Source organism: Hyaena hyaena, unplaced genomic scaffold, assembly GCF_003009895.1.
Source record: "Hyaena hyaena isolate Hyena2069 unplaced genomic scaffold, ASM300989v1 scaffold_146, whole genome shotgun sequence".
NCBI lineage: Eukaryota > Metazoa > Chordata > Mammalia > Carnivora > Hyaenidae > Hyaena > Hyaena hyaena.
In genome coordinates, this window is record NW_024080778.1 from 2877696 (window position 1) to 3021874 (window position 144179).

General features: G+C 37.9%; 1 protein-coding gene and 1 long non-coding RNA gene across 2 annotated transcripts; both read left to right on the plus strand.

Annotated features, from left to right (window-relative positions):
* Positions 1–3362: 3362 nt before the first annotated feature.
* On the plus strand, positions 3363–106501 carry DKK2 (dickkopf WNT signaling pathway inhibitor 2). Its single transcript, XM_039238761.1, has 4 exons — positions 3363–4180; positions 99851–100001; positions 101274–101429; positions 104263–106501. Exons 1-4 carry the CDS (start codon positions 3959–3961, stop codon positions 104511–104513), a joined length of 780 nt encoding a protein of 259 aa, XP_039094692.1. The 5' UTR covers positions 3363–3958; the 3' UTR covers positions 104514–106501.
* On the plus strand, positions 78369–82808 carry LOC120236141. The gene is made up of 3 exons (XR_005529585.1): positions 78369–78441; positions 78724–78801; positions 82712–82808. It is a non-coding gene; the product is annotated as an uncharacterized LOC120236141 (long non-coding RNA).
* Positions 106502–144179: the final 37678 nt, after the last annotated feature.

The following is a 144179-nucleotide window of genomic DNA, read 5'->3' on the forward strand; positions in this document are numbered from 1 at the left end:
TGGTGTCACTGTAGGACTATTTTCTCCATGTACTCTATAAAAGTGTACACGTAACTTGTGAAGAAAGAAAAGACTCTGGAAGACATCTCTTTTTTTTTTTTTTTCTTTCCACAGGCACATTAATTCACTCCAGTTCAGAAGTTCCATATACCCTATGAGGGACTGAGATTGGCAGAATTCAGTAGCAGATGGGAACAGAGGAAGGCTGTTCTTGAGAGGGGCGAGAGGCAGATTTCAGTGGGGCAAGGCCTTGACAGCGGACTGTGGACTTGGCCTTTCCATAGCCAAGGCCCTGACTTATGCACCTTTGTATTCTCAAGAACTTAAGCTTAATATATGCAGTGAATGCACAAACAACCACTAAACAGACTTCTGTAGGAAGTGATTCCCAATGCAGGGAGAGAGATAGTGGGATAGAAAACATGAATAAGGCAATGATGTATATGCACTTAGCTCACCTTGGGGCTAAGTAGTCAGAAGGAAACCAGGATCCGGAAACAACTACTGAGATAGTCCTTTTTCAATGGAACCAAAATGACTGGAGGAACAGAGAGGGGAGGGACAATATAGCCAAAGGAGAAAGTGCTCAGAGAGGCACTTTCTTCCACATAAGAAAACTCTATCCTTACTTCTGTACAGTGTTGCTTTTATATATTTACTCCCTAACGATGTTATTGCAAAATGCATTAAAAAATCTGTTTTTTCAAGTAGAATATGAAACTTGTATCTTCATACTTATGAAAACACACACAAGAAAACACATGTGTGATTATGACAGTAATCCAAAGGATTATGTTTATTTGCAGTTAGTTGATTTTGGGTATGTATATGTACTTGTCTACATGTGGGTTATGTGTGTCTGTCTCTTCTGTCTGTTATACAATTTAAAGAGAGCACTTGGATCATGAATACAATTAGTTTTCACCCCCTGTTTAGCCTAAGGTGTAATTGTGTCTGTTGTAGCATTTGATCCATTGTGTGATTTAGTTTGGTGTATAGGGGGAAATGTTTGTGCACCAAATGTGAACTTGATTTTTAACTTTGATTTGTAAAAATTTCCTTTTGGAGCTTGTAGATAATCATGTAAATCCCTGAGATAATCTCTATCATGATACCCAGAGTTGAGGGGTTTCTTGAGAGTAAATAAGTTGAGCTTCACATTATTTTCTTTTTGGCAGGTCCATTGACAAGAGTTAGGATGACCATGTGGGATCTTACTTTGGTTGGAGGTAAGGAAAGAGGGAACTGACAGAAACAGGCTAAGTATCTCCAAATTTTTTCTTGATACATGTGTTCCCTCTTTAGCAGATGATGGATATTTGCAACCTTCAAATGGATGTAGAGTGATTTCTTGCTCACATTATTTAGCTCTCTTTTGTCTTTTCCTTTGCTCTAACAGGCTCTTGAAAAATTCCCAACCAACAGACTCCTAACTTAAATTTCTCCACTTCTCTTATGTTTCCTGATTGGCATATCACAAAGCAGGCAAAAGATACACCTTTGTTAAGGTGTAAACACCGAATTCCAATTATGCATTAATACCGTATGAATCCGTTTCTTCGGCCTCCACCAATGCCTGTAATGCATCCTTTGTCCTTACAAATAAATTCCTAGGCATATTTTTAAAAAGTGGGAAAAAAATGAATGCGAAAATCTCTAAGGAAACGCAAAGCCAGTTCAAAGATAAGAAAAGATTCCAGAGGGTTCCTCCAGTTTAAATGACTCTTTGCTTGTGTTTAAAAAAGAAATCTGAAAACCAAGAATTCCACGCCAGACAGACTCACAGATCAGAGCAGAGAAACAGCAAGGCTGGTGCTGTCTGGGAGACCCCAGCCATAAATTCACACTTTGGAACTCGGTCCTTTTGTGGGGAAAAGAGTCACTAAGGTTCTCACGTAGCGACGTGTCGAATGCAAACTCCTGCAGGCGCTGGTGTGCGTTAGGATCAGGAATCCTGTTAGGATCGGGAACGCAGATCAGACCTAGAGTGCAGTTCGGAGATCAGCCTCCTTTCCTAGCTTTTAGCTGCCAAGCTGTGCTCGCTGCCTCAATTTCTCTGCGCGCAGGCGTTAGAGCCTGAGATGGACAAATACAACAACTCCCCAAACAAGCCTTCTCATCGCAATAGGAACATGGGCGTTTAACCGCCAAACCGCTCCAAACCAGAGCCCCGAGCTTGCGGGGACGGCTTGTCTCCTGCAAACTTCCGCGCCTCGCAGGCAGCTACCGCTGGCGCCCCCAAGCGCCGCGTGCTGCGCGCCCCTGCCCCTCTCAAAGCTTCCTTAGACCTTCTCAGAAGCAAACCGGACCTAGGGAGCCTTGGGGACTGGACGGAAAGGCTTCCCATGGAATTCCCAGAAGCTGGGAAGCTGGAAACCGAGGAAGGCAGGACCTCCGTTCATTTCAGTTTGGGATTTCCTTTTTGCAAAGGGGGCAGCTGCCTAGCACGGTAAAGATGCCGGGTAGAGCTGTGAGATTGAAACCCTTGGAGCGGGCTCAGGGCACCCCATTCCTCCCAGTCCCGCAGAGACGTAAACGAACGCTGCGTGTGTGGTGGGGTCCTGGGGTTCGGGGGGTGCAAAAGGCAGACGCTGGGAAGTCCCAAATGTCTCTCGGGTGAAAGAATAGGAACATCTTTCCCGTTTCTCCGCTCCTCTTCTCCCCAGTTCCAAAGCCCCCATCCATGTCAGTTGGGTACCCCCGGCACAGCATAGCTCAGCCTCACACACCTCCTAGGAGGCAAAAACTAAAACCCAACTTGAGCGTTTGAGCGTCCACAGAGCACAGCATTAACGCCCAGGTGCTCACTTCTCTACGTCTTCTGTGGGGCATTTCTAGTGCCCTGTAGGAGGCAAGCGCTGGAGACGAGTTGGGAAACTTAAAGAAGGGTGCTGGCGGTCCCCAAGGGCGGTGGAAACCTGCCCCTCTCCGCGTCCACCGCTGCCCCCCGTCTGTCTCCAACGGCCTTTCCACCCTCTGGAGCTGTGGTCAGGAATGAGGAGACCTCACGTTCCTCTGGGAATGAATCCCATTTTCTCGACTGTTGCAGCGTGGAGAGGGGTGTGGGAGGGGGGCGAGGGGGCGAGGCAGGAGGGGGAGCCGCAGAGACAGCAGCCGCAGGGGGAAGGAGAAGAGTGGGGCGGGAACGTGGGGGGTGAGAGAAACGATTTCACTCTTTGTCACTCTTGAATTGGGGGCGGAGGGAAAAAAAAAAACCCCACTGTGGGAAGCTATAAAGAGCAAAGGGGGCGACGGTGAGAGAGCAAACGGAGAGAGGGAGACCGCTGGGCGCGAGGCCGCTCCCAGGGCGCTGCTGCGTCCCTGCCCGCGGTAGGCAGCCAGTGAGCGAGCGGCGCTGCGCCGCGACCGTGCCCGCGCGTGGGAGCCCTCCGCTCGCCGGAGACCCCCGGGGTCACGTCCGGAGCTTCCTTGACCCCCCATTAGAGCGCCCGCTAACACTGTGTCCTGCAAAGGTGGAGACTTAAAGGGTAGTAAGGAAGGCAACGAGGAGACAAAAGCAACTGAGGCCGCAGGAGAAGAGGTGTGGTGTGGACCTCCGGAGGAGTTAACGGGACGATCGGACCGCAGAGACCCGGCGGGGCCACGGAGGTGCGGGGCACGGAGCCTCTGGAGCGGTGCGGTCTGTGGGGCTGGGGCTTCTTGCACCTCGGGTCACGCCTCCTTGGCGAGAGGACTCCTCGCCTTTGACTGCTTCCAGTTACGGCAGAACTTCCTGCCCTGCCGGAGAAGCGGGTCTGGCTTTGGTCGCTCTCGCTCCTGGTCTGAAGCGTGAGACTGAATTCACACGGTGCTGGGCCCCCGGAGCCAAGTGGGGTTGGGGGCACAGAGCCTGCGACCCCCCTCACCCTGAGCGAGGGGCCAGGTGTTGGGGTCCTCCCTCCCCTCGCATCCGCGCCCCTCCGGGCTTTGCGCCTCCCCGGGGACCCCTCGCCAGGAAATGGCCGCGCTGATGCGGGGCAAGGACTCGTCCCGATGTCTGCTCCTACTGGCCGCGGTGCTGATGGTGGAGAGCTCACAGCTCGGCAGCTCGCGGGCCAAACTCAACTCCATCAAGTCCTCTCTGGGCGGGGAGACGCCTGCCCAGGCCGCCAATCGATCAGCGGGCACATACCCAGGACTGGCTTTCGGCGGCAGTAAGAAGGGCAAAAACCTGGGGCAGGTAGGAAAACACTCCAAATACACTCTACAGCCGAGAGCGATGGGGACCAGCGCTCTTGAGCGCGTCGTTGGCCTTTGCACGCCTCAACCTTTCAAGTGCGTCCGCAGGTGTGCGCGCACCGCTGCTCGGGAGGGGTTCCCGGAAGCAGATCATCGCGGGCGGGGGTGGCTGGTGGCGGCTGGTGCGAGACGCTGCGGACCGGGTGGGTTAAGGTTCTCTCATTTTTGCTTTGGGACATGAGCATGGTCAAGATCCAGTGCGTAAGGGTGGGGGATGGTCCTCCAAATTTAACATGGCAATGCTGATGATCATGTTAATAGCAGCTAATACACAGCAACTATTATGTGTCAGGCACTGTTCTAAGCGTTTACATGTATTTAGTCTTCACGACCCTATGAGCTAGGCGCTGTTACTTCCCCCATTATGAAAACGAAGAAATTGAGTTAAGGGGTGATTAGGCAATTTGCAAGGCACACAAGCTAGTGTTAAGTGACAGAGTGGGATTCCAATCCAAATAGTCTGGGTCCAGGTCCTGGTCCCTTAACCATTACATTTTACAATCTGGAGGGGGAATTCACCCCCTTTCAGGTTCTGCTTCCCTCCCAACCACTTTCTTCCTTCAAAGAAGTGAGGTCACAGACAGAAAGCCTCAATAGACAACCCATTTCTCAATTCTCTAGCGTTGTAAATAAATCATCCAGGAGGCAGCAAAATGATGAAGCGACATTGACAGTATCGCGTAACGCGGGCGCAACCAAGGTGCCAGCGACATAGCAAAGTGGACGCCGGCGGCATTTTTGCAAGCGGGACCTTTTCGCGGGCGTCTGTCTCGGTGTCACACAGACACATTGACAGTCGCTTGCAAAGAGTTACGCAAATATTCACAAACAAAACTAGCGTGCACACGCGACGCCCGCTGTGGCCAGCGCGCAACGGCCAGGAGAGGGGGCCTTGTGGGCACTGGGAACCACGACAGCTCCCCCTTTCTGCTCCTTTTGTAGGAAGCCAAAACCGAAAGCCAGTATGCCAAACAGCACACGCACCTCTCAGCACAACTGTCAACCCGTGAAAGCGGCTCATTGCCCCCACAGATCCTGGGTTTCCTTGTTTCATTGGAGGACCTGGCGGCACCAGCTGTCCACGCTCTTGGTGGCCTCCACTGTCCCTGCCCCAGCCGCTAGGCAGGCGACAGGCTGAAGTTGAGAGCAAGGGCCAGTCCTGGATGGACAGCAAGGAAAAAGTGGGCCCACGTTTGGTCCCCTACTGCCCTCTCACGGGGACGGTTTTTGTAGGTTTGCAGTTCCAGAATGCTTCCTAGGCTTTGAAATGACAAACATTTTCAGCTAGCTTCTCAAAGCAATACAAAGTCTACAATCACAGGATTTTTTTTAAAATCTCACGGGAAATAAACTCTACATATGCATGCATACTACATGCATACACATTACATGCATACATATTCTTTGCACATTGTCGCATGTGTTGCACATACCTCCACACTTATGTGACCGTTCTCATTTCCTTTTACTTTTCCCTCTGAAACACTCTGACACTTTCGATAGTAATGGACTTAACATTTCCTTAGATATCCATCATGATATGAAGCAAAATTTAGAAGGAGAAGATGCTATCAATCCAAATCATAAGACTTTTCTCTAATGCTACTGACCTCAAATTCCATGTTATCAGTTGCTGAAGACAACTAGATGTCTAGTTCAGCCAAGGACAGACGGATGGACCCAATGATCTTTTAAGGTTCCTTTTGATTCTAATCCATGTACATTCTGTGAGTTTCTGTAAGAGACTTTCTGTTTCCGTCGCCACTGGGCCCCAACACTTGATGTTCCTGAATCAAATTATCAGTTATGTCAGAACTGTCATTAGCCATGGACTAAAATGAGGGGTGCAGCCCAGAATCTAGCTTATGCCTGATGTTTTGATATGCTTATTTTGCTCTGTCCAAATATCTGCTCTTTTAAAGAGGTTGCAACTCCATGTGGATGTCTTTAAATGGAAAATTAATTTGTTTCTATAAATAAGTTTAATTTTCTTTCTTTCTTCTCTTCCTTCCTTCCATTCTTCCTTTCTTTCTTGAATTTCTTAAATACTCTCCATAACTTAGTGGTTCTGGGGAATAAATTTCATTATATTTACTTAACTATAATACCATACCCTCATACTTTGATGTTAGGTTTGTTAGAAAATTGTAATTTATAAGAGATAGTGGTAACATAAGATACAACACACTTGAATTGAATTAAAGTAGGTGGAAAATGAGAAGATTATTTCTTGTTATTTTCTGGCTTCTCATTTGTTTAGTGGGCGATCTAAAAACGTATGCTATTACGAAGAAACAAACAGAAAAATCTAACTTCTTTGAAGTAGAAGGAGGAATTCTTTGAATATTTATGGGTCTCTTTACCTTCTTTAATCTACTAGTTATGTGGTTTCTAAAATTCTTCATACTCTCACTTTCAATAATAGAATGCAAGAAGAAGACTTGTTCAAACAGAAAGATGCCATAGAGAAAAATAATGTAGAATTGAAGTGTAGCCGAGCTAAATTTTTACCCAGCAAAATAGAAAAATAGGATTGATTGAGAAGATTGGGAGTTAAGTGCCAGCTGATCAAACTCGCTAATGATGTAGTGTCATCCTGAGGCCCAATAATTTGGTCTTCTCTCCCTCCTCCAATCTTGATTAATGATGTTGAAATGTATGTGTTTCAGAGATACAGGAAGAGGAAACTGTAGGATGCAAATTCAGGCAGGTTTATTAGAACTTAGTTTTTGGTCTTCTTTTCTTTAGGTAAAATGTGAATAATTTTTTATTTACTTTCAGAATAGAGGATTAAAATAAAAATTTTCTTGCCATTGCAGAATAAATTAATGAAGGAATTTTATAATTCCTTAACCTACAAAAGTGAAAATGAGACACAAAAGGGCCCCAAGGTTTTCTTGATTAGACGTAGTCTGTTTTCATATGAAGAAAAAATCTTACTTATAGGAATTCTATTTATTCTATAGGCACGAAGGATTATTTGCAGATCATTACTGGAAAAGATGCCGTTGAATTTCCGGAAAGATTTAGAGAGGTCAGAAAGAGAATATACTGTTCTCCAGAGATGTTACGATTCTCATTTTTAGATTTGCTTTCAAAGACAGTTATGAGTTATGATGGGAAATGACCTAGAAAATTGAATATGGCAGTATTCAAGTGATTGACACAGAAGTAGCAAAAATGATTTTGTTGAATTATTCACATTTATGTTTTAACTTCAGTTTTCGTTTTCTATTGCTTATGAGTTTTAAAAGATAGAGTATATGTTTATGGGATAAATAAACTTGTGCACTGTTACTAACGTATATATATGTCAAGATATTTCACTTTCTAAAGAGGTGATTGCAAATGTTTTAAATTAAAAATAATTTTAAACAAAATCTTTTATATCATGTGGATACATATATTCTGAATAAGTACACTGCTGCTCGACATCACCTCTGGAGTTTGAAGTAATCAATTTTTATAGGCCATGTTAAGAACAAATAAAAAAAGCAACTTAAAATATCAATTTACCTTTGCAATTCATTTTTTTTTTCAAGTGGAAAACCTTTGGATTTGTGCTTGTAATTCCTTTTTTTAGTCTTCTTTACCCCCTACTTTGTCTTTTGGAGACGGATTAATTTGAATGCAGTGCTATTGGATTTTGAAATATTTTTAAAAGTTATGAGTAGAACATGAAACATAATTACATTTTAAATGTAAATAAGCTTCCTGGCACGTGTCTCTAAAAAGGAGCTGAAAACTGGTTTAACATAAATTCTGATCCCATAATTTTCTCGTATAACTTGGACATTTGGATAAGTTTAGATGAAGTCATGCTGTGAAAAAAGAATGCTTGAAACACATTGAAACAGAAGCTTGAGGGAGTTGGTTAGAGAGCGCTAATATTTGTGTATTGCATTTTCTTTAATAAAAGTGCCACATGTATTTATCTGTATAAATATTCATGAAAGTGCTCATCTAAATAAACTATACATAAGTTGGATGGTCTACTTGCTGTGGGTGATCACTTCACTTTTTGAAATTACCCATGACTTTTTTTTTTTTTAAATCCCAGCCCAACTTTCTCCTGCTAGAGAATAAATATCTGCAGTTATTTTCTAGACATCACCTGATGCTAAGTACAATCAGGAAAGCAAATCATTTTTAAAATTTAAACTTTCCAAAATAAAAGATTTTGAAGCAATCTACAATAAGGTTCCTTTTCTTTCACTGTGAATAATAGAGAATTGATAAGTCCGTACCAGTGAAAGGTGACCTCGTGAATAACAACAAAAGTATTTTAATGATAATCTATGTAGGAGCATCCATCATTTTATTTTGTGCTAGAGGAGAGAGCAAGGGACGAGGGTACTTAAACTCACTCCAGCTGTGACTTTGACCCTACCAGAGTCTCCTTTAGTAAATCCCTCCAATGCAAACTCCTCCCAGGATGTTTCAAATCTTATAGTTTTTAAAGCAGAGAAAGCAATGTAATAGAAGGGTAACTGGTGTATTCTATTCAGGAGGAATGTTGCCACTTCCTCTTCTTTTTCCTGCCCAATCACTTTAAATGGATATTAAGATAATTGTTAAACTGTAGAAGTCTTTTATAATACTCAACATGTTTACCATTTGTGAGCCACTATTTTCTAGCTGTTCATTCTTTGATATTGATACAACATCAAAATGAAATACAATCTTTTTTCTGTCTGTGATTTCTTCATTGCCCTTTAAATTCATTTTCCTTCATTAGACCCCTTGTTACTTGCACTCATCTATAAAAAGAATATAAAGCTGCCCCTAGTCATTTATCTAATAATTGAAAAGATTTATGCACTATCTGTGTCTGCCTGTGACTCTTACTGAGTCGTTTTTTAAAAATAATTTTGAAACAGCACCCAAAAGGAGGCAAAATTAATAGCAGTTAAGGATAGATTTTTGCATTGTGTAGGATTGGTTTAAGATAATAGAAAGATTAAATATGCAATGCATAATGAAAATTTAGTATTATCATGGAAGGTAAGCAAAGGTTAATTTCCCTTTTCTCCTCTGTCCTCTCTTGCCAGGAACTAGAGGACAGCAACATATTTTTTCTCTAATTGTTTTTTCTTTTTTTTTTAAGGACAAATATAAACCATTCTCCCAAATGAAGAGGTCAACTGATACAAAATATGGGAGATTTTTTTGATAGGAACATCTGTCCACAGGAAGAAAAGTCACCACCCAAATATGTTAAGTAGTGGTTTCCGAACAAGGCTCTCATGCTAGTAACTTTGGGTTACTGCCCATATTTCTGGGTTCAAACCAATGAAGGAAGGCTATGAATGACACCAACATCGAATCAGATGTCCTTAGGGAGAGCTCATCCCGTAAATCCCTGTCCTTGTAATGGCAAATTGAATCCGATGAAACTTTCAGGCAGAGGGATTCCAATATCAGACCTAAAATGCTGTATTTTAACTCAAGTAATTAGTTTAGATAGCACTAAAAAACAGAATTATTATTTCAACACTGATTCCACAACCACTGAACCTGTATAACAGACTATATTTGTGGAATCTTCATACTAGTTTAGACTTAGCTATGTGCTCCAAATAAGAAATGTAGAAATAAAATCAGAAAAAAAGCACAAAAGTAGTACATTTTTGAAAACCCCGTTTCTTCTCTCTCCTTCACAGATGAAAGGGACAAATGTACATCAGTTATCCTTTTAAATATATTACAGTGCCTAATTTAATTGGTTGATTCTACTTAATTGGTAGATAGGAAAGTTACATATTTCATAATTGTACATATTTTAATTGCTGCACCCTGTCTAAAACAAACAAATAAAATGAATGAGGAAATAAGTACATTAAGTGACAAAACATCAGAACATCACAATTAGGAGTATCGATTTCTTAAAATAGTGGACGTATGCAAACATTTCCTAAAAGATGTTAGTTCTCCGTACTATACTTTATCATTCCAAATACGAGTGTTCTTTTTTTCTGGGGACTGGAAGAAGTGAGTGATCTTCAGACATATTATTTCCTTAATTGGCTTATAAGTACTTATAGCACACATTAAATTATAGTACAAAGTTCCATTTATTATTTACTGAGTGCCACCCATTGCTCCACATCCTTCATTACCATGAACCCTTTTGAATGTCTCAGCAGCCCTTCAAAGGGCAACTCCTAAGGTCATCCTTATTTTTATAATAAATGAAATATTATATAAATGATAAAACAATAATTTTCCTGAGACACAGAGAGGTATGCAGTTTGTACAAGTCACACAGCATTAAGTGGAGAAAGGCAAAAACACACTGCCCCGTGTCTATCTTCCTGCGTCTGAATGCCATAAGGTGCTCACTGACACCTGCGAGGCAGAGGCCTTTTCGGCAACCTCCCTGCGAGGATTGTGAGTTGGTTTGACTGGCATCACTCACGCTTGGATCAGATAAGGGAAAAATCAACTAGGGTTAGAGCCTATGATGGCTTTTGCTTTTTCCTTTCCTTTGGATTTCTCTAGCTTCCTTTCAGAGAATCGGATGATCTGCAGCAGCACTACAGCACTAAAGAGGTTCTAACTTCTGACTTGCCACTGACCAGCTTCATGTCTTTGGAAAAGACACTTAATCTCTGGTTCTTTTTTTTTTTTTTTAATATGTAAAATAAGATAACTAACAATAGCAACCAAGAGTAATAATCCTTATGTTACGGAGCCAGAGGGAAAAGAAAGTGCACTAATTTACTGTGCTAATTGTTATTAATACTGCTAGCCTTACAGAAATAAATGAGACCAAGTCAAGTGCTCATGCACAAAATAGAAAGTGGCTGCTTAATCTTGCCCACCAATGGGCAGGGCAGCTAAATAAATGCATGTGATGTACAGGGTACATGAAAGAAACAAATGAACTCAGTTATGCCAAGGCCAAGATTGCAAAACAAAACAAGACAAAATAAAAACACACACAAATATGCTATCACATTTCTTGCATCGAATATTAATATTAAGAGGGATGATGAGTCAGTGCTGTGTTGTATAAAGTAAGCAAAATAGCATATGATTGAGTAATTGGTGAAATTACACAGAAGCAAGGGTACACCAGACATTAAAATCCAATCACGGTAAGTGAGGGTCCTAACAGCCATGGCAATATTAGTTATTTATCCACAGGAACCAAAATAATTGAAAAACATGTTAGAGTCTGCTGCCAACAGCATTAATTTGATATTCTCCAAAGTAAGCTAGCCTCTACAAAGGCAAGTTTCTTGACACTTTCTGTACAGCCTGCGGCCCAGAGAGCTTCCTGAGAATTTGGAAGGTTTACAACCCTTTTTGAGTGTCATCTGTCCTGTGAGGAGGACTTAGAAATTTGGGACTCATAATTCCCATTCTATTCCCTTCACTTTCCTTGTTTTATTTGGACTATTTCATGATTCAGGTAATTTGGAAATATTTTAACAATGTTAAATTAAGAGTGAAAGTCTTTTAACATATTGGAAACAAGCTGTTTGCCGATAAGTGTTTCTATCTGGTAATGAGCTAAAAGACTGTGTTCAAATGGGAGGATGGGGGTGGGGATTGTCATTTAAAACCAACTGAAATGACAGTTGACATTCAATTAATGGTCTTCACTTGCTCACTCTAGCTTCACTTCATCTTAACCCTTTGAAACTTGTCTCAAGAAACATTGGGTTAATTTGTCTCGAAATCTAAGGTCTTCCTTCCAACAATCATCCTCTCTGCTCCGTAGCTTATCCTTTTTACTTAGTTTATCCCCTTGCTTCTGGTGTTACATGTTTCCATGTTCTTTTCTGGATCATTCTTTCCTCTTTCTTTCATTGGTCCCTCTACAACCTCCTGCCCATAAACGTGGGCATTTCCTCAAGTTCCTTCCTTATACTTCTTTTTCTGTCCCACTCCCTCCCCTTTGCTAAGAGGATTTCCTTCTTTGCAATCATTTGCCACACAGGCAGAAATCTACTCTTATTTTGATTAAACTCCTGAGCCCCCTTACCTGCCCAACTGTTTGGGACATCTTTCCAGAGACAAACAAATCCCCGTATCAAAAATTACACAAAATTTATGTCTAACTTTGAACTGTCAGGAGTTAGGCAACCAAGTCTTTATGATTTCTCATAGCTATTTAAAAAAAAAAAAAACAGGTGAAAAGTGTCCTAGGTTAGTCTATTGCAGGCCACAAGAATCAAGTCTGATTGCCCAAATTCTTCTCATGCTCAGCTCTGCTCATCACTCACCGGTGATGAAAGAAAGCTGTGTAGATTTCCACGAAAGCTACATATTTAAATGCTTGGGATTTAACGGGCTCCAATTTTTTTTTCCTCTCTATGGTAGACCTGTTGTTAAAACAACTCATGTCTGATTAGAATGTGCAAATAAGTGTATAATGTATGCTTACAAAACATTACATATTATGATATGTGCATACACATTTTAAACAATATGTAATGTTTATTTTTATAGCTTGAACAACTTACCACAGAGTATTTTTTTGCTATTTTGGAAATAATTGTTAATTTTTAGTGTGAAAACCTTCCTTAACATTTCCTCACAGCCTGACAGACTCTTAAATGTGCTTTCGTAACTGTGCAAGAGGATTCTTCAAATGTGCTTATTCAATATTTTTCAAGATGGAGAGGTTTGCAGAAAGAACCAAGAGAACCTTTTATCACCTACAGGTTTCAAGACTTTGTACAAAACAAAAGTGGGCATAGTTGGCGCTGTCAGTTACACTAGAAATCACCTAGTTTAACTCACACATTTTATGTATGAGGGAACCGCACTAGGAGATATTTCCTGATCTGCCCCCAAAGTACTACAGTCAGTGCCTGTGACAAAAGAATTTCTGCCAGAACTTGGATTATCTGACTTCTAACTCAAGTCTTCCAAATAATCAAAAGCAACGCTTTCTGTTAAACCCATAGTAACAAAGCTCTAGAGAAGAATTAAATTCAGTTGATTTAAAAGCTGGTGAGAGATAAATTACACGGAGAGCTCTCTTTCAGCTCTGAGTCTTGTCTATCAAAATGCATTATTAAAGAAAACAATGCCATGATGACAACTATGTCAGTAGGCTTTACACAAAATTAATGAAGGGGAGTGGCTTTACTGTATTGTCCTTGCTCACGTTTGCAGTCATGATACTTAATGACATGATTAGCAAGAAGTCTGGCTGGAGAGAATCTGCACAGGAATGGCAGGAACACACAAAAGAAGGGAAGGAAATAATGGTGGGCTGCCGGGATCACCGATTGCTTGACCTTTGTCCTAGCATCATCTAGGATATAGGCCAATGGTTTTAAAGCTTTTCTGACAGCGATGCACGGAAAGAAATGTATTTTATGTTGCGATCCAGTACACACTTGCACACCCATGAAAGCAAAGCAGAGTTTCAAAAATAAATACTCTTACAATGGGCAATGCAGTGAGACATTTTAAAAATATTTGTCCTTTCCTTCTGTCCTATTCTCTCTCTCTCTCTCTCTCTCTCTCCCCCCCCCCCTTTTCTCTCCCTCTCCGTCTCCTTCTTTCTCTCTCTCTTCAAAATGCTGGTCATGACAGGGCACCTGGGTGGCTCAAGTCAGTTAAGAGTCCAGCTCTTGATTTGGGCTCAGGTCATGATCTCACAATTCAAGTCCTACATTAGGCTCTGTGCAGACAGTACAGAGCCTACTAGGGATCCTGTCTCTCCTTCTCTCTCTGTTTCTTCCCTGTTTGTGCTCTCTCTCTCTCTCAAAATTAAATAAACTTAAAAAATAAAAATTAAAAAAATGCTGGTAATGACTCATTGAATTCATTGATCAAAACCTGAGGTTTGGAATCCTCTATCCCACTTGCTGCTCCCCTCCCCTTGCACAGAGCTCAGGGTTACTATACTGGGAGATCAACCGTCCTTTAGGGTCAACCCCAGTGGGGGAAAGAAAACAGAGGCAGGAAGGTCTTCATGGACAGAAGCATGCATTGTCTCAGATCTCTCCCACCTTCCCTTCTGCAATGGCGTGTTGGCCTGTGGCCTAATGTGGTGGACCCTTGCACCTAAGATGTGCTTGATCTTTGCCTCTCTACTCCACTTCCAGGAGTAGGTGACCAATAACTATGCTGCACATGGTACTTGGATGTTTCAGACATGTTTCCTCGGAATCTGTTATCCTACCTTAGTATTGTTCTCCCTGGGTGTATGCTGTGTGTACCGTCATATTTTATTTCTAAGAAAATGCAGCTGAAAATGGTTACGGTTTCTACATGGGACAGCAGGTGAGCCTCAGAGAGCATGGGACATAGATTCAGAAGACCTGGGTAGCTTACCCTTTTATATGGTAGCCCTTGAGGAAATCATCTGACACCTTTGCACCTTAGTTCTCTCATTAGTAAAATGTTAGTTACAATAATATTGTATTTTCTTATCTGTTTGGAAAATATAAATATTGCTTACTTAACCTCATTAGAAGTTATTTTATGAAAAACAAAATTAAGACCTTTCTTCCCTGAATTTATGAAGGATGAAAGTGAATTAGTTAGAGTCAACCCAAGAATGAGTTAATCTAGTTGGGTTTTATGATTCTGGAATCATCAGTTCAGTTTCTGTTTTGATAGACTGCCTTTTTTATATAAGTAGGAAGACTGAAAGTTGAAAGTGTTTTTCAGTTTTGTGGGGCTTTTTTTTCTTCTGATTCATTTTGATTTCTTGGATTTATTCAAAAATTTCAGTGCTAGTGGTTATACTTTCACCTTCCTCATTAAAATGTAGTTTTTGTTTTTGTTTTATTGCTGCAGGCTACAAATTGCTCTCTTGCCTGTTTAGAATATCCTGTCTATGATATTCAAGGAGAGCTCTATGTCTTTTTTTTCTACCATGTTGGAGAGGTGCTACTATTAATGTATTTTCAATATATCTTGGAAAGGAATGATAAGCGTCTTGATAATAGAAGTAAGTGTATTTTTAAAGCTTTGAAACTAACTGTGAGGGTCGTATTTTGGACACATAGGCTATGTGGTTCAGAATGGATAAGTTTAGGGAAAAAGCCAATTGTAGTCAAGTGGATACGGAATCACATGTACAGTGACAGAGGAAATATATTTTGTTAGAATTCTTCAAACAGGAAAGTGGGTATTTTCAGAGCTGTTGAAAGCATATTGTATTGCTAAGGAGGCATTTCCTAGTGAACAATGTAATAAGTCTGATCCTTCATGTTACAAGTGTTGGAATCTCACCTAACCATTCATCCATGCTAAAAATAGTTTAGGCTTCCTGCTTTCTATCCCTGCTCCCAAGCATTTATTCTCTAATTTATAGTATTCTACGTCTTCCTTAATATTGATGTCTTCTGCTGCCTTATCGTCAATACAATTGTCATTGCTTTGGCTCAGACCATAATCATTCCCTGATGGACTATTATAGTATTGTACTAGTTTTGTACTTCTCTAAACCATCCTCTGTACTACTTCTAAAATGAGCTCTTCGAAAGTAAAATCTTATCAGGCTATTCTCCATCTCATGTCTTTTTCCAGAGCATGATGTTTGAGCTTCTTGAGATGGCACACCATGTCCTCAATTCTTTTCTTTCTCTCTACTTTGTCCCTGGGGCCACACAATTGTTGGATGGAAGATGTGGGATTTATAACTAAGCAGTCTTAACTGGAGTCAGCCTGCTCAGTGTGCTGTCCTGCCCCTCGTACGAACTGGAGGTCAGAGAAATCAGATAGAGAACTTTTACTGGTCCCCTTGAGAATGCAGATGTGATTCCATTCTTCAGGTTAGTCAACTCGCTAATTACTTACTTCTTAGGTGTATTAGATGCTATAATCATCGTAAACAAGCATTTGTTTGACACATATGCCACGCTGGGTATTTGGAATAGGTAGCCATAAAAGCAAATGTTGTGGAATCCAGTTGGCATTTTAAAGCTGAAAGAGATAGCCAGAGATGGTACGGTTCATGCCTCTATTTCTAATATGATATGAAAGCTGGACAACCTGATGTGTTTTCTTTTTCTAAGGAGTTCCAAGAATGAACGCTTGTACTGCATTGCTTAGTTATCTCATTATTTTAACTTTAATTATGTTAAAAGCAAGGACATTCTGCTTTCTGTTTAAGTGAAGCATGAATAAGACAAACCCAGATACCAATCTCTATGTAAACTCCCTTCCTCATTAACAGAAAAAATAATCAAATTATTTTAGTCATTATTCACAGATTTTATTCCCTTGATGAACCGTCAGGCTGACCTGGGAGGATAAGACCATCTCTATAAACAGTCAGGAAGAAGGTCTGTTCATGTTGGACATTACGGTAACGATGTAAAGAAGTGGTGTCTGCCTTTTCTTTTTTAAATATTTTAGAAGGAATTAAATTTTGATTTATTTTTCCTTTGTAAATGCCTCACTATTCCCTATGGAGGTCTGATCCTAATTTTATCATTTATAAAGGACTAAAGGAACATTAGCGGTAAGAGACAGGCTTATGAGGAATTAGAATGATAAGGAATCACAAAGTTGTACTAGTAGGAAGGTAGGAGTCTGGTGACCGAAAAATGGAATGGTGGAGGGGGTATGTTCAGTAAAGTAGACAAGGTTTTACCTCAGGTGGGGAAGAGGGATGGACTGTGTGCTAAAATACATCAAAGAATGAAATTTGATAAAGATACAAGTTTAAAATAATGTCATAGATTTTTTTTAATAAACCACACTCATTATTTTTCCAAATTAGTCACTGCAGAAAACTCATTCTTTTGATATTGTCACTTAGGTTTCATTTTGGGACTAATTTCATAAACAGTTTACATGTTTATTTTAGTCTATAACTTCATGACCACAAACAATGTTATACATATTGATTAATATACCACGTTTAAAAAGCTTGCCCTTGGGGCACCTGAGTGGCTCAGTCGGTTAAGCATCCAACTTTGACTCATGTCATGATCTCATGGTTCATGATCTCGAGCCCCGCATCAGCTCTGTGCTGACAGCTCAGAGTCTGGAGCCTGTTTTGGATTCTGGGTCTCCCTCTCTCTGCCGCTCCCCTCTTTACTCTCTCTCTCTCTCTCTCTCTTTCTCTCTCTCTCTTTCTCTCTCTCTCTCCCTCTCCCTCTCTCAGACTCAAAAATAAACATTAAAAAAATTGGCGGGGGGGCACCTGGGTGGCTCAGTCCACTAAAAGTCTGACTTGGACTCAGGTCATGATCTCATGGTTTGTGGGCTCGAGTTCCACATCAGGCTCTGTGCTGACAGCTCAGAGCCTGGATCTTGCTTTGGATTCTGGATCTCCCTCTCTCTCTGCTCTTTCCCCACTCACACTCTGTCTCTCTGTCTCTCAAAAATAAATAAACATTAAAAATTTTTTTTAAAAATGTTATTTTAAAATGCTTGGCACTGAGTGGTTTTATGTTGTTTCCATTAACCAAATAACCAACAGAAAGTAAGGATGTCAAAGAAATGTGGTGTCATTTCTGAAAACAATTCCAAAAAGTTTCAAAAGATATTCTGAGTCATGGAATCAGTATTGTGGCTTCAATTGTAAACCCTTAAATGTTGATTGCTTTAAGGTGGAAAACCATCAATTGGGTTTATAGTCCTAAAATTAAAAAAAATAATTAAATTATATGTATGTATGTCTGTGTGTGTGTGTGTATACATATTACATGTAATCTCTTGTAATTAGGTCTTCTCCATTAGAAGAACCTGGTCAGAATTTATATAATATGGTTACTATTTCTCAGAGGATCATGGTGTTCAGGAAGCATTTAATGAGTACAAGCCAGCAGTAATTTCCCCACCCAAAACCCACTCTTTTCCTGAAAGAAGAGGCAGGAACAAATCAAACCCAGTGCAATTCCCTAGAGTCCATCTGGTGACACACATAACTTTATGTGCCACTTGGTTTAAATGTATAGACTGAAGCCAGAAAACCAAACAGGTCTGTAAAAAGTTATTTTTTAAGGCAAGCATATTCTATTAAAATTTTAGAGCGAAAGCTAAACTGCTTTAACTCAGTAAAAATGTTTTTGCAATTGCTCAAATTATTACAATACTTCCAAAATAGTCTTTGGAAATCCTTGTAAATTTCCTTGCTTGCCTATTTGCCCCATTGCTATCTTCCCAACACTTTTCAGAGGGAAAATTTTCTTTTTAACAAGAAAAATCCTCTTGAAATTACATTTCCAGTGGGGTCCTGGCCACACCAGCTGCAGCACATTGTAACTGAATTTTAGACTCTGTTGTTCTTATTGTTAAAAGGACAAGTGACCAGCACTCAGGTCTTATGCCACTGACATCCCACTGATTGATTACAAATTGGATTGGAGTGTGTGCTATGAATTTTCCTGTTAGAAAAACACAAGCTTTCAACACAAAAGAGCAGCTATATTTGATGGTCTGGCACATAAAAAATTAAGTTAGACCCAAAAATATAATTCTGGTTCTTAGTAAACGTCAATAAAGAAGAATGCAGCCCAACCTCACCAGTAATTGTTTTTTTTTAATATTCATTTTTATTTTTATTTTTAATTCCACTTCTGGGGAGAGTCAGAGACTGAAGAGAATGTTCTGATAGTTGAGACAAAGATGTTCTTAATTTTCAAGGACTATTTAAAATATCTTAGGGAATTAGGGCACCCAAGTGGCTCAGTCTGTTGAGCATCTGACTTTAGCTCAAGTCATGATCTCACAGTTGGTGAGTGTGAGCCCTGCATCAGGCTGCTATCAGTGCAGAGCCCGCTTCCAATCCTCTGTCCTTCTCTCTCTGTGCCTACCTTCTCAGGCTCTCTCAAATATAAATTTAAAAATATTTAAAAAAATATATCTGATGGGAATCAAGGCAGGGTGACAAGAGCAATGTACAAATTATTTATTTTGAATGCATGCTATCAGATTTAAGAATCATGTGCCCAATGACAAACCCATTGCAACCATCATAATGAGATTTAAATGAAGGATTTGAAAGAGTGATGATCTGTAGCTAAAATGCATAACTGAGGGTTACTTATGACTCAGTCACAAAATCAAGCAGGAAAAATAGGCTGAATCTCCAATCATAGTCATTGCTTATCCATGGATATGCACTACACAATTGAGTAGTCCACAACACCTTGCTTCTAGAAGATAGGGCAACTAATATTTGTTGAGAACCTACTTCATGCCAAGAACTTTATATTATCTTACTTAATCTTTCCAATGCCCTATGAACTTCTGTCATGTGCAGAGCACTCAGAAAATGTGTGTGAGAGGCTGTCAGGCAAAGGAGAAGATGCTAGAAAAGTGAGCATTTACATTATGAGCAAGCTCAACATATGGTATCTGTGGTCCTGTGATGGCCTGCCTTCAAATTCAGAGTTATTTGATTGTAGTTTTAATGTAGAATAGTTTTGCTTTGCTGAGTTAGTAGGGAAACCACTTAGTTTTTAAAAAGTGAGTGAGATTTAGATGGCTATCAGGTTATAAAGCCATTGTATACATGGCCAAAAGGTACATGAAAGATGCTCAATGTCATTAATCATCAGGGAAATTCAAATCAAAACCACAATGAGATACCATCTTATACTTCATTTTAGAATGTTTATTATAAAAAAGGCAAGAAATAACAAGTGTACATGAGGATGTGGACAAAAGGGAACACTTGTGTACCGTTAGCGGGAACATAAATTGGTGCAGCCACTGTGGAAAACAATGTGGAGATTCCTCAAAAAATTAAAAATTGAACCATCATATGATCCAGCAATTCAACTTCTGGGTATTTATCCAAAGAAAACAAAAACACTAAATTGAAAAGATATATGCACTCTGTATTATTTGTAAGATATGGAAACAACCTAAGTGTCCGTTAATGGATGAATGGATAAAGAAATTGTGACATTTATATGCATAATGGAATATTATTCAGCCACAAAAAGAATGAAAACTTGCCATTTGTGACAACGTGGATAGACCTTGATGGCATTATGCTGAGTAAAGTTAGTCAGATGGAGAAAGGCAAACACTGTATGATATCTCTTATATATGGAATCTAAAAAAGAAAGAAACCAGCAAACATACAATCAAAAACCAAGCTTGTAGATATAGAGAACAGATTGATGGTTATTGGGTGTGGGGTGGGGTAGGAGAATGACAAAAGAAAGTGGAGACATAACCTAATCACTGAGGCTGGAAACTGGCACAACGCCATATGCAATTAATTTAGCAAGTGTGTCTGATTATTCTTTTATGTGCTTCATTTCTTGTACAAGATATTTTTTAATTATACAGAAACAGATTAGCATGTTTTACCAAAACATGAACTGAGAACAAAAAATGACAGTGGCATCAAATCTGAATTGCAAATAATTTCTCAAGTCAGTCTACATTATTGGCTTAATTAAGATTATGAGTTCTTGGTTCCTGTGCCTGAAAATTAAGGTGAATATTCTGATTTTGGTCAAATTGGAATCTACGGAATGGGTTTTATGAGATATTTGTTATAGTTACTGCATTTTCAGGATGATACTGCAACTATATTTGTAACTATATTATATATTTATAATTATATTGTAAAATCTGTTTTCTTACCATTTTCCTACCAATTTTTTAAACAGTGAATGAATTTGCTTTCCCCATATTGAGATCTTGTTTTGTTTTGTTTTAGGAGTTTAACAGCTTTAAAGAAGTGAGCCTGTAAATTCTAGAAACAGTCAAAGTCCTTATCTTCTTTTCTATGAAGAATAAACCGAAATTTCCATAATCTTTCAAAAGAGTAGACTATAAATATCTATTAAAGGAAAAAATAAACATTTAAAATATCTGATCATTACTAATGGTGAAAAGTAATAGATTGCTAAACAAGGACTTAATAAAGACAGTTTGTGGGAAATTCAATCCCCAAAATTACAAAGAAGTGAGTGTTAACTTATACTCTTAAATGGCAGTTTTATGGGGTGGAGGAAATTATTACTAGTTGTTCAATAGATTCTGAATTGTCCACCATGTTTTCTCTGTCCAGATTTTCATTAATGATCAGGAAGTCAAGGTGTGGGCCAAATGTCTCCTTATGTTTCAGAAAGACTAGGAAAGAGAGATATTCCCTAGTTGGTCTGATTGTTGCAAACCCAGGGACAAGAACACAGAGCATTTTTGGAATGTGCACATGCTTAACACCTGGAATTTTCTGAGAGTTATAGTCATACTTCATCAGTCACCAGAATAAAAAGCCAAGTGCCGATCTGAAGGAGAACTTCTGAGGCAATTCTTCTGGAGCTAGCAATATACCCTACTTGTCATCTCTCAGACATAAGCCTTTAATCCTCTCTTCCTAAAATTGTTTATTTTAAAATGTGAGAAAGGCTAAGGATGTCACAGCCTAGCTGTGAGCTTTCCCTTTAAAGAATCCCATCCTTCAAACCCATCTTCGGCAAAGGAACTGGCATTCCATGTGCTGAGCAGATGGCGTCCTACAGCACTGGCCAGCCCACATGTGCAGCTGGGCCTATCTGGCACACAGGTGTCCTGATTTGGACCTTCCTGAAATTCTGACACCACACTTTCCTCCATGGGGAAGGATGACTTGGCTATGCTGTTTTCCAGTGACAACAGATATACTGGCCTAACAACAATGGCTCTGACTAAGGTGATAACATAACCCTCTAACTCATATTTAGCTGGGACCCAGGGCGTAGGGTTTGTTCTAAGAGTTTGGGCCAACTTTTTGGTTTTGATTTCCTCTTTTGCATTTCGTCTTTCATGTCTCCTCCCTTCACCTCTCGAATTTTGGGTAATTCTCAGAAGGGTGGGAAAGTCCCTTGGAAGGGAAAATGTTGTCGTAATAAACAAAGTTAAACATTCTACATCAAATGGTGGCATTTCTATTCATGGGCAAATATCAGGCAACCACATTCCAGTATTAAGCAATCTTTAGGGTTTAAAAATGAGAAAAACTAGACAAATTCATTAAACTTTTCATAGCATTTGACAAAAACTACTGTGAAAGTAAAAGACTATTTCAAAACGCCTTTGTAGGCAACAAAGAAGAAATTTAGTTGATGTTCCTTCCGCATAATCCCTTACATAATCATTTGGTCTCACCAAAAATATTTGTCAGTGCAGAGCTCAGATGTTTTGAAGTTTGTTTGTTTGTTTGTTTTTAAAAAAGCAGTATTTAAGAACTTTCCCATTTCTTTCCATATTAATAACAGCTGCCTCTAACAACTGATTATAATGAAAATAGCTAGGTAGGAAAAAGATTCATAGAGGTAATGAGGGAAGTAGATGGTATCACAGTTTTGCCTCTGATTTTCTCTCTTTCACAAAACATAATTTTGACAATTATGTCTCACTTATGAAAAGCTACTCATCTTCACTCAAATATGCCCTGCAAAATGGCTTGGCCCTGACTCTGGATAAGCAGACATAATTACTCAGCTCAAGAGGGAACTAAAAGTGTATTACCCAGAGTGGATTTTATACCACTATGTTAAGATAATTCAACCATTCCCATTTATCTAAAAGGGACAATATAATATGGAAATGATATTCTGATTACCAAGAAGTAAAGGTTTATTCCAGAGAATGATTATTTTGATACTGATTCTGGACTGCATTACACAGCAGATTATGAAATTCCGTACTTAGGGAAATAGATATACCCAAGAAATAACATGTTACTTAGAATAAATCATGACAAACTAATTTTATTATTTCTGGGACAAGGAATTGGTCTGGTCTCAGTATAATATTTGCCATCTATAGTCATTCCCTTTGTGATTTAATGATTTTAGGGCTTTAAATACCACCTTATGACAAGGACTTCCATATATGTATTCTCTAGGCAAAACCTCTCTTAAGCTTCAGAGTGAGATACCCAAATGCCAAGCTAACAATTCCACTAACAGGTATTTCAAACTGACCATGTCAAAATCCCATCTTTTTCCTTTTCCTAACCTGTTGGATTCCTCACCTCATTCGATATTGAATCCATTTTTCTAATCGCTCAAAGGACTACTATTCATCTGTAACTTTTTTCTTTCCCTCACACTCACATTCAGCCCATTAGGAAAGCATTTTAGTTCTATAGATCAAAACAGGCATCTCTATAACGGTATGAATTAATAGTGGCTCACAGAAAAATGACTTAGGAATTTAAATTTGGCTGAATAAGATACACATGGGGCAGAGCAGACTTTCCTAAGAAACTAACATCATACATATGTGAGAAACATACTTAGTTTATACTCTTGGTGGTGTTTTACCTGTATAAATTCAGAACTTAAAAAAAAAAAAAAGTTGGAAACCAATTCAATCATCAATTCTGCTCAGAGACATTGCCAGGGCAGGAAAAATTACTCAAGTGGCATTCATTAGCCATATTCTATAAAAACAAAACACTTTGTAAGTCCTGTTCTTTGTTATTAAGACTGGATTCTTCAATCACTGTTTTAGTGACTAGACAGCATCAAACCCATATATCAGCTATGTTTTCTTAATTCCTTACCAATATTTTTGTTTGTTTGTTTAGTTTTTCTATATGTTAGGATACACATAACTAGCAGTGGGTGCTAAACAGACAAGGAGAATGATTTCTTAGATTGGCCATGATGTTCTCTAATAGTCTTATACGGAGATGTGACTTAGCTTTCCAAATTCAAGCTTTTGAATCACTGTGTTTTAATTGGACTCTTTGGGAGGAGAAGGCTTCTTTATATTTAGGGAAAGGGAAATGATAGCACACAGGACGTGTTATGATATTGTTATCACACATTTATCATAGTCCCAATTTTTATCATAATATTACATTTCTTTCCTTTAATGTTCAGCCATATTACCAATGTGATTAATCTGTCATACTGGTAGATAGACATTTGAGGAAAATTATATTTCATTTCAGCAACTAAAAGTATCTCCTCTTGCCTAAATTTTAGTTATCTTGTATTCCCATTTATAGGACTTAGTATCTGTGTCTCAAGAAAGACGAAAAATACAAAATTAACATTGTGGTATTGACAAATAAGCAATGAAACAGATACTAGAGCCTAGATATAGATTGGAACATCAATCATTAAGAGAAGAAGGAACAATTTATTTTTTAAAAAAAATTTTTTAACGTTTACTTATTTTTGAGACATAGAGAGACAGAGTATGAGCAGGGGAGGGTCAGAGAGAGAGGGAGACACAGAATCTGAAACAGGCTCCAGGCTCTGAGCTGTCAGCACAGAGCCTGACGAGGGGCTCGAACCCACAGACCGCGAGATCAGGACCTGAGCCGAAGTCGGCCGCTTAACCAACTGAGCCACCCAGGCTCCCCGAAGAAGGAACAATTTAAAAACTAATGTTGGAAAAGTTGAGTATTAATATGGAAAAAATTAATATTGTGATACTACCTTACTACATATAAAAATTAATTCCTATGGCTTAGTGTTTATAACAATAAAGAAAAAATATAGAAATTTCAGAATGCAATATAGTAAATATCTTTCAAACCTTGGTAAGAAGAGAGGGGTTTTTTTTGTTTTGTTTTTGTTTTTTTAGCAAGGAACTAACAAAAAGGGGAAAAAAAATAAATTTGACTATATTAAATTGGAACACTACCCTACCCAGTGACACCATAAAGAAAGTAGGAAACAGAACACTAGCTGAAAGATCTATGAGTATATACAGCCAGCACAAGTCATGTATGACTAAGGATTGGTGTCTAGAATCTTCAACAAATTCTATAAGTCAACAAAGAATTAAAAGGGGGATAAACTATCTTGGAATAAAATTAAATTAAATTAAAACATAAAATAAAAAGCAAGTAAACAATCCAATAAAAATTGGAAAAACACATGAATAGGCAATTGACAGAAGAGTAATAAAGTGGTCTAGAAGTATTTCAATAGGTCCTCAATCTTATTAGTAGTAAAAAAAAAAAGCAAATTAAGATTTTGATCTTCCATTTTATACACATCGGATAATCAAAAGACCTTGATAATGTCAAATGTGTAGAAAAACTTGAATGTATTGTTCGTGGGAGTGTAATTACTACAACTACTTGGCAATATCCTGTGGTTCTGAGCATTCATATATACTATGACTCAGCAATTTCACTCTTAAGACTATAACCCAGAGAAATGTTTCTTTCATGTGCACCAAAAGATATGTATAAAAAGGGAGATGGCAGTACTGTTTATATCAAAAAATAGGAAACAACCTATTTTGTCAACAAGACAATGGACATATAAATGACATTAATATGAGACTAATATTACGAATTGTTATGTAGCAGTGACAATATATAAATGAAGTAGCTAGAAATAAACATGAGTGAAGCTTTGATATATAATAGTGACAGAAAAAATATAAATAATATTAAGAACAGAGTTCATTTTGGAGGGAGTAAGAGAATTGGTATATGGAAGGTAAGTTATAGGTAAGGTATAGAGAGGCAAGTTATTGATATTGTTCGAGTTCTTGGATTGGGTAATGGGTTCACAGTTGTGTTTGATAATTTATAAATACTTAATTTGCATGTGTCAAATATATTTTGAGATATTTAAAAATAAAACAATTAAAAGGTAATACAAAAGAAAAATGAGAATCTTAGTATAACTTAACGATTTTCCATTAAGGTGAGATATCTGCAGATAACATTCAAGAGGGGGTAAACATTTGGGAGCATGTCCTCTGAAACGTATTACCAGTTTAAAAGAAATTTTTAGAGGTCATTATGTTGGCAACACTATGATAAACAAAACTAGGGAAAGTTGTGTAAGAGTAGGACTCAGACCTTAGAGAATGTAGTTAAAACTTTTATGAACTTTTTTCTCAACCAATGATGAACCATGTTCCTCCTCTTGCACACCCCTACCATCTGGAATATTCCCTTGTTATATAAACTTGTATATGTCTCTGCTTACTCATCTTTGAAAACATCATCATTTTGGATATTTTCTACCTATCCGAGAAAGTAGAGACTTTTTTTTTTTTCAAAGAAAAGCATTTACGGCTTCAATAAACACCCTCTTCGGCAAAGCGTATCTCTCTCTTAATGCCGTCATTTACTGTGATAGTGAATAGAGATGAAATTACTTATAATGAATGAAGAGAATAATTAATGTTAAGATCTCAGCATTGAAACTAACATAAATACTGGCTGATGTTTATTTTAATCACATGTACTAAAAAATGTTGCCAAATAGTTCTACTGGGAATGTTATTAAACTTACTCGCTCCTTGGGTACTTTGTTTGTGAAGTAGGTTATCATTCTTTAAAATCTGTGTGTAAACTTTCCTTTCAGCAATATCACATGCATGGGATATGAGATCTTCCAGCAGTTTAGCTTTCCATGCATTTTGCATCTTGGAGAGAGTGGTTTAAATGATTTTTGCTATTTAAATGGTGAGTTATATATAGTTAGCAACTCCCTGTGCTAAAGATGATGAGGGGGTGCTGTAACTCTTCTCATAAGAGCAAAATAGAAAATTAATTTTTCTAATTATTGACATAAAAAATTGCCTTATGCCTGTGGTTCTCCAAGATGGGTCCATGGACTCTAGGCTATATCCAGGAACCTTTCAAGAAGTCTAAAAGATCAAACACTTTTTTGTTATAACAGTAAGATGGTATTTGACTTTTTTCACTATGTCGGCATTTGTTATTGATGGTGCAAAAACAATGGTGAATAAAATTTCAGTACTTTAGCATGAATCATGACAGTAACACCAAACTGTACTGGTAGCCATAATATTCTTCATCAAAACACTCATAATAAAATTATAAATACATACATGCATACATACATACGTATGTCAGTTTCCCTTAAGAATGCCCTTGATGAAATAGTAAAAGTTAATACATTTGATTACATCTAGACCCTTGAGAAGTCATCTTCTAAACATTCTGTGTGAAGAAATAAAAGTATGCATAAAGCACTTTTGCTGCACCCATGATATGACTGCAATATTTGAGTTGCAAGTTGAACTAGCTGCTTTTTTTTTTTTGTCCTAAGGAACACAATTTTCTTTTTTTACCTGAATGAATGACTGGAAAATAAGCTTGGTTATTCAGATTCAGGAAGTATTTGGCAAATATCTTCTCAGAAATGAGCAAAGAAAACCTGTTCCTTCAAGAAAAGCAATTCATGATATTTGTTGCCATGATAACATTAGAGCTTTCAAGGTCTGCATGGATGTACAAACCAACATTTTCTAAATGATTATTGCCTAATGTTGCAAAAATCATAACGCAATGTAGACCAAAGGGCTTTAATGTGATAGTGTATGAAAGGTTCATTGACATGGTTTCAGGTTCCATACTGCAAGTGACCTTTAAGAAACTATCACCTGCCAAGTTCTGGTGTAGTAATCAAAGGAGAATCATCACAATTATATGAAAAAGCTATTAAAGTACTCCTCTTCTTTCAAACTATGTATCTATGAGAAACCAGATTTTTAAAAATCTATTTCAACCAAAACAACATATCACAAGAAATTAAATGCAGAAGCAGATAAGAGAATCCAGCTGTCTTCACTCAGACATTAGATTCTCAAAAATGTAAAATATTGCCATGCTTCTCACTACATTTTTCTTCTGTTTTTAAAAATATAGTTATTTTTCATAAACTATATAAAGTTATTATTATCTGTAAGGGAATTAATAAATATTAAAAATTTTTAAAGTTCTAATATGGTCATTATGGATAGATACAACAAATGTAAACAAAAAGCTTTTTGAAGCCCTCAGTACTTTTTACGACTCCATTAGGGTTCTTAAAATCAAAACTTCAACAACTTTCTTATGCAAATTATCAATCTTTCTCAACCAGTGGTTAAGCAGCAAAGGAAACAGAAAACTTTCAGGGGTAAGAGAACTTAGTAGGAGAACCAGGAAGGTGACTTGATTCATTGTCTTTAGTTTAATGTTTTAGTTTCTGAGACTTAATGCCTCTTACTAAGGTTGAACCCCACATTTATTGTCTTACTCAAAATGTACTGAGAATCTTCTATGGAATATTGTCCTAGAACCGGAAATATAGAAAAAGACAAAAACCCCTGTGCTCCCTTAGAAAGGATGTTTAAATTCAATATTGGATTTGGCTTGAGTTGATAAAAGTGAAAGATTAAATTAAATATTCGATTTAGCTTAAACTGATAAGAGTGAAAGACTGTGAAAACATTGATGTGTGTTTAGTAGATTATTTAAATTTAGAAACTAAGAATAAAAGTATTATCTTTTTTATTGCCTACCCACTCTTACATTTTGCTGTGTTAATAAAGAATTAACCTATAATTTTAAAGGGATTCATTAGACATTTTATAGTTTTAGGTTGATGGGTCTTTAACAAAGAATCTAACTCAGAGCACCTACACTGTGCGTATAGACGTCTTCTAGTTACCCCGTTTCCTATCCTTGTAGGAAGAAGGCCTACTTGTAGGTAAATCATTGAAATGGAAGGAAAAAACCTACAGGTTTGTTTTGTTTTGTTTCAGTGTAAAAATCAGTTCATTTAAGTCTATAAAACGATGGTAAGCTTCACAGATGGCAAAATGCTTTGGGATCCTTAGGGGAAAATAAATCCTTTTGAAGTACAAATTTGAGGAATTGAGGAACCGTCACCTGGGGCCAAATTCTTATTCCCTGTAATTTGAGAAGAATTCCCACAGAATTACAGAGATTTAGAAACTGGTTAGCAAGTACTCATTTAAAGAAAAATATCTGTTAGCCAAGGAGCCTAAAATTGCTTTTTTGCGTAAGAAAATGCCTTATTCCACTTTGATACTGATTCAAGAATGTCCCTTCCAATACTATGTCAAAGTGAGGGCTTGAATATTTCATTAAAGTGACTTACTTGAAAAATATTGCTGTCCCTTTGCCCTCCCCCAGCTGCAAGTTCCCTTGATGAAGCATGATTTCATAAATTTATTCTGAAACAAAATTTTATTTTTCCTTTGCTCTATCCCTTCCAGCTGCAAAACCCCCTACCTGGCTTTGTGAAATAATTAATACATATGTTTAAAATAAGAACTCATCTTCTCCTCTCTATGCTCCCAGCTGCACATTTCTAGCCCTTTTTCAACTTTTTATTTGTAGTAATATTTCATAAATACAGAACAAGTTCAGATTCTCCAGTACCTCTTTCCAAGCCCACATGTTGTCCTCTCAGTGGTTCTGATTCTTGCCAGTGGAGAATAGCTGGGGCTCTTCCTCACTTACAACATTACTTTTGAATTCCGTTATTTTTTATTTTACTTTTGCAATTTTCAATCCTCAAAACATTACCAAATGAGCATTAGCCAAGAACGGGCATGTTATAATATCCTAGTGTTGAAATTAAGGGGAATTTTTTTGTCTGTACTTGAAGACAATGGACATCCTTTTGAACTACCTTCTGAGCTAATCAGTAGGCAATCTATAATTTCTTCATATTAAAAATGTAAGTATATGAAAGCATTTCAGTTGTTGAGAAGACTCTCTTGGTTCTATTTTGAGAATGCTTGATGTTTATGTTTGTTTTCACTTACTTGTCAGATTTGCAAACAAACTATTATCTGGTGGTTTGTGAAAAGGCATTACAAATAATCAAATGCTCTTGATCATACAATAATGGATTGATATTTCTGTTATACAATCTAGTTTTGATTATATTCATTTGTCATCTTTTTAAATATCTTGAACATTTCTGCTAAGTAATATATCAAGTCTAAAATATCCTTCGATATTATTATTATAGTTGAACAACACAGAATTGAACTACATGGCTCCATTAGTTTTGCTGATTTTTAAAATAAGTACAGTACGGTGCTGTAAATGTATTTTCTCTTCCTTATGATTTTCTTAATAATGTTATCTTTATTATAAGAGTGCAGTACATAATTCATATAGCATATAAAATATGTGTTAACTGACTGTTTATATTCTCAGTAAGGCTTCCGGTCAACAGTAGGCTATTAGTAGTTAAATTCTGGAGGGGTCAAAAGTTGTATGTGGATTTCTGACTATGTGAACCCCAAGCCTTTTGATGTTAAAGGGCCAACTGTACTATTATTTTATTTGACTTATAATTTTATTAGACTGTTAAACCTTAAACATTCAGTAATAAGTATAAGCCTAATTAGATATCAGATAAATCATTCAAAGTCTAGAGAAGGTTCAAACTCTGTGTGTGTGGGGTGGTGGGTATTTTGTGTGTGTGGATATGTTTAAGGTATTGTGTGTACGAAGATTCAAGGGGCTTTGACTTTCTCCTTTTCCTCTTCCACTTTGTGGCTTGGAGTGAGCTTTCCAAATCGCAAATTCGATTGTGCCTCTCCCCTTTAAGATAGAGTTCTAACAGGACCCACAAGTCTATGATTTACAAGACTGCTTATCTTTACCTAGTACATGGTGCTTTTTATTTTCCCCTTTACATGTTTTACTTGGATAACTTACCTTGCAGGCTTTACTGAACTTCTCAAGACAAAACAACATTACTAGGTTCCAATAACACCCTGTATTTATTCTCATTATAACTGTTGTTATTCTGAATATTTTGGGCCATTATCATCCTTCACTGCCCATTCTTACCCAAACTGAAAGATCCTATCTTTTTCACGATTGTATATCCACTGTCTAGCACAATAACAGACCACAAGGTGGATGTGTAGTAAATTTTACTTGAATGAATGAATGGACGTTGAATTATAAATCCTTTGAAGTCCTCAACCTTAGGCAGTCTGATTCTATATTGCTTTTTATGGAGTTCATTGAGCTTTAAAGGGTGGTGATTAGAGAACACTTATTTTCTTTTGACCCTGCTTAATCAGAGGCTGAAACATAAGTAGGGGCATAACTAGTAGAGCGCTTTGGAATTGAATCAAAATGGTGTATCTAGAAAAGGAGTAAGGAGCAGAAGATGATATGGGGGACTAGTTTGGGAAGTCTCTCATTCTGAGAGTTGTTGTTTCCCAAGGAATTAACAAACCTGTATAATGACATGCAATTGCCTCCTGCTGTTTACCTCAAGTTTTAACAATACCAAGTTTGCCATTACCTATCTGCACTTGCCATATGGTGTGACTCTATCCACTGAGCCACCAGTTCTGAAACTTAACTACACACAAGAATCAGCATAAACCCAGGATCCTCTTCAGATCAATTAAATCAAATCTCTTGGTATAAAATCCAGACATTATTAGTTTTTTAAAAAAACTTTTTTTACATTTATTTCTTTTTTTTTTTTAATTTATTTATTTTTGAGAGAGAGAGGCAGCGTGAGAAGGGGAGGGTCAGAGAGAGAGGGAGACACAGAAAATGAAGCAGGCTCCAGGCTCGGAGCTGTCGGCACAGAGCCCGACACGGGGCTCGAACCCATGAATGGTGAGATCATGACCTGAGCTGAAGTCGGACGCTCAACCGACTGAGCCACCCAGGTGCCCCTACATTTATTTCTTATTGAGAGACAAAGAGAGACAAAGCATGGATGGGGGAGGAGCAGAGAGAGAAGGAGACACAGAATCGGAAGCAGGCTCCAGGCTCTGAGCTGTCAGCACAGAGCCCGAGGTTGGGCCCGAACACACCAACCGCCAGATCATGACCTGAGCCAAAGTCGGTTGCTCAACTGACTGAGCCACCCAGGTGCCCCAAGCTTTTAAACCTCTTCAATTTCAATGTGTAGCCAATTTGAGATCCACTGTACTGGAAGATGACAACTTAAGTGTTGATTTGGAATCACATTAAACTCCATGAGTGCGCTCAAGGCAGGGCATCATTGGATTAGAAAACCACCTCAGCAGCGAGCTATAGTACCACCACAGGAAGGTATTTGATTTCTTCTCAAAACATTTCTTATTTGTAATGGTGTAATTTAAAATTATGTTTATTTTAAAATAGTAATGGAGCGTCAAATGAAGGCACTCTAATTACTTTCAGGAGTGCCGAAGTAAATGGCTACAACAAGGTAAAGCAATACATACAAAAAACTAATCTGCTTCCTTACTGCCATCTTCCTTAAGCCCATGCTGAAAAAGAATTTAAAGTTTTCGTGACTGTATAAAGAAGAAACAGAACCTCTGTTACTTTTGAGTCCACTGACACAAAAGAGATTTAGAAGTTGCATGTAGGAGCTTCAATTTAAGCACAAACTTAAATAGCAAAACAAATCTCCTATTTTTTAAAATGAATTCAGGATTATTCTACTGGGGAAAAATCATTAAACTTAAAAAATCATTAACCTAAAAAAAGCAAAGCTACTATGATAGTTATTTTTATAAATAAGTTTATTTTATAAATACACCTGTTTATTTTACCCATTAGCTCTGAAAATTTGAAATGGTTTTATTTTCAAGAATTGTTTCTCTTTGCAACATTTAAAACACTGTCCTTTTGAAAAGTGTTCATAGTCTACCAATGTTTAGTGTATTTATCATATTAACGCTTCTTATTTCCCTCCACTTTATCCTTCAAAATAGTTACAAAGAAGAAGGTAAAAATTTCATTTCAGTTCACCCTCAAAATGCTGTACTTCTTTTCCCTTTTTGAAAAAATTTATTTTTTTAAATTTATATCCAAGTTAGTTAGCATATAGTGCAACAATGATTTCAGGAGTAGATTCCTTAATGCCCCTCACCCATTTTGCCCATCCCCCTTTCCACAACCCCTCCAGTAACCCTGTTTTTTTCTCCATATTTAAGAGTCTCTGATGTTTTTGTCCCCCTCCCTGTTTTAATATTATTTTTGCTTCCCTTCCCTTATGTTCATCTGTTTTGTATCTTAAAGTCCTCATTGGAGTGAAGTCATATGATATTTGTCTTTCTCTGACTAATTCTGCTTAGCGTAATATTCCTGTGTGTGTGTGTGTGTGTGTGTGTGTGTGTGTGTGTGTATCACATCTTCTTTATCCATTCATTCATCAATGAACATTTGGGCTCTTTCCATACTTTGGCTATTGTCAACAGTGCTGCTATAAACATTGGGGTGCATGTGCTCCTTTGAAACACCACAACTCTATATCCCTTGGATAAATACCTAGTAGTGCAATTGCTGAGTCATAGGGTAGTTCTATTTTTAATTTTTTGAGGAACATCCATACTGTTTTCCAGAGTGACTGCAGCAGTTTGCATTCCCACCAGCAGTGCAAAAGGGATCCTCTTTCTAAATGTTGAACTTCTTAACCAAACTTTAGAACAATATTTTTGCCAAAAGGTTCTTATTTAACAGCTGTATGTCTCCTTAATTTTCACTTGACTTTGCTTTGTATGAAAGCAAGACACAAGGCAGAGATTGTCACCTGCCCTTTCACCGTTTTCACCGAGGTCAAATTGGCAGGTACATTGTATGGGTGTGGGGGAGAGGATGAGCAGAGAGTAAAAAGAAAAGCAGATACATCTTGAACTCAATTCATTCATCAAGCGAATCATACAGAATTTAATACTTCACAAATACTGTATACTTAACGTGATCTTGGAGTCACTAAAGATTTCAACCAGATCCTCAAAATTCAACCCAGACAAACAAATCTTGGTTACCAAGAGAAGGCTGAAGGTATTCCTTTACTCACAGCCAGGTGCTGCTAAGCACAGAAAGAGGCTCTGAGACCAGCAAGGACCACCTGCCTGGTGTTTAGTTAAGTACACAGAAAAATCAACTGCTTGAAAATTATTGAAAATTTTTTCATTGAAATTATTCTTATTATTTAAATTTTATTTCAAATTGAAATAATTTAAAATTATTTCAAATTATTGAAATTTCACCTTCTGAATCATGCTGTGACACCTTACTCACAACACCAAAATTGTGTGTTCAAACATGCTTATCATTAATAATAAAAAACTGCCTGTTTTTTAAAATTGTTTTAATATGAACCCTCAAGCCATTACCTTCTAGCCCTTTAATTTTTATTTCTGACATTTACCTTCTAGATCGTTAGCTGTATTCTAGCTCTTTGATTACCTTCTTAGCTCTTTAGTTTTTATTTCTGACATTTCCTTAAAAGTTGGAATTGCTGTTGGAAGCCACAACTATATTTTATGCAGAGGGTGCTATTTATTTTAAACTCCCACAGGTGAGTTTAAATATAGTTTCTATAAACTAGAATCATAATAGTTGTATAGTTGTGCTGTTTTATTTTTTTTATTTTAAATATTTATATTTATTACCGAGAGATGGAGAAAGACAGAACATGAGCATGGGAGGGGCAGAGAGAGGGGGAGACACAGAATCTGAAGGAGGCTCCTGGCTCTGAGCTGTCAGCACAGAGCCTGACATGGGGCTCGAACTCACAAACCACAGGATCATGAACTGAGCCGAAGTCGGATGCTTAACTGACTGAGCCACCGAGGTGCCCCAGTTGTGCTGTTTTAAAACAGACCATGGTCTTCCCTGAGGAGCTTCTCTGTGAAATGATAGAGCATCATCAAAATATTTCCATATATTTTTGGAGAAATGTGTTAAAAGTGTTGAGATGGAAGAAATATCTTTTAGGTCTTTCTGCTGTTTCACATTTAAAAATTTTCTATTTACTGTTTTTTTGTTTTCTCTTACTACCATAACAAATTACTACAAACCTAGTGGTCTAAATCAACATGTTAATTATCTCACAGATGTGGAATTGTTAACACAAAATTAAGGTGACAGAGGGCTGAGTTCCTTTCTGGGGCTCTGGAGGAGAATTCATTTCCTGGACTTTTCCAGTTTCTATAGACTTCCCACATTCCTTGGCTCATGGGACCCTTTTCCTCTAATTTCAAAGCCAGTAACAGAAAGTCCTCCTTTCACATTGCATCTTTCTGGTCCTTCTTCCTTAGTAACATCTCTAAGTTTTATAGTCCTTCTGACTATAACCTGGGAACGTTTTCTAGTTTTAAAGACCTATATGGTTGGATTGAGGCTGCCCAGATATTCTAGATTAATCTTCCCATCCCAAGCTCTTTAATATCTGCAAAGTCTTTTGGTCATGTAAATTAATAATATTCACAAATTCCAGGGATTAGGAAATAGAAATAGTTAAGGGATCTTAATTCTGCCTACTACAGCATGTGTGACCTTTAGGCAGTAATTTGTATGCCAATTTTATTGAATTACAGAAATTGTATAGTGAGGTAAATTTAAAAAATGCCTTTAGAAGTATATTTTGTCAACTGAGGATGACTTGTGGCTAACGGTAGAAGAGATATTAATAGATTCTTGGGGCGCCTGGGTGGCTCAGTTGGTTAAGGATCTGACTTCGGCTCAGGTCATGATCCCACGGTTCGTGGGTTTGAGCCCCGCATCAGGCTCTGTGCTGACAGCTAGCTCAGAGCCTGGAGCCTGTTTCAGATTCTGTATCTCCCTCTCTCTCTGACCTTCCCCACTCACACACACACACTCTCTCTCTCTGAAGTAAATAAAAACATTTTTAAAAAATTTTAAAAAGATATTAATAAGTTCTTAATTGGGCTTTGGTGTAAATCACCCTTGAAAATTTCTTAGGAAGACAATATTGTGAATCCTAAACATAGGTCTATCAATAACAACCAATATAATCTTTTTTTTCTTCACTACTGGAATAGATCACTAGCATTGTGATCTAAGTACCAGATACAGTAGTTACTAGATAAAAACTGTATATATCTAAATATTTGAATCACAGTGAAATGACACACCACAATATCACTACATAAGAGCCACTTTGGAGCTGGGTGAGTAATTCAATACCATTTTCACACACCCAGTCCTTCACTCATTCTGATTATATAGTCTGGAATTGTGGGCTGACTTTAAATTGTTCTCTATTGCATTCTATTTTATAGGTTCTTGCTCTATCACTCTCCCAATCCACATAGTATTATAAATACAAGTTATATTGAACCATGTTGCTTCATCAATTTTAATTTTGGCCATCACTTATAAGAAAAGAAACAAGTTAGGGGCGCCTGGGTGGCTTAGTCGGTTAAGCGTCCGACTTTTGCTTAGGTGATGATCTAGCGGTTCGTGGGTTCGAGCCCCGCATCGGGCTCTGTGCTGACTGCCAGCTCAGAGCTTGGAGCCTGTTTCAGTCTGTGACTCCCTCTCTCTCTGACCCTCCCCTGCTCACGCTGTCTCTCTCTCTCTCTCCTAGAAATAAATAAAAAAAAAATTAAAAAAAAAAAGAGAGAAACAAGTTAAACAAATGGGGAATATGAATTCCATCCCTGTGAGTTTCCTCCCCGCCCCCTCCACCTCATCTGATAGTTCAGTTTGGAATGCAAGACTTATACAAATTCTAAAGCTGTGCTTCTCAAATTATAATGTGGATACAAATTACCTAGCAACCTTGTTAGAATACAGATTCTGATTTAGCATATCTGGGGTAGAGCCTAATATTTATCATTTAAGCAATGTCCCAGGTGATGTGATGATGATGGACCCAGTTTAGTGTTTGTGGTTGGCTGAGGAACCCAAGGGGCAAAGCTGCCATCTGTGGGATTATGACTGAATGCATCTAAATCAGAGCCCCACTAAGACAAAACTTTAGGGCATTGCCACCAAAGCCTTATATAACCCTTGGCTCAATGATAGTGAAGGCTAGTGGGATTGCTTGCTGAGATGGGATCCCAAGGCCTCTCCAGTTGGCCCAGAGCACAACTGGAGTGGGCTGGGAAAGGGCAGGGGGAGGGGCTGAAGCATGAGCCCTTTTGTTAGGACTGGGAGTGATGATAAACTATGCCTGAGCAGAGTGAAACCAGAGGAGAATCTGGTGACGGACTGTAGCAAGTCCTATACAGATCCCCCATCTGACCTGGGTAAAGGGGAGAACAACTGAGTTATCTAGTAGCTGGTTCCCTCAGCATAGCAGACACCATGGAGAATGCCGTGTGGAAAAGAAGGCAGAAATCTACAAGTCAAAGACTCGTAAAGATTGCCAACAACCATCAGAAGCTATGGGAGAAGCAATGAGCAAATTCTCCATCAGCACCGGCAGGAGGAGCCAGTTCTGTCACCACCTTTTAAGTAACAAAGTTTTAGTGGACTTGAGCTATTAAGGATCTTATTTACCTTCGATCTATCCATACTCCTATGGTAGGTGCTGAATTATAGACTATTACCCATTGATGGAATGTGATAACTTCTCTGATATACACTAAGCATTTAGTATATGTTATCTCATTTAATCCCTACAATGGTGCCAAGAGATGGTTATTATCACCACTTTAGAGAAAAGGAAGCAAAAGGTGAGAAAAGTCCATGATTTGTTCAAGATCACATAATTTGTATGTGGCACAGCTGAAGTCAAATCCATCTATGCTTTTCTAGGATATGGAATTTTAATCACTGTGCTATAGTAAACATTTCAACAGGGAGTAGACCCAGAACCCCAACTCCAGACATTTGAATATTAGAATATGGTACTGATTTTTAATGTTTTATACCATTTTCAGGGCATACCAACTTTGGTGTTGGCTCAACATTTGTTCAATGACTGGTGGTTTTCTCTTCCTTTTTCTTTCTTTTCTTCTTTTCTTCTTTTTCTTTTTGGCAGTAGAAACCATTGAGCTAGCAAAGCAGAAGCATGTGAAGCCCTCCAGCAGATAAACATTTTCCATTCACATTTCGAAGAGAATAAAAAAGCCAAATAAAAGAACCCAAATGGCAAACACTGTAAATCCATTCCTTCTTAAAAATAAAGTTTTGGTGAAGAGGTCTTTCATTTGGAAATTAGATCCAGCTTCTGCTTATGGGAAAAGCAAGTAAAAGGCAGGGAGAACCAGTAGATCTCCTAACTATATAGCCACACGGTGATACTTCCAGTTCCCAAATGCAAAAATGTAGACTTAAAAGACTTGAACAATTTGTTTGCGTATCTGTTCACTGTGAAATCAGGCATTGCAAAGAAACAGTGTCTTGTAGCCAGTTCAGAATGATATAATTCAGGACAGATTTTTTTTTTTCCTCTAACACATGGTTTTGAAATCGAAGATTTCTTTTCTTTGAAGGAAGATGGAAAAGTCATTATGGACCAAGTGCAAAAAATTAAACTCAGAGTAAGATTTTCATGGCACATAACATTTCACTTCCTGCTTATCTCTGATTGGATGGGTATATTTGTTGTAGGCAAGGATCAGTAGGTTTTTCAGAGCTGAGGTCAGTGGTACTCCAGGGATGGTAATGTGATGATAAGGCTTTTACAGTCTAATGGACAATGACTTTTGTCTGTTGTGAATTCAAAATGTTTCTTTCTTTCTTCTTTTAAGTTTATTTATTTATTTTGAGATGGATAGAGAGGCAAGGAGAGGGAGAGACAGAGAGAGAGTGAGAGAGAATCCCAAGCAGCCTCCGTGCTGACAGTGAGGAGCCCGACGCAGCTGGGTCTCACAAACCGTGAGATCATGACCTGAGCTGAAACCAAGAGTCAGAAGTTTAGCCAACTGAGCCAACCAGGCAGCCCAAAATGTTTATTTTTTCTAATTATTCTAGAAATTGTCTTTTTGCATTGTTCTATGCCTTACCTTAGGGAAGACAAGAAGCTTTTCATTCCTTTAAGTTAAAAAAATAGTTCATTCATTTGTACACATAAGCAAGACAAGGCACCAGATGGTGTGAGAGGTGGCAAGCCATGACCTCTGCCCTGTAGAACCTTAAAACCTGGTGTTTAAATAATCTGGGGTAAGAGGAATGAAAAAGAAAGAGAATGCATTATTCTTCACCGAGCACAAGACACCTCCCAAGTCTTGGGCTAAGAGCTTTAAATATATCATCTAATCTTCACAACAAGCAGTACTACTAATTGGTTTAAACCCCAGTTCAGTTATCTCAAAAGGCAATTTCCTTAATTTAGGCCTGTAGGTATATATATCATCATATAAGAGTTAAGCTGTTTATTTAGAAGGTTCTTAAAAGACAAACACCTTTGGGCTTACCAAGATCCATCTATTACTTTTCTAGGCCTGCTGTAACAAAGTACCACAAACTGGGTGGCTTGTAACAGAAGCATGCTCACTCATAGGTCTGGAGGGGTGAAGTCTGAAATCAAGATGTTGGCAGAACCATGCTCTCTGTGAAGGCTCTGACGAAGCATTTCTTCTTGCCTCTTCTTGGTTTTCTGACAGTTGTTGGCTATCCATGCCATTTCTTGGTTTTCTGTGTTCCTCTGCATGTTGTTCAGGTTTGGAATGCTGGAGTTATAAGGACTGGTCACAGTGGACTTTATGTTTTTAAGCTGAGAGTAAGTTTTTATTTTTACTTTTCTGTTTGTCTTGTTTTTAGCAAAGAAAAGAGCTGTGAAAATATGATATAAGAGAAGTAAAAAGAGGTCAATCTGCAGACCAGTTATACCTGGGTGTTCCTCCCAGGAAGCTTCAAATCTATGATCTTAGTACCAGATGTAGTTATTATATAGTTCAGATAGTTGTGGGACTAAGAATAACTATTTAAATCACAGGTGGTGAGATCTAAACTTCTTAGTCTTATGGCCATGGACAAGTGACTTGATTCAACTTCAATTTCTTCATCTGTAAAATGAAGATAATACACAGGCATAAGGCTTTTATGAAACAATACATTACATTTAAAGAGTCTGGTATCATGTCTGGCACATAACGAACCATAAAAGTTTGTTCTCTATGTCCTTTGGCTTGTGTGGGTACACTATATCTCAAAGGGGTCACAGTTTAGGAAGTCTGATACAGGGCCCCTCTATTAGCATGTATAAAAAGAAAAGTATTAAAATAAGCCATGATTAGCACATAACAAAATAGAAGATACTGAATAGTTACCAAATAACAAATTGAGGTATGTGGTTTTAAATTGTCCTTTTCTCCTTGAGTAAGAAGCCTCAATTAGAAATAATGTTTCAGGTGCTTAAAGTAGTGAAGTGTCCAGAGCTAAAAACCTGATGGTGTAGACTTTGCTTAGATGGAAAAACCCATAATCATTTTGTCCAATCTGGTAAACAGAATTCTTTCTTCTAAATGAAAAAAGTGCTATGTTGTTGATGAGTTAAACAGAAACACTGTAATTTAATCTCTAGTCATTAACGTCATTTCAAAACTATTGAACTGTGGTTTTGCAGTTTATAACGCCAAGAAAAATCCATAATGAAAGCTATTTCCCATTCAAATAGAAAGCTATTCTTCTTAAGAGAATGTATTAGATATATAACAACATATCTTCGATTATTCATAAACTTGTGCATTGTTTAAATATTTTAGTCTGTTGATCTTTAGATTTCTATTTTATCACCCCTTTACACACTTTCCCTTTCTTTGGTTACATATGCCCTTATCAATTCTTTATGTATTTCTTTTTACATTACATATTTCATCATCACGCTTGTTCATTTTCATGGCGATAAGTTTTCTAAACATTCCCCTTCTATTCACAGGCACCATTCTTTCTAACCATCATTATCTGAAGAGTTGAAATCTTACCCAGTGTAAAATACTCCAGTTTGTACTTAAATTTACATGATACACATGTCTATAGAATATTAGAGTTAAAAAGATGAAAAATACAATTTTAGCTCATACTTTTTAATTACCTATTTGTCTTTCGTGTAGCCATATCTGCCCTCACTAAGGAAGTGAAGTTGAATTCAAAAAAGAAGTTTCCTTAAAAAAAGATACATGTTGGGGCGCCTGGGTGGCTCCGTCAGTTAGGCGTCCGACTGCAGCTCAGGTAATGATCTCATGGTTTGTGAGTTTGAGCCCTGCCCTGGGCTTTGTGTTGACATCTCAGAGCTAAAGACTGCTTCAGATTCTGTGTCTACATCTCTCTCTGCCCCTCCCATGCTCATGCTCTGTCTCTCTTTGTCTCTCAATAATAAATAAAAACATTAAAAAAAGATACATACATCTATACGTATGTTCATACACAGACACCCATACCCCCCCCCCCCAACACACACACTTAAACATGTTCTTTCCAAAGTAGAGGCACATCTAATGCATTCGTTTTTCTTTTTCTTTTTAAAGTTTATTTATTTACTTTGAGAGAGACAGAGAGTGCGAGCAGGGGGAGGGGCAGGAGAGGGAGAGAATCTCAAGTAGGCTCCTCTGAGCTGTCAGCACAGAACCCAACAAAGGGCTCGAGCCCACAAAATTGTGAGATCATGACCTGAGCCGAAATCAAGAATCAACTGACTGAGCCACCCAGGTGCCCACATCTAATGCATTCTTAAAACCCTACAATCTGCAGGGCCCCAGGCCTTGGGCCAGGTGATTCACACACTTCCGTGGTTATTCCTTTTTTTTTTTTGTAATTTTTTAAAATTTATATTTGAGAGAGAGAGGCAGAGCATGAGTGGGGGAGGGGCAGAGAGAGAAGGAGACACAGAATCTGAAGCAGGTTCCAGGCTCTGAGCTGTCAGCACAGAGCCCAACCTGGGGCTCAAACTTAGACTTGGAGATCATGACCTGAGCCGAAGTCAAGTGCTTTACTGACTGATCCACCCAGGTGCTAGTGGTTATTCTTCTATCAAATCTAGAAGGTAGGCACAGGGTTATCATCAAGAATGTAATTTGCCTGGGGCACCTGGGTGGTTCAGTCGGTTAAGCGTCCGACTTTGGCTTAGGTCATGATCTCACGGTTCGTGGGTTTGGGCCTGCGTCAGGCTCTGTGCTGACGAATAGCTCAGAGCCTGGAGCCTGTTTCAGATTCTGTGTCTTCCTCTCTCTCTGACCCATCCCTGCTCATGCTGTCTCTATCTCAAAAATAAATTAAACATTAAAAAAAAAAGAATGTAATTTGCCTAAGAACACAAAAGCTAAGCACTTGAGGTCAGGATATTAATCCAAGTCTTTCTGATTCCAGAGTTTGTGTTTCCCTGAGCCCTATCTTGTCTTTTTTTTCCCCCTAAAGAAACTTGAAGTGGATCACTCTGAGGAGTCACTTTACTTGCATACTGGTTAAGTCCGCGATCCCCATTTTTAATGCTTCAGTTGTTCCTCTGAAAGTTTTTCACATAGTATTCAGGAAGCTATTTTTATCAGTTGCAAAGTCACAAGCTTATAATAGGATCAATGTATGTGACAACAAATTACTTGGGATGTTTAAGTAAGCTTTACAAGATGGCCCTAAACACAAACTACTATTTAATGCTTTCTGTAAGTTGTGCAACCAAAACAGATTTCCCTTTCTACACAGGACTTGGGAGAATTTTTCTGATCAGCTATAAGCTATTTGATATGGCTTATCTTCAGAAAAGTTGACAACAGATTTATCGAATGTGTATTTTTAGGAAGTATTATTGATATTTTATTGAACTGTTCCTTTTGTGGGAGAGTTCATTGACGATTTTCAGTTAAAATTATTACTGTTATTTTTTAAAATCACTATTCTTTTTTGACCAGAGCTACTGAATTAAATGAGATTTATTGTAAACTGCTTGCTCGCATCCATTCCAGAGATTGCTTTTGGAACGAACATCAGTCGTGCTTACTGCAGTAAAAGAAGGGATGAAGATATACCTTTATGCCCCTTGCATGACCAAAGCAATTACAACAATTTGACAGAAAAAATATGGATGCACTTTATGTACTCTTCTTCCAGAAGAAATTTAAGCAAAATAACTTGTTTGGTGGCCAGATGGAGGGCCACCACGTTGGGAGATTGAAACAAAATGGACTAGAAAAACCCAGTGCATCCAAAATAGATTAGAAAATGTGATTCATTTTATTTGGTGGAAAAACAGGATGTCTTGACAACTGAGAAGAAAAGAAAGCGTCCCTTCGCTTGCGTGTTTCAAGCTCTCTCTACGCCAGTTGTTTAAGCATTCTCCTGCCTCACCTACTTAAGTGTTCACGGAAAGGGTGTTTCATATGCCGAAGGAGCTCTGTATCATTCTTGTTCTTGAACAGTCCTGACAGCTTTAAGACTGTAATTCTAGAAACAGGAGCCTGGTATTAAGCATCTGCACATGTTCTCCATTATTTCCTCCAGAAGAAAACAATAGCTGGGTAAGATTACACTCTAATGGAATCCATTTTCACTAAATAGGTACATTTAGTCAGATGTAATTTGGTAGACCATAAAAGAGAAGAAGAAGAAACTACTTAAAATTAGAAAGGCAAGTATCATGCCTATTAAAAAGTGAGTAGCCAATTACTCATTCATGCATAATTGTAGGCCTGGATATTTCATTCAGTACACCTGAGTCTGGGAGATTTTTCAGAAGAAAAATCGGTATTTAAGCTACCAGGACTTTTATCAAGGGTGTTTCGGTTTGTGGGCTTAATACATTCCCATCCTCCAATAACTTTTTTTTAAAGAAATTATAAAGAAGCTTTTCCGTTGGCGTGGTAAAGGAAAGATTGGACACTAAGGAAATTAAGAAATATAACTCATGGAGATCTAGACAGCTGATTGGTCCCAGATAACCTTGTTGGTATTCTCGGTAATTTGCTATATTTCAGGAGGAGTTGAATTGATATGCACATTGACATGATATACATAAGTATGATTGATAAATCACCACCAAAATATGCAGCACTCAGCTGATAAAAAAAATATCTGAAAACCATTTTACGGGATGAACAAATAATTGAAACTTTTTAACCTGGAAAGAATGTCTGGCAATATTTTTAGTGTTGCCGTGGGGTGATTGTTTATTCCTTCCTCCCTTCATTCATTCATCCACTCATTCAACTACTTATTTAACAAACATTTCTTAAGAGCCAACTGTGTGTCAGGCCTGTGCTGGAGGCTAAGACACAGAAAGCCCTTGTGTAATATAGCTGGTGCGATGGTGATTGATATTCTTTGTAACTGGAAGAAATAACTGGCAGTAATGGGGAGGCGTTACAGATTCAAGCTCGCATTTTGCATAGGCTAAATAGTTCTAAAAATCAGAGATTTTATAAAAAATAATGAGCTATTTTGTGTTATAGAATTCCTTATGCATACTCTAAAGGTAAATGTGTGCTAATTTGTAGGGAATATTTAATATATGATAGTTGCTGACAAGTTCTATGCTTCCTCTCAACTCATGATTTGTTTTTAAAATCACGAATAATTTATTATTAGCTGGCAAGTTCTATGCTTCCTCTCAACTCATGATTTGTTTTTAAAATCACGAATAATTTACTATTAGTCAAATTAAAATGAGCTTTTCAGAGTTAACCTTGGCCTAAAGAGAAAGCTAAAGTAGGTGTCAGACAGACATTCTTCAGAGAAGCAGGAAACAAACCTACCCATTGTATCACTATCACACCTGCCTGAGAAAGGAGAGAGCCCATGTGGTGCAGCTGTTTTCCCTCCTTCTGCTAGTTTTTAGACTAGGAAAACAAGTCACCAAGGGAACTATGAAAACCTGTCTCCAGCCCACGACCTAGTAATTTTGTGTGTGAGGTTAATCACCAGACGTTGCCCTTTCTTTGATCTCCTGAAGGAGGAAGGTAGTTGTGGCCTCCAAGATCTGTCAACTTCAACACCCACGTGATATCATAGTTTACCTTAGAACTCTGGCCTCAAAAGAGCTATATTCAAAAACCTTTCATTACAACATACTGAACTTACAGTCTGCTGTCTATGAGAGCCATTCAGTTACTTTTCCTAGAAATAGAATGGAATCCTTATCAGGACCCTTGAAACAAGAAATCTCTACTTTTCCCCCCATATATCTGCATATCTTGTCTTCCATAACTCAAATCATAGGCTATTTTTAAATCTGATCTACAAATTATTGTAGATGGGGCCAGCTTTGTATATGAACACTTATCACTTAAGAGATCATGTGACTTTGAAGACCCAAAACGACAAATATACTTTGTCTCTGTACATTCTATTTAACTTTCAAGTGAAAGATTTCCAAAGTAGACCTTTTGGGTTTTTAATTCTCCAGGACTACTCATCACACCCCTTTTAAGATCTCTCAATATCACGGACTTAAGAGTTTGGGACAGATACTCACATGGCTAAGTAAAAGTGTAGAAGTAATTATTTTTTTAATCTCTTATGGCAAAAGGGTACTTAAAGGTACAGAGAGTCCTGTTTATTGGTGACCTCCTTCTACATGTGAGGATGATATGTATTCTCTCCAGTATTATGTAGGATTATGAAAGTTCATATTGGTGAATTTACTTTTTTAAAAAAATATTTTTATTTATTTCTAGGAGAGAGAGAGAGAGCGTGTGAGCAGGGGAGGGACAGAGAGAGAGGGAGATACAGACTCTGAATTAGGCTCCAGGCTCTGAGCTGGCAGTCAGCACAGAGCCCGACATGGGGCTCGAACCCACGAACCGCGAGATCATGACGTAAGCGAAAGTCAGACGCTTAACCGACTAAGCCACCCAGGCGCCCCAGTGAATTTACTTTTTAAAGACTTGTCCAGCAAAAAGTGAGTAAGGGCCAAATAAATTCTTTCTCTGTATTTTATTTCATGAAAAACAGTAGAACAAACATCCATTGAGATTTGTATCTAATCTGAAAATGAAAAAAACAAGACAGCAAATAGGACATTGGTGAAATTTCTGAGATAAAGTTTAATTTTAACTTCTACATTCTTATATAAACTGGCTTAAGTAGGAGAAAGATTATCAGGACTCTAATCAATATATTTACAATAATTTCTATGGTGAGACAAAAATTAAATAAAAGGATTAACAAAACTGTATATTTTAATTCCTGAATCAATAATTCTGAAGGATATCATCTTAGAAAATAAAATTAGAACTATAATTAATCTTACTGTAACATTTAATGTTAAATTCTGGAAACATAAAAAAAGAAATAAATTGGATTACAGGAAATGAATATTTAGGTAATAGTTCTGGTATTTTATATATAATTGATACTAATAATGGTATTAATATTACCTGTAAGAAATGAACCTGCTTTTAATAAAATAATATGCCAGTGTTGAGAAATTTTCTGTAGTAGAATAACAGCATATTTCATTACAAAAATTAATGGGGAACTAAGAGCTATTCTCTCCCTAAAGCCCTAAAACCGCTTAGGCAGAGTTGAGTGCATGCACCCATATGTTGGTCAAACAGGAGCCCTTCTAGTACTCACTATAGGTTCAAATGTGCAGGACAGTCCTCAGAGGGGCTCCAGGACTTCAAAGGACAGCAGCTGGGGGCCAGATGGGGCCAGCAGTAGCCACACAAGAGTTACTTTGATAGGTCCCCTAGCAAGGTCTTCTTATTTTTCCCTGGTTATTCTCGCATTTACACAAAGAAAGTCATGGCACTGAATTATAAAAGAGAGGAAAAAAGGATTGGTCTCCAACCCTCAAATTAGTTTTTATCTGCAGTCACTGGCTCACTCAGAATAACCCACTCTTTGAATTATTTAATTCAGAATCACTATAAACTTTAATTGTGGCCTTACCATTAGGATCGTTTGCGTATGTGTGTGTGCGCTCCTGTGTGTGATTGTTTTCAAAAACTTCTTTCTGAAAGAAAGAGGGATGTATGTGTCTAAATGTTGGACTGCAATCGTCTAAGTGGACTTTGAAAAATTATCTTAAGTGAACGTAAGCAAAATTTCAGATGCGTTGTGGCCACCCTGGTCTTTGAAAGTAGCCAGTAATGCATGGGCATCACACCACAAGCTCTGAAAGCTTGGCTTTTGTCCTTAAGAGATCTTAGATGGGTTGGTAACAACTCAGAGATAAAGAAAGCTAAATGGCCCCACTTGGTGAGAAGAGAGGAAGGCATGTGAACTTAATAGTGGAGAGGCTGCTAAATACAGTGTCTGCTGGCAGTTTCCATAAACCACAAAATGCTCTTTAAGTTCTTCAAACCAAATTACCTCAACCACTAGATAAGGTTTCAATGCATGATATTATTATGCCGCAGGCTTTTCTCCCCCTTCCAAGTTAATATCTTTGTTTTGATTTTGGCTGGGGAAGTTCCTTTGTTGGTCAGCCACAACATTTCCATTTACTCACATAAATTCCCCATCTCACGATGCTTGCCAGTTTTCTCCCTGCCCAAACAGGATAGATAACATTAGCAGTGTTGCGTGAAACATCTAAAATTAAAATGATTTTTCCCACAGCTTCCGACCGCTGGATTGTGAATAACTTCGGTATTATTCACAACTTTCCTAATCAAAGCAATGAATTTGGGAATACTTTTTATTTTAACAAGGAACTTAATCTTTATAAAGCCTGATATTAGGAATTGTTGATAGGTTTTTAAAAATAAGAGAATACCAGAGTGGCTCCTGAGATTACTTTTGGATCTTGTGAAATCATTTGCCTGCTCTAGTTGCCCAGAGCTGTGGTCACTGAGAACTTGTATGGCTTCCCCCTTAAGTTCCTAAAAGCATGGAGTTACCCTGTAGGCCCCATACGCCTAATCCAACAATCCAATCTGTCCACAATCCAAGTGGCCAATGTATTTACTAAATTTCTATGGGGTGTGAAGCAAATTGATTCTTGTGGATACTGTGGCAGTGACTATATGGGTAAAGTTACCTAGTATTTCGTGGTTTAAATAAAACTACAGAAATGAATGTATTACTGTGATACCCAGGGACTTCCATTTATTGAGCATTTTACCAGGTATCAGGCTCAGGCCAAGTACTTCAAATACATCATCTCTTGAGTTATTGACTACAAACCAGAGAGATGAATATTATTTTTCAAATTTTACAGATTTATAGGCACTTCTCCTTTAAACTATTTGCCCATGAGTATATTGTAACCAATAAAAGAGCCAAGATTTAAACAAGACGCCAAAGGCCGTGCTCTGAACCATTGCTCCACGCTATTTAATTGAACCTCGGTTAGCCAGCCTTTGGGAAGAACAGAAGAGAATAAACTTCTCTGCACTTGAACAGGGTTCATATTCAAAAGATCCCAAGGAGAGGTACATACTGGTTCTGTGCAGTATTTGAATGGGATCTTCATAGCTCCTGAAAAGTTACCCCTTCAATTTATGTACAACTCCGTTTCTTTCTCAGAGGGACAGGAACACTTGGTGAGGTCCCCTTTAGACATCTTTGTGACCACAATGATAGCAATAAGCCCAGAGGGTTTTTGTCCTCTGACAGGCACTGTTCTAAGTGCTCTCTATGCAATAACTCATTCAGTCTTCACAACAGCCCTGTGAGGTAAGCTCTCATGTTCTGGAGGCAGGATGTAGTAGTAGGAGATTCTTCTAGTCAAATACATGCATGAAGTGCTACCTACTATATTCTCTTTTTAATGATTCATGTTTCACATCAGCTCAGTAAAGTCTCTGAGTTCTTCAGTAAGGAAACCTATCTTTGTTTTAGCCAGCATAGCTCAAATTTATTTATGTTTATGTTATTTTTAGAGAGAGAGATAGAGAGCCCACGAGTTGAGGAGAGGAGCAGAGAGGAGAGAGCGAATCTGAAGTAGGCTCCATGCTCAGCTCAGAGCCCAATGTGGGGCTCCATGTGGGGCTCAATCCCACTACCCCAGGATCCTGACCTGAGCTGAAACCAAGATTCAGATGCTTAAGTGATTGAGCCACCCAGGCACCCCTCAAAATTTATTTTAATATACACTCCCAACTCCACTAACACCTATCAACATCTCATAGAGTACAGATTGAGGATTGCTGTTTTAAATCTTCAGTAATAGCCTGAATTCAGAAGCAAACCACTGGGCAAATGTTTAATGGCCAGAAGGTAGGAGGAGGTAGCAGGTGTAGAGAGATGTTACTCCAGCAATTCTAAAGCCCACAGTAGAGACACTGGGGTCAGGTGAGCAAAGTTGCATTCGACATGTCAATCAAAAAGTTGCTTGTCAATGCTGAAAAGAATTAGGAAAAGTTTGGCACTTAACTAACAAAGCTTTAGTATTACTACTACTACTTAATACAATTCTTTCATCTAATAATATAGTGATTTTAGGATTTAGGGCAGACCAGCACCATACATGTAACTGCAGATAATAGGATCAATTTGTTCAAGCTGAGATAATCTGGTTACATTTCCTGGTAAAAATTATTGGTGTTTCATAACCTGCTGCTTATCTTGGAACTCTGAGGAAAGGTTCAGCAAATGACTTAAATTCAAAATCTGGTCACCTTTCTGGCTCCATGGGATCATCTTAGAACTTAGTGTTAGGATGGAAACAGAAAGGAGTGATGCAAGGTTCATGGAAACAACTGAAGAGAGGCTCCAAGTGGCAAAGTGAGTGAGGGAATTAACTGTCACTGGAATTCAGGGTTTGGAGCTGAGGCTGTTGGTCAAATGGTTACAAGGGCTTGGAAAAGTTAAAGCCCCAGTGATGGGTGGGATTTGGAAAAGTACAGATGAGGAAAAGTAGTATTCTGATATGTATACGTGTGTGTGTGTGTGTGTGTGTGTGTTTGTGTGTGTGTGAGGCCAGGCAAAAGGAGTCAGTATGGAAGAAAGAAAAGCACTGTGGCAAACTGAGCCTGTGTTCTAGAGACTGCAATCACTTGCTCTGCTGCATGCAAGTTCTCGCATGAAACCTCAGACGAGTGGGTTAAAATCAAGTTATGAGGTTCTTTGAAGACCAAGAGAGAGCCCTTTAGATCCTTGAGCTGTGGGATGACGTAAAAAACAGCGTCTTAGAAGTGAATCACCTAGTGGCTCTAGGTGGGGTTCTAGATGAAAGGAAAGAGAGAAGGCAGAGGGCCGTGCAGCTGGCCCAAGCACCAGAGCAGAATGATGAAGACCTGGGTTCGTACTGCAGAGGAATGGGGCTAAAAGAAAGAGTTTGGAAGATTTCTGAGGATAAGGGTGAAGACAGCCATGAGAGATCTCAGGTGTACAAACCTGGGTGATTCTTTAAATGGAGGCTGAAATAATTGACTCTGAACTTCACTGTATGCGGCACATCAATTTCATCAACATACGGAAGAATTATACTATTCATATATATATATAAGCTCATTGTTTCATGCCAAAAAAGGAACATTTCAATAATTGTCCATAGAAATTCTTTTCACAATGGAAGTTTCCTAAGCCATTGCAAAAAAGGAAATGTGCTCCCTGATAATTTGTGAGGCTACATTACCTGTTTAACCCAAGTGTTTATCCACCAAGGGTTTATACTGGAAGGGCATTTTTCCTCTGTATAAATTCTATACTCACATAGGACAAAATTTTTAATCTAAAAAAGAATCTGATACCTTTCCTATTTAGCATCCTACTTTCAAAATCTGTGCTACAGGTTTCAGCTTCCTTGGGGTCATCATTTCTTCCTATATGTGCAGAAGGGGGAAAAGGGGGGAAAGTAGACAGATCTTTTTTTATTTAAGCATTAGGTATATTTTCCACTTCTTTCTGACCCTTCAACAACCTGCTCAGTGCCCTGAGAGGGTGACCTGCAAGAAGTGCGTCAGGGGTACCCTTGCCTGTGGTTACCCGTTGAGTTTGAGCATCAGAAAGGAGTAGCAGGAGACTGAATGGTAGAAGGAGGATCAACTCTCCTTTTTGCCAACTCTGCTTTCAGTGACATCATGTTGTTAGCTTGCAATCAGTGATGCTAGGAGAATTTATACCATGGAAATGAGCAAATGTTATAAATCAGGGTTTTCAGTTTTGGAAAATCAGGTTACCAGCATACTGCTAGAAGAGTGTGGGTCCAGGTATTCATACTTTTCATTCTTTCTGTTTCCTAGCCATCTAAGGTGACTATGTACCTCAACCAAAGGTGTATGGCAGGGACACTCTCCATATAGCAACACTATTCCAGTTTCTGCAACCACTGCTTCCTCTTCAGGCTTAAAAGAAATAGTGGTTTCCAGGGGCGCCTGGGTGGCTCAGTTGATTAAGTGCCTGACTTTGGTTCAGGTCATGATCTCACAGTTCATGGGTTTGAGCCCCGCGTCGGGCTCTGTGCTGACAGCCAGCTCAGAGCTTGGAGCCTGTTTCGGATTCTGTGTCTCCCTCTCTCGGACCCTCCCTTGTTCATGCTGTCTCTCTCTCTCAGAAATAAATAAAAACATTAAAAAAAAAAAAGAAATAACGGTTTCATGCCCTGCTCACCTCAGACCACTGTACCATCTTTTGTTTCTCTAAACCTACACTATCCAATATGGTAGCCACTAGCTACATGTGGCTACTGACCATCTGGTGGTGTGACTAACATAATAGGATAACTGATGAATTGATTTTTTAAAAATTTTATTTCGTTAAAATTAACTAATATTAAAATTTTAGAAACAGAAATAGTATAAAACATATTTCCATTAAATACAACTTTGTTGTTCTGGTAGGACTTCATTTTACTTGAGACATTATTTGAACTGAGATACTGAGATAGGCTGTAAATATAAAACACACACCAGATTTCAAAGACTTCACATAGAAAAATGAAACACATTTACTAACTTCTTTATATTTATTGCATATTAAAATAATATTTTGGCTATGTTGGGTTAAACTAAATATATTATTAAAATATTCTTACCTGTTTCTGTTCACTTTTTTAATGGGCTTACTAAAAAATTCCAAACAGTGGCTCCCACTATTGGACATTCCTGGTCTAAACCTTGCCCACACTACGATATATGGCCCCTTTATACTCTTTTCAAATACATAGCTTAAATATACCATCAGTTTTTGACTGGTGAGATACCACCACTCACTGACACCAAAAAAATAAAAAAATAAATGTAAAAATCTGTGATTAATTCATTTTATTATTTATGAGCTAAATTACTATGTTTTATTTGAGAGACAGTGAGCACAAGCAGGGGTGGGGGGCAAAGGGAGAGAGAGAGAGAATCTCAAACAGGCTCTGTACTTAGTGTGGAGCCCAATGCAGGGCTTGATCACACAAACCCTGAGATCATCACCTGAGCCAAAATCAAGAGCTGCTCAATTGACTGAGCCACCCCAGTACCCCACCACTCTGTTTGTTTGTTTGTTTGTTTGTTTATTTATTTAATGTTTTATTGACTTCTGAGAGAGAGACAGAGAGAGAGAGACAGCGTGAGCAGGGGAGGGTCAGAGAGAGAGAGAGGGAGACACAGAATCTGAAACAGGCTCCAGGCTCTGAGCTGGCTGTCAGCACAGGGCCCCACGCAGGGCTCAAACCCATGAACCGTGAGATCATGACGTGAGTGGAAGTCGGACGCTTAACCGACTGAGCCACCCAGGCGGCGCCCCCACTTGTTTTTCAAAGAGAAAAGAAACAAGTTTCTTTTGGAGGGATATATTTAGTGGGCACTATTAGGTAGGTGACACTTAGCTTCTAACGATGTTTCCTAAACAATTTTTACAGTGTGATCTACTGGAGTAATCCTCAAAAATGTTTCCCGAATGTAAGGAAATATTAATATTGTTAAGTAGCTAGCATACACTAGACAAAATTTTTTTTTGGATAGATTGTTTAATTCAATTCTCTCAATAATCCTGAGAGATAGGACTGTTTTGAGATACCCTCATTTTACAGATCAGGAAACTGAGGCATGGAGAAGTTACTTGCCCAAGGTCACACAGATGGTGACCAGACTTGCATGAGCTTTATAGCCCAGGACCACTCTAGCACACCAAATAAGAAATATTCCTTACTCTACAGCATCTTAAACAAAATTTAGAGGGTAAAGTTGTTGATTATACTAGATATTGATCTTTAAACTTCCCTTGCAATGTAAATGGTCTTTAGCCTCCTTTTATGGCTTACTCAATCTCTCAGACCACATTGCACTTCTTTGGCCCCAAGGGGAGTCATTTTCTTTCTTTCTTTTTTTAATGTATTTAAAAAAAATTTTTTTTTAATGTTTTATTTATTTCTGAGAGAGAGAGAGAGACAGAGTAAGCAGGGGAGGGTCAGAGAGAGAGGGAGACACAGAATCTGAAGGAGGCTCCAGGCTCTGAGCTAGCTGCCAGCACAGAGCCCCACATGGGACTCGAACCCATGAACCGTGAGATCATGACCTGAGCTGAAGTTGGACGCTTAACCAACTGAGCCACCCAGGTGCCCCATGGGGAGTCATTTTCGAACAGCCCTAGAGAAGACCATAGCTCGCAATACTTCCATGAAAAGTTGCTTCTAGGGATGGCTCGTCAGGTCATTAGCAGGAAGGAAGAGCCAGAGGTTTGGTGGAATAAATCAGGTCGGTCTGGGCAGGCTGCATTCTGCCAAGTCCAGTCTCATCCCCAGCCACTATCTCACCCCTTCCTGCTCTTGATCCTTAATCAGAGTCCTATGTGGGCCCTTAGACAGCCTTGCTTCCCTCTAATGACACTGGAAAAGGGTGAAATGGAGGCTCAGAGATGGAAACTGTACCCAAGTCACAAAAGAGACAAAGGTCTTCCAGTTGGGGTTGAAGATGTCACAGTGCTGCCTCTTGTTCTTATTTCCAATCTATGCATAATTTGATCCTCCTGCATTGACCCCAACCTACAATGTAATTCTTATTGGGAGTTTTAAAGTGATGTTTACACACGTTAGCACTTGTTACACTGGACTTCACATATCCTCCCTTGTTATATAGGTGTGAAATAAAAATATGTTTTTTTAAATGGAAGTAGGGACTGTACTTGAACTCATGTGAATTCTGGAATTGTGCACAGCTGTGTGGCATTAAGCACTAAAAAGGAAATGACAGGAACCTACAGGATCATTGCAAAATTGGTTATGGTTTTGGAATTCTTATTTAGTGCAAGAAATCCTTTAGGTGCATAATAAATACCCACCATCTGATTAAATGTAACAAAGAAAGGATGCTTCCTCTTCTATCCATTTTACTTTTTAGCCTGATGTAGTATGACTGTGTGACCACCTAGATATCATCTCATCTAAGCACTTCTAAAGATAAAAACAGAGGCGATGTTACCTAGAATTAAAAGCCAAGCTTGAAATCAGGCAGATGTGAGTTTAGCCATGTAAGTTAAATGCTGCAGGATTGTGGGCTAGCTCCTCTTGACACCCCAATTTCCTTTTCTGCAAAAGAGGGTCGTGTCATATCAGTTAGGTTTCTTCAGGTGCAAGCAACAGAAACCAACTCTTAAGTAACTTATACAAAATGTTTCTTAAAAGGGAATTTATTGTTAGAATATGAGGTCCCTGAAAGAATGCAAGGAAAGAATGAATTTGGCCTCAGAAGAATATGAATTGATGGAGCACCAGGGTTCTAGAAAACAAGACTTGGTGGGCATGATCAGGGCACTTTGACCAGACTGGGAGAACTCTAACCAGATTTCATCCTTTGGTTTTTCTACTCAAGATGCAAATTCTCAGGAAGAGTCAGAGGGCCTGGTTGGGGTCCTGCATTCCTTTCTTTGGCCAAGTGGGGGCAGGAGAATGTAGGATGTCCTGACTAACAAACTGCAGTAAGAGACTGAAGTTCTTATATAAAAGAGCAGGGCGCTGTTACCACGGAAAGGAATGCGGTATTGAAAAAGCAAGAGAAATGAAGTGCTTTACACTGTTGACTTATAGAATCATTATGCCATTCGAATGAGATCATTGACATAGGTACACACAGTGATAGTACATACAAGTTGTCAATAAAAATGATTTAAAAACTGTTGTTAGGGAAGAGTTCATAATCCATTATATTCTTCTCTACTGAGAATGATCATGTTTTCAAAGAGCATATTTTACACACACACACACACACACACACACACACACAGCAGTCCCTTAGATTTTACTAATAGGACATTGTAACAATTTGCTATCTGACAAGATGGAGATATACGGAAAACAAAGTAAGTAGTAATTATGTCCCAAACAGTTAGCATGCAATTATTTAATTCAAAAATCTGCCTTTGCTATTTCTAACACAAACCAACAATAAATCCCACGCCATCTATTTTAGTTATGGTAAATCATAGTCGTATGTGGGTCATGATTATCGCTAATTGTGGGATAAAGGATTTAATTTTAGAGTATGAATGAAGTACACTCTTGTTGACATTTATGCATGACAGTCTGGGAACGATAGGGGAAGAGCTAACAGCTATGTGATATAAATTCCCCAATGGAGAGAATAATAAAGAACATTTGAATCAATGATTCTGATTCTTAATGATGGTACTGATGATTCTAGAAGCTTGAACTCTCCATATTTAGAATACACCAGCTGCTTCAAATTAGTAGACTCTTCTGACATGGGTTCATTGTTGGTGTGTGTGTGTGTGTGTGTGTGTGTGTGTGTGTGTGTGAATAAGTCTCACTAGTTATGTGCAAACAGAAAATTTAGAATACTTACTTTCCTAAAATAGTTTATGGAGGAATATATCCTGTGGTACACTGCTATGCCATACTAAGATTGGCAAAGTGCATTAAAATTTGTAACTTTTTAAAGAACATTAATCTAGTAACATTTGGCCTGAAATTGTTTGGGACTGCATGACAACACCAGGAACTTAAAAGGAACCAACTCTGATTTTTTTTTTATTTAAACTTCTGCTTTCACTTCACAACAATGTCTTCCATTAAAACTAAACAATTAGCGCTGTCAAAGCAAGGCCTCAGACAATTAACATAAGACTCAAAGTTATTTCCCTCATCATAAATCTTCAGTAACAGGCAAAATATGTATACAATATGAAGAGGAATGGAGTATGCCCTCTGCTTCCATAACACATCCCCGTCAAGAAATACTCTGCTATGCTGATGGTAGGTATTTAGTGTCGCGGTATAGCTCCTGCAAAAACTTTTCAGAGAATTATGTAAATAAATATGAGTTGAAAGAAATTTAAAATAGTGCCATTTTATAACTGTACTGTGTGAAACACACCGTGGGTATTAAACTGAATCTGAGTCACCACCCTTTCCATTCTGGAAAGATCTTAAAATTCACACAGTGCTTCTGGGCCACCATTAGGGGGTGAGGTGGAGGAACTTGGCTAAGAGACTCAGGTTGAATTTGTATATTTGTATAGCTGAGTGGGAGTTCTTTCCTTCCTTCCTTCCATCCTCCTTTCCACCCTCCCTTCCTCACTCTTTCTCTCTCTCTTCCTTTCTTTCTTGTGGTTAAACATTTTGTCTTGTGGTATTGTAGATTCACATGCAATTGTACTAAGTGACACAGAGGGATCTGGTGGACCTTTTGCCAAGTCTCCCCCAGTGGTAACATCTTGCAAAAGTATAGTGCAGTGTGACCAGGTTTTGACATTTTTGTGAGTCAAATACAAATACAAAACATTTCTATTCTGCAATTATCTATCATGTTGTCTTTTACAGTCCCACATACTTCTCTCCCACCCTAATTTTCTCATGTTCCATGAATAGGGTTGCCTGGGTGGCTCGGTTGGCTAAGTGTCCAACTTCAGCTCAGGTCATGATCTTGGGGTTCAGGAGTTCGGCCCTGCATCGGGCTCTGTTCTGACAGCTCAGGACCTGGAACCTGCTTCGAATTCTGTCTCTCTCTCTCTCTCTGCCCCTCCCCCACTCATGCTCGTTTGCTTGTACTCTCTCTCTCTCTCTCTCAAAAATAAATAAAGCATTTAAACAAAAACTAATGTTCTGTAAATGGATTCATACACTATATAATATTTGGGGTCTGGCTTTCCTGACTCAACGTAATTCTCTGGAACTTCATAAGAGGCTGTTGTGTGTATCAATAGTTTATTCCCTTTTTCATTGCTGAGTAATAGTTCATGGTATGGAATCCCAGTTTGTTTAACAACTTACCTGTTGAAAGACATCTGGATTTGTTTCTCATTTTTGTCAATTAAGAGTAAAGCTGCTGCAGATACTTGCATACCAATGTTTATGGCAGCATTATTTCCAATAGCCAAGAGGTGCAAACAGCCCAAAATGTACACCAACATAGTGTAAACAAAATGTGGTACATGCATAGCATAAAATATCATACAGACTTGGGGTGCCTGGGTGGCTTAGTCGGTTAAGCGTCGGACTTTCGCTTAGGTCATGATCTCGCAGTTTGTGGGTTCGGGCCCCGCGTCGGGCTCTGTGCTGACTGTCAGCTCAGAGCCTGGAGCCTGTTTCAGTCTGTTGACTCCCTCTCTCTCTAACCCTCCCCTGCTCACGCTGTCTTTCTCTCTCTCTCCCCTAGAAATAAATAAAAATATTAAAAAAAAGAAAATATCATACAGCCTTAAAAAAAGACTGAAATTCTGATACATGCTACACCATGGATGAAATTTGAAAACATTATGCCACATGAAATGAGCCAGATACAGCAGGACACATAGTATATGATTCCACTTAGAGGAAGACATAAAATAGGCAAATTCCTAGAGAGAAAAGGGTGAGTAGAGGTTGTCAGGGATTGAAGGGGAGAGGAATGGGGAAATATTATTTAATTGGTATGGAGTTTCTATCTGGGATGATGAAAAAATTCTGGTAATGGAGAGTGGCAATGGTTGCATAGTATTGTGAATGTACTAAATGTCACACTTAAACATGGTTCAAATGGTAAGGTTTTATCACAATTGCTGTGTAAGCATGTGTACACAGGTTTTTGTATAAACGGAAGTCTTCATTTCTCTAAAATAAAAGCCCAGGTGTGTCATTGCTGGGTCATATGACAGTTGCATTTTTATTTTTTAAAGAGATTGCTAAACTATTCTCCCGAGTTTAGTGAAAGTTAATTTCCCATCTCCAATGTGTGAGTGACCCATTTTCTTTGCATCCTCACCAAATATTGGTGTTGTCACTAGTTTTTATTTTTTTAATGTTTTATTTATTTTTGAGAGAGAAAGACAGCATGAGCGGGGGACGGTCAGAGAGAGAGGGAGACAGAATCTGAAGCAGGCTCTAGGCTCTGAGCTGCCAGCACAGAGCCCGACATGGGGCTCGAACCCACGAATGGTGAGCTGACACTCAACCGACTAAGCCACCCAGGCGTCCTGATTTCTTTTAAAATTTTAGCCATTCTGATAGGTGTGTGCTGATACCTCATTGAGGTTTTAATTTGCATTTCCCTGAGAACTAATGGCATTGAACATCTTTTCAGATGGATTTTGCCATCTGTATGTTTTCCTAGGTGAAGTGCCTCTTCATGTGTTTGCCTACTCTAATCTAATTATTTGCCTGCTTACTGTTGAGTTTTGAGGCTTTTAAAACACTTTTTTTTAATGTTTATTCATTTTAGAGAGAGTGGGAGAGAAAGCAGGAGAAGGGCAGAGAGAGAGGAAAACACAGAACTTGGAGGGCCTCCAGGCTTCGTGCTGACGTCACCAAGCACCGCTCGAACCATGAACCATGAGATCATGAGCTGAGCCGCAGTCTGATGCTTAACTGCTTACCCAACTGAGCCACTCAGGCACCCTTTGAGAGTTCTTTTTATACTCTGTGCACTAGACCTTTGTTACATGTTATTTGCATATTTTCTCCTACTCTGTCACATGTCTTTTAATTTCGTTGAACAATTTTAAAAATTTTGATGACGTCCATTTATCAATTTTTTTTTCTTTCTGTGGACTATGTTTTGGTCAAGTTTAAGAGCTTTTTGCCTAGTCCTAGATCTCAAAGATTTCTCCTGCTTTTGTTTTTCTTAGAAGTTGTATAGTTTTATAATTACATTTAAATTCTGATTCATTTTGAATTAAATTTTGTATAAGGTGGAGGAGAACCTGAGTAGCTCAATCTGTTAAGTGTCTGACTTCAGCTCAGGTCATGATCTCATGGCTTGTGGGTTTGAGCCCTGCATCAGGCTCTGTGCCCACAGCTCAGAGCCTGTAGCCTGCTTGGTATTTTGTGTCTCCCTCTCTCTTTTCCCCCTCCTGCTTATAACCTATCTCTCTCTCTCTTTCTCTCTCTCTAAAAAGTAAATAAACAATAATTTTTTTTTTAATTTTGTGTACGGTATGAGATTTTGGTCAAGGCTACTGTGGATATCCAATTGCTGTTGTACCACTTACTGAAAACACTATACTTTCTCCATTGAATTTTTTTGATTACCCTAAAATGATTCTCTTTCCTCCCTCCCTCCTTTCCTTTTTCTCTTTCTTTTTTTGCTATTTTGCTTAACATACTCTTCAGAATCTCACTGTGGCTAGCTTTTCTTTGTGAAGACTAAGGTTTTGGCACCCTAATGCTGAAATTTGATGCTCAACATGTATGTGGAAGGCACAAATTTACATTTTCTTCCATATTTACAAAATACCCACACCGGCATTTTACTGGTCCTGTTATGTACTTTCATAGTTGTCATGTTAATTAATGTGCAAAAGAGAGAAGGAAACAAGTAGAACATTTTAGTCTTCCCTTTGATATACCATGTATCCAGTGTCAGCAGCACCAATTAATCTGGGTTTATTCCTGTTCTGCCATATTAGGAAGCCCAGAATGGGGCACAGGAGACTTTCCAGTCAACAGAAGTGGTGATGAGAATAGTAATGTACGCAAACAGATTCTGTACCTTCCACTGTCCTTCTCACCCTCCCTCCCTGAACAAAGTAGACAGATCTTCACTTTCATGGAGGCCTTATCCTAGTGAAAGAGGAAGAAATCAAGTAAATAAAGGAAATAATTACAGATCAGAATAAATCCTGTTATCGTAAGTTTTTATGAGTTGTACACGGAAATACTCCAAGGCTTTGAATATTCATTGTGTAGATTGTAATATGAGAATTACAAAATGTATCATTAGAGTGATATTTGTGTTGAATTTGTTGACAAGAATTTATTGATTTGCCCAATATTTATTGAACATTCCAAAATTGCCCTAGTTGCTGCTATAACCCTAAAGAAAAAAACGTGTAAGTTTTGGTCTCCAAGAATTGATAATTTACCTGAAGAGATGAGATATACATAGAACCTAAATATGTTAAATACCTGCCACATAAAGAGAATGAATGATAAATAAAGGTTAAAAACAGAAATAGTTCAGTGAAGGGAAAAGTCCTTGCTGTTGGGAATGCGTATGGGAAAGCATCACTGAGCAATGAAGATGGGCTTTGCAGTAAACTTCAAAGTGGAGACAGGGTTTCAAATAGTTAAAGACCATGAAGAATGCAAAGGACGTGAAGATGAATACCCTAACAAAGGTCTGGTGTCCAGAAAACAGGGCTCCTCTGTTTGGGGGATGGTAGACCAGTTTTGACATTACAGTTCAAAAAGTAGGAGATTCAAATACAAAGGGAATAAATGCATGGTAACACGTTTTGAATGCAGTGGAAAGATGCCAATTTGTACCTCGATCCTATACTCACAACACCTTCCACAAACACTCAAAGATTTAGGCTTTAAATAGGATGGAAGAATGTTTTCATTTGTGTAATTGCTTTTTAAGATTCTAGACTGAATAATGAATAAGATGTAGCGGTTTATAAGAAAAATCCTTGTTTTCCCAATAAAAGCTAAAAATATTTGTTTGCATAAATTGTCAACATGAAATCACAATAATGTTATTGTTAATTGTTAATTGTGAATTGTTAATTCAGTTCACTTTATAAAAAACTCAGGCCAGGGGCCCCTCAGTGGCTCAGTGGGTTAAGCATCTGACTTCAGCTCAGGTCATGATTTCCAGATTGGTGAGTCTTAGCCCCTAGTCCAGGCTCTGTGCTGATAGCTTGGAGCCTGCTTCGGATTCTGTGCCTCCCTCTCTCCCTGCCCTTCCCCCACTCACATTCTGCCTCTCTCTCTCCCCCCACCAAAAATAAATAAACATTAAAAAAATTCAGGCCACTCCTTCATGAATCCACTGGGGGCAATTTTGCTTTACTCTGATTCTGTCTCTTTTTTGCATATAGGCTGACCCTCTGATAATAGCAGAGACAATCAACACTTTAAATTTTAAATAATTATATGCTGCACTGGCAAAACTATGAGCAGGTATTTTTCACACAATTGTTATTTCAATTGAGCAATGTGTTCAGGAGTTGGAGTCCTGACCTGTATTGAATTCTGTTCATGTCCCTTGTCATCTTTGAGTGGGGAGATAATGCATTTTCTTCATATTGTTGCCATAAGGATAAGATGAAACCATGTATGTGGTGTTTTTTTTTTTAAAGAAAAATGGTAGACTGCTAATAGTATTAGGTAAGAAAGTTCATGATGGTTTGGACTACCTCTCCTATATCTTTGGATTTTCCAACTGCCTTCTGCACTACCTGCCACATAGCACCTCGTTATTTTGGTAGTGTTATTGAAAATAGCAACAGTTCCACAGCACATTTATTTGCCTTCACACATAGAATCTGTTTAACAAGTTCGTCGATGGATAAGTAAATGTCCTATGAACTTACTTACAAAGAATTTAGCATGTAATTATCTTATTTGTGTCCAAAATTATTACTTGTTCTATTTCTGATATGATATATAGTGTAATGCTGAATAAAAGTCAAATTACATATCTTCCATTGGCTTCACTTTGTGTTTAAGCAGATATCATACATGATTTAATAGTACATAACATGCAGAAAAGTTTAAAAGTTTAAGCTGAAAAGGTTCAAGCCTAAACATTTAAACTTCATTTTTGATAACATATAGACAGGCATAATGTTTATATACGTGCACACAAATATATCTTTAGCTATATATCTTTATATGTCAATGTATAGATGTTTAGGCATTATAGATACACAACCATATAGTCTAAGTTGAAATGAACAGTAGTAGTGCCTCAGTGTGTGCTGAGTTTCAAATCACATGGAAACAAAATGAACGTGTATAGCTATACAGCAATTATTTTGTGAAAATTAAAACTATTTCAGAGTTCATATAGCATTCTAGAAGGGGAGAAGCTTTCTTTAATATAGGCTGGTGTAGCAGAAACCAAAACACATACAGCAGAATGAAATTTTATGTGTAGGTCTGGGAACGAATAATTCAAGATTTATGATAATAAATTAAAGTGACTAGTTTTATGAATTGTCCCCTTATGAATCTATTCGACCATTCATCAAAGTCTTATGTGGTTAAATGTCAAGGTTTAACAAACAAACAAACATCTGCAATCTGGATACCGTGGTGGATGAGAAAAGACAGAAGCGCATCTGTGCACAAGTGCGGTGAGTGTAAGTTGGTAGTAAGGCTGGGAACAGCACAGCGTTAGCTGAGTGTGTGACACACTTAGCAGAGCAGATCCTGAACACGTGCGAGTCCTTATGGTTTCGGTCAGCAACACTGTCCAACCGCGACATGGCGCTTCTGCTAGGAGAAGTCACGAGTGTGTAATTTACCATGGAGCGGGCTCTTTATGGTGCACAGGAGGATACCTTGCTGGTTGTTTTCTCCACAGTCATTAAATCTTAGCAGCAGTTACAATCCAAGATACTGTGCAGCTTTGCACAAGATGACAGCGCGCTTCCTACAGTCTTCCTGTCTTTGAAGACAATGATATTAAGTTGTCTGATCCGAATTCAGGGAACGAGAAAAATGTGACTTTTTGAGCCAGAGGAACATACCTTCACATCCTGGTTCTTTATTTAATTCTTTTGGCCCACATTTTAGGTTTGTTTTGTTTTGTTTGGTGTGTTTTGTTTGTACAACAGAGAAAACAGTATTTACCTTGCATGGTCACTTTAACTATTAAGTGAGATAATGGATGCAAATATACCATCATGCCCAATGTCTCTTAGGTGAGCATACTCCCTCATTGTCCAACACCATAACCCCTGTCCACTTCCTAGCATCCACAGGGAAAGTAACAAAAGAATCTTAGAGTGTTATAGATTCTAAAATGAAAACCTTTATATGTTATCTTATAGAAAATTGACGCTAATTATACAAAAAGAATGAAGTATCTTCTCTTATATCAGTACCTATAAAACAGGCCAGCAATGTTCTAGGAACTTTATATATGTTAAGATTTGAATACATTCGTTAATAAATACCTCACCCAGTAGATATTATTATACGTGTTTTGCAGATGCTCAAAGTAATCATGAGGAAAAAGTGCCAACTTATTTATGTTGGCTTTATAACAAGAATGCAAGCTCCATCAGGAGGAGACATGTTTGCCCTATTTATATTTTAAGGCACTTTGCTTTTCACTTACTAGGCAGTCAAGAAACATGAGTTGATTATTTTTTCTTTTTTTAAAATTTTAAATGTTTATTTTTGAGAGAAAGACATAGAGGATGATCTGGTTAGGGGCAGAGAGAGAGGGAGATACAGAATCTGAAGCAGGCTCCAGGCTCTGAGCTATCAGCACAGAGCTGGACGCGGGGCTTGAACCACGAACTGTGAGATCATGACCTGAGCCGAAGTCAGATGCTTAACCAACTGAGCCACTGAGGTGCCATGATTGTTTTTTCTTGAAAATCTTCATTGCTAAATCTAGAAGGATGGCATTATAGAAACTGTTTCTCTGATCCAAGCACACATCAAGAAGGTCTAGGTAGTAAAGATGTATCAAGGTAGTAAGTGAAAAAGCAGGAGTTTTGCTCTGTAACTTGTAAATAACTTTGATAAATGTTACTTCTGTGAGCTGGTTTGTTCCTTGATGTAAAGATGGGGGTAAAAAGGAGAGGGAGGGAGGGAACGGTGAGATGACACAATTCTTTAAATTATCCCGTGTGAGAAATTACTAGCAAATTATCCTTGAAGTGATCAGATTGCATTTCAGGAGGTTGCACTGAAAAGAATATATTAGCAAAAAATTTACTATAGCATTACCAGCCTGAGACACTTACTTCTTTGTACTTATTAACCAGCATCACAAACAAATGGACACTCCATCACAATAGGTTTAGAGTACTAAAGGAAGTAGTCTCAGGTTGCTACATCTGGGTTTTTTTTCAAGGGTGGAAAATAAAATAATGAGGATACCAACCAGGCCACCCACTGCAAAATGTGGGTGACCAAATGAGCCAACAGAACCTCTAATGAGTATTTACTCCAAGGGACTCCGCATGTAAACTGCTTCCAGACTGATGTGGTGCCAAGCTTAAAGGATTAAGTCTTTCAATGGCTTTTGTTGATCAGCAGCACGGCATCTAGGAACAAAGGAGGGGCCTCCTTATTAAACATATCAAGAATATTACTTTCAGACAAGAACAATGCAAAGAATGGATCAAAGAACACTATAAAATAGATGGAAAGCGGTAGAAATAAGTATTAACAGCATCATTCATACTCTGGATTTAGGGTGACTATATTTAGTTAAGGCATTTTTAAGAACACTTTAAAGCATCACTTAACATTTATGTGGTTTGGCCTATAGTATAGGTAGTCGTGAACATGTCCTTGGGTTTGATGATCTTGTGAGCAAGAGTTTCTCTGTTTTGTCTCATCAATGTGCCATTAATCTTTTGGGTCTTTTCCTCCTTTAGCATTAAAGAGTATAGATGTAAGTTTTTAAATAATCATTTTTGAAATATATTAAATTGAACCTTGCAGTTACTATGGCTTTAATAATATAGAAAGCATGAGGAGTAACATAACACCGTTTTCTTTTAGGAGAAAGAAATCTGTGAGACAATGAAAAACTATCTGGAGGGCATAGCTCAATATTGCTTGGAAAGTTAGTGGCTGGGTTTATCCTGACTCAGGGATCTTGCATATCTCAGACAAATCCAATCCCTCAATGCCATGCAAATGACAGGGTGCATATGGAAAATCACATTCTCAGTATGTTTACCCAGAGAAAACACAAAGCAAGAAAATGTTTGCACACTGTGACAAAAGTCAAGGCTAGAATAGGTTTTAATATGGCCACCCAAACAAATGTTTACTTCTGTAAAGCAAAACAAAACCTAATTTGGTATTTTAAAAGGTTGAAACATAACAACTGTTTGATTCCTTTTCCTTCCTGTTTCTAAATAGTTGCATTAACACTTGAAAACCTTTACTTTTTCAGTCCTTCTCAAAGAAGTAGGCAGTTGCATTTAATAGCCAAGATTTCCTAAGAAACACTCAGATGTAAATTGTGGCCATGTTTCCTCCTCTTTAGGTACAAACTAGCCATACGTTGACTTGTAATTTTGGTACTGCGCTGTCTTGATTAAAGATTTTTCCAATGATAATCAATACTAGTTTTGCCACAATCCAAACATTCTATGGGTCCAATAGGCCCTGTGCTGATATAGCAATTGACAAACTAGTAATAATGTAATAAATACATGATAATCATATTGATGATGGTGGTAATAGTAATAATAATAGCGACTGTTGAGTACCTGCTCTTTGCCAAGCACTTGGCTGAAATTTTCATATACATCATCTCACTGAACTTTCAGAGTGATAATGGCAAAGACAGATAACCATTACCCTTTCCTAAATGGACTACAGTTGGATACTTGCACTTATACACATAGTCAGAGGGCTTCCAAAAATTTTTGTTTATTTACATTTGTGATTGAACAATCCCATAAAGGGTCAGAAAATGTTCTATTTCTTTACGTCCATTGATTCATTCAATCCTCACAATAGCCGTGTGAAGTAGATAGCAATAATGCCCCCATTTTATAAATGTGAGAAGTGAAACTAAATTAACCGTTACAGGTCATGCATCTGGAAGGTGGTAGAACCGGGATTCAAAACCAAGCCACCTGGCTAGAGCACACTAAAGTTTGACCCAAACTCAAAAATACACATTCTGAGGAAGAGAATCACAGTGGCTGGATTTTCATAACATTCTCTCCCAACTCAGAATATCCCTGAAACTCTGTGGTAAGCGTCTCCCTCCTTTGTTCAGCAGCCAGCTCTAGAGGACACACAGGACGTTTTCCAGGTCTTTGTCTCCGGGGTCGAGTCCCACATTGTGGAGCTGAGAGGAAGGCTGGAATTAGGAGGGAGGGCGATATTTCTAACCAAGCTGAACTCCTGGGGATGTTTCTGTGCCCTCAAGGATTCTGTGTCTTTTTTTTCTCAGCTCCTTCCCATTGCCTCTATGAGTCATTCAAAGTTGTTTTTTTCCTCCCGGCATTCTTTACTTTGGAAAGTGGTAGAATATTTCTCTCACGTGAAACAGGCATTTAAAGTCCAAAGCTTTCAAAGGCGGTATGGCTAAGGACCAGAAAGCAACAGAGATGGTGAAAATATATCACAGGGGAAACATATTCCTTCTTTTATTCCCCTCAGCTATCTGCCCCCCACCCTGCCCACTTACTATACTTGTTACAAGTTATGTAATTGATTTTTCAGAGTAAAACTTCGTAAATTCTGGAGTCAGCATGGGGCTGAATTTCCTGGAGGGAGCGGTGGAAAGCATGGGAAGGGAGAGGTAAGGAAAAGGGGGCATCAGCACTACTGACAGAATAGGTCCTAAGAGTGAGGGGCCCAGGAAAATAGTCCTGAAGGAGAAGTGGAAGTACCTGGGATGGATCTGGGCTTTGTGGGACAAGAGAGAGGACAGGGGTCCCAAACTAGAGGCTAAATATTTAAGCAGAGGCAGGGTGAGGGAAGCCAGCACTCAACTCTAAGCAAAGATAATGAAACTGCTTCTTTGGCGGTAATTGACTCCTAAAAAAAAAAAAAAAAAAAAGGCACAACATTATTCTTCAGGAACCTAGCACTCAACTTAATTCCAGAAAGGAACTGGGATTTGTTTTAGGTCAAAGGCTTGAATTTCTTCTTGAGCAGTTCTGTTCTACTCCAGGAGTTTCTCTAAGTTGACCAGTTACACTCCTGTGAAATCCAAATTGGCAACATGGGAAAGGGAGGAAAAATACGACCATATATCTTGAGGGAGTGTCTTTTTATCTTCTCTTCAATGGGGGAGTCAATAATATTAACTCCTTTCTTCTTAACCTGAAGGAACTACAACCGGAGCCAGCTCTTCAATTTTCTGTAAATCCCATGTGTGACAACAGCTTAGGAAGCTTGCCAACATATTCAAAGCCAAACTGCCCAGAAAGCCATATGGAAAATGAAAAATCAATTACCTCATTATGCAGCCCACTTTATGCATTATGCATTTCTGCTATCAGTTGGGCACACTGTGTTTCACACCGACTTGAATTAAAAGTAAATATATTTGCAATAATCTTAAGAAGATGAAGCATGGCCCCAGTATTTAAACTCTTTAAATATTAATCACAATCAAGACCCTTCTGGGTGGCAAGATAGAAAATGATACATATTATCACACACATGCACACATATACTAATATGCTGGAGAGAGGGCTGATATAAGAACTGATTATATCACCTTAAGCAAGATCTTTAACTATCTTGGTCTTATTATCTCTATCTATAAAAAGGACGATAGAAACCAAAATGAGACAAGCTTTGGAAAATGTTGAGGAGCCACACAGAAGATGGGGGCTCTGTTTGACCTAGATAAGTCCAAATCCTGTACTGCTTATTCTGTCTTGCTTTCTGATGTTTCCCTCCCACTCCCACCCTCCTTTCCTTCTTTCTTTTAACAAGCATTTATCAACTCTATTAAGTGCCAGGCATTGCATCATCATCCTCTTCAAAACCCTTCTGTGTGTGAATTCCTGTTTCTTCTACAATAAACCAATGAAGTCTGAGTAAGCCTCCTCTCACTGGGTCACTACCTTGCTCTGATCCCTTGGGACACTCCGTTCTTTCTGCCATGCTGTCCTCCTGCTGCAGGGACTGTACACAAACCATTTCCACTTTCTGGAACTTTTCCTTTGGGCCTGCCCTTCAGCTAGTTAACTGCTAGGCATCCTTCAGATCTCAGCTCAGATATCACTGCTTTGGAAAAACTTTCTCTGACCCTTCATCTGGACGAGGTTCTCTTGCTGTGTGCTTTTACAGCACTGTGCCCCATTGACTTAGAGCACTGAAATCAGTTTATCATATATATTGATCTCTACTCCACCAAACAGCATGCATGATAAGAAAACATTGTCTTCTTCCACCCTTGTGAAGCCGGTGCCTCCCAAGGTGCCTGTTTAGCTTAAGTGCTCAATTTTACTAGCTGGATAAGTGAGTGAGTGAATGAATGAATGAGTGGGCCCACTAACACACCTCACTGTCATCAATTTTTGTCCCTGTTAGTGGTTGTAATGCTAAAAAAAAAAAAAAAAGGCAATCCTCTTTTAAAATTAAAAAAAAAATCATGTACTTCTGTACTACACAAATGGACTCTAAAAATAAAGATAATTCTTTGAAGACAGTTCCTTATTGTGACCTTTTCTTCCACTTGTAATCTATTATTAACCAGAAACCTATGACTGAAAAGCCTGGTAGTTCTGAGACAGCCTCCAGAGACTTATGACTTGCAGGCTGTTCATTAACATGCATATTGTCTAAAGAAAGAAAGAACCCAGAGGCTTACAATATGTGCTTTCAAACATGACTATTTGTGAACAATGGTCAAGACATTTAGTTTACTTCCTACCAGATGAGATTTAAATAAAAAACACACGTACATTCTTGAGAAAATTAGAATGGCTGAAAATTCAGAAGGGATGGAGAGTTAGCTACTAATGAGAAAACCCCCAGGAAATTGATGAGGCTGCTATTCAGTTGCTGCTCTTGTGACTGGAGTTGAGAGTCAGGCTATGTACATTTGGGCCTGCAATGCATATTCCCACATAAATTCCACTGTGTGTGAAGAAAATGAATGAACTGCATGCATTTCTTTAAACTCAGAGTCTGAGTCCAAAGGTTGGAAACATTTGCTGGTTTTCTTTAGCGAAGGAATATTATGTTATAAAAGGCAACATTTATTACAGTCAGTATATTAGCTACTTCTTTTTGGCAAATTATTGTGTTAAATTATTACTTGGTCATTATTTCATAATTTCAATCACCTTATATAACCTTAAGTTAGTTATCCATATCTTATTACAAATATCTAAACCTAACTTCATTTGAAACTATGCACTTAAAAACCTTTAGATTTCCCAAATTATTTTTAAATCTTTAATTACTTATGTATCATCGGTTTTTTCCACTGGGCTTCAAATACAATCAAGAACTTCTCAGTGGTATTAATATTCTTTGGAAGAAAATTGAAAGAATTATAGAAAAGATCAAAAGCAAGCAAAATAGGTTACATGTATTAAATCTTATTTTTGGTGGGGTGTTTCAAATAGTTTTTATTGCTTTTTAATTAGGAAGACCTGCATAAGTAAATTTTGGCTTTGACATTCTTAGGAAACTTATTCCTGCCAAATTTAAAAACAACTCATTAGGGTCATAAAAAGATATTTTACCATAGTTTTAACACAATGGTTGATATTCCAAAAAAACCCACCCAGGACATATTAATTATCTGTATCATAACGGAACATGATAAAGGTATATTTCTATTTTGTGCCTCTAAAACTGCTTTTTAGGTGGTATTTAAATGTCAAGAAATAAAATTATACAACATAAAGTAAAGAGGACAAAGGAATATAAGAAAAATATGGAAGAGAAAAAACTTTCTCCTTTTGCCTTTATTCTATTTTAAACCAAGTTGGTTGAATAGTAATAAACATACATCAATTAGTATTTTTCCAATGAGGCAGAATAGGAGAGATATGTAAAATGTTTATGGATATAGATAAATATAGATACAGGTGTATAGACGTGTATCCATATTTCTGTATCTATCTCTATATCTATTCATATAAATATAGATATAAACATATAAGTCTATATTAACCAGAAACATATATATATATATATATATATATAGAAATTGGCTAACATGACTGCAGAACTGACAAGTCTGAAATCCACAGGCGGAAACTCAGAAATGATAATGTAGCCTTGCAGCCTTTGGGAGAATTTCTTCTCTGGGAAACTCTTGGGTTTTTCTTGTAAGGCCGTTCAACTGATTGGATGAGGCCCACCCACGTTTTTCTGGATAATCTTAAAGTCAGCTGATTATGGATGCTAATCACATCTACGAAACACCTACACAGGACACCTAGATAGACCAGTGCTTGATTAAATAATTAACCATATTAGTCTGCCAAAGTCAACTCACCAACACCAGGTTGCTTTTTAGTCTCCAGTTTTCTTATCTGCTCCTCACTGGCTATTCAATTTATCTTCTTCTTCTTCTTCTATTTATTTTTTTTAAGATTTACTTATTTTTGAGAGAGAGAACACAAGCGGGGAAGGGGCGGGGGGGTGGAACAGAAGATCCAAAGCAGGCTCAGCACTGATGGCAGCAAGATCAACATAGGGCTTTAACCCACAAACTGTGAAATCACGACCTGAGCCGAGGTTAGAGGCTCAACCTAATGTGCCATGCAGATGCCCTTCAATTTGTATTCTTAACTTAAATTTCAAAATAAGGCAATTTTGAAAACTGATACTTATCCTTTTTTCCTTTTAATTGCCCAACCTTTTAGTTATTATGTTGTGTATTTGTACATTCATTCAAGAATAAGAAAGAGAAGAGAGTAAATAAAACTCACTCTATCCGTGTACTTGACAAGTAGGTTGAGTATACAATACCCCCTTGGCAGATTGGTGTTACTTAGGGACTCCTTTTCAGAATAATGTTTAATGGTTTTTAAAATATTTATATTTATTTATTTATTTATTTAATTTTTTGAGAGACAGAGCACGAGCAGGAGCGGGGCAGAGAGAGAAAGAGACACAGAATTCAAAGCAGCTCTAGGCTCTAAGCTGTCAGCACAGAGGCTGATGCAGGGCTCAAACCCACAGACATGAGATCATGACCTGAGCTGAAGTCAGTCACTCAACCAACTGAGTTACCCAGGCGCCCTTCAGAATAATGTTTAAATAAAATAGTAGGGCTAAAAGAAATATCATTGTGATTCATTTATATATTGGATAACAAGATCTAGATCTAGGTTTAATAGCTAACATAATTTTAAAATGGTGATCAGTAGAAATATTATTCTGAGATCTAGAAATAACTGTAATGTGATATGAACATATCTGTGATTTCTATTGTTGAGTCACAGATACTAATATCACTGTGATACATTGGATGCATTCACAATTAAACAGCGTGTAGTTAGAGCTTCGTGAAAATAAAGATGTCATATTTTCCCAACCAATTCAGAGACATCTGGTTAAGAACCAGCCAATTATTTGATGAGGAAAAAAATAACGGTTTGGTCAACTATGACTTGGAACTTATCTATAGATTTAATTTCTCAAACTTCACTGGATGGCAAGAATAATAATAGTACTAGCTAACATGGAACCTATTCAAGTACCAGACATTGTCCTAAATGCTTTGTGTATCTCAAATCACATCATTCTTAGAAAAAATTTCATGAGGTAACATTTTACAGATGTACAGAGAGATGAAGTAACCTGCTCAAAGTCATACAGCTTTTTAGGTGATAGGGCCAGGTCCATTACAGTCTTTTAACTATTGTGCTATATATTGTAGTTTTCCTTTATCCATTGTTTTGGTTTTTATGTTTTCAGTTGCCAGCATTCAACTGCGGTCCAGCAATAAAGGATCCTTCTGTCTATACATAAGAAGGTCAATAGTAGCCTAACAGTATGTCACAATGCCTATGTCATTCACCTCACTTCATCCCATCATCACAAGTGTGAGAACAATACAATTAGATAGTTTGAGAGAGAGAGAGAGAGAGAGCAAGCACATCCACATAACTTTGATTACAGTATGGTTATAACTGTTCTATTTTATTCTTAGTTATTATTGTTAACCTCTTACTGTGCTTAATTTATAGGTTAAACTTTATGGTTATATATGTATGTATAGGAAAAACATAGTATATATAGAGTTAGTTCTGTACTATCGTCTTGGTTTCAGACACTCACAGGTATCTTAGAATAGATCTCCAGTGGATAAAGGGGGACTACGGTAGTTCATAGCTTGTTTCTTTGTATTTGTCTGAATTTTATGGGAAATAATGGAATGTCAGAATTATGTGAGAAACTTCTTTCAATAGAAAAAGTTTTAAAGTATTTTGAATATCCATAAATTTGCATAAGGGGCTTACTCTTATCTAATTTATAAATTGTAATAACTAAATTGTTTATGTCAGAAGCACAAAAATGCTTACAAAGAAAGTCTGTGAACATAGACCAATGGAACAGAATAGAGAACTCAGAATTGGACTCACAAATGGATGGCCAACTAATCTTTGACAAAGCAGGAAAGAGCATCCAATGGAGAAAAGACAGCCTCTTTAACAGACAGTGCTGGGAGAACTGGACAGCAACGTGTAGAAGAATGAAACTAGACCACTTTCTCACACCATACACAAAAATAAACTCAAAATGGATGAAGGACCTGAATGTGAAATAGGAAACCATCAAAATCCTAGAAGAGAAAGCAAGAAACAACCTCTTTGACCTCAGCCACAGCAATTTCTTACTTGACATATCTCCAGTGGCAAGGGAGTCAAGAACAAAAACGAACTATTGGGACCTCAAGATGAAAAGCTTCTGCACGGCAAAGGAAACAATCAACAAAACTAATAGGCAACCGACAGAATACGAAAAGATAGTTGGAGATGACATATCAGATAAAGGGTTAGTATCCAAAATCTATAAGGAACTTAGAAAACTCCACACCCGAAAAACAAATAATCCAGTGAAGAAATGGGCAGAAAGACATAAACAGACACTTCTCCAAAGAAGGCATCCAGATGGCCAACAGACACATGAAATGATGCTCAGCATCCCTCACCATCAGGGAAGTACAAATCAAAACCAGACTCAGATACCACCTGATACCGGTCAGAGTGGCTAAAATGAACAGATCAGGAAACTATAGATGCTGGCAAGGATGTGGAGAAACGAGCACCCTCTTACTCTTTCGGTGGGAATGTAAACTGGTGCAGCCCCTCTGGAAAAGAGTGTGGTGTTTCCTCAAAAAATTAACAATAGAACTCCCCTATGACCTAGTAATAGCACTGCTACGAATTTACCCAAGGGATACAGGAGTGCAGATGCATAGGGACGCATGTACCCCAATGTTCACAGCAGCACTCTCAACAATAGCCAAATCATGGAAAGAGCCTAATTGTCCATCAACTGATGAATGGATCAAGAAAATGTGATTTATCTATACAATGGAATACTACATGGCAATGAGAAAGAATGAAATCTGGCCATTTGTAGCAATGTGGATGGAACTCGAGGGTATTATGCTAAGTGAAATAAGACAGGCAGAGAAAGACAGATACCATGTTTTCACTCCTATGTGGAACAGGAGAAACTTAACAGAGGCCATAGGAGAGGGGAAGAAGAAAAAAATAGGTAAGGAGAGGGAGGGAGGCAAACCATAAGGGACTCTTAAATACAACAAACTGAAAGTTGATGAGGTGTAGGGGAGAGGGGAAAATGGATGACGGGCATGGAGAAGGACATTTGTTGGGATGAGTACTGGGTGTTATATGGAAACCAACTTGATTGTAAACTATATTAAAAATAAATAAATAAAAATAAAATAAAAAAAGAAAGTCTGTGACTGTTAACTATTACCAGACTTTCTTCTCTTCTTTTAGTACAAGCTGTTGGTGGTTGCAAATGTAAGAGTTTGAAATTTCCTTACAGGGTTAAAACATTTTAAAATTTATTGTTATATGGTTGTTTGACCCTGTTGGAAATCTAGAACCACTTTTTTATTAAAATTTTAAGATATTACAAATTTTAATAAGATTAAAATTAAGGAAAACTAACATGCTGTTAAAACATAGCTACTATATTAAATATTAAATATTTTTGAACTCTAAAAATTTAGTAAAAGAGACAACCCACAACATGTACCAACTTTTCAACAAGTTCAAAATACTTTTTTTTCCCTAAATGATTTAATGAGTTTGGGTTTACTGTTTTAGAACACATAGACATTTAGCCAACTTAATTTTCCAGAGAAAGGGGAGGTGAGATGGCATGAGGACTTCTACGCAGTGTGGAGCTAAAATTAACACTCAATATGAACATTCTCTACATCAAAATATTAGTTAAGCTTCTAACAAATAGATGAATTATTTAAATGGAATTAATCTCTTCATATAAAACTGATCAAAAGAGAAAAATTTATGGGGCACCTGGGTGGCTCGGTCAGTTAAGCATCCACCTCTTGATTTTAGTTGAGGTCATGATCTGGTGTTTTATGGGTTCAATCCCTGCATCAGACTCTGCATTGACAGTGCAGAGCCTGCTTGGGATTGATTCTCTCTCTCTCCCTCTCTCTCTCTGGCCCTCCCTTGTTCTCTTTCTCTCAAAATAAATAAACTTAAATTTTTTTTAAAGGGAAAAAATCATATAAAAAGAGAAAAATAATCAAATACTTGGATTCCATAAATATGCATAATTATAATAAAAAATAAACACAATGACTATAGATTAAATCATTTTCCTTACATACAGCAGACCAATGACAATAGAATGAACAAACCAGTAGGGAGGAAGAAAATGGGAAAAACATAAACCTGGCCATTTCATTTTTTAATAATTTAATTAATCATTATTATTATGAGTCATAGGAAAGAGAATTTAAATAGCTATAAGCATTTTTTCTAATTATAAATTATAACTGATGTGAAAGAAAGATTACACATTGTATAACCGTATGAATGTCAATATGAAACACTTTGAAATTTCAGGCAGTGTGTTTTAAGGCTAATTGGCCATTTATTTAATGAGACATGAATCAATATTTATAAAATAAATTTATAATGGATATCTAGACATCTAAGTTCTTCTTTCTGCACAGAACTAGTTTTATCCTTTTGTCTAAGCTTGTGTGCCCTCAGTTCAGTTTTCATGCCAGTGAGCAAATTGTTTCCTAAATTGATGACATGTTGAGCAAACTGGGAAATCACATCTTAAAAAATTACTTGAGCTTCATTGTGTGTGAGCTTAATTTGCTCTTCCTACCCTAGAGTCAAGGGTAGGAAGGGCAAACTGATTTCGCAAGGAGCAAAAGAAATAGTTGAATGAATAAATGAGTAAGTTTAGAGAAAGAAGAGTGAACTTCTGCCAACTATAACTTTTTGCATAACTTCAATTTTGCAACCTGCTGCTGCCATGACTTTGCTCATATTCTTAATTTTTACCTTATTTTTTATTAAGCACATTCCATATTAAATTTTAAAAAATCCCATTAAAATGTGGCCATTCTGTTCTAGGAATGAATTTACTTATGGGAACTTTTTATAAGTTGTGGTCTAGGTCCCACTTAATCTCCGCATCGTCTTAAGAAACAGTTGAAAAATTAGGCATAAAGAATCAAGCAGACTTCCCAGATAAATGAAGAGATTTACATGAAAAGGAAAGGAGTAATTTCCTTGCACTGAGTACTGCAAACCAGTCATTTTTTAATAGCATGAAGACCAGTTTTCTAGAGTCCCAAAGAAAGAAGAATGAGATCAATCAAGAACATAAACTTATGTGAGGCAATCAGGCACTCATAAAAGCAGCTTAATGTAATGAATTTTTGTGATGTGGAGACTTGGGATATTTCATTCTTAATCTACCAGGAAAGCCCTTTTATATGTTTGGAATATTTTCCCACAAAGGCAAATAAAATCTTTTTTTTAAGATGCTTTGCAATTGGAAAAAGTCAAATACAGTAATTGGGATATATTTTTGGCTTTCCAAAATAATGTCTGTTTGATATGATCAACTCTTAAGAAGGGAAATGTAAACATATGTCTGTATTTAATGCCACTTTTTTCATTTCTTAAATTCTTAATAATAAACTTTCTGTTCATTTTGTTTTATATTCAGAATGGAGGGAACATGAGAAAAAAATGAATCTATTAGGCAGGAGGGCAATTGGTTGAACTGGATGCAAAAATTAGAAGCAGCTGTGCTCAAGTGCATAATTTTCCCTCTTTGGTTAATTAAAGTTTTACCAAACTATAACCTTTAAAAAGGATGCTAGGCCACTTGTTGGGGTGAGCACTGGGTGTTATACGGAAACCAACTTGACAATAAAATGTTATTTTTCAAAACATGATGCTAGGCGTGCATCCATGAATGCAGGCTTCCTTCATAGGGCATACATATACTCAATATAGTAGAACTTTTACTTTTTTAGTTTATATGTGTGGTTTGGGGGGAGTTATAAATGAGAGACTAAGAGTCATAATATCATACTTATTTCTTCAATACAGGTTCAAATCTTATAAATTATAGGTAATAGGTAATCCAGGTATATTCTCATCGATCTTAAGTTTGCATCTATTTTTTGATCCTTTAAAAAAGGATTGTGATTACTATACATACTTGAACTTGGGATAATTATATTTTATTAATTAAGCTCCCAAAAAAGATAAAAATAAACCAATCATGCCAAGGACCCTGTGATATAATCTATATATAATTTATATATTTAATAAACCTTTGAATGTACATTGTCATGTTAAGAGTCATTTCTATCCTAGATCATAGAAAGTGCAAAAACGTTTTGCAATGCAGACAATTGTGAATGAATTCTCAGTTCTTTTCCTTCGCTAGAAGTGGTCAGCCACATTTTTTGAAGAGTTCTTGCTCCTTTTAAAAATGCAAGCAGAGTATCTCTTAACAAATTTGGACTATATTCTCTTACTTTTTAAATTAAATTATCTTCAGAATTCCTGTATTCAATAATTATTCACTGATTCTCTTCTATGCACCAGAAATTGTATCACGAATTTGCTTATAGAGATGAGCCAAATGCCTTACTTGCCCTTAGGGAAACTTCTAGACAACCACAAGAGAGTGTGATAAACATGGCAATAAAGGGAACTGAGTGCAGCAGGGAATAGGGAGAGAGCTCTGTTTCTGGGGATGAGGTACAGGAGGACTTCACAGAGGGCTATTATCCACCCACCTTTTCACTGGGCTATGTGGTAACTTCAGTGTAGGGTTTCTCTCTTTATCAGCATTCTGTAGTTAATAGCAGTGGTTTACCACCAAGAGATAGTTTACATTTTCTCTCTTTGTATTTCTGATTATGACAAAAATAGAATCATTTGGGATATTTAGATTTAGCTGCATTTTCACCAAGTTTTCCATGGTATATCAGAAAATTGTTGTCCTTTACTGGAAAAAAGGAATAGTTTACATCCCCCTTGGTATTGTCAGGTGTGAAAAGAATTTGTGGTGAATTCATGGGTGATGTGTTCTATGTATTGGGTGTGATTCCACAGAAGGGAACACAATTGTCCAATAGACACACTTTGGTGTGTTGGTTCCTTTGTCTACCCTACAAAACCTCCCCAAATGTCATGCTCGAGCCTCATAAGTGGAGCCGGTGATGAGCCTGTTTTTAAAATGTATTCACCTTACATTTACCTTCAGAAGGTTTTAGCTGTACAAACACTTTACCTTTCAGATTTTGGAAGGATAGGAGAAAGATATGGGCACAGAAGAGGGGCAAAAAAGCCACTCAGCCTTTAGTCCTTGAGAGGGCATAAGTATAACATTAAAAGAAAAAATAAAAACCATTACATTTCCAGTAAGTTATTATTTTCAAAGATAGTTAACATTAAAATCTATGTCTTGTTCACTATTCCTGATTTATGAATAAAAAAATTTTCCATTGAGAAGACTTGCGAAGTTGCCTCACTGTGCAATTTCCCAAGACTCTCCACTTGAAGCAAAGCAATGTTATTAATTATGAAGTTATGAGGTTATATTCCACAATGGGGATACCCCTCCACATTGTCCAGAAATGTTTCCATTCCAGTCTCTACAGACGTGGCCTTTTATGTAGCATTGATGGTGGTTTCTGTATAGCATGAACTGCCAAAGACCTGCTTTACTCTGTTACATAAAAATGGGCATTTCCCAAATTTGATTTAGGCTGTCATGTGAAATAATGGAGTGGTATATTAGAGAATGTACTGTCTTGAGTACATGGAATTATGGAATTCAGGTCTTATCCCTTTCTTATTTTCCTATGATAAAAATAAACTTGTAGGTAGTCTGAATGGAAATTATAAGAAAGTGATGATAATATTATGTCAAACAAAATGAACCAGCCAACAAAACAACAACACAAAACCTCAAAATTCATCTGCACATTCCAGCACTTTTAGATAATAGCTTACTTCCTCAATCTTTCCTCTGTGAAATTTTAACTGGCATGGTCGTGACTCTGGCTACCTATGGGAGAGGAGACAACTTTTTCATTAGAGGTGGTTTTTTTTCCATTTTAGGGTTTTTATGTAACTTTCTGAGACTACTAACACGTTTACAGCATTTGCAGTGTACTTTAAATAACAAATTATCTCATTTGACCACTCGATGATGTAGTAAACAGAATAATAGTTACTATTATTATTATACTCACTGTGTATTTGTGGAAACCGCAGCTTGGCTGATAATTTGCAAAAGATATTCTTAGACTCTATCTGTGACTTGGATTTTCCTCACCACACTGCACAACAGGACTTTTATACCATAAGAAAACTAGATGTCAAGAGCTTATGGATAAACGGACTAGCATCATAAAGTTAGTACAAATTTAAAGTCTAAAATATTTGCTTTCATTACCTGAAAGTGACAGGGTTGTGTTACATTTTCATAAGTTCTATGCCCTATGATTCTATGATTCTGGAATGTCAGAGAACACTGAATTCTCACTCATCTCTTCTCTGTGTTATATTGTGACTTAAATGTGGGTTTTCTCTTTTTATGTGAGTCCATTGTCTCACATGGACACAGAAAAAAAAACATCTCAGCCTCTGAGCATCTAAGCTAAGGGAAGGTAAGATGGGGTGGGAAACCTCAAAACTTTCCCTTTTCATCCACTGAGTGAGGCAACTCATCTATAATCTTGAAAGCATCACAGTGTAATTGATCCTCCAAGTAGTTGTGGTTAAAGCCTTCTTTGTCTCCCATTTTTCTTTATTAAACACTCATTACTTTGTTTTTTCATGTACAGCAGAATCACCCAGAAGGTATAAACACATTTTACCCCAGAAGGGTGTTCTAGCCACCCCTTTAAATTTATGCTACAAATATGTTTTTGTCTGTTTTATTTCCATAGAGAAAGGTGAGGCTCAATCCCCTGCTTGGAGTAGTGAATACAGTGATGGCAATGGCCAGCACTCCGCTGGTTGTCCTGGTAACAGCATCTCAAATCTTACATTAACATCTGGTGTTCTTAAGCTTAACAGCTGGTTGTCTACAGAAAAATTTGAATAAGGAGTTGAAACACAAATGGGAATACCACAAACTAAAAGTGGTTACCTAGGAGGAATACCAAGAAATAAGTAAGCTAAAGCAGGAAATTAGATGCAACTTGCAAAAGACAGAGACATACCAGAGATTTAAAAAAGTGGATAAAAGATAATGTTGCCCCCCCAAAGTGAAAGAAAATTAAGATTGTGAGTTTAAATTTTGTATTATTTTGATAAGCAAATCGGCCAACATCTTGGGAAGATAAAAAATCCTGATAAGATTTTGGAGAGTATGGACTAACAGTAGCCAACTTGTTTTTCAGAGTCTCTACAAATCTAGTGTAAGTGGTAACCGCAATTACCAGTTTAGTTAAATCTCCTGAGAGTTCATTGTAAGGTCCCCAAAGATTAGAAAATGCTCGAGCCTTCCCCTAGAAGTGGTTGACCAACAACTTTTAACTTAGTTCTATTCATGGAATAGAATTTCTATTCATGGTGTTGTTATATTTGAAGGATTTGAAGCTATTTTTATTTTTGAGAAGACTATTTTTACTTGATGGATTCACTGAATACATAACAGACATTGAAGGAGTGCTAATTTTAAATCATAACAAGACAAATAAAAGTTTTGGCATCAACATCAGTCTTCATTTTTAAGGGCACAGAATCTGATTACTTACAAAAAGTTGTTAAGAGTCAGCGATTCTTCTTCATCTCTTGAGTTGGAAAGTTCATTAAATTCCCAATTTCTATAGTTAAAAACAGTTTCTGCTGTAACTACCCTTATATTAGGTAATATCAGAATATCTAAAAATCAAAATAGGTCCTTGCCTATAAGGAAATTGACCAAAGCCAAATGGAAGCTTTCTTGTGGCTTTTAGGATACAGTCACAGAGAGGTGACTAAAACCACTGTACTAATAGGAGTATAAAACTTGTGGTGAGTAGATTTAATAGGCAGAACCAGAAAAACTGAATAGAAACAGAAAGGAAATTACAGTTTTACTTGATACGGGGAGAACGGTTTAGGAATTTGTTTCCAAAATGGAATGGACAGCCCCTTGAGGTCATAATTTCCTCACTGGAGCCAAGGCTGGATGGCCACTTGTCAAAGCTGCTGAATACAAGCTTCATGTTGAGTTAAATAATTGCTAAGGTCACACCCAAATCCAAGATTTAGTTTTCTTGTTTACTTGATGCCATACCAAACGTAGTAATTTCCAAACTTGCATTTTTGTTTAATGGCATTTAGAAAAATTAGGCAAATAATTGACTACATTACTTTCCATTTAATGCAAATACTTTCACAAAGCGTAGACACATCAGTTTTTAGGAGCTATATTTTTGGAGAAAGTTTTAAAACACTAAAAATTTTAAAGAATAATTAAGTACCTGATTTTCAACACCTAGTATTAAGAGCTTTTAATTTTTTTTCCGTATTTGATTTAAAAATAAAATGTTAGAGTTTAACATGTTTAACTTTATTATTAAAAATGCTCTGAACACTCTTTCCTTCCTTTCCTCTATCGTCTCATCTCACACTCCTTTAGTCACAGGTTTTATTGGTTTTCTTTTAAGCCACCCCTTTTGATCGTCTCATCTCACACTCCTTTAGTCACAGGTTTTATTTGTTTTCTTTTGAGCCACCCCTTTTACCTTTTTGGAGGATGTTTAAGGAGAAATAAGAAAGTCATGAAGAAGAGACAGTACTGATTGAATTTTAGTGAGCTCAGGTGTAAAGACACACTTAGGGTGACAAAAGCGATCTCGAAGATGTTAGGCAGTGAATGGGAAATATCTGGAGTTGCAAGGGACAAGTTTTAGTTATCATCATTTAGAATGCCATCTGCACCAGACAATCAAAGCCATAGATGTGAATAGGGTTCTAGAGTGAAGGACTGGAGAAGGAAATTTAAAATCTGAGGCCAGAGCTGTTTAGAATTACTATGGTAGGTGAGAGAATGCAGAGAACTCATTTAAGACAAGGTGAAGATCCAGGATGATGGCTATAGAAGCCAAGGGGAAAATGATTCTCCATAAAGGACAATCCTGTCCTGCAGGACAAAGTAGAAAGTGATACCTTGAATTGAGCTCTTAGCGTGTAAGTATACCCAGGACTGATGAATGTCTGCACATTGAGAGCATCAGGTTTCATGTTAAATGATGAATTAAAGAATGAATTAGTGGCCAGAAAGAGGAAACTGTATGTGCAAACTACTCTTTCAAGAAATTTACCCATGAAAGAGAGAAAGAGCAGATAGAGATTTGGTTTCTCATAAGATTTTTCTCAAAGGAAAGAACATTTGCTATTGGGTGGGAAGAAACAGAGACTACATTATCCCTTTTTAACAAAACTATCACCAAACTCAGGAAAACAATTTATTCCGCTAGTGGGACAAAGTTTTACAAGAGAAAAAAAAGCAACTGAAAGAGGGAGAGTATTAGGAGCCTAAAATAAAGAAAGGGAGGGAGAGAAATGATTTTTTTAATGCTAGATGTGCAATATTATGTTTATAAAATATATCCATTCATTCGTTTATTAAGTATCTGCCTTATGCCAGACATAGTTCTAGATGCTGGAGATGCAGTCATAAACAAAACAAAATAAAAACATCCCTGCCTTCATCATGCTTATATTTCAGTGAGGGGAGAGAAGGTAAACAAGTAAACATTAAAACTATATAGCATGTTAGATGGTAAGAAATACTATAAATAGGGGGAAACAAAGAGGCAAAGGAGGCAAAGGGCTGGTGACTGGGGGTGTCAGTGAGGCCTCAATAATAAGGTGACATTTGAATAAAGATCAAAGGACAGGAAGGTGTCAGCCACGTGGCTTCTGGGGAAGACCCTTCCAGGCAAAGAAAAGAGCCAGTGCGGGGCCCCAAGTTGGAGGATGCCTGGTACAAAAAATAATCACAAGGAGACCCGTATAGCAGGATCAGGGTGAGTCAAGGGGTGAGTAGTAAGAAAGTAGTAAGAAGGGCTAGCTCATGTCAAACAGAAGGGGCTCTGACTTTTGTAGCGAATGTGATGCAAAGCCCATGGACAATTTTAGCCAGTAACTGACAGGATCCAGTTGCCATTTCAGTAGGCCCACTAGGGCTGCCATATTGAGAATAAAATGGTGTAAGAGAATTCTGGGATTGGAGGGCAATTTGGCGAGAAGAGGGTGGATTCTAAAAACACTTCGAAGAGAGAGCTGACTGGATTCGCTGATGGATTTGAAGTTAGGACTGAGAGACAGAAATCCAGGAGAGCTCCAAGGTTTTCAGCCTGACAGCCGCCATCGTAAACTTGCCACTTACCGAGATGGGGAAGACTGCTATGCAAAAGAAATAGGGTCGCATTTGTAATATTTTTTGAAGATCTGGAGAATCATCCCTACCTAGGTGGGTTTTCACAAAACGTATGTATATGCTGAGACTTTTTTTTTTTTTTTTGGCATTCCAATTTGGAATTGCATTGCTAAAGTTTTGCAATTCAAGACACATTTTATACTATGCAGGAGCCTTTCCCACAAGTTATTGCTTGTTAGGCACTTAACACAGAGAGTGGTACCTAGTAAACTCTCAGTAAGTATTAGCCATTATTATAATTTTTTTGTAATGTCAGGCTGTGTTAATAATGATGCCATTTCATATTTATCAAATGTTCTGTGTAGTTATCTAGTTTGTTTCATGAGGTACAAACGAACAACAAAAGGAGGTGCCATATTATTTCTGTAATGCAAAAAAAGCAGATTAATGACAAATCACCCCTGGGAAATTGGGAAAATTTTTGCCAGTTGCAACAGATAGCCTGCTAAGAAGAAAAAACAAAGTCAAACTTTTTTCAGGTGATTTCCTTTATTCTACAGATGAAAAAACAGAAGCCCACAATGTACAAAGTCTACCTGCTAAGTGATGGCAATCAGGACTTGAACCCAGAATTTAGTCTCCTGATCCTTAGCAACTTGGACCACAAAATGTTATTTCTTATTTGAATAAAAAAAAACCCAGCTGTACAAAGCTTCTGTGTGTTTTTAAGAAACTGTGTTTTTACTCATCAGAGCTATCTCCCTCTCTTCCCCAATTGTTTGTGGTATTATTTGATGTTTGGGCAAAAATAAATAGAAGTCGTAGCAGTGTGACCAGACCTGTCATCTTTTTACCCAGAGTAAAAAAGTCAAACTAGCCACCCACCCACAGAGCAGAGATCTAGAAATGTGTGGGTAATTCAAGTCACCTGGTACCATAGGCTCTGCAGGTGTTTGTAACACACACCCTTTACTGGTAAATGGTTTCCTGGTGTTTCATTTAGTCCCAGTGTCATTGCATAAAGAGGGAAGTCTCAGACATCAAAGGAAGAAAGAAGATTAAAGGATCCCAGCACTTTAGACACAAGACCTTGTCAGCTCTCCCGTTTACTCTCCTCCAATGCCCCTCCTCACCCAACCTCAAGCTAAGTGACCAGGAGAGCGTGCACAGATCTGGTAGGCAGATGTTGGAATATATGTTGGCTATATTACAAGTTGTCATCTGTACACATGTACACACATGGGGGAGGGGCGGGCAAAGAAAGTAGTTGGGGGCTGATGCTAAAACACTGGCATCAACTCATGCAGGGAGCCAGGAGAGGAGGGGGTGCCCTAATCAGTGCTTTTAAGAACTTTAGGTGCAGTTAGGCTATGCCATTGGCATGGAATCTAACTTGGGTAAGAATTAAACTATGCATAAAGCTCTGTCCATAATGTCAATAATGTAGGTTTGCTTCCCAGCCCTATATCTAGAAGTGCCTCAAATACTACTAAAGGAAGCCCTCTTACCTTTGATATGTAAACTAATTCATCCAACATTGATTGACTATGTCTGCCTGGCATTACGTGTCAGACCCATGATAGAAGATACTGCTCCCTCTGGCATTCTGGAAGCACAAACTTAACACAGTTTTCAGTTTCTCAGGCATGCTGGGAGAGATAATAAGCTTAGCCAGTTGAAAAAAGGACTGATTTTCAGCAAGGAATTAAGAGTCTAATCTATGTGGCAATTTTTAAGCAGTTTTGTTTCTGGATCTGGCACTTACTATCTGGTGGTCATGGAGGAGCAAGCTTCCTCCACTGTAGAACTGAAAGGTAGTGATGCCTACCCAAACTGCTTATTGGGTATTGTGTGGGAGGGCTCAAGTGATGGAAATGTTTTGGAACTGAAAAGAGGTAGTGCTTGCTCAACACTGTGAATGTAGTAAAATGGTACTGAATTATTCATTTTTAGATGGTTAATTTATAATATGTGAGTTTCACATCAATAATTTTTTAACTGCCTACCCACCTCACCTCCCTAATTGGCTGAGAGAATGTGTTTGAAGGCTCTTTGCCAGTGAGAAGGTGCTCTGCAGATGTGAGTTTGTGGGAAGGCTATTCAGAGAGTAACTATTCTTAGCTACTTTTATTTTTCCTGAAAAACAGAGAGCCCTGTCATTTCAATTAGACAGACATTTCACAAGTGTTGCCAAATAATGTGGCATTTTAAAGAAAACATTTTATCTTTCCCTCTCAAGCAGCTGTCCTGGGATGAATTGAGGATTGGCGGAGGGAAACACCAGTTGCAGTTGATGTAGCTGGTATCAAGGGATACAATCCTTCACCTCAGGGTCACACATATACCACCAGTTATTTCAAAATCAACAACAAAAACAAAACAGAAAACTAAGAAACTCCAGGTACTTAGAAAATTTTCACTCAGTCTGATATCAATGCTTTCCTCTTGTTTGCCTTTTCTAAGATAATGGGGTTCCTACGTGCGTACCCTCTGAAAAAGTGGGCTGAGAGTAAGTATATCGTTAACTGCAGACACCCGACTACCCATACAAGCAATGTCTCATTTCTATTTTTTTTTTATGTTTTTTATTGATTTCTGAGAGAGAGAGACGGCGTGAGCAGGGGAGGGTCAGAGAGAGAAGGAAGACACAGAATCTGAAACACTGCAGGCTCTGAGCTAGCTGTCAGCACAGAGCCCTATGCGGGGCTCGAACCAACGAACCGTGAGATCATGACCTGAGCTAAAGTCAGAAGGTCAACCGACTAAGCCACCCAGGTGCCCCGCAATGTCTCATTTCTGCCCTGTGTGATTCTCTTAACGGCAGGGACTACATCTTGTGCATCTCCACTACCCCTAACATGCCTACATGGGCAGCACATCAGTAATAGTCAATGGATGACAATGGCCTGGGGTGGGTGTTTTTCTGTGGGCTCCAGGGATAACTTTCACTCTAGAGATTAGAGCATCAGACGCTGGAGCACTGATTCATGAATACAATGAATGCACTACTACCTCCACTTAGTAAACTGCGAATAATCCAGTTTGGGGATGCTCCAGTTTATTCACACTATCAGAGGTCTTGTCAGCCTGATGTAGCCTTATCAGAAGTTGCTTTTTCAGCCTCTCCAAGGTGAGGGTGGAATCAGAAGAAGGAAAGGATTTGGACTCCACATTGTCAGGATGCTGCCTGTGCTCTGCGTATGGAACCAAGTGATTTCATATGATGTCTGGAGTTGACTCTCCTTGAATATTAGCGTTCTGCCTATGTTTCAGGAGTCCTTTAGTTTCTTCCTGCTGGAAATTTCAAGCGTAGACAAAAGCAAGGAGAATAGTATGAGTGACCTCCCACATGCCCACCCTATAGCTTTGATCATTTTTTTTTAAGTTTTTTTTTAAATTTTTATTTATTTCTAGGAGAGAGAGAGAGAGACAGCGTGAGCAGGGGAGGGTCAGAGAGAGAGGGAGATACAGACTCTGAAATAGGCTCCAGGCTCTGAGCTGGCAGTCAGCACAGAGCCCGATGCGGGGCTCGAACCCATGAACCTCGAGATCATGACCTAAGCGAAAGTCAGACGCTTAACCGATTAAGCCACCCAGGCGCCCCTAGCTTTGATCGTTTTTAACTCATGCTTACTGCCCCCCTCACCCCCACTTTCTGTAGGGCATTCTAAAGTAAATCCTATATACATCCAGATTATTTTATCCACAAATATTTCCATTTTCTTTAAGAGAAAAGAACTTTTTAAAGACAAGTGCAATACTATTATTAGAACTAAGGGTTAACAACACTTCTGTAAAATCATTAACTATCCAGTATGTAGAATTCTTGAAGGCTTACAATTTTAGAAATTACCAGGCAGAAGTGATTACCATCAAATTTTGAGATTTGTCATGAAGACCAGCCCAGTCGTTGGTCTTCGTTCATTTGTAAAGAGACATATCGATAAAGTACGGAGGCAAATTGTGAAATCATTTTTGTAAAAGGCACATCTGCAAAATATCTGTAGTTTCCAGTGACCTGTTATTTTCAAGGTCTCATGAAAATATGTGCAGTTTGTGGAGAAGCTCTAGCAACTGTGGCATCTGTTAGCAGGAGGAGTCCTTTTGGCTGGTGAGATGGTGAATTTAAGGATCCATGGCTGGGCTGAGGTTATGTGGAGAGTTACTGAACTCTAGTGAGAAATGTGAAAAGCTCATCCTCACCACACCCAGGTTATGCACCCAAATTCCCAGACAATTTTTGTATTATTTTCGGCAAAGTCTGTCCTCAATGAAAACCATACTGCTCTATCACTGGAAACACATTTTTGCTTTTGATTGGGTATTGGTTGAGGACTCAGCAGTAAACCAGCCTGACGGCAGGACATGGGTGTGTATTATTATCCATCTCTGTGTATCCAAATATGCTTATCTATCAGTGGAAAGATCCCCCTGCAGATATTACTAGATGAGAACACATGGATGTTAAATAAAGGTCTCCCTAGAGCTGTGTAAGCATATGTTGGCAGTTGTGACAGAGGGAGTTAATTTGTTAATACTTAAAGAGTTCACTACTTTGAAGACAGCTCTAATTACAGTTATTGTTACATATTAATTATTGTTATATAATCAATAACTGGCTGATCACTCTTTTAATGACTTCATTCTGTGAAACTGTGTTGTAAAGCTCCGTCATTACTTTTTGGAACGTTCCCAGAAAGCAGAACTGGACTTCTTAGCAAATTTGCTGTTAGTTATTTAACGTCCTTCTATAAGAAAGGTATTCTAATGTTTCTTGGAATCATCATTTTCAAGTTGTAAACAGTTTTCAGTGTACCATTTGCACAAGCACAGCTCCAATTCTCGTTACTATGGGATGAGCAGTCTTATTTCACAAGTTTATTCTTGGCTTTTCCAGACCATCCTGTTTAAAATCCCAGGCAGAATTTGATCAGTGTGTATTAGGCAGTGCTGTGCTCAAGAAAGGGAGATGAAAAGCAGCACATGACCAGATCCTTATGCTTTTGATCTGTCCTCAGAAAAGAGCCTGGCTAGTGCTGGGGTTTGTAATAAAAATCACTTCATCCAATGTTAATGTGGAAACGACTTGACTTGCCTGTGTGAATGAAGTTCTGGTGATCTCATTTAAACCCAGGAAATGTTCGAGTCAGACCGTAATCCATCCTGTCTGATACCTGCTGTGCCCAGGTGTGGCTACGTCCTCTTCTCACAGAACAAGGGGATCCAATCACTCTAGTCCCTTGACTATGAAGCTAAACTGTACAGGAGTCTTACAGAGACTCAACTTTTTCAAACACATGGTGACATCCCTACCTGGAGTCAAAACATGTAGCAAATATCTCACTTGGGAAATTTGACCTAGAAGGTAGAATTCTTATTTTTTGCATCTTTGCCCAGGCAGTAGGCCCATCTCATCATTCTACAAATACCAAATATGAACCTATCTTGGGCTGAATAAAGTCCTTTGTAAATTCCTTTAAGTTTTTAAACTTGGGAGATGGGTCTGAAAAGTGTATGGGTGTTTCTGAAATTCTAATGTGTGGGCATAATGAGGGGAGTTGGATTGGTTTGTACAGAAATATAGATATGATTTGAAATAAATTTGGCTCAAAATCTAGAAGCACTGTCCACATTTTCTGGTAAAAATTGGCATTTAATGAGATTTAACTAATTTAACTTGGCTGGTGAGAACCTTGTTTGGCTCAGTTTCATTAGGTCCATAAACAAGTCAGAAATCCCATAAATGCATTGATGTGGCATTCCATGAGGCACACATTTGGAAAAAAAATCACTTTAGTTGTTAGGTACTGGTTGCTATATTTCTGTGACTAAGCTGTATCAAGAATCTGAATCCCCTTAGTATTCCATCTACATGCCTCTAAGATGTTTAAAGGAAGCCGTCATGAGCTTCTGGCTCACCTTCTTGCATCTTTACAATAATACCTCATAGTGGTGGTGGTTAACTAGGAACACTATCAGGTATGATCCTATTGGCTAATCCACCAATAGGCTTAAACAATTCCCTGAAGACAAATAGGGAAGAGGTGAAATCCAGAGCCATTGATGTGAAAGGCCACCAGGATGGCATTATTGCTCTGGCAGAGACCATTGATACCACTTAGAAATGAAAGAGCCTACTTTTCACTTTACATAATTTACGCGTGAAAAATATCATCAGCTATAGAAATGTCATGCAAAGGAGTTGATGGGAGTACTTGAAAACGTGAATCTGAGGCTCATAATGAAATACTTGAAGCCAAGTTGCTGGTTGGAAAATTACTCACCAACCAATCTCCTTTCTTCTTAAACATGTAAGACGTTCTTAGCTATACAGTCGTAGGTTATAATGATTTATGTAGAACTTAGCGGAGGTTTAAAAATCTATTTCAAAATATACAAAAAATCACTGTTTAATTTCCAAGTTCCTTTTTTTCTTTTTTCTTTTTTACCATCTTCTCATAGGTCCTTATGTGAGCATTTTTTTGTCAATTCATTGTACAGATTTCCAGACACTGTTACAACAAAACCTCATTCATTAGTTCATTACTGGACAAAATGTGGAATACTGTTATTCCAGGCATGATGTGACCACTGGGGATACAGGATGAAAGAGGATTTCTGTAATCAAAGAGTTTAAAGAAGGCAGAAGAAGGCTTTAGAGAGCATGCTCTAGAGCATGGGACAGATAAGCATGAAGTATCAACAGGGTGCAGGTGAAATAGGACATCCAAATCAGCTGGAAGTAAAGAGCCAGCCCTGAAGTTTCCTCCAAATAAAGTCACTTGATATAATCTCTGAATAGTGAACTGGACTTATCCTGATAAGGAAGAAAATGGAGGAAAGGTATTCTTGGCAGGAGAATATGTGCAAATGCCTCGTCATGAGGGAGTGTGGCTAAAGGATGTGCAAGTAGCCCCATAGCACTGGCATGTGTAATACAAATGCTGGGGAGGTAGATGGGGATCATGTGTCATGCTGAGAACAAAAATGTGTTCTGATCATCTTTCCTGTGACACAGCTGCCTTCTTAAGCTAAACCAAACAAAACCAAACAGGACGGATTTCAGATAGCATTCTAAACTGTTCTAGAAACACTGTAGTGTTGGACGGGAGGGAAACGTTTTTGAAAAAAGCATAGGATTACAGAGCAACCCTAGCAAAGTTGTATAAAAACTCAGCCATTTGGCTAATAAATTTCATTTGATTTGTTTGCCTAGACTTTTGATTAACCAACATAGCAGTGGGGTTGTGCTGAGGAAGGACAGTTCTACCCCAGTCCCCAGGGCAGGTGGGATGGAGAGTCCTTGCTTTTCTACTTGCATTCCACTTCTCTTTCCCACCCTCCCTCCCCCATTTCACATGTTAATGCGCCATATTTTCTACAAAGGCTTCTGGAATGTGAGGCCAGACTCAGAGGTGTCAAAAAGAGTCCAATGCCAGTACATCTGGGGATTCTTAGTAATGAACAAAGGCCAACAAGGGAAGCAGCAGAAATACAGAGGAGCATACTCTTTGCACAGGCTGGAAGGACCGAGGGATGGAGGGGAAGTGACTTAAGCCCGGAGACATGATTTCATTTTTTTCATCTAGTAACAAATCATCTGACCTCCCTTGCACTATTGAGAATGTGCTGGTCGCCACACCAAAGCAGATGAATGGGATGTGGGTGGCGTGGGGGACCAACGTCTTCAATGTGTTTTCTTTGGGATTACTAACACATTGAGTATGTCATCATAAGATGTACCACATTTCTGAGGCTGAGATTTGAACAAGAGGGTCACACAAACCAAAGAATCTGTCATCTGGCTTATTTCCTCCCTTTCCAATCCTTTAACAAAGCATTTAAGTAGAATTTTTTGATAAAAGTAGATTGTAAGTCAATGACTGATGTCTTTATGCCATGCTGTTTGCTCAACATAAGTTTGCCTTGTCCTTGCTGACCTTCTCTTCTTTCTTCCACACAATAAGAATTTAAATTGGTTCAGAAGGGTAGAAAGGCTGGTAAGTAAGACCACGTGTGTATCAGGATATCGATTGTTTTTTGGGAAAGTATTTTATTTTAATAAACAACATGTGGTCATATAATTGCTATTATCAGACACTAAAAATAAAAATACCCTCCAAGCTGGGGCTTTTGAACCCAATCATCTTGCAAATGCCTGAAATAAATGAGTAGCCTTAGCTATTGTAATTTCATCCTTCAGGAAGTCAGGCAACTATTCTACCCGGGTGCTTTAACCCTTTTGTTACATCAGAGATTCTGAGACTGAGTTCAGACTGTCTTTGACATAGTTTGTCTGGATCTTTGGAACCCAGAAATGACAATATGAGAGTATTTTGAGTGCTCCTTGCATGAATTTCTATGTGAGACTTGTCCCATTAACTGATTATTCCATAAAAATAAAAATGAAGCTGGGGCATGGGACACAGATTCCTAACCTGTTTTACAGGCTATATAAATATTGGCTTGGGATGGCTAGGGAAGGGGTCAATCTGGGAAATGGGAAAGAATAAGAAAGGTGAAATAACGGATGAAATGACTTCTGTTCCTTTCACTTCAGTAACAGACAAGTTGGCTTATCCAAAGCCCAGGAGTTAAAGTCCTTCACCCTGCTGCATATGTAATTTGTAGTTTAGTCCCTCCATATGTCAGTAGTGTGTCATGTCATAATGATTCCAGTCCAGGACTCTTCATACCCTTACTTTTTATTTTCTTCCAAATGCAGAGGTAGAAATAGAGGAGTTATTTTGGCAGAAATCTTGTTAGAATTGTGTACCACCTCTGCATCCTACTTTTTTAATGCAAAGGTTTTTAGTCAATTCAAACTTTGTGTCTGTCACGATTAAATAAATCTCTTGCTCCAACCGTCTGGGGAATCACGTGGGATCCTGCTTCTTCTCAGGTCATTGCTTCTTCTCAGCCCAGCACACCTGGAGGGATAGGACGCTTCCTGCCTTATTGCTCATGACTCTAAATTTGAATGGTAATGTTTTGTATTTTCAATTAATATTTACACAGAGCCTAAAGTAGCTCTTACATAGAAATTGAGTCTTTTCACTGCCAGCAAATATTGAGGATTATATTCTGCTGTGCTTTTTTTCCCATCTTCCCAGCCATAAGAGAACAAACTTTTCAGTTTGATTGGCTTCCATCAACTGTTTCCTCAAAATCAGAATAGAATGGGGAAGAGAATTAAATGATACTAGAAAAGTATAAAGTTTGCATGTTCTATACTACATGAACAATACAATAAACATCACCTCAAGGAATTGTTGGAACGATGGATGATTTGTATGTGTATATAGTACAAATGATTCAATGATCTGACTCTGCTAATAAGGTTCCATCAATAAAAACAGAGAACTTTTAATTAAGAAACTTCAGCTTGGATTCTGGATACTCTTTCAAGAAGTCCCAACTCCAGGAAACCCAAGCTCTTCCAAGCCTTCCTAATACATTAACTATGAGACATAAATTAGCAAGGAATAAAAAACTTCATGTTGAAGCTCTTCAGATTAGTTCCTTTAAAAATTGAATTAATTTAATAGATAATACATGCACCTCGTGCAAAATTAGAAAATGTTTAAAAGACTTTACATGAAAACTAAAATTTTCCTCTCTTCTCGGTTCTCAGTAACTCAGTCCTATCTTCTATGAGTAAATTCTGCTATACTTTTCTTGGGTGTACTTCCTGAAATAATGCAATTGATAACTTATGCACACACAGAAACATATATATATATATATATATATACATATATTAACATACGTCTTCACTGGATTTCTTTATCTTCATTCATAAACCATGATTTTACAAGTGAAAAAGGCCTCCAATTCATATACTCTTTAAAATTCACAAGCGTTTACACTTGGACTCAGACGTATTTACCAGCATTGACTTATTCTATAATCATAAAGTATGTTAAGTTTTTAAATCTACCTGGACATCAACATTTGAATTTTGAATGTGATTTTTCACTGGAAAGAGAAATTTGATGCTACACCAGAAATAGGAAATAAAAGAAATGAACATCTATTTATCATACTTGATTTGGAGAGAAAAAGTAGTTGTTTTTAAAGACCCACAGGATACAAGAGCCAAAGAAAACTGCAAAGCTGTGTCCTGCCAACAAGACCCAGGTGTACACCACATGAAGATAGGAAACCGTCCAGCTACAATGGGCGTGTTGATAGCTCTGAGTCTACACTGTGTATCTCCCGAAGTGCATTCATATGTTTGTTATGTGATACTTTATTTTTTCATATAGTCCCAGAAATTCTCAAGCCTACCCCTAAGCACAGTGGCTAAGTAGTAGAGGTAAAGGTGAACCTGCCTGGAAGTAGCTGTTGTCAGGGAATCTCTTACTTAGATTCATGTTGATGTCAGGGAACCAATTCCCCACTTAGACCCCTACTTATCAGAAACAATATCGAGTCCATATCTCATAGAGACCAGACATTTTCTTCATTATATATATAATGTAACAATTATATTCAGCAGTGTTCCCCTATCTTACCATATCTATAAGTACCACAATAGTATTCATTACTAATACAGGCTTCTAGACCATAGCCAGTTCTACAAAATTAGAATCTCTATGACGAGTCTGTGAATAACTAGTTTTTAAAGCAATCCTGTGAGATTTTAAGGACTTGGTAAGGAGGGAAACGCTGCTGAAGGTGGAAATGATATTCGTTTTATCAAAGAGAGAATGGAGACTCCATTAAGTAACTTATAACAGTGTATTAATTGTGGAGGCATAATTCAAACTGCAGTAGGACTCCAAAATTCCTCCTACCCTGTTACCTTTCTGAAGGTCATGAAGTCAGGAAAATGTGTCAGGCTACACTGAAAATTTTATATTGTAGTCCTTCAGCCCTGGATTTGGAAGAACACTTGAAATTGTGTGGTTTCTTCCTCTGTTTTGGTTAGAACAATTATCCTCTACCAATCACAGAACTACAAAGGGCTTTTTAATTATATATGGAGTATCAAGGGCTCCAACCATTGCTACAAATGCACTTCCAAGAGTCTGCTTTTTGAGTATGGAAGTGTTTTCTTCTACATGTTAACAGTTGAGAATGTGGTCTGTGTCCGAAGCAGAGAACTCCCTGCAATCTCCTTTTCGCTTAATGATATACAGAGAACAGAGTGGAGCAACTCAACTCAGAGAGGACGTTGCCTTGATTTCATAGAATGATTGTTTCTTAGGATTTAAGTGAGATTTTCGGAACACATTGGGGAAGTTAACGGACTACTGGCAGAGATCCATCATTCCTAACTTATAATCAAGGCGGCATTAGCAGAAGTGTCTCAGCCCTGAACTTCTATGTCAAAACCAAATATCTAACAATCCCAGCCTTAAAATGAATATCTGCAAGAGGTACTCAAAGGTTTTCCACAGTGCGCACAGCATGAATTGTGTTAAGGGAATCGATTTCCATATCCTTAACTTGCTGGAGTTCTTTTTTTTTTCTTTCTTAAAATTGTCTGGGAATGTGCGTGTGTTTACCATAAGTCTTTCGCCATTTTATGTGGAAAGAAAGGCAAAATTGTCATGCATTCCAAATCTTGATATACTGCATTAACCAGCAGCATAAAACCTTTTATGGATGACAGATGAAAGTAGAATTTGGAGTATTGTTTTAACAATGATTGTTCTTAGTGGTTGATTAGGGCATCCTAAACACATCTTTCCTCATCTTGTCATTAATTCTTTAAAAGTGAAGCTTGGCCGTGGCTGGAAGATTCTGGATACAGAACATCCAAAATAATTGTGATGACTTATATCTTTCAAAATTTAACTGAATGTTTTCTAAAACTAATCATTACTGTGAATTTTATCTTATAAAATGTTTAGCATTATGTGTCTTATTACTAACACTAGCTAAATGTATGCTGAAAATTTTACATGTTGTGCATGAGAGAGGATATGTATTTTTCAAAATTATTTTATGGATAGTGCAGGCAGAACATTTGTAGATCACAGAGCTAGTTGTGTCTAGATTGTAGCTGGTGTTCAATAAATAAATGCTAAATAAATAATTACTGAATATTGAATGAATACCCAAATAGCTGCCTTAATGAACCTATGGCACACATCCAGAACATCATGAGATATCTGAACTTTTCCCCTCCAATTTAATATAGCTCAATCCCCCTGGCCTTATGTTCAGGAATCCTCAAAGATACACCCTTATTCCCTAGAGACAATTGTAGACAAAGGAAAAGATCCGATTGCACAGCCTTTGGCATGCACTGTGCAACTGCACATAGGTCAGCTTGAATTCTGTGTCCCTGCATCTCCCGAAGCTGCAGTTTTAAAGTTTGATTTTGAAATGACCACCTTAAAGGGTAGCATACCTTATATATTCATTGGAACAGAGAGCTATCATATGGAATGTTAGGCAAGGGAAATTATCTTTTCTTTAAGGACTGGGTGGGGGGTGGGGAGCCAGTCTGATCTGGTTTCCCAAACGTGATTGCCAACCTGCTGCTCTGTTCTCCTTGAGACCCCAGACCTTCTAGTCAGTCCCCAGGTCTTTGCCGCTACCTCCTTCTAGCCACTCGTCCCAAATGTTTTTCATTCCCACAGCTGGGTCGTCCCCCTGCAGGCTTTCTTCTGCCTGCCCAGCTGACGATGTTTTTCTGGCTCCAGAAAACTTCCGATTGTTACAAACACTGCTTGCGGGGACAAAGGATTGTCCCGATTAAAACAACAACAACAAAACTGGGACAGTCTTGCAAGAATCCGGATGGGTGGCCATCCCACATGAACACTATGTGATGTTTCTCTCTTCCTTTTTTTTTTCCTACCCGTCATTAAACAGGAACAATGTCATTATTTTGAAAACTTGGGAGTTAAACCAAGGTTTCAGTTATGACCAAAGGTCTGTTCAATAGCCAGTGCTGCTGAGACACCTAGATACTCTTCCTCATTTCATTATTTGTAGGGATCCAATTATGTCATTGTCGCATTTCTGTGTCTTAAGGGATGGACAGCTGTTGAAAAATGAGAATAAATTCAACCCTAAATCTTAATCTCAAATTAACAGGTATTTTCTCCTTGCAGTTCTGAGAACAATTGAAAGGAAAAAAAAAAAAAAAGCAGGTTCAATTAGTTTAAATAAGATGCAGTAACGTTTCATTTTATTTTGTTCATTAGAATATTATTTAATTATCATTAATTGCATGATGGGCTTTTACTTATAACTCTGATTACATCGAGTTTAAGTGGACATAAAACCATTGTCCAGAAATGAAATGAGAAAATGTTGTTTACGGCATTGTCCGTGTTGTGCGCCAGTATTCTGTCTTTCCAACAGCTGCACCCGGACATGCTGTTGGTATTTGGAGGCTTCTAGAGAGGGAAGCGGCCAAGTTTATTTTTCTAATCTCTAAATTTGGCACACAGGTCAGCACTGAAAACCCCTTCTCTGTGTATGCATTAAACCGCCACCGGTAAATGCTCTTAGTCATGATACCTTTCAGGGAAGCCTGAGAGCCAGGGCAGGGCTCCGAATCCCCAGATTCTCTGCTACTGAGTCCATAGGACTTATTTGCAGAAGTTACTTAAACTCTCTCTCTCTATTTCATTGCTAAAATTTTAAATAATGATTCCAAATTCGCACAGAATAAATAGATGTTTAAAACAATCCTTTATACTAAAAAGACATGCGTGTTTTTGATGGACTTGATTTTCAAGCTGGGTCCGATGCGTTCACTCTGTTTTAGTTCATGTCCTGGCTGTAAGATAACTAGAACCCACTCTATTTTTAGCCTGGAAAGGGGGTTGGGCAAAACTTCTTTGTTTTTTGACCTGACCATGGCCAGCTCTCAAACATTCTTAATTTATGGCCTATCATCCGCTATTATTAGGAATCTCAAATGAGTCTCTCTCCTCATTGTGACTGAGGCTAAGTCCTGAATGACTTTTCATAGAGGCAAGTATTCCTGGATGATCGTGCAGCCAGATTTCACTGTTCCTCAGACTGTTCACCTAGACAAGTAAATGAGGGGCCATACAAATTCACTATTAATCATTTCCATAGATGTAAAAAAAAATCAGTCTTCTTATTAATTTATAAAAATAAGTAACAGGGAGGCATATTATTGTTTTTGTGAAATGGAGATTTAGACTAAGATACTCAAATACATTTTTTGTTTGTCATAAAACCATCAACCAGCAGGAACAAGAACAGTCTTCTGAATTCAAAGAAAATGGAAAATAAAGACTTTTTCTATGGGAAAGTATCTGAATGGCACTTTCATTAATGTATGTAATACCCACCAGTGGTCTATTAATTGCCACAGTCCTCACTTCTTCAGGATGCTCCATAGCTACTTCATCCGTGTGCCTGCCTCCCTCTCTCTCCATTTTTTTCTCCCTCCCTCCCATTCCTCCTCCCTTCCGCTCTTGCCTCCTATGATACCATTTCCAGACATGTTAAAGGGGGAAATGTGGGAGAAAACGATAGCGAATTGCAGAGCCCTCATACTTGAGATGAAAACGGTCTTGTTTCAGACTCTTTACTGAAAAATCGTGTTTGAAGCTGAAAATACAAGAATTGCTATTAATGGTTCAGATCCATATTTTCTCATGTTCTGTTTTTATTGCTAATAGTTATGCCACAGGAAACTATATGGCAGAGGGGATCTGGGCTGGGGGACATTGATTGCAGAAGGTAAGGCATGCCCACATGTTTTTTGTCTTCCCTAAAGCCTGCTTCAATCAATGTGTCTTAGCATTTTTTTATGTCATTCATATATGAAGGCTGTTTATTGGAGCTAGGAGTTTCATAAGCATACTAGAAGCTGTATAATATAACCTTGCATTTCAATTACTAAGATTTTATTTTAATTGTCAAAGAATTGCTCTTAAAGTTATGGTCTGGGATTCCATCTCAAGTGTGACATCACATTAATGATAATCTTTCATCATAAAAAATTCTACATATTTTTCTCTCTGTGTCATTTCTATTTAAAGTCAATTTATTATACAACATACATTCATGTCCTCCAATATATTTTACCTCTTAGGTCAACCGAGCCTTCCTCTGAAAAACTTGTGAGAATGTGACTGTGATCCCATTCAAATAAAGGACTACTGTGCATATTACTTTTTGCAATATCATCTGCATCAAATATTTTCCATTTCAAGTATTTTCCATTTCCTACCATCTGAGAATAGGAAGTTAATGATGTGTCTTCCACAATTTTCTGCATAAATGAACTGCTACTTTTAGCAAACAACTTGTTTTTTACCATATAGGCTTTTTTTAGCAATTAAATCAAGTATTATTCTATATTCAGAGTCCCTTGAAGATTTGTTGTTTGCGCTGTAAATTTCACGTGATGTTTTAGGTGGCACATGTTTATTTCCTTTGAAAGAACATGTCCTATTTTTGAGGAAGGAAAAAAAAAACTTGTAAGACATCAAATGTTTCTTGCAAAACAATTTGATGAAATAAATGTAAATGAATCAGAAACATGTGAATTGTATTTCAATTAAAATTAATGGGTTTAAAAATGAAGGGAGTAAAGTGCTTGGGGGAGAGAGTGTGGCAAGGCGGGAAGTGACATTCGTTTTGTTTTCATCAGTCTTGGATTTTTGAAAAATGGCCTAATACTCTGAATTAAACCTCCTTCAGATTCTCTCTTAAGCCTGATGAGGGAGATCCAGAATGGAATAATAATATGCAAATTTACTTTGTAGCTTTATCTGGCTCAATGATAATGTGGGCGTTGAATATGGCCACTATGCAATCCTTCAAAACCAGTTTCAATTTGAAATTTGTGATTTTTCTATTTTCTTTTGAGGGTAAACAGTAAATTGTAATAATTCTGAAATTATAAATTTTTCCCCATAGAACATGTAGTTTTCAGACTCCCATGTCAGCTTCACATTTATTTCCTCTGCCAAAATGAAGAGGATCAGATCGAAACAGAAAACACGTGGGGAATAAATGTAGCCACACATAGCAGGAAAAGGGCGGGGGGCGGGGGGGGGGGAGAGAGTGTAAGAGAGGGAGAAAGAAAGATAAGGGAAAAGAAATAGACCATGAACACAGACCTTGGTCATCAAATCTCATTTCATAAGCAAAGCACTCAAATCACACTACTTATTTGAAGGTCATAAAAATTTTAGCCCATAGTTTTACATTTGTATCATTTATGTGTGCTTGAAAACAACTATGTAGCTTCTTTTTTACTTTTTCTATTTTTCAGTTAAAAAAAATAACCATGCCTTGGAGCACCCGGGTGGCTCATTCAGTTAAGGGTCTGACTTCAGCTCAGGTTTGTGGGTTCGAGCCCCATGTCGGGCTCTGTGCTGACAGCTAGCTCAGAGCCTGGAGCCTGTTTCAGATTCTGTGTCTCCCTCTCTCTGTCCCTCCCCTGCTCACGCTGTCTCTCTCTCTCTCTCTCTCTCAGAAATAAATGAAAAACATTTAAAAAAATCTTTAAAAAAATAACCATGCCTTACTCTGGAAACAGAAAAGAACTACAAAAAAGAAAAGAAAAACAACTTACAAATAAGTCTCCCTGTCAACATACTTCAAAATATGAGGAAGTTTGATATGTGGTGTGACAATGCAGTTTCTCAATTCAGTCCCTGCAAATAGAGACATTGTAAATGTTCCCCAAACTTCCAAGAAGTCAGGAGTACATAACTGGAGATTATATTTTTACTTTGGGAGATAATTTAGGACGCTGCTTAAGTTCCTCACATAATGAGAAATGTAGGAACAGAGTCCTTTCTGTAGAAATTGAAGGTGCAGTAGCCCATAGGGTTATTTTTGTATGTAAAGAGCCTGCCTTTTTGTTTCCTGAGAACATGTTGTTAATGGAGTTGAGCATTTCTCTGACCATGTAGATTGCTGCTGCTGCTCATCACCATGTTTCTTTGTGCCAAAATGCTCATTATCTCAAACACTTCTGGAAGTGGTTCTCTGCCATAGTTCTCACAGGCAGGAATTGTGGGTAGTCCCTCTTAATATATTTGTTCCATAACTGGGTAGATGTGTTTTAACCTCTAGCACAGCCTTTTGTTATTTTATTTAACCTCCCCCTCATCCAGTTTCGTGGATAAAAAACAGGGTTGCTAGGCTGACTGTTTCATTTATACCTTAAATCAGTGGCAGTATAGCAATTACAACTGGGTCGCCTGGGTGGTTCAGTTGGTTGAGCATCTGACTTTGGCTCAGGTGGTGATCTTACCCTTCGAGAGTTCGAGCCCCACGTCGAATTCTGTGCTGACAGCTCAGACCCTGGAGTCTGCTTTGGATATTGTGTCTCCCTTTCTCTGCCCCTTCCCTGCTCATGCTCTATCTCTGTAATAAATAAATAAATATTTAAAAAGGTTAACAATTACAAATATTTCTGAGCCCCCAAAGTTACCCTTAAAAGCTCTGCTGATCAACACAAAATCTAAATCCCAACTCCAAAGCTGTGCCAACGAAAATATATGACTAGCATCAACATTATCTTCATTACCACCAACAGTCAGTATTTCTAAGGTCCTCAATAAAGTGTCACTATGTAGGCTCTATGCTCAGAACATTATCACAATGGCATGCTTCCTTTGATGAGGAACATATTGTGGTTTATTTCCCATTACGATTTGCTGCAGTAAGTTTTTACAAGTGTTATAAGATCTAATCTACTTTGCATTTGGTGGGGTTGTTTCACTTTGTGACAGGTCTACCCCTGTAGCAGTGATAAGGAATGTGAAATTGGGAGATACTGCCACAGTCCCCACCAAGGATCATCAGCCTGCATGGTGTGTCGAAGGAAAAAGAAGCGCTGCCATAGAGATGGCATGTGTTGTCCTGGTACCCGCTGCAATAATGGTAAGGGCTAGTTCAGTGTTGATAAGCCTCTTTCTTTTTATGTGGGAGCTGCCGAGCAAATTAGACTAAATTCTCCTTAGCCAGTCCCTGAAATATAAGGAGCCTTTCAAAACTGGCAGGGACTGGATCATGGTTTAGATACGTGTACAATTACTTGGATTACCTCCCCAATCCTAGTTTTCCTGGATTCTGATCTCTTTCTATATTAGATCATTTATGATGATCTAGGATTTACCATGTTGAAGTGTTGTATATAAGTAGCTAGAGGTTCTATTCCGCTAAGCACATGAGTGAATATGTACAAGAGACCAAACAAGGAACCTGATATGATTTAGCAATGCACTGGTGAGTGCCTCTTCCAGTTTCATGTTAGTTTCATACCTTGATTCTTCTATTCAAGGTGTCTTCCTTTAAAGGCCGCACCCTGCACAACATCGATAGGGAGGGAGTGATTGGTTCCTCCAAAAGGAAACACAGGAGTCTATTCCCCAGCCTTTCCATAAGCATGACTTCACCCAATCTCCATGAATTTATAGGCAGACAATTCAGCATTAATGATGAAATGAAGAATCACAGACAATACATGATAACATCATTAAATAATTACAGAAGGTGATCAGAAACATAACTTAATCATATGAAACAATATGATCGTACTCCTTTTCCTATACTTGCTCCTGACCTCTGGGCAGAGTCCTATTGGAAGTACCTGGAGCAGGTGAAGAGAAGAAAGGCCTCATACCATTAAAGATGTTTACAGTGATAACTAGAATTATATTGTCGACTGAACAAAGGAAGCTGGATCCTGAAGATGGGTGTCTGGTCAGACATTTTTAAAGTCCTAATAGCTAATATTAATTTAATATTTACTAAGTCACTATTCTAAGCACTTCACACGTATTCACAATAACTTAATGAAATGTTTTAATTCCTATTTTTGCCCACAGTCACTTGGTCCTGAGAGAGACAAGAGTCAAATGAAGGAAGTCTAGCTCAGACCAAACTATTTAATATTACTTAATATTAAATAGTACAATTTAATCTTTATGTAAATAAATGAACGGCTCAATAGAGGATAAAGGATTGACAGGTAGATGGATAGATAGGTAGATAGATAGATAGACAGATAGTTAGATAGATAGATAGATAGATAGATAGATAGATAGATAGACAGACAGAAGATAGCTTCTTACCGCATATCGGCAGAATACTTGGACAAGAGCCATACTTTGTAGAATTGTATAAGTCTAACTGCTTACACACCATCTCCAGGCATCTGCATCCCTGTGACTGAGAGCATCTTAACCCCTCACATCCCAGCTCTGGATGGCACTCGACACAGAGATCGAAACCATGGCCATTATTCAAACCATGACTTGGGATGGCAGAATCTAGGAAGACCACACACTAAGATGTCACATATAAAAGGTATGCTATCTGTAGCTGTACATTTACTTTTTCTTGCTTAAAAAGAGGTATAATGAACATAGAAGTCATAAATTGCATTGATTTTATAAAAAATACAAGGAAGCTACTTTATTGTCAAGATTTTAACTGAATTTATTAATTCTTAATTTTGAGGATTCTGGAGGTTTCTAAGAGATCTTAAATTATTAGAAAATATATAGTAAGGGGAGCCTGGGTGGCTCAATCTGTTAAGCGTCCAACTTTGGCTCAGGTCATGATCTCGCGGTTCCTGGGTTCGAACTCTGCATCGGGTTATGTGCTGACAGCTCAGAGCCTGGAGCCTGCTTCAGATTCTGTCTCCCTCTCTCTCTGCCCCTCTCCCGCTCATGCTCTGTCTCTCTCTGTCTCAAAAATAAAAATAAACTATAAAATTTTTTTTTAAAAAGAAAGAAAATACATAGTAAAAGAACTACAACACCCTTATCAATCATGCCATTTTCTAAACAGGCCTGCCTTTAAATGTTTGCTGTCATATGATTAAATCCTTACTCTTTTGAATCTTTTCCTCACCTTTACAGAAATATTATTTCAATAAACAATCACATATTATACTATTCATAAACCAATTTATCAAAAATAATTGGTTTCTAATGGGATGATATATGGTCATAAAATCCCCTCACTTGTATCAAAATATTAGGGAAGCCTAATCACTAACAGTAAAATTTCAAAGCATGAAATTATTAAACTTAAATACTAATAGTAACATTTTGAAGGCATTATTTTTAAAGGAGGCATTTCTCAAGTGTGTTCTGTGGGGCATTACTCAGTTAAGACATCCTATGAAAGAAGAGTTTTATAATAATGCATCTTCCCATTTTGGGAATTTTATATAATAAATATTTGCATATTGAAGGCTCTGAGAAGTCCAGCAATGAGTAAAACTGATTAAATTTTTAAACACTCTAAGTCTGTTTCCTTGACTACAAAAGCATTTCCCCACATTTGCATGCTCTGAGGAGCGAGTATCCTATAAAATTCCAGATCTATTAGACCTGGAATAGTATTGTTGACATGGATAGTGATAAGGAGATAAACAATTCTTCTTCAATTGTCCTGTCTATACTCTCTGAAGACCTACGTCCTTTGCCCAGTCTCTTATGGCTACACCACCAAATTCACATACATGTGTTATTACATGAGTATCCTTCGTTATTCCAATAGGTATCTATGTCACAGCACAGTTTCAAATTTACTAATATTTTATATAGTTTTATGTGCATTTCTTTCCTTTTTTTAAGGCTTATTTTGAGAGAGAGAGAGAGAAAGTTTGTGTGCCTGTGTGCCTGTAAATGGGGGAGGGGCAGAAAAAGAGAGAGAGAGAGAGAGAGAGAGAGAGAGAATCCCAAGCACGCTCCACACTGTCAGCACAGAGCCCCATGCAGGACTCAACTCCACAAACTGTGAGATCATGACCTGAGCCAAAATCACGAGTCAGACGCTTAACCAACTGAGCCACGCAGGCACCCCCCCCCCCATGTGTAATTTTCTGGTGGCAACTAGGAAGAACTCATGACAATGGCTAGTGAGTTTTGTCCATGCACACAGTGGGTTTGATTATATCGGGGCCGACAGCTAATCCTTTAGATCAGGATTGGCACATTATGGCTTGTGAGCCAAATCTGTCCTGCTGCCTGTTGTTGTAAATAATGTTTTGTTGGAACACAGACTTGCCTATTCAATAGGTATTACTTATATTTATTTGCTTTTGTGACATGCAGCAGAATTGAGGAGCGACGGATCACATAGCCTGAAAAAGCCTAAAATATTTACAATCTGGCAAAATCACAGAGAAGTTTATTGGCTCCTTGAAACAGGTTACACATCAATCCAACTGTGATATGTATGTTTGCTCTTTGCTGATTTAGTCATTTTTTCTAAGTTAAATATCCAGATGTGTTCTTCCATGTGTTTCTAATGAAGGGTTCTTGGTTGACCTTGAGGCTGTCTGTCCTTTCTCTACTCCACTCTGTATCACAGCTTTTTATAGACTGCATGTTCTAGGCTCCCTGTCAGGTGGCTTCTGGCCACGTGGGTTTGGCTGTGGGAGAGAAGCAGGAAAGAAAAAAAGGCCGTCATGTTAACCCTTCCTCAGGTAATGTTTCTGGCAGAACTGTATTTCCCTGGGGCTTCAGCTCCTGCCAGATGGGCCTGTTGGGATCCAGTCCTAGCTAGTGGTTCCAGGCTCCACATTCTGTCATGACCTTCTCCTTTGGCCCCTCCAGCCTAAACGTGGAAGCGGCTTCCTGCTCTGTTGCTTTACCATCTTCTGGTTGCTTCTTAGCCTTGCCACTCACTACCTGTGTGTCTAGTTCTCTGCATTAAACATCTTATGTTTTAAGTTTCTGTTTGCTGGGTAGACATTGATACATGGCTTTAGGAGTTCCTGAGAATCTCAGCTTCCTCCTTGAATCAGTTTGTTTACAACTTCCAGGAAGGCATCAAATTATTTACTTTGAAAGCACTTCTCTTTATTTACTTATGTTTCACTCACTTAGTTTAAAAAAAAAAACATAGTCAAGGAAATATCTGAAAGCAGATCATGCCAAAGTAAAGAGAAGATGAAGCACATTCCAGCTATTCATAGAACTTGATATGCAGACACCAAATAATCAAAATGGACAATAATGGATTGACATGATTAGAGGGACACCGGAATCCAAGACTTTCCATAGTAAATAATAACTTCATGCAAGACAGTACAAGCACAAATATGTACTTCTGATTGCAAAGTAGAGTTTGTTTTTTTTTTCTCAAGTGTCATGGTAATATCTTTTGGTCATCATCTCTGCAGGGCATGAAGGAGACCCCTGCCTACGATCGTCAGACTGCGTTGAAGGGTTTTGCTGCGCTCGTCACTTCTGGACCAAAATATGCAAACCAGTGCTCCATCAGGGGGAAGTCTGTACCAAACAGCGCAAGAAGGGCTCTCACGGGCTGGAGATTTTCCAGCGGTGTGACTGCGCGAAAGGCCTGTCATGTAAAGTATGGAAAGATGCCACCTACTCCTCCAAAGCCAGACTCCACGTGTGTCAGAAAATATGATCACCTCTGAGGAAAATCGATGCTAGCAGACTGTGAATCTGTGTATTTAATGCATTACAGCATGGTGGAAAATAGGGTTTGGATCTCAGAAGAATGGCTCAAAAATAAGGGATGTGATAAGGATATAGTGATCACAGAGAGAGAAAGGCAAAGAGGATAAAGAGATTAGAAAGGGTGACAGATGGAGTGCAACTGACGTGTTTCCATTATGCAACTTGTTTATGTAAATAATGTACACATTTGTGAAGATGCTATTACTGAAAAAAGCACACAGTAAAAATTACAGATACCATGTGACTTTCCCAGAGTTCAGGTTGTGCTGGAAGATTGGTTTCCTTCATTGGTGATTGCCTATAGAAATAACCTAAAAGCCATATTTCTAATTCAAAGTCATAGGTTAACAAAATAGTCCCTGTATACTTCGGCATATGATAGGCTCTAACACAAAAAGAGTTGTTAAACACTGCTTCTACTGCTCAATGAAAGGTGTTGGTAGACAAGAAAAAAAGTCAGTATTTTCCAAATAATCTCAAAACAATTGCAAATCATTATGAAGGCCTTTAGAAAAAACCAAACTTGTTTTTCTTCAAACTGCTTATTTACATTTTTTAAATATTTACTTTCATCGATAATTAATAAGAACCAGTAGAAGACAAAGAGAGTCCATTCACATTCTAGAAGAATGACATTGTATCTTTCTTGATTGTATGTGATTCCTACCCTGAATATATTTCATTTTCCAAACTATCCTGATTAATTGTCAATAGCACAGAGCAGAATTTCATAGTTTGCAAAAAATGTTAAGGTGCCCAAAATACAGAATCAATGCAAATTGTTATTTTTTGAAGCTTTGGCATTCCCTATGATAGAATTAGATTGGTAAATACATTTATTCTTTACACATGCTGCAGTATAGTTGGCTAAAGCTGATAATAGAAACTTGATCTATATTTGCCCTGGACTGGAATACACAAAGGAAATGGAAAAAATAATGTCAAATACGGAGGTTTTGGCAACACGTCGATCATATATCTGAAGCACAAACTGACTATTCATATTTGAAGCCCAAGGCCACACAACCTAAATGGGAGTTTTCCACGGGATTTGCTATCACAATATTTACTATGCAGATGAATTCTGTGTAGGTCACTAGTTGACCTCAGAATATTTATTTTATATTTTTGAGGTGCTAAAATAATAGGAGATCTCATGAAATGGATTCCCAATGCAGATTGGAATAGTAAGGCTCCATTGTCCTTGATAAGTTTCTAATTTGCCAAGGGCACCTGAAATTTCTGTACCAGTTTCTCTGCAACAGCTGTTTTTTGCCAAAGACATTATTTCTGTTTTCTGCAGCCATTGAAATCAAAAATACAAATAAGATAACGTGTAAAATCTACATATTGCTAACCTATAGAAATCACAATTTCCAAATTCTTTGAAACCATTTTATTACTTTTTTCCTTTACTCAGTTCTAAATATTATGTCTAGAGCATAAAGCAAAAATTTATCTTGTTATTTTTGACCTTTTCTTTTGTAGACTGCAAGTCACTACTTAATTTTCTTTTACTTAAACCTCTTCTGCAGTCTCAAATTCAGTTTCCTCATTAGAAATTGAATGTGAGCCTGCATATCTATTAAGAATTTCAGCTTCCCATACACATTTACTAGGATGATTAAGATTTACATTTTCCCCACATAGACATGTGGGGAAACAAAAAATTATCAGCTGATCTATCCAAGAACCAAAGTCTGTACAAACAGGTTTCTATAAGCTTGGCAACATGATAATGGAACATTTCAAACATTTCCTATATAGCAATTACATATACAATCTGGTTTTTGCATTATTTCCCTCATGTACATGCCAAAATTATTATTTGAAGTAATTTATTTACAGGAAATGTTAATGAGATGTATTTTCTTATAGAGATATTTCTTACAGAAAGCTTTGTAGCAGAATATATTTGCAGCTATTGACTTTGTAATTTAGGGGAAATGTATAATAAGATAAAATATATTAAATTTTTCTCCTTCAAAAACAGAATTCTAATTTCCTTGTGTTTTGGTTATGATAAAAACTTTCATAGAATCATAGATTCTCAGAGTTCAAATGGACTTGATCTGATTTTACAATTGGGGTAGGAATCCTTTAGATGACATCACCGTGAGATGATCCAAGGCAGTTTACTATTACTAAAGGCAGCTTATTCATGGCAAGACAGATGTAATTGTTAGAAAGTTATTTTTTCATTAAACCAAAATATTCTGGCTTGGGTTTTATACCCATTTATTCTTACTTTGTGTTCCAGAATATTTTGGAACAAGGGCTCTCCACAAACTTCTTCAAAATGCTTGAAGCCACCTAGCACATTTCCTACAATCTTCTCCCCAGATTGAAATTTTCCAAAATAGGGACACCTGGGTGGCTCAGTTGGTTAAGTGTCTGATATGACTCAGGTCATATCTCACGGTTCGTGGGTTCAAGCCCCATGTTGGGCTCTGTGCTGAATGCTTGCTCAGAGCCTGGAGCTTCTCTCTCTGCCCTTCCCCAGCTCATGCTCGGTCTCACTTTCTCTCTCAAAAATAAATAAATGTAAATATATATAATATGTGCATATTATATATATATAATAAAATTTCCCCAAATAGAGATGCCAATATGCTTAGGATATGGGTTTATCCCCCCAAATGGCCCAAAGAAGCTACAAAATATCTTTATCCCTCTATGGATACAGACTGAGCTACCTGGCACAAATCCACTTCCTGGGAAGGTCTTTCCTCTGCTTCCTAAACACAGACATGTCAGAAGTGTTTGATAAACAGTACTCACCAATTTTGAGACTGGGAGTGGTTGTAAAAACCCATGTTGTATTAGAGATGTTAATGGGCTGGAAATGTGGAAAATAAACATTCTGTGACAGTGGAATGGATTAAGTGTAGCTATGGCAGCATAATGAAACTAAAACAGTCCCATAGATAGAGGTCAGAGTTGAAGATACCTCAAGCATTGCTGAAATAACTCTCACATTATTCTAATTAGTCACTTAACTAGTTATTCTTAAATAGTTATCCATTTCCTCAAATTGAGAACATTTGTATTTCCAGCTACAGTGTATTTTTAGACTATAAGAGTCATATGGGTAATATTTTTCTTCTCCACTGAGCTCAGGGAGATGCTCTGAGAACTGACAAATTGTCCTGACTTCCCTTTTCTCCAAGAAACACAATGCCCTATCATAGCCCTAGGATTTGAGGAGGGAAACAATCAGTCACATTTTTCTACACCCCCAAATTCAGACCATTTGAGGAAAAAAAAGTTGAGAAAGAAAGACAGATGACAGATTACCCTAAGGCTGGTGAAGTTATCAGAGTGTGATGTGTACTGTGAGCAAGAGGATACTAGAAAGAGACAGATTCTAGAGCAAGATACTAGAAAGTTGCCTATTCTCAGACAACATCAGACAATATCATTTCTATCTATGGGAGCTGCCACTGTGAAACTTACAGCATGGATGGACAGAATGGAATGACACCCTTTCTTCTGGCAATTTGTGCCAAAGAAGGGCAGGAAGGAATAGAACTCGAGAATCTCATTTGAAATTCTACAAAACTGGATAATTCACAGCATGTGAAAAGAGTGGGGGGTAGAGTGGGACAAGGATTATTATACACTCCACAATTAAACTAGGAAAGAAGAAACCCCTCCCTCACATCATTGCCCAGATCTTTATATTCTTAACCTATTGTACATAGCCATTTGTCTATGGTGAACATACCACCATAGATCAACTGTCTACTAAAGCAGTACCTGATGAGGTCATTCCCCCCGGAATGCCAGTCACTCCTTTATGGATACTCTAAGGATTAGTGGTGGAAAGTTCAGATTTTTGTCTCCAGAAGATGGCAAGATGGATGAAAATAATTCATTAATCCAATTGACTCCAAGACCACACTATAGTCAGGGCTGGAAAAAACTCCTCTTTCTTTTTTTTTTTTTTTTAATGCTTTATTTACTTCTGAGAGAGAGAGAGAGCTGCGGAAGGTCACAAACAGAGGGAGATACAGAATCTGAAACAGGCATCCAGGCTCCGAGCTGGCAGTCAGCACAGAGCCCGACACAGGGCTCAAACCCATGAACTGTGAGATCATAATCTGAGCTGAAGTTGGAGGCTTAACCGACGAGCCACCCAGGTGCCCCAAAACTCCTCTTTCTTTATAGCAGCTTAAATTATATCTGTCATGTTATCAGTCATTCTTCAGTGAGATTAAATGACACATTGGGAATCTGATAATATAATGCATAAAAAGTACTCCAATCGTAAAATTCCAATGACCCAAAGACTTTTTAATACAAGTCCTCTTCCATTAAGAAATCCCTAGGAGAGGGGTGCCTGGGTGGCTTAGTCGGTTAAGCGTCCGACTTTCGCTTAGGTCATGATCTCGCGGTTCGTGGGTTTGGGCCCCGCGTCGGGCTCTGTGCTGACTGCCAGCTTAGAGCCTGGAGCCTGTTTCAGCCTGTGACTCCCTCTCTCTCTGACCCTCCCCTGCTCATGCTGTCTGTCTCTCTCTCTCTCTCCTAGAAATAAATAAAACATTAAAAAAAAAAAAAGAAATCCCTAGGAGAAATTAATGTACAAAATTTAAATCATTTTGCATGTTAAAGTCAAAATAAGTTAAAGTCCAAAGAATTTAACATCTATATTTGTTACCTTCCTCTTTAGAAAAAGGAATCCAAATAAGCTGAAATTCAAATGCTTCAAGTTAATGGCTAAAGTTGTCCTTCCTCGCTCCATATTCTGCTCTGCTTTGTTCCAACCACTGGGTTTATTGATGCCTGGGTAGAGTGGGACTTTTTTTTTAAATTATTTATTTTTTGGAGTGGGACTCCAAAATACTTTCAGCAGCTATGTCTTAGAAAGTATCTCACTGGAATAAGAGACTTAGTTTTTAATAATGTTCAATGAATTTCTGGATACATAAGATTAAGCCAAAGATGTCATCACATTTAGAAAATGGGCAATCTCTAGCTCTTATAAGAGATAGACCAGGCAATAATCTAGAACATGGTGCTGTCAAAAACCATAGCAAAGATGCTTGGAATCTGAGTGAAGGAAGATAGATGGGGAGAAAAATATTTTTGTTTTTCCTTGGTCAAAAATGTCAAAGCAAAATGTCAACTAACCCAAATCAGTTATCTAAAACCCATGACCCATGTATTTAAACTTACTTGGGGAAAAACATCCTACAAAGACATTAGATAGAGCACTCTATTTTACCATATGGTAGGGTGGGAGAAGAATCCACCTGTATATTCCATCACATTTAGAGAGTGAGTGGTATTTGAGGCATTACTGCCTTAATGTAAAACTGGTAAAGTTTAGAAATTCACCATTTGGCATTAGCCTCAACTGAGGCTTCTTTTTTGCACATCTAGCATATTCAAAGCATTGCCAGTGCTTGAAAATAGGCATGATTTGGTGATGTGGCCTCCATAATATCTTTCAGGTTGACCTTTTTTGGGGTGTGCTGTAATGCTGCCTCCACTGCTTCATGCATTACTTATTTCCTCATCCCTGCATTTATTCAAGCTGCAGAAGCATAGCAACAAATTCCTGAAATAAAATTGCTATTGATACTCCTGAAAATTACCTTAGCAAAGGGTGCCCCAGGACACAAAAGATACTCCCAACTTACATTCCTTCACTCAACACATACTCACTGAGAGTGCCTTCTATATGCCAGGCAGCTAAGTAGGCACAATGGGTAGAAGCAGAAACCCAAACCAATAAAGTTCCTCCTTTCTTTGTTTTTACATTCCAGTTATTTTTTAAGGCTTTAGTTGGGAGGCAGAAAATAATTAAATAAAAATTATATAAATACTATAGGAGACAGAGGATAAGCCCCCTGAAGAAAATTGAGGCAGGGCAAAGAAACAGAGGGAGACAGTGTTATTTTAGATTCTGTGGTTAGGGAGATCTCTTAGAGGAGGCAAATGTGAGTAGAAACCTGGCTGAAGTGAAGGGCTGGGAATGGGTATTTCTGGAGAAACAGCAGCACCAGAAGAAGAGCTTGGGCAAACTTCTGACACTGGGAAGAAGTTGAGGGGGAGACTCAGATGGGATGGGTAAGGGGAGACAGCTAGACCATGAGGTCAGAGAAGGAGATGGGTCAGATTGTGTAGAACCTTGCTGACTTCATAAGTACTCTTATTTTCAAAGAAAGATGGAGCTGCCAAGAACTTCTGAGCAGAGGAGTAGCATGAGCTAACATGTTTTCAAAGGTTCACCCAGGCTGCTGTGTAGAGAAGAGATGAGGGCATCCAGACAAAAACCTCGGGTGGCTTAGATTTTCGAGGTAAGGTGGAGGTCACGAGAGACAGCTGGACTTAGGGTATCTTGGGGATTGAGCCAACTGGATTTGCTGTTGGACTGGATGCAAGTTTCGTGAGTGGAAGAATCTCTGTAGCCTAACCCAAGGATCAAGGTCACCGAGAAATTGTTGATAAGAAAAACAAAAGGGTTAAAAACTCTTTCTTGTACAATGCCCTTGTATTTAATATCTAAAGGAAGAATTGCCCTCATACGATACTGGCAATTCCTTGAAAAATTACCAGTTGCAAATTTCTTGCCAGCCATCTTGAGAGCTTGAGAAAAATTATACAAAGGAGAGTTAGAGTCAACAAAAAGAGAGAGCTTGTTGGATGCACTAGCAGTTGCCGACAAATGGAAGATACAGAAAAGGGAATAAATAGGGTCCAGAGCACAGAGACTGAGCAGAGACTGTTTTAATGTAAGAAAGAGATATATCAGGTGGAATGCTAGAAATCTTAAAAGGTGCTAATAAGAGACTTCAATTTGATACAGATGTCAAACGGTGTCATGGAAAACTTACAGGAAGAGAATAGCTGACTCACAGCAGTAGGTTTAGAGAATTATTTAAGCAAAGGGTGTAGCCCAGGCAACATTCCCATTGACATTGGGCCAATGAGTTGCAGTAAAGGGCAATTTGTCAAAGCAAGTCATAGTTCTCTTTGAGTTTTAAGTAATTGTATAGTGTAGGACCTGGGAATTCAAAAGAAATAACAATATGCAAGTAATTGAAGTGCTTTCATGAGAAATACACTTGCCATCATACCTCTCACACATACGTCATGAATACCACAATGCACAACCTTTTAAAATTTCCTGGGGGTCAACGTTTCTTATAGATGCCATGGACTTGTTTTATTTGCTCCACACCTTCCCACTTCACTACACCTGCTCCACTAGTCATCATTCTGTGTTTAATGGCCAGTCAGTCTCCAGGGGCTAGTAACAGATGGAGAACATCAGATCAGCTAATGCATATAAAATATTCTAAGTCTCACTTAAGCTTTTCAGGCAGACTATGAAATTGAGATCATTCTATCCTCCATTCTTTCCCTATCACTCCTTACCACTGTGCTCTTGTCTGTTGCAATACCCATCTATTCCTTGTCTAATTGTTGTTTTAAATGTTTCTTGAGAGACAGAGAGAGAATGGCAGAAAGAGAGGGAAAGAGAGAATCCCAAGAAGGTTCTGCATTATCATCACAGAACCCAACCCAGGGCTCAAGCTCACCAACCTGTGAGATCATGACCTGAGCTGAAATCAAGAGTCCAACACTTAACTGACTGAGCCACCCAGATGCCCCACTCTTTGTCCAATCATATGCCACACTTAAAGCTTGTTTAGAGAACAGGAAAACCAAGCAATATCTATGGAAATTTCACAGTAACATTCAAACTAATATATACCCGTCTTATAAATTTCTAAGATCCAAATATAGCGATACAACCTTTTACAATGTCTGAGAGAAATACACAGCAAAACTCATTTTTACATGTTTCAAGGGACCTTTAATTCTCTGTGGAGAATATACTCTGTAATACACCATCGACTTCAGTTTGGTACTGTTAAAAATCATCCTTAGCGGTAGAGATATGTAAGGATATTATGCAAGACTTTTTCTAATTAAAAGCAGCAAATACAACTCAAAAGTAGTTAGGATTTATTTCCTTAATGAGTGTAAAGTTGCTCAAAAACAGTTTCAGGGCTTCAGAAGAGAATGGTTATCTATTTTTAACAGGGAAAAACTATCTCAAGAAAAACCTACTAGTGTTAAGAGTGGGATAGGTTGAAGAGATTGAGCAACTGGAAGAATAACAGGCAGAGGCAGTTCAAGAAAACATTCAGGTAGCAGGGGAATGTGAACTTTCTTTGAAGGAGCTTTTGTTTTGGTAGCCTTGAAATAAATCAAAGGAAGCATTTAAGGAGAAGGATTAATTGGGGGAAAACTGGCTATTAGGGGAGGGAGTTTCACAGAAAAACCAGTGACTTAGGGATTATCCAAACTGAATATTGTGCTAGTTCAACATCCCTCTCAGATTCTTCAGGTAATCTACCAAGAACCCAGCTCTTATCTCTGTATCAGCTGGCAGAAAAGAATGTTCACAGGGATGTTCCCATAGGGTATAGACCATAAAAATGAATGAATAAATGAAAACAATCAGCTCTTTTTACTTTGCCTCAGAATGCCTTCAGTGTGATACTTTATTCCTTACAATATGCTTGTAACTCTTGTCTCTCTTGAACATTTACTGTGGACAAGGTGCTGGCTTTGCAGTGCTTCCCCATCACCTCATGTCATTCTTCAATGCACTACAACCAAGTGAGCTAGAGCCAGGATTTGAGACCCTGACTCTCCGAGGGGAGTCTGCCCTCTTAGCCATTAGCTTATGCTGCCTCCATTGGAAACAACCATCCCTTTTATGATTATGGGGGATTCTATGGCTTGCCTAATGACACAGAACTCATTAGTATCAGAGCTGAGGCTAAAGTCTATCTTTCATAACCATTTCATCACTCTAAAATTCTCACTCTAAGAGTACTTCCGAAAGCAGTTCCCTTATTTTTCCTGAAAACATAGAGTAGTTAGTGCTGGAATTAGGGCTAACAGTTTCTCACTCTCTCCGCAGAAGATACTTCTCCTCACTGATTTTTTTTCCAGGGGACAAACTGGCCCACTTAGTATTTTGGACAATGTTAATAAGAACATCTTATATGTATATCACAGTTTATAAAGTTTACAGATAAATGTTATATCGGAGTGAGGTAAGGAAAGACCATTTGTATAATGACTATAATTTGCTGTTTAGAAAAAAAAAAACGCTGCAACTTTTAGTTTGTAATTGGTTTCCATAAAAATGTCCTAAGTTGAAAAGATCTTTATTGCTGATTGGATTGATATAAATATTAAGTAGTAATATATTTGAAATCAATTTTTTTTTTAAAAATATACCTGACTGATGGTTTTTCTTTGCCCTCTTGTGTCCCAGGAGACTGGCTGGTATTAACGGCTTTAGCAGACTCCCTGAATCTCTAGCTCCCTAATCTAGTTCCCTAAATTTCTACTTGGTTTGGTCAAGGAAGGCACTTGAAGATCTGACAGTGAAAATAGAGGGCTCGTGGCTCTTCCCCTGACATCGCATAGTCTGGTAGTGGCTGTATTCCTCCACCAAAGGCCACAGATGGGAATGAACACCTTTTTGTGACTCCTCTCCAGGTTTCAGGAATGACTCATTCAGGCATAGCAACATTAACACCTATTTATCCTAGCCCTGAGTGTATCAACATCCCTTGGTTCTTTTCGTTAACACTGCCTACACCATTATAAATTCACCTTCATCAATCTCTCCTTAATGACCTGTCTCTGTCTGCCATCTGTTTCCTGCCAGGACCCTGATACCTTACCTAGGTATAAAACTTAATGTATGTTTTCTTTTCACTGTTCTCCTTCACAGTCTGAAAGTCAAGATGCAACATCATAAGACAGTAAATTATCAAGTCCAGGGATTCATCTGGCTTCCATACATGTTTAGTGTTGTCTGCTAAACCCATGTGTTTAGTGTGATGGCTTGTATCCTAATTTTAGAAAAAAATTGCATTATTTGCTAACATTTAGAAAATGGAAAGTTAACCCCCATTACTCTAATGTAATTTAGAGTAAATTACATTAGATTTCTAGATTCTCCTGAAACAAACAAAACAAAATGAAACAAAACAAAACACCATGAACTATAGAAAATGCTGACATCAGTAACTGACTAAAGCTAAGAGGGGCTGGAGTTCTCTAACTCTTTTTGGTTCCCACATCTTTCTGGTATTTTGAGTATTCATTGCCTTTTTTTTTTTTTTTTTTTTTTTTTTTTTTTTTTTTTTTTTTTTTTTTTTTTTGCAGTTGGACTTTTTTTCTTGTACCTTTAGAAAAAAGCAAAATGTCACATGTTCCTCCGCTATAAATACCCAGTCCGCCATTACCTCAGAATAACCTATAAATCCAATGTGATCTGGCCTCTGCCTACTTTCTTTACCTCACCTTCTCTCTCTCTCTCCACTTCAGATGAGTTTATTTTCTTTCTATCCTCACCAGCGTTGTTGCCATCAAGCTCACCTTTCCTTCAGTCCTTTTGCCTAGTATAGTTTCTATATACACCTCCCACCTGAACTTGATTCATAGAGGTCCATAAAATGCTATCTCTTCAAAAAGGTCTTCTCTCTAGAATGTGGAGGTCTCCATTTTGAGAGGATCTAGCATGTATGCCCACAACTCTAGTATCTTATTTTTCTTCTGGATCCTCTACTTTTGTTTTTGTTTTTTGTTTTTTGTTTTTTGGGTTTTTTTTTTTTTAGATCTCCAGGATCATGACCTCTCAGGCTCCTCTACCAGCAATCCATAAATTGTAACTGCAAGTGAACTATTACCGCATGACCTCTCCACGGTCCAGACTGTGAATGTTGCTTCAGTCCTGGGATTAAGGGGTAGAAGACTTATTGTGTAGTATTAAAACCAGATGGTGTTATTTTAATTAGAGTAATGGGGGTTCTTAATCAGGAAAAGTGCACTAACAAAGCCAGAATATATCATCATGTTCATTTAAAAAATCGGCAAAGCATTGCAAAGTCATTACTTTAGAATGTCCCTGAGATTTTTCTGTAGAAATATCTCTGTTTCCATTAACATGTATTTGTGAGCCTTTTCCAAAATCTATCTCACAAGCTTTTATTTACTTTTTAACTCTTTAAGTGAAGGGACAAAACCACACATATCTTAAAGGGCACATAAACATGCTTCATTTGGGGATGTGGGTGTGCAAGTGTGTGTTTCTGTGTGCATAAGGTGTGTTCTCCTGAAAAATAATAAAATAAAAGACAAATCATCCCTCTGGAGCCATTAACCACAAAAGATTCCTATGAGAAAAGTGAAATTTAATTTGGGAGGGATGAATGGAACAATCTGGTCCCATACGTAGTGCAATATACTTAGCTCCATTCCAATCATTTTAGTAACGCACGCCCACTCTTTATCCCTTTCACTTGCCTATGTTTTAGCACTTCTACGTGTATCTCTGGAGACCTCAGCATTCTTTCCATGTTTCTGACACTTGTGCTTATATGTATTGGGGCTGATCCTCTCTCTTCCATTAGATTTTAAATTTATTGTGCACCAAGAACTTTATAACTCCCCATTTCACTTAGTAGCCCCACAGCTGAAGTCTTACCTCTTTCATGAACTCTCCCTTAGACCCTTCTGACGCCTGGTGAGCCTATCCTTCTCCAAAATCATATTGCATTTCTCATTGCATCACATCCCACAGCACTCTCTGTAATAACATTTACTGAGCACTTGTTATATGACACACACTTTTCTCTGTATTTCATATGCATTGCTAAATTTAATTCTCATAATAACCTTATGCATCATTAGGTTCTATTTTTATGCCAATTCAACAGACCAGATTAAGATATTTGAACAAGCCATATAGCCAGGAAATACTATACCCACCAAATTTTCTGAATTTAGAACATTCTTTTTAACCATTCTGCTTGATTATGTTACACTATCTGTCACAAATATAATGTCTATTCATTTATGAATTATATCTTATAAATTAGTTGAGCCTCAGCCAATGTCATACTGTACTCAGACAGCCCATTCAGTGCCCTGATCTATATTATGGGAGATATGCAATCAATACACTTGTAACCAATCAGTCCTCATGAGAGTCTCTACAGTCCTGTCAGATCACCTATCCGCATATAGCCAAGTGTTTAAGATCTGTGAGACTTTAGCATTTCTATTTTTGAGATCATCATAATATTTGAAGGAAATAGACTTATGCAAGGTAATTGAGGTTATCATTTTTAGGATCCAAGGAAGAAAAGATGGGCCTGCAAAACCTCCCATGCACCAACATGACCAGAAACAATATTCCTTTCTGCTGTAGACCAAGTTCTAGTATAGCTAGAAATACTTCATCTTAGTTTATGCTGTGAGGGGAAACAGAGATGACAAGAGAGAGAGGAAAAAAAGGAACCACTATTCATTAAACTTCTCTTTATCATATTACCCAAATTGACCTTAAAACTGTATTAAAACAATTTCAAGAAGTCAATCATAGGAAACCAATTAATTGAGTTTCTCTCTCTGTCCTTGTGCAGGAGCCCTTAGAACCCCACGGTATCAACAGGCAGACTTTGGGGCACTCAAAAATCTCCCAAAAGTCTTTGCAAAATGCTGGGTGTCTGTTGTTATGTCTGGCTGAGAAGGTTCATAGTGTTTATCAGTTCTTCAAAGGAGCTTTGAACTGTAAGATCTACTGCTATCCTGATGACTATGACACATCATACATAACCTGAAAGTTGTTCATTCTTCCATAATCAGGAAGAATATTAAACTTCTATGAAAGACAATTTTCAGAATTTAATATAAGGAAAGTGAAAACAAAGAAAACTTCATATTTTAGGACAGCGTGCTCAGGGCACTTTCATATCTTGAAAATAATTAAGGACCCTCAAAGCACTCTTGTTTATGTGGATTGTATCCATTAATACTTACCTGCTAGGAAGTAAAATAATTTTTTTTAAGCAACACAAGCACACATTCCAGTAACCTACGAGTGATCGCACCCTCAGAGCCACAGTTCCGCAGTCTCTGGAAAATTCTATGCATGATCTTGAGAGGAAGACAACGAGAAAGCAAATGATGTTTGTGTCTTATTATGAAAGTAGTTTCACTTTGCAGCTCCCCGAAGGGATATATACTCAGGCAACATGTGGAGAACTACTGCTTTAGAGAAGCTAAAATCTTGTAATTGGTCCTGTTTTCCCATTTCATTTTGGGATTTTGGAACAATGAAGTCCAAATATGAGATTCATCTCTGGGAAACAAGGGAAAGTGTTAATGCTATCCTCACTCTAACGTCATCTCTATTTTCTCTTTGTCTTAGTTTGTCCTATATTTATTTCATCTTACTACACTGTGTATACATTCACAAATTCCCTCAAATCCTTTTGGAACAAGACAGTATTTAAAGAAACAAAGACACACAAAAGAGCACTAGACCACCATAAAAGACTGAAGTAGGGACAATAGTTTTTTAAAGTAATTTATTCTGAAATGACTAAGTTCCATGTGATGACACTATTAGAAAACTTGTAACTTTTAGCAAGTTAAAAAAATGTGCAATAGAATATTTTTAAAGCTAGAAAGGGTTTTGGTTTTTTAGTTCAATCTCATCTGTTTATAAGGGAGGTAAATGAAATAATATTGTCTCTTCAGTTTCCCTAACTTAAGTTATTGATTTTTTAAAAAGTATTTTAATTCCTGAATATAGAAATTACCTTGATAGAATTACAAAGTAGCATATTTTTATTGTTAAGTGTGATGACTATTTGGTAATTCTCTTACACAAATGAACTCTGATGTAGGGTATCATGTAATGTCATATGATATTAACATATAATGGCTAATGTTAAATATGGCAGAGAAATGGGGATCCTGAGTGGGAATGGGTACAACAGAAGCAACTAGAATCTGAGTCTGTGTATTGTTCATCACTGACAACTAAATACTGTGTCTTTCACGTGCAATTGGTGGCTCTCTCTTCCTGCCAGTAGCCCATTGTTAAAGATAAATGTTTGAAAACAGGAGATTTCTCCCATGAAACCATAAATCTGTGTTTGTGGTATTGTCTAATCTCTGTTGTGGGAATGGATCTGACATCACCATTTGAAAATTATGACTTCTTTCAACTCAAAACCAGGATGCAGATGACGATGAAGAAAAATTTCCTCTATATTCAGGCAAATGTCACAGTTGTGTATAATTCCGTTACCCATGTTGAGAGGCAAATGGACTTAAGGTTTACTATCCCTTAATTAGATTTATCTTCAGGAGATGTCATGGTTTATGTGCTCACTAAAGCAATTGAACTGAGCCCTTACTTCCTCTCTAGCTAATCCTGGGCTGGAGAATGCAAATGTCATCACTGTAATACTACAAGTCATGGAAACAACCCAGAAAAGAGGATTTTCATCCAAGGGTTCAAATCAAGTCCATATTTCCAGGTCCCCAATCACTTCCCCATGTTCTTTCATGAAACATTTCCAGTGTGCCTCATACCTTGCTGGAAATATCCTTTCAATTCCACTTGTCAGAGTGATATGATGCAAAAGTTGTGTTTTATGGTAGGAAAACAACCTGCCACCTACTTATCTGTGCACCCCTCCTTCAGTCCTTGACAACATCCTCCAAGAAAATAGTATTGCTTTAGTTATCCCCCCTTTGATTTTTAACATCTGAGCATATGTTGGGAGCAATGACATCATGTGCTAACCTTCCTCTCAAAGAGCACGCAACACCTTTCAGGCCAGATGCTTGGAGCGAACATTAAACATGAATCCTGCCTCTTTCCCAACCATGGGTAACCATCTACCCATCATCACAGAGAAGCTTGCTTACAGGAGGTTACTCCATGATCTGACGGCATAGGTAGGAATAGAAGCCAGAAGCTACAGCTTCCTGTGAAGTGTTCCACTTAGAACACACTAGGCCTGTTTCTTCAGGAAAGAAAGAACATTCTGGGAACAGGCTAAAGATCTGGCTAAGGGGAGGATGGGTCAGGACTTCCCTAGCTCCAAGTGAACACCCTTCCAAATTCCATCACAGTTGTTCCTAGGTGGGTGTGACCTTTGCTGAGCAATGATTTCTATTAGCACAGAGATGATTCCACTCCATATATGATAATAATATGGAAGCAATTTCCTTATTTGAAAAAAGAGAGTAATAAGATGGTGGAGAAGTGCCACTTTGTCTGGAAAATCTTAAACACATTCCTTGACCCATAAGGCAAATCTAAACAAGCAAGCAAACAAACAAAAAACCCATTGTGAACCTCTGTAAACATCAGGCAAAAAATATATATTTCCTTTTCTTTTCATGAATTAATAATTTTTGTGGCTGTGGGTTGAATTGGGTATCTGGGGCAGCTACTTTAGGTGGTACTGCTAAAATGGAATATTCTGAATTTATTCAGACCTTAAAATCTGAAAACATCAGTACACTCCCCTCCCCCCCATTATGTCTTCTCTTTGCCTTCCAATCCACCAGCAGGGTTTAGCTCAGCATCACTAGGAGGGAATATTCAGTTTAAAGGAAAACATAATTTGTTTTCTATCTGTATTTCCAACACAAAATACGTTCTCACAGTAAGCATTTATTGATTATAACAATGAAAGTTGTTATCAAAACCCTTGCCTGTGAAGAATGCCCATGTGACATGCTGGATTTATGAGAGAAGATACATTTTTAGGGAGAAGGAGGTAGTTTATGGGCTACTGAAGAACAATTTGATAATGTCCACTACAAAAATATTTTGAGGTGCATCATTCTCATGCAGGCATAGGTGACATATATTGAATTTAATTTGCCCTTGAACTTGATTTTACTTTCCCATCCTGCAAAATTATTCTCCACTGGCATTACTCTAATTAGCCAATGCAGTGAGGCCACACTGCATTAAGATTTAATTTTCAGAAAGGCAATACCCAAGGAAGAGTCAGAAAGTTCTACTTATGTACATGCAGCATGAAAGTTAAAGTTACTTTTTATTCTTATTTATAAAGTTTTCCTATAAACAAATCCCTCTTAAATAAGTTTAAAATATTTCAGCATAAATAATTACAACCATATAGAGATAAACAGACATTTGTCAGCCAGTAGCCTGCTGGAATCCTGTAGTCTACGGTGATACATAGACTTGTATTAAGAAGTGATAAACACAAGTTAATTACTAGAACGATGGGAAGGGGTCAGAGGGAGAGGCAAAAAAAATGAAAGTAATTTTTAAGTGAGTAACCTTTCACCTGACTCACACTGGTCAGAATCCAATATTGACCAGAGGGACAGGAACCCATGCTAATGATGTGATGGTAAAAAGTTGTGAGTTCAATGAGTCTGGTGGTCTTGGCACGATTCCCAGAGAACTGGAGTATTCCCAGTATGTAACTGAAGGACAACTTTGGTCTAACTGGCAATCTTTGTTAGGTCAAAAAAGACTCAGGGTAGAAATGGGCCATGGGGACACGTTTTTTCCTTCCTACTGACAGGCTTCATCTCTGACTGAGTGGAAGGAACTCTGGTGGGCACTCCTGGAGAAGTAGTGGCCAGGACCCGAGTCTCAGTCTGACCTATAACTGTAGTAGACTCTGGTTTTGAAGGAGTACTTCCCAAAACCTAATGCTGTCTTTGGGGAACATAAAGAAACATAAAATTTATCACTTGGAAAGATAGAATGATTTCATGTGCAGCCTTCATATCAGAGTCCTCAAGGAGAAGTGATGAATAAGCTGAGAAATGTTATTCAGCAGAACTATTCCCCCGGGTATGGGAAAGAGTGAGCCACGGTCGTCTTTATTAGAAATTGTGCACCTGAAGGCTCCCAGACAGAGTGAGAGAACATGCACAACCCCACTGTAAAACACTTTTTAAAAATCTTTAGGATGCATTAGTACGTTAATACACAGGGGTTTAGCTCTGATTGCCTGATATGGAAATCCCAGCTGCTCATCTTTAAAAGCAAACACTTTCCATTATAAAGTGTTTTTTTTTTAATCTTTTGCACTGTTTTTCCTCTTTCTCTTAATTTGTGGTATTCATTTATAGAGTCCTTATGTGGTCCCAATGGTTTCTAAAATTACTAAAGGAAAAAACTCTTCCCAAAGTCATTGTAAGTGGCTGGGGTGAATGATTCTTGTCCCTGGAGCAAGCTCCAAAAATATATGGAAAAAATGCAAAGTCGGTTATGGTGAAGTGATTCTAGTCTCTATAATGGTACCATTCCATTGGTGTTCTAGTCCAAATGGATTATCTACAAAAAAATGATGCAAAGCTCAGAAGTTCCTCAGAGAGATTCAATTCCAGTGTGGGAAGAATGTGGGCAATCAGAAAAAAAGAATTGCAAAAGCAATTCTTTAACAGAAAGGAAAAAAAGCCTTTAGACAATGTTCACACATAAAAACACCACACACTAACTGAGAAAGTGGGAGATGAAAATCCAGTCATCTTCTCCAACTTGCATTTTATTTGACCTCTTGGTAAAATCTGACACTGTTTTTTATGTCCTTTGTTTTGAGATTTTCTCTTTTCTTGATTTCCATACTAATCTCCTATCCAGGCTGCTATTCTGTTATCTTTCTGCCTGGAGAACTTGATGTCTTTTGGGAACCTAGATCCTCATTCCTTCTGTCTGGTGGTCTTGGCACTATAGTGGCCTGATGGTCTACAGACTCCACCAGAGAATTCTGTCCTAACCTTGGCTTTTAATTCCATCCACTTGACAGTAATTCCTGATTGATCAGAGCTCATTCAGAAGTTAGTGACAAAAATTCAGGGAATTTTTAAAAAATGGGTATTGAGACACTTGGCGGTACTCCGTTGGTTAAGCATCCAACCCTTGGTTTTAGCTCAGGTCATGATCTCACCGTTTATGGGTTGGGGCCCCATCATGGGCTCTGCACTGGTAGTGAGGAGCCTGCTTGGGGTTTCCCCCCTCCTCTCTCTGCCCCTCTCCTCCTCCGTCTTTCTATCTCCCTCAAATTAGATAAATAAAAACTTTTAACATGGTTATTTATTGACCCAAACAACCAAACAACCTAGGCATATTTATGATACAAGTGTTCAGTGTATCTATTCATTTAACAAGCTTTTACTAAATATCTACTATAAGCCAAGCACTGCTTAAGGATTAGGGATAGAAACGTGAACTAAATAGAAGACGATCTCTAACATCATGCCGTTAACAATAAAATAATTGGAAATGCTCCCCAAATGTATTGTATGTTAGATGCTGGTAAGTGATAGAACAGTAAGGCATGGGGAAAGAATGGGGGGGGGGCTGGGATAAGTACTCACTCAGGGCAAAATCTCACTGAGGAAGTAATATCTGAGTCAAGATATGAAGGCGCTGAAGGAGTAAGCCATGTGGACAGCTGGAGAAAGAGCATTCTAGGAGGAGGGAGTGGCAAATGCATATACCTTAGGGCAGAGTAAGTCTAGAGGCTGTGGGGGCTGTAAGGAGTTCAGGACAACTGCAGAAAAAGGAATGACAAAGACAGTCATGGACGGAAGTAGAGAGATAGCCAGTGGGCAGAACACATAAGGCCTGTGGGGTCTTTGTAAGGGCCTTAGCTGTTTCCTCTGAATGAAATCTGTTGCTGTGTTTTGAGGAGAAGAGAATTGTGATCCAACTTATGTTTCAACAAAATTATTCTGGTGGACAGAATAAACGAAGCAAAGCTGAAATCAGGAAGACCAACTGATTAATGTGTCATCTCAAAACTCAGGGCTCAAAACCTTATGTATTAACTATCACTCATGCCTCCTCAGGTAGTCTGTATGTTTTCTTTGTGGGATCTCAACAGTGCCTAACTACACATCGGTGGTTGGCTGCTGGGTCGTGTAGTTGACCTTGGCCTTCCCGCATTTTGGAAGATTGGCTGATTGTAGGCTGGCCTCTGACGGTCTCAGCTGGAATATCTGACCTCTTCTCTTCATGTTGTTTCATCTTCCACCAGGCCAACCTGGGCTTATTCATGTGGTGATGGCAGGGTTTCAGAAGACAGAGCAGGAGCATCAAAAGCCATCATAGGCTGGCCACAGAACGGCCAGTCACCTCTGTTATATTCTGTCAGCAAAAGCAAGTCAAAGTCCAGTCAAGATGCAAGGGCTGGGAAAGTAATTCCATCAGTTTATAGAAAAAGCAGTAAAATCGTGTTGCAGAGGGTATGCTGGGAGGCCAACGATCTACAACAGAGTATTTTTAAAAATAGGTTATTGAGGGGCGCCTGGGTGGCTTAGTCAGTAAAGCGTCCAACTTTCGCTTAGGTCATGATCTCACGGTTCGTGGGTTCGAGCCCCGCGTCGGGCTCTGTGCTGACTGCCAGCTCAGAGCCTGGAGCCTGTTTCAGTCTGTGACTCCCTCTCTCTCTGACCCTCCCCTGCTCACGCTGTCTCTCTCTCTCTCTCTCTCTCTCCTAGAAGTAAATAAAAATATAAAAAAAAATAAAAATAAAAATAGGTTATTGAATTCTCTATATTTTGAAGGTAGAGCCAAGAGAATTTGCTGTAAAACTAAAGGTAGCGTATAAGAGAGAGGAATGAGATCGACACAACTATTTTCTGTCTCAAACAATCAGAATGTTGGAGTTGCCGCTAGCCTGGAAGGAGAAGGTAGCAGGAGAAGAAGTAACTTGTCCTTTCCATCAAGATCCTATTAAAATTTTTTTAATGTTTATTTATTTTTCAGAGAGAGAGAGGGCGAGAGAGGGTGAGCACAAGTGGGGCGGGGGAGGGGGTAGCAGAGAGGGAGATGGAGACACAGAATCTGAAGCAGGCTCCAGCCTATAAGCTGTCAGCACAGAGCCCGATGTGGGGCTCAAACCCACAAACCATGAAATCATGACCTGTGTTGAAGCTGAAGGCTTAAACGAATGAGCCACGTAGGCATCCCCATCAAGATCCTTTTTTTAAGCTCTGATTTCCTCTATAAGGTAGACTTCCCCGATATCTAGGAAAAAAGTCAGCAGCAGCAGCTTCAGGTATATATCTCTTTCTGGATTAGCAATAAAGTAGAAAATGAAAGACTTTGTCCATAGTTTTATTAGAAGTTCTGAACTGACTTTCATTGCCTCAGTTAAGTCATTTGGTCATTCCAGAGCAAGTCATAGGACTATAAATACTCAGGTCTGAGTCATGTGTTCACCCTCAGAGCCTGTGAATGCTAAAGTCTATTTGAATAACAAGGATTGGGGGTGGAATAGTGGTGATTTCCCATTGAAATGAGGATTCCATTACTGGGGAAAATGGATGCCAAACAACATATGTCCATCCCAAACCAAAAACCTGTATCTACTACCAACATCTCTTCTTATGCTTTGTATCTTGAAGATAATATCACTTGGGTATTCCATAGGCACCTCCAGCCTGATTTATAGAAAACTATACTCACTATCTTCCTACCTTCCTTGCAAACACTAGACGATCCCTATATTTCTTACCACCATGAATGGCACCACCATCCTTCTATTTGTCCAAGCAAGAAACATGGGAGTCATCATTTATTTCTATTTTCCCCTACATTAAATGAGTTATGAAATCCGATAAATTCTCTGTTAGTTATCTGTTAGAATATCTGTTAGATTGGGGCCATATCCATAGGATTATACGTGCAGCTCCCTGACTGTTTTGTCTTTATTCTCATTCCTAGTATTTTTTTAGCTTATTTATTTTATTCTGAGAGAGTGAGCGAGAACATGAACAGGGGAGGTGCAGAGAGAGAGAATCCCAAGAAGACCCTGTGCTGTCAGTGCAGAGCCTAATGTGGGTCTTGAACCGCTGAACCCATGAGATCATTACCTGAGCTGAAACCAGGTATTGGATACATAACTGACTTAGCCACCCAAGTGCCCCTCTCATTTCTAGTTAATCCATCCTTTATTCTAATTCATTTTTTTTCATGTGCAGACAGCAGTATTTCTACAACAAAATATAGTTATGTGACTTCCTTGACTAACGTCCTATAATCAGTCCCTATTACTTTTAGGATAATACAGCCTGAAAGTTCCCTGTTTACCTTTTGTTTCCTGTTGTTACTTTTTGCCACTCAGACCATGTTCTCAGCATACTGAACACATTCAGTTCCTTAAGGAAACTGCCATTTCCCACTTATCTTGAGCTATTGAAGATAGCTGTTTCTTTTCCCTGGAATATATCTATTTCAAGAAAGATCTCATTTCTTCTAGGAAATATTTTTGACCCTCCTTACCACTGGTTTCTATACCTTTACCTTTCTACCTTCCTTGCCATAACACTTTGTATACTACATTTTACTGACTCTTTATTTGCTAGTAATCAATCACTAGATTTTAAATTTCGTAAGTCATGAGACATCTGTCGTGGTTACTATTTTCTCCCTCAACAACTGGCTCATACTAGTCAGAGAAGGTTTTGTATGCATCTATGAATAGAAGAACTCTGGTTAAACCTTTATGTAAAGAAAAATCTAATCATCACATGATAGGAATAAATTTCACAAAAGCTTTATTGGGGTGGTAGCAGCAGTTATGGTTGTGCTGGCTGTTTTAGGGTTCTGGAACTCACTGTCAGAAAAGTTTGTATAGGAGCCATCGCAGAGACTAATCAGAAACACTGAAGAAAGAGAAGAGAGAATGAGAAAAGGGTATGACAGTTTGGGCCAACTTTTCAAAAAAAAAAATTAAGATGGGCAAGTTCCCGTTTTATTGCTCAGTGTTCAGTGGAGGTAGCAGAGAAATAGAAAATTCATTGTAGTAATCATACTTTAGTCAGTTGTGAGAGGAGTTGGAGAACAAAGGTCTGGAACACAGACCAGTTACTGTAGAAGCCAATTATATATATCCAGCTGCTAAAGCTAGGTCAGGCAAGTGGGGGCGGGCTGGGGGTGAGGGAGAGGCAGATTTATGGTGAGGTCTATGGATGCTCTTCTTTCTGTGTAGCTACCACTTCTGTGGAATCGTATCCAAGCATCTGGTGGTGGGTGGTCTTGAGGCCACTGTTGGTCAGCAGGACCCAACGCTGGGAAGATCTGAACGTAGAGCAGCATCCCTAAATTTGCCCCTAAAGACATCTGAGAGTGAAGAGATCTGTTTCTTCTCTGATTTATTTCTAGATTTTATTCAAATTTCTAATCTGGATCCACAGAGGGAAGGACATTCTGGGAATTATATTCCCCAGCTTAACAAATGTGACCAGCACCAACTACCAAATGCTAAAGGCTTTGTGTAGATGCCAGTGACACTTGTGGATTTCCTTTCCCACCCAATCTGAATCTGGCAAAAAGCAGAGATTTAGACATTTAGCTGCCCTATAGAACAGGGTGACCTTGACTCAGACTTCACACTGAACAGCTGTATTGACAAAGAATGGGTGGAAATGCCAAAAAGCCTAAGCATGAATGGCAAAGAATCTTGAAGATCAAATAAATTCATGGCATATGGGGAAAAGAATGAGATCTAGTCTTAATTATACTGGTTTTAAAAATAGAAAACTTACTGCCAAGAAATAAAATACAAAAATGTTTAGACTGGGTTTCAATTATAGTTAGAAAATGTAATGAGTTAGAAACCTTATATTTGTCTTATGGACTGAAGATGTAAATTAAACATCCAATAGAGAGTTTCATGTGAGTGAGTAAATTTTAAAATTAGATGTCTGTTGCTAATATGGAGGGAAGATGTGTGCTGTAACACTGAATTCTATGTGGCCATCTTCCGCTTTTGAGCCCTATGTCTGACTTCTAATTAAGATCTCCATTTCTTCTCCCACAAACTCCCTCCCTTAATGTTAGAGTGTCTTGCCAGAGGATATTGGGGAAATACTTGCCCTTGAAATGCTCTCTCCACAAAGATGATGCCCACATCAGTGATGCAGACTTTCAAATTATTAAACACAATATCTAACATGCCAGCCTTAAGCATTGGTCTCCAGATGCTGTTTCCTGTGTCCTGGCCTTCCAAAACACAAGCAGTATCAAACAAGATGCCAAAGAGGCTCACCAAACCAAAAACAAAAAGATCACATCAAAAATAAGTTCTACTGCCCCCTCGTTAAAGCTGTACAAAGCCAATTCCTGGCAATTTCAGCGCAGCTATCATGCCCTGGCAGCCAGTAAATAAAGCTTTACGTATATTGAGATACAGCCTCAGAACCCTTTAACAGGCAAATGGTAATCTTTAAATGTTATTCCAATAATGTGATTAAACATAGATTTTCCAAAATCATCTCCCATTTGCGAGATAGAACTTCGTATAAACTACCTGAAGAGATATCTACCAAGCAGATTCAAAATCCACCTTTATCCCTTGTTTTCAAAGCCAGTGCAGGATGTTTTTAAGGTTTCAGCTGGTTCATTCCCACAACCGTTTCCTGGCATCTCAACCCAGGAGAGTCTCCTTCTTTGTCCATACTCTATTCTTTTAAATAAACATCCTTTAATACTGTCATTTAATTTCCTTTCAGGGCCTGTATGGCCATTTCTACCTTTGTCTTAGTTAAGATTTTCTTTGTGGGCGTATTAGAGCGTAGGAGTCAGAGCAGAAGATTCTGTGGAGAAAGAACCTTCCCTACTACAGATCATTACTCATCTTCTGACTCATCCACAAGGCTGGAGGCTTAGAACTGCCTATTTTAATTACAATTAGTTTTTAATAGAACTAGAACAACTGTGTTGAGAAATGTCATTGGCACGCAACATTTCAGTTAAGTGTGTGGAGGAGGGGTGCTTGACCTTAATACAACGCAGACACTAAAAAAGCTCATGATATACAGTTTCTAAAATGTGGTTTAAAGATACTACAAAATAAGTTAACAAGCGAACAAGCAACTTTTATGGAAAATTGTATATTTAACTCAAATTAATCATTTTAGAAACCACTAGAAAGTTAAATTCTGAAAGCTATTTCCAGGCCTTCAATTTCTTGAGTGTTAGTCAGGAAAAAAATTAAGAATGTCCATTGTCAAAAAACTAAGAAAATTTAAACTTTATGAGACTCATAACTTTATCTTTTTAAGAGTCATAATTCTTTATCCTTAAAATGGCTTATTAATTGATTTTTTATATTGATGTGATTATTTTAAGAGACAATTTGGCTACTTTAGCTGAGTCCCTGACACTAACCAAAAGAAAATTTAAGATTGAAATGGCTACATAGTGATAAAGACAACATTCCCTAGAATTCATTTTTTCCCAGAAAACCAATTGGCATCTTTGGACAAGACTTGCTATCAGAAACTGATTTAAGGAGAGGACGAAGAGCATAATGCTTTAACCTATTAATGTATGGGAGATGGGAAGCATAATTTCAGATTTCAACATTAGAATTAATGCAGATTTTATTATTTTGGGAAAGAGCAATCTCAAACTTTTCAACTCAAAGAAAAATATCAACATCCCAAGCAATCATCAAACAAAATGAAACTCACTGTATATACACACGCATGGATAATTGAAACAGAAACTTGACTAACTCCTTGAACGTATTCCGTTGAAGTACTTTAACACTTTCTGAACTAAAATTAGGGGGGAAACTGTCACTTTTAATCCAGTGCTGAATTCTACTTAGAGGCTATACTAAGTAACGCTGATACTATTTTATGAGTTAATCATTACACATGAAGTTTAATTTCATAGAGTTTCGGAAAATCAGACCCCACTTTTAATAGGACACTAAATGTTCATCCAGCAGAGGGCAATGGTGCATGCTTACAGTTCAGCTCCCAACAGGGAAAGGGGGAGAATGCGTAACAGGGAAAGTGTGGCTCAGTAAACATGCAAAGCCAAGTACAGTCTGACTGCATTGTAAAATCTTCAAGGTTTGTTACTAATGGGAGATAAGACATTTCAAATTGTCAAGGTTTATTGAGATGTTAGTAGAAAGAGCCAAGAAGCGGGGCAAATCAGCTTCTGAAATGCTTTATCTCAAATTACAGAATCAGCCTGACTTAACAGTGGTGGGAATTATGTAGCTTTCCCTTTTAACCTTTTTAACTCTGTTTTTACTTTTGGCACTTAACACTTTAAAAAATTATCTTTTCATATTGCTGTCTGCAACATTAAAAATAGTGGTCACTAATCTTTATGGGGTATTTGTAATTTTGTTGGGTACTGTCTTAACGTCTTTACATATACTATATGCTATGGACTGAATGTTTATGTTCTCGTAAAACTCCTATGTTGAGGTGTGAGGGAATTAGGAGGTGAGGCTTTTAGGAGGTGATCAGGATTAAATGAAGGCATGAAGGTGGAGCCCCCTCAATGAACCCTTGTAAGAGTCATGAGAGAGCTTGCCTTCTCTCTGCTCTCTGCCATGAGAGGAGACAAGGAGAACTAGCAGCCTGAAGGCCCTAAAGTAAGTCTTCACAAGCCCCTGACCATGCTGACAACCTGATTTCAGACTCCCAGCCTCCAAACTGTGAGAAACACATTCCTGCTGTTGATAAACCACCCAATCTATGGTACTATGTCATAGCAGTCCAAATGGACTAAGATACTATATTAACTCATTATCTTCTCAGTAGCTCTATTTAATATGTATTCTTATTTCCTTTTAAAAGGTGAAGAAACTGAAGTTAAGTAGTTTTTGTATATGTAGCTTATTGCTCCTCATTGGTGGATTACATTCTAGAGTGTTTCTTCCACCACATTCTATTTATATATTTTTGTATTACAGAGCCATAGATTGCCTCTGACTCCCCACTGTGGCAAGCTCTACTGCAGGGAACCCACTCACATTTTCTCCTGTCCAGAACTATGAAATATATATTCTCATGTGTGACTTCTTCATCTATGATATATCAATACTTAATTTCATAAAAGAATTGCAACTTGTTTTCCAAAGTGGCTACACCTAGTCACAGAGGGAATTCCTGGATTCCTGTATTCTCACTAATTAATAATTTTTGTAATTTTTTTTTATTATTTATTTCTAGGAGAGAGAGAGAGAGAGAACGTGAGCAGGAGTGGGTCAGAGAGAGAGGGAGTCACAGACTGAAACAGGCTCCAGGCTCTGAGCTGGCAGTCAGCACAGAGCCCGACGCGGGGCTCGAACCCACGAACCGTGAGATCATGACCCAAGCGAAAGTCGGACGCATAACCGACTAAGCCACCCAGGCGCCCCAATTTTTTTAATTTTTAGTGTTTATTTATTTTTGAGGGAGAGAGAGAGTGTGAACAGGGGAGGGGCAGAGAGAGAGGAAGACATAGAACCTGAAGTAGGCTCCAGGCTCTCATCTCTCAGCACAGAGCCTGATGCGGGTCTTGAACTCACGAGCCATGAGATCATGACCTGAGCCAAAGTCAGATACTTAACTGACTGAGCCACCCAGGTGTCTCTCTCACTAATTAATATTTTAATATGTACCTTGTAAGTGTTTATCAGTTTGCATTTGGTCACTGTTAATGAGTTGTGTCATTTCTCTAAAGAAACTTAGTATTAGCTGTTTGGATTTCCCATGTATCATTCCAAAATAATGGATTCTATGTAGTAAAGTCCAATTTTCACCTTAAGGTTTCTTTTATTGAGATCTTATTCAAGAAGACTTCTCCAACCTTGGATCACAAAGATATAATGTAATATTTTCTCCTTTTAGGCTATGGTTTTACCTTTTTCATTTAGATTATAAACCACAGGAAATTCACTTTTATGGTATACAGTAAGGATTGAACCATATTTTTTTCCATATGATGAATGGTCTCCCCAACACCATCTATTTCCAGTCATTCTGTAGTGACAATTCAACATCTAGGTTCTCATATACAAATACCTCTTTTTCTAAACTCTCACTAGTATTCTATTGCCAGTGACTGGGTCAGTTTTCTATTTTTATGTTAGTTTCATAACATTTTAATTACTATCACTTTATTATATTGTAATTTTGTCAGGTGCATTAGGGTATAATTTACCAACAGTGAAATTCAACTGCTTAGGTAGAGTTCTGTAGTTTTTGATCAACTTATGAGTAAATGTAAGTACCACATAACCAAGATATAGAAAATAATTCTATCACCTCCTCTCCCACCCCAACGCACAAAACACCTTCATTCTCTTTGTCATCAACATACACTCCCAAAGCAGATTCCGGCAACAACAGATCTGGATTTTGTCCCTCTAGAAGGCCTTTTCCAGAATGTCATATAAATGGAATCAAACAGTATGTAGCCTTTAAAGAATGGCTTCTTTCATGCAGCATAATTCATTTGAAGCAATCCAATTTGTGTATTTCAGTAGCTTGTTCATTTTCCCTGCTGAGTAGTAAGCTATTCTTTGGATATACCACACTTTGTTTATGCATTCACCTGTTAAAGAATATTTGGGCCATTTTCCATTTTTAGTGATTATGGATAAAACTGCAATAAATGGTAACATACAGTTTTTTGCATGAACAGGATTGCTGGATCATATGTTTAAGTGTATAATAAACTGTGGAACCGTTTTCCGAAAGGGCGAGAGTGTATCTTCTCATCAGCAAGCCGTGTATGAAACTTCCAGACGCTCTGCACAAACTCTAACAGATGATTATTGTCAGTTGTCTTTCCTTCCTTCCTTCTTCCTTCCTTCCTTCCTTCCTTCCTTCCTTCCTTCCTTCCTTTCTTTCTTTCTTTCTTTCTTTCTTTCTTTCTTTCTTTCTTCTCTTTTTGTTGTTTTCTTTGGTTCCTTTCTTTGTTCTTGTCTTTCAATAAGCAAATACTGGTACGGATTGTGATTTTATTTCACTGTTCCATTATAACTAATGTTATGAAGCATTTTCTCATGTGTTTTATTGCCATCCTATGTCTTCTTTTGTAAAGTCTGTTGGAACTATTTATCTCTATTTTTTATTGTGTTGTTTGTTTACTTACACTCTGGACACAGGTGGGTTTTCAGATATGTGTTTTGCAAGTATCTTTGGTTAGTTTATGGATTGACATTTATTTTCTTAATAATGCTCTCAGAAGAGCAGAAATTCTTAATTTTGAAGAAGTCTAATATATCAACTTTGCCTTTTATAGGTAGTACTGTTGGAGAGGTGCCAGAGTCACCCTCTAGCTGGTCCAGGGGTCCCTGAAGGATGGACGGTGTCAGCAAGGGAGGAATGAGAGAGCCCCGAGATTCTTTCTGGTCACCAGCCAGGCCTCCCCTCACTGTCTAAGACTCAGCTTTATTTAAGGTTATGTGTATGGGGAACAGCACAGAAGTGGCATTTGCCTTAGACAATGATTTTTGATGACAAATTTCCTTGGTATGTAAAAATTTCCCAAAACATAGATTTGTAGAAGCTCATGCATAACGTTTATCAATAGTGACTGATGTAGATGATTTAGATGCTTATGTGGGGAAGGAAGTTGTCTTTAGCATTCAAATACAAACAAGACAATGTTTTTAGCCTAGCAAAGGTAGCCTGTTTGCTTAAGGAGATGTATAAGAAAAACTGTATTTTCAGGAAACACGATGTCTGCTCCCATAATCACAAAAGAAATTCCTACAATAAGTTCCTTCACGAGGTGCAATCATCATACCAGGGCCAGACTAAGGGGTCAAGTCACTCCTGATACCAATCAACAAGGTGCCTCGGGGGTTAGTGCTCAAGCAAAAACAATTGAGTGGGGGTAGATATCGGTCATTATCTGACAGCAGGAGACCTTGCAAACCTGCCTTAACCTACAAGGAGTATTCTCAACTAGTGACTTCTGAATGGCTCCCAACATCGAGGTGTGTAAGAAATATTTGCCTATCTCAAAGTCACAAAGATTTTTTTATGTTTTATTCTAAAAGTTTTATAGCTTTGAGTTTTAAAAATGAAAAATGAAAACCACAGTCTATTTTAAATTAGTTTTTGTATATGCTGTGCAGTATGGGTCAAGACTTATTTTTCCTACATATGGATATCCAAATGTTCCAGTGCCATTTGTTGAAAAGGCTGCCCTTGTTCATTAAACTTCCTCTGCACCTTTGTTGACATCAATTGACCGTATGTGTGGGTCTGTTTCTGGATCCTCTTTCATGTTCCACTGTGTTCTCTATGACTGTACTTCTGCTGATACCACACTGCCCTTGACTAATTTAGTTTTAGAGAAAACCTTGAAATCAAATACTGTATGTCCTTTTCACTCTTTTTCAAAATGTTTTTGGATTTTTCTAATTGCTTTGCCTTTCTACTTATACAGTTTCAATTTCTGAAATTTCTGGAATTTTTAATTGGGATTACAATGAACATACGGACCAAACTGGGGAGAATTAAGGTTTTGCAACATTGTGTCTTTTGCTCTTTCTGTAAGAAGGGGCTGGGAGATGCATTGCCTTTCCCACAGCAGATCCATGACTCTTCCTCAAACCTGCGCTACTGACAGAAACATTCTTGTTTTCCTGACTGGCTTTTAATTTTTTCTTGGGAGTGCCCACTTGAAGTCTGTGCAGAAGAGCTTACAAATTCAGACAAACTGCCTGGTACCTGCAGCTTCCAATTTGCCCTTCATACTAGCCCAAGTATTTTATACATGCACACTTGCCCACATACGGCTTTTAGCAATTTATAAATTGCAAATTCTTCCTTACCATTTGTACGGCAGTACTGTCCTTCTCACCTGCGTAGACAGGAATTAGGGGACCTGTCATTCTTTAAAGTAGGGGCAAAGAGGTCACCCTGCAATCTTGGTTCACTGGGGAGTTGAAAGTCAGTTATGATTTTGAACACATTCTGGAGTTTTTCTTGTCAGAGTGGGAGTGAAGTTTTCTCCATCTTTCTATGTTCTGGGTGGAAGCCAAAAAGTGTTACTGTAGCTTTATAATATGTTTGAATATCTGTTAATAAATCCCCTTTCATTGGTATTTGTATCTTCCATATAAAAGTTTGCTGGGATATTAATTGGTTATACTGTGAAGTAGAACTTTCGGAAAATTTGTAGATAATTGATACTTTCTAGGCACAGTTTTGCATTGATAAACATGGTTCATATCTCCATGTAGTCAGAAATTTCTAAGACCTTTAATATTTGTTTGTTTGTTTGTTTCTTTTAGTAGGCTCCACACCCAGCCTGGGGCCCAATGCGCAGCTTGAACTCGCGATCCTGAGATCAAGACCCAAGCTGAGATCAAAAGTCAGACATTTAACCAACGGAGCTACCCAGGTGCCCCTACTTGTTTATTATTTTAAAATTTATTTTTAGTGAGGCATAAGTCAGTTTACATAAAATTCCATGCTAAAACACATAATTCAATGTTGTTTATATATTCACAGGATAGTACAAGCAGCACCTCTGTCAAATTTCAAAATATTTTCATTATCCCAAAACAAAATTCTGTACTCAGTAAGTAGTCATTTCCTGTTCTTGCCTGTCCGCAACTTGGAGCAACCACTAATCTTCTTTCTGTCTCTCTGGATTTACTTATTCTGGATATTTCATATAATAAAATGTCACAGTATATGACTTTATGTGTCTGTCTCCTTTCACTTAGCATAATGGTTTCACAGTTCATTTATGGCATAGCATTAATCAGTACTTCATTCCTTTTTTTGGCTGAATAATATTCCACTGTGTGAATATACTACATTTTGTGTTTCTCTCATCTGTTGATGGACATTTCTCCCTCACCTTTTGGTTATTATGCATAGTCCTGCTGCCAATATTCATGTGCAAGTGTTTGAGTATCTGTTTTCAAGTCTTTAACTTTCTACCTTGCAGAAGTAGAATTGCTGGGTCATATGGTAATTCTATACTTAACTTTTTGAGGAATTGCCAAGTTGTTTTCCACAGCAGCTGTACCATTTTACATTTCCAGCAGCAAGATATGGTGATTCCAAGTTTTCCACATCCTCTCCAACAGTTGTGATTTTTCATTTTCTTTCTAATAACCATCCCAATGGATGTGAACTGGTATCTCTTTGTGGCTTTAATTGCATTTCCTTATTAACTAATTGTGTTGAGGATCTTTCATTTCCTTCCTTTAAGATTTTTAGTGTTTCTTTCTGAGAATTTTTGTATATTGTTTATTTTATAACTTTATTATTTTCTAATAAAAGTTATGTATTTTTTACTTCTTTTATAAGCAGAATCCCATTTTTAACTTATTTTCTAACATTTATTGCTGATGCCACTGATTTCCTAAGTTAAACTTTCATCCATACAAACTTTCTTATTATTATTAACAAATTACTTACTGAATTATCTATATAGATTTTTTCTCTTCTTTTATGATCCTTATACTCTTTCCTGTTTCTTAAATCCTTGGTATTTTGGTCTATTCAGGCTGCTGGAACACATTACCACAAACTGGGTTGGTTATCAACAGCAGGAATTTATTGCTTATGGTGCTGAAGGGTGGTGGGGGGAAGTCGAAGATCAGGGTGCCAGCATGGTCAGATGGTTCTCTTCTGGGTCACAGAATTGTTGAGTCTTCAAATGACATATGCAGGCAAGGAGGCTGTCTGAGGTCTCTTTTATAAGAGCATTAAATATCGTTCATATGAGGTTCTGCCTTTGTGGCCTAATCACATCCCAAAGGTTCCACCTACTAATACCATAACATTGGACATTCTTCAAAATGTGAATTAGGGGGAGCATGAATGTGAACATTCAGACCACAGCAGTTGGTGAGAATCTTGAATATTATGCTAAAAAGTAATTGTAACAGTGGATATCAATATCATACTCCTGATCATATACATCTAAATTCATCTACATTTCCTCCATTAGGAAGGATGTTTTCTATAGGTTTAAGGTATACAGACTTTTATTGTTAAGAAAGTTCAGTCTAGTCTTTGTCTTCTGAGATTCAAAAAATCTTACATAGGTAATTAATTTATGAAATGCTTTATATGCATTGCTGCAAATACTCAAATAATTATGTCGTAAAAATGAAGGTGGTTTTAAAAAATAATAATAGTTTGTGATGTTGAGCCACCCTTAGTTTCCTAGTTTACTTTGGACTCAATTAGATAAAGCTTATTTAAGGTATTTACCTCTAGATTTAAAAAAAAATGGCCTACCATATATTTTCCTATACTATTCTTTGCTTGCTTTACAGTAAGTGTTGTGCTAGCCTCATGAAACCTATCAGTGAACTTCCCTCCTTGAAATAAAATACATAAGGTATATATTTATGTTTATTGAATTTAGCAAAATTTAGCTATAAATCAATACAAAGCACACACACACACACACACACACACTTTATATACACCATTGGTAATGTTGCTATCAATTTGTAGATGAAGGGATTCAGGCCACAGCTACTGGGTCTGTCTGTGACAGTCCTCTGGTATATTTCTTGAAAAAAGAGCATCACTTCTAGATTGTGGTAATAGTTTAAATCCCTGGGATCAGAGCCCAGAAAATGGACAAAATCCTCTGTAATCATGGTTTTCAGGGCCAGTTCATTTGATTCTCACAACTTGTGTTGAGGCATATATGATAGAGTTTAATGTTCTTCATTTTTAGAGGAGAGAAAGAGAAAAGAGAGAGGGAAAGTGACTTGCCTGAGCTCACAGAGCTGCTGATTGATAGACCGAAATATTTGTCCTGAGGCTTCCTATATGTTATTCATTTCAGTAAATATTTTATTAGCCTGTTTAGAGCTGTTGCAGAGATGAGATGGGTATTAACATATTGTTCAAAGACCTTTTATATTGTTTTTTAAATATCTCTTGTAGCTGAGATTACTTTCCCCTTTCCTGGTATATTTTTGCTTTACAACTTCCTTTTTTATCTTAATAAATCTTGCCAAAGTTTTAACTTTTAAAATCCATCTTTCTCATTGGTATTCTTTTTCGTCTCTATTTCTTTATTTTAATGATGTTTGCCTTTAATTTTATTGTATTCTTCTGGTTCCTTTGGCCTTGTTCTGTTTTTTTTTCCTTCAAAATGAAATTAGCATGATTTGAATATTTCTGGCTTTATGAGTAGTATATAGCCTTTATATAGTATAGTCTTTCCAAATTCTGCTTTAGCTGTGTACAATAAACTTCAACTGCAGTGTTTTTCATTTTTGTTCGGTTCTTACCATTTTGTAATTATCCTAAAGATTTGTTCTTTAACTCAGGCGATTTTTAAAATGTATGTTATTTAGTTTTTTCCAGCCATTAGGGATATTTTTAAGTTTCTTTTAATTATTAATTTCTAATTTTACTGTTTTGTGATCAGAGAACACATACAGTATAATATTCATTCTTTTTAATATATTAAGGCATCCATATGGCATTGTCAAAATTTAATTGTTGACAGCTTCATGTTTAATCATGCAATAAATATTTAACAAATATTTTGTGTCTGGCACTCTTTTAAGCATTTGGAAAAAAATAGTAAATAAAACAGACAAAATCTCTTTCCTCGTGGAGCTTACATTCTAACAGAAAGAGAAAGATAATTAACAATAGCTAATAGATAAATGGAAAGAGGTATAGAGATAACTGTTATATGAAAGAAAAAACATAGAGCTGAGTAAAGTAGATTGGGAATGCCAAATAGGGTTGGATCTCAAGTTTTTATTTTATTTTATTCTATTTTTTAAAGATTTTGTTTTTAAGTAATCTGCAAAACCAATGTGGAGCTCGAATTCATTCCTCCAAGACCAAAAGTCATGTGCTCCACTGACTGAGCCAGCTAGGTGCCCCGGATTTCAGTTTTAAATAGAATGACCAAGGTTGGCTTCAGTGAAAATATGACGTTTGAGTAGAAAACAAAAGGAGATAAGAGAATTAATCATTGGTGGAAGGAAATCATTCCTGAGAAAAGAATCCAATGCAATGTCCTATGGTAGAAATATACCCAGACTTTTCAAGGAACGTGTGAAGAGGAAGCCAAATGATGGGGTCTTGTAGACCATTACGAAGACTTTGGCTTTTATTCTGCCAGAAGTCAACAGAAGTTTTGGAACACAGGAGTGACATGATTCTCACATATTAAACACTAGCTACTCAGTGGGGTCAAGGATAGAAGGAAGAAGACCTATAATCAAGATAATCAGTGAGGATGAATTGCACTGTGGATATTGCAGTAAAGGTGGTGAAATGTGGTTGGAATGTGAATATGTTTTTATGGCAATGCAAACAGGATTCTCTGATAAATCAGATGTGAAGCGTGAGAGAAGAAAAGAAGTATAAGATGATTCCAGATTGCGGGTAAGGTAGGTTTGGGAGCAATAATAAGTTTCAACAAGGTAAGTTTGAGATGTTCACTCTTAACCTAAATACACAGGTCAAAAGAAATGTGAGAGCTGGAGAACAAAATGAGGGAGATGCTTTGTAAGACTGTATGAGAGCTAAAATACATATACATCTTATTGGTGAAAATGAAGTTCTCTATATATGTATTCAGTGGCCTTACTTATCATTTAAATCTTCTGTGTCTTTGCTCACATATTTGTTCATGATTAGTATATGTAATAGATAATAGTAGGTAATCTGAAACCATGGTACAAGGGTTTCATTCCGGTTTTAACACTTTTGGTTGTGAGCAAGTTACTGAACCACTCTGGGCCTCACTTTCTCATCTATTAAATGTGAATAACAAGGTACCTGTAAGTTTGGGTTGTTTAGAGAATTATATGTTATATAAAGTGCTTAGAAGAGCACCTGACATATGATAATCACTTTATATGTATTCTTTAGTATTAGTATCACTAACATTTCCATTTTACCACTGTAAGCATCTTTTTCCCTAGTAATAGTTTCCATTTCTTTTTTTTTAATTTTTTTTAATGTTTTATTTATTTCTAGGAGAGAGAGAGAGAGACAGCGTGAGCAGGGGAGGGTCAGAGAGAGAGGGAGTCACAGACTGAAACATGCTCCAGGCTCTGAGCCGGCAGTCAGCACAGAGCCTGACACGGGGCTCAAACCCACAAACTGCGAGATCATGACCTAAGAGAAAGTCGGACGCTTAACCGACTAAGCCACCCATTTCATAGTATAATTGCTACCACATATCTCTGTGTTCACATTTCTACTTTTATTCAACTTATATTTTCTTTTGATTTAAATATATCCTCCTATTGGGGTGCTGGATGGCTCAGTTGGTTAAGCGTCCAACTCGATCTCAGCTCAGTTCATAATCTAATGGTTCATGGGATTGAGCCCCACGTTGGGCTCCGTGCTGATAGTGCAGAGGCTGCTTGGGATTCTCTCTCCCTCTGTCTTGGCCCCTCTCCGGCCATGCTCTCCCTCTCAAAATAAATAAATAAACATATATATATATATATATCCTCCTATTGTCAAGATATTGCTAAACTTGTCTTGCCTAGATTCTATTAGACAGTCTTGGGTTTTATTCTGATGCTTCATTTAGATTTCTTGTCATATATTTTGTAATTATATAGATAATATATTGTAATCTTGTAATAAGATTTATCTGTAGCATCATACTATCATTTACCACTTTCCTCTTATTCTTTTCCATTCCTTTTAGTTGTTGTTGTTTACTATTTTCATTGTGCATATTGCATTTTCTTATTTCTGTTGGTTTAAAAGTGATGTATTTTATTTTACTTTGTTATTGGTTACCCCAAACTTAGTAAGACCATTTTTCACTTACCAATTGTTTAAACTTCTCATAACCTATATCTTCTACCTAAACAAATCAGCTCTTATCTTATTTTGCCAATCCCCCCACTGCTAATTAGCCATGTAGGTATTGTCTGTTTTTTTTTTTTTAATATTCTGTGTTATATAAATTACCTTCCTTCCTTATTTTTTATTTTTATTTTGTTGTTTTTAGATGTGTGTGTGTGTAATTAATTCTCACTATTACTTCTCACAGATATCATAGTGAATTCTTGGGTTTATTTCTCATCTTAATAGAGAGTGCTCGTGGCGCCTGGGTGGCTCAGTCGGTTAAGCGTCCAACTTCGTCTCAGGTCATGATCTCATGATTCATGGGTTCTAGCCCCACATTGGGCTGTGTGCTGACAGCCAGCTCAGAGCCTGGAGACTGTTTCAGATTCTGTGTCTCCCTCTCTCTCTGACCCTCCCCTGCTCACGCTGTCTCTCTCTCTCAGAAATAAATAAGAAAAACATTTAAAAATTAAAAAAAATAGAGAGTGCCCTCACCAAAGGTTTTCAAAGTGGGTCTTTGCAAAGTAACATTCCTGGGAATATTTTTATATTGACCATCTATTTAATGGATAACAGCTAGGCAACCTATTGAATAGAGGAGGATATTTGCAAATGATATATCCAATAAGGGGTTAATATCCAAAATATATAAATAACTTATACAGCTCAACACCAGCCCCCCCCCCCAAATTCCAATTTAAAAATGGACAGAGGACTTGAATAGACATTTTTCTGAAGAGTACATACAGATGGCAAACAGGCACTAACACAACATAAGCTCAACATCACTAATCATCAAAGAAATGCAAATTAAAATCACAATGAGATATTACTTTATACCTGTCGGAATGGCTATTATATATTTTTTTTTAAAAGCAAGAACTAATAAGTGCTGGCCAGGCTGTAGAGAAAAAGGAACTCTTATGCTCTCTTGGTGGGAATGCAAGTCGGTACAGCCACTGTGGAAAATAGTATGAAGGTTCCTCAAAACCTTAAAAATAGAATGGCCATATGATCTGGTAATTCCACTGCTGGGTATTTATTTAAAAAAATAATAAAAACACTAATTTGAAAAGATATATGGACTTCTATGTTTATTGCAGCATTACTAACAATAGTCAAGATATGAAAGCAACCTGTGTCAATCAATAGATAAATGGATAAAGAAGATGTGGTATACATATATATGTATATGTTGTATGTGTATAATATATATATATAATATATATACTATAAAATATGACTTAACTATAAAAAATGATGAAATCTTGTCATTTAGAACAACATGGATGGAGCTAAAGAATATAATGCTAAGTGAAATAAGTCAGTCAGAAAAAGACAAATTAACCATATGATTTTTCTCATATGTGGAGCTTAAGAAACAAAACAAATGAACAAAGGAAAAAAGAGACACAAAAACCACAATATTAAACATAGAGAATAAACTGGTGATTGCCAGACGGGAGGTGGTGGGGTGATGGGTGAAACAGATAAAGGGGATTAAAAGTACACTTTATTTTGATGAGCACTGAGAAATGTACAGAATTGTTGTATCATTATATTGCACACCTGAAACATATAAAACTGTATGTTAATCATACTTGAATAAAAAAATAATTAAAAAAACTTAAAAAGGATAACAGTTAATTATATAATTCTAGATTGGTACTCTTTTTCTTTATCATTCCATTTATGTTGTTATTATTATTTTTTATTTTTATTTTTTTAGACAGAGCATGCAAAGCAGGGAGAAGGGCAGAGGGAGAGAGAGAAAGAGAGAGAGGAAAAATCTCTAGCAGGCTCCATGCTCAGCATGAACCATCATGCAGGGCTAGATCCTATGACCTTGGGATCATGACTTGAGCCAAAATCAAGAGTCAGACTCTCAGCTGACAGAGTCACTCAGGCACCTCTATTTATGTTTTTACTTAATCTTTTTGGTATCTCCCAAGACATTGTTGACAAGGCAACTTAATTCTTATTTTCTTTTTAGTAATTTGCCTTTATTCCTTGAAAGCTCTTAGAATGTTCTCCTTTCCTTAAATTTTACCATCATGTATCTATTTGTGCTCCTACACATAGGACATAGCCTTTGGTGCTATAGCATGATTCCAACTCCTAGGTTTAACCCTTACTTCCAGGGTGGCGCATTTCTGATGTGTCCATCGAAATACTGTTATGTGTGTGAAAGTTCATAACACTCATAAACAAGGGTGAGCTGAAATTATAACCTGTTTGCTAACACCACACAGGTATTTATCCCATCAGCTCTTTATCCTCCCTATTGTTATTTTCTACTAAATTTTTCACAGTTTTGCCTTGCACGTGTGAATCTTGGAAAACAGCAAAAGACTTACAGTGAATGTCTACAGAGAGTGTCAGTCTTCTTCTCTGCTATTTCCTCTTCTCCTCAGTGTTGTTCCTCAAGCAGCAACCCCTGTAGCCTCTACCTCATCAGACAACAAGATGACCTTCTGCTTAGGCTCTGTTCTCCTGCCCCACAATGTGGAAATTGCCTTCAAAGAATAAGTGAGTTTAGTGTAGAGCTTACTTGTGTACTTCTCTTTTCTCAAGCACTGCTATCCCTAAAGTCCTCCTGAGTTGGTTGCTCTCCAATGTTTTAATGTACTTTGTCCAGCATTTATGGTGCTTTTCTATAAAAGGCTTAATTCAATAAAGATAAGCCATTTGTTGCATTATGACCAGAACTGGTCTGTATGTTTTTCCTTATCTGCATAGCTACATTATGGCCTGGAACTCTGACCCAAGCTGAACCAATTATAGGCACATGCCATGCCACTCCCCCTCATTTTTGAGGCACCTTTACTAAAACATTTAGCAAAGGGTGAAAAGGGACTTGGTGTGAATGAATCCAGGGATTTCCACAATGTCCTTATAATACAACTTCTTTTCATCTTCTTGTCATCTTTCACTATATCTTGACTTCATTTTTAGGCAGGTGTTTTCTTAATGACAACAAGGATGAGTTTCAGTATCTATAAGTTTATAATACTTTTTAAATTCATTTTCCCAGTCGGAAATAGCATACAATTCTCCCATCTATCATCTGTATCAATCCTCCCCCAAATAATTCTCATTTGTACTGATTGGGTTATATACTTACATAAGACTAATCACTGTTTCTAGAGAGATGGAGTACACTGATAGGTCAGCCTGATTTATACCTACCCCATGGTGAGAAAGTATTGCCACAAACCCCCCATCTCCACCAGAATTCCAGAGGTAGGAAACAATAAATGAAACAAAGGCATCTTCTTCCCAGAATTTGCTTAGTTGGCAAAACAATAGATGTGTCTCTCATAGAGCTCTATCTTGGGACTACTGATGCGAAATGAAAGAGGAGATTTAGCCCTGCAGGTGTTAGGCTTGGAAACAATTTTCTGTGGTATATCAAGTTTGATAACTGTTGGGGTCTATGTTACCAGCCTTGTAAAGAAAGTCATTGGGCAATGTGAGAAAAGGAAGCTAACAAAAGTCATCAAATTCCATATTCTATGGGTTCTTGAGTCCTCAGCTACATTTTTTGTTTCTTTGTTTCTTGAACTTTCCCTGAGCCAACAAATTTCTATTTTGGCTAAATTATGTCACCTGCAAGCCAGATTCCCAGCTAAAAAATGTCTAGACCTATACTTTCCAATATGGCAGCTACTAACCACATGTGGCTGTTGAACACTTGAAATATAGCTAGTCCAAATTAAAATATTTGTAACTATAAAAATACAGTGGGTTTTGAAGAATAATTATGAAAATATAGAACATAAATATAGGTAATTATTTTCATAAGTACATGTTGAAATTATATTTTTATATATTAAGTTAAATAAAATTTAACATTAAACTAACTTCACCTTTTTAAGTTATTAATATGGCTAATGAAATGTTTAAAATTCTAGATGTAGTTTATATTGTATTTTTATGGACAGTGCTGATATAGATAATTACTTAAGATAGATTTCTTTTTTTTAAATGTTTATTTATTTTGGGGAGAGATGGAGATAGAGAGAGAGCAAGAGAGGGTCAGAAAGAGAGGGAGACACAGAATCAGAAGCAGGCTCCAGGCTCTGAGCTGTCAGTGCACAGCCCAATGTGGGGCTCAAACCCACAAAATGTGAGATCATGACTTGAGCCAAAGTCAGATACTTAAGATACCCAGGGGCCCCACCTAAGA

Excerpts from the sequence above, each read along its gene's own strand:
- DKK2 (XM_039238761.1), top strand. The coding sequence starts at position 3,959 with ATGGCCGCGCTGATGCGGGGCAAGGACTCGTCCCGATGTCTGCTCCTA. Across the intron at positions 4,181-99,850 it reads AGGGCAAAAACCTGGGGCAG|GTCTACCCCTGTAGCAGTGA; the intron begins GTAGGAAAACAC and ends ACTTTGTGACAG. Across the intron at positions 100,002-101,273 it reads TGGTACCCGCTGCAATAATG|GCATCTGCATCCCTGTGACT; the intron begins GTAAGGGCTAGT and ends CACCATCTCCAG.